General features: G+C 35.5%; 1 protein-coding gene across 1 annotated transcript; it reads right to left on the bottom strand.

The window, feature by feature from the left end:
• Positions 1-64,612: 64,612 nt before the first annotated feature.
• LOC148953182 (DBH-like monooxygenase protein 2) lies at positions 64,613-129,925 on the bottom strand. The gene is made up of 4 exons (XM_089087563.1): positions 129,821-129,925; positions 105,610-105,798; positions 70,032-70,199; positions 64,613-65,282 (listed from the first exon to the last, which is right to left on the bottom strand). The coding sequence occupies exons 1-4, from the start codon at positions 129,923-129,925 to the stop codon at positions 65,163-65,165; spliced, it is 582 nt and encodes a 193-aa protein (XP_088943689.1). The 3' UTR covers positions 64,613-65,162.
• Positions 129,926-144,179: the final 14,254 nt, after the last annotated feature.

The raw sequence follows: 144,179 nt of genomic DNA, 5'->3' as shown, positions 1-144,179 counted from the left end.
ACAAATACTTGGACTTGAAAAAACCAACCCGGACATGCAAACAAATAGAATCAGACATGCAAACAGAAAAAGATAGGCACTTTAGATATACAAACCAACAAAGACAGATACTTGGACTTGCAAACACCAACCCAGACATGCAAACAAATAGAATCAGACATGCAAACAGACAACGATAGGCACTTTAGATATATAAACCAACAAAGACAAATACTTGGACTTGAAAACATCAACCCAGACATGCAAACAAATAGAATCAGAAATGCAAACAGAGAAAGACAGGCACTTTAGATAAACAAACCAACAACGACAAATACTTGGACTTGCAAACACCAACCCGGACATGCAAACAAATAGAATCAGACATGCAAACAGAGAAAGAAAGGCACTTTAGATATACAAACCAAAAAAGAGAAATACTTGGACTTGCAAACACCAACCCAGACATGCAAACAAATATAATCAGACATGCAAACAGAGAAAAACATGCACTTTAGATATACAAACCAACAAAGACAAATACTTTGACTTGCAAACACCAACCCAAACATGTAAACAAATAGAATCAGACTTGCAAACAGAGAAAGACAGACACTTTAGATATACAAACCAACAGAGACAAATACTTGGACTTGTAAACACCAACCCAGACATGCAAACAAAAAGAATCAGACATGCAAACAGAAAAAGACAGGCACTTTAGATATACAAACCGACAAAGACAAATTCTTTGAGTTGCAAACTACAACCCAGACATGCAAACAAATAAAATCACACATGCAAACAGAGAGAGACAGCCACTTTAGATATGCAAACCAACAAAGACAAATACTTGGACTTGCAAACACCAACCCAGACATGCAAACAAATAGAATCAGACATGCAAACAGATAAAAAAAAGATCTTTCGACATAAAAAAAAAAAACTACAGATACAGAGACTTGCATAAAACCAACACTGACATGACAAAAAATATAATCAGACATGCAAACAGAGCAAGATAGGCAATATAGATATACAAACCAACAACGACAAATACTTGGACTTGCAAACACCAACCCAGACATGCAAACAAATAGAATCAGACATGCAAACAGAGAAAGACATGTACTTTAGATATACAAACCAACATAGATAAATTCTTTGACTTGAAAACACTAACCCATAAATGCAAACAAATAAAATCAGAAATGCAAACAGAGAAAGATATTAACTTTACATATACAAACCAACAACGACAAATACATGGACTTGCAAACATCACCCCTGACATGTAAACAAATAGAATCAGACATGCAAACAGAGAAAGACAGGCACTTTAAATATACAAACCAACAACGAAAAATACTTGGACTTGCAGAACACCACCCCAGACATGCAAACAAATAGAATCAGACATGCAAACAGAGAAAGATAGGCACTTTAAATATACAAACCAACAAAGACAAATACTTGGACTTGCAAACACCAACCCAGACATGCAAACAAATAGAATCAGACATGCAAACCTTTGAAAAACATGCACTTTAGATATACAAACCAACAAAGACAAATACTTGGACTTGCAAACACCAACCCAGACATGCAAACAAATAGAATCAGACATGCAAACAGAGAAAGACAGGCACTTTAGATATACAAACCAACAGAGACAAATACTTGGACTTGCAAACACCAACCCAGACATGCAAACAAATAGAATCAGACATGCAAACCTTTGAAAAACAGGCACTTTAGATATACAAACCGACAAAGACAAATTCTTGGACTTGCAAACACCAACCCAGACATGCAAACAAATAGAATCAGACATGCAAACAGAGAAAGACAGGCACTTTAGATGTACAAACCGACAAAGACAAATTCTTGGACTTGCAAACCTCAACCCAGACATGCAAACAAATAAAATCAGACATGCAAACAGAGAAAGACATGAACTTTAGATATACAAACCAACAAAGACAAATACTTGGACTTGCCATTACCAACCCTGACATGCAAAAAAATGGAATCAGACATGCAAACAGAGAAAGACAGGCACTTTTGATATACAAACCATAAAATATAGATACTTTGACTTGCAAACACCAACCCAGATATTCAAACAAATAGAATCAGACATACAAACAGAGAAAGACATGCACTATAGATATTCAAACGAACAAAGACAAACACTTTAACTGGCAATCACAAATCCCGAAATGCTCACAAATAGAATCAGACATGCAAACAGAGAAAGACAGGTACTTTAGATATACAAACCAACAAAGACAAATACTTTCACTGTCAACCACCAACCCAGACATGCAAACAAATAGAATCAGACATGCAAACAGAGAAAGACAGGCCCTTTTGATATACAAACCAACAACGACCAATACTAGGACGTGCAAACACCAACCCAGACAAGCAAACAAATAAAATCAGACTTGCAAACAGAGAAAGACAGGCACTTTAGATATACAAACCAACAAAGACAAATACTTGGACTTGCAAACACCAACCCAGACATGCAAACAAAAACAATCACAAATACAAAAAGAGAAAGACAGTAACTTTAGATATACAAACCAACAACGACAGATACTTGGACTTGCAAACACCAACCCAGACATGCAAACAAATAGAATCAGACATTCAAACAGAGAAAGACAGGCACTTTAGACATACAAACCAACAAAGACAAATATTTGGACTTTCAAACACCATCGCAGACATGTAAACAAATAGAATCAGACATGCAAACAGAGAAAGATAGGTACTTTAGATATTGCAACCGTCAAAGAAACTTACTTTGACTGGCAAACACCAACCCAGACATGTAAACGAATAGAATCAGATATGCAAACAGAGAAAGACAGTCACTTTAGATATACAAACCAACACATACATATAATTTAACTTTCAAACACCAACACATACATGAAAACAAATAGAATAAGAAATCAACACAGATAAAGACTGTCACTTTATATATACAAACCAACAACGACAAATACTTGGACTTGCAAACACCAACCCGGACATTCAAACAAATAGAATCAGACATGAAAACAGAGAAAGAAAGGCACTTTAGATATACAAACCAACAAAGACAAATACTTGGACTTGCAAACACCAACCCAGACATGCAAACAAATAGAATCAAACATGCAAACAGAGAAAAACATGCACTTTAGATATACAAACCAACAAAGACAAATACTTTGACTTGCAAACACCAACCCAGACATGTAAACAAATAGAATCAGACATGCAAACAGTTTAAGACAGGCAATTTAGATATAAAAACCAACAGATACAAATACTTTAACTTGCAAAAACCAAACCAGACATGCAAACAAATAGAATCAGACATACAAACAGAGAAAGACAGGCACTTTAGATATACAAACCGAAAAAGATAAATTCTTGGACTTTTAAACATCAACCCAGACATAGAATACAATAGAATATAATATGATTTATTGGCTAAAATGGCACAAAAGCTAGCATAAGCACGTCAGAATTACCTTAACAAAACAAATGTTACGGGATAAACATAAAGCAAAAAATTGAATCATTAATAAAACAGATGTCAGGGGAAATGTTATATCAATTATTAAAATAGGAAACAAAATAGGGGACAAAAGATTTTTTGTATCTCATGGTCAACATTTGGGGATACAGGTCCAGTTGAGTATTTGGAGCTCTAAGAGCATTGCGCTTTGTATTAGGAAGGGTTGGGGGATTTTCTTTAAAGGGAGGGAGAAAGCGTCGATGATAATCGGAACTAAGGCACTTGATACCAAATTTCATGGTAAGGATGTGACGTCGTGATTCCAATGTAATAAGTTCAAGTCTAGCCAAACCTTCATCGTATGTAGTATAGGCCGTCCCCAGAATAATTTTTACTGCTCTTTTTGGAATACTTTCAATTTTAGAACATTGGTCTTTGGTCAACCCAGGGTGCCAGACAGGGCAAGCATATTCCAGACAGGGTCTTATATAAGAACAGTAAATTATTTTAAGGTTTTGGATTGATATGGAAAAACGTTTGAGAAGAGAGAAAGATTTAAGGAGAAAACAACCTGACTTAAATAAGCGGGAAATGTGGGAATTCCATTTAAGGTCATTTTCCAACTGCACACCAAGCAGTTTAACAGTATTTAGATTTGGTATGCAAAGGTAATTATTGATAGGAGGTATATTTTTAAAAAAAGAAAATAACATGAAACTGCTTTTGGGTATGCTTAAGTTGTGTTTAACATTGTCAAGATCATTTTTTAAATTGTTAATTAGTGAATCGAGTGTATGATTCAAAGTATTAGATGTTTGACAAAGGTTCAGAAATGTCAAATCATCCGCAAATTTAAAAATGTTGTCAAAACTTGGTAAAACATTATTAAAAAATATTAAAAATGCTAAGGAACCTAACTTAGTCCCTTGAGGTGCTCCACAGGAAATCGAGGAAAAACCTGATGAATCCCCGTTAGGAATTAGAAGATATCCTCCCTTATACTACATCCTTTCGATTCTCTTACATCGCTTTTTAATAATAAGTATGCTTTTTTTGTATCTGTTTTTGGTCAATTTTTCCGTTTTTTCATAATTTAGATAGGAAGAAAGTGAAAATATCACTTGGTAGTTTTATACTCTTCTCAAATTTGATAATCCCTTCAGAGGCAAATTCCTTTTTCAGCCTTTAAAGGGGCCTCTAAGGTTAACTTATTTTGGTAATGATCTAAAATCCAGGACACATGCGAGAAGTGAAGTTTGGTTAATGATAATTAAATAAAACAAAATAGGATGAAAATATAATAGTTTATGAACAAATTGGGCTATATATTTGCACATTAGGGGGTGGGACTAAAGCTTAGCATATATTAAATACGGAACACGCTGACTAACGCGAGAACTGAAGTTTCTAATGAACTAAAACAATGAAAACCCCTTATTTAACTGCCTCTTTTTCTGTCTTTGGCAAATCCCAAATTGTAATTTTAGCATCCATGTTCATTCAATCACTTATCATTGCAGCAGGGTTGCCACCCGGTGAGAAATAAATCACTAGATTTTTGAATAAAATCACTAAATCAGCACATAAATCACTAGATTATTGACAAGAAATCATTAGAAGTCACTATAATTATAATACTCTTTATAACTGTAATTAATAATTGTTTTGTTTCTTTACCATGTTCTATACAGACACCCCTACATGAAGGGGGCAAACTTACTCCTCTAGATGTGGAAAAATACCTTCAATTTGATGTTTTGCTTTTTCTCAGGCAAAAAATACCCTTGAAATTTTGAGAAATGCCTTTTTGCAACGTTATGCGGAGAATGGAACAAAATCCTTGCTTCCTCCCTGTTCCCGAATTCGTACCCTAGGATTATACCCCGATCACTGAAAATTGGTTATCGGTAATCAAATCAAAATATTTGCTTTTTCTTTTTATTTATTTTTCCTTGTCGATCAAAAACCCCATTTTTTCCCCAAAAAATACAGATACTGTTTTTCTTTTTACTCTAGTTGAGCTAGTATAATTACTGGGACATCAGTGACAATTTTGAAAATGACTTTTTTATAATTCTATGGAAAAAATGTGTCCCACTCTTGACAAATTTCGATAAGCATCGGTATTATTGCTTCTTAGAAATAATTGCACTGTTAGTTTTTTCATGGTCATACTGCGTATTCTTTCGTTTAGGGAATTAGGGACTATAGGCTACAGGGGAGTTAGAACCATTACGTCTAGTATTCTTCAGCAGGGAGAATGCCAAGGACCGTTTTATATTCGACGGGGTTTTCTATTCCAGGTTCAACTTCTGCTCGGTTATACCTACCCTAAACCCTCCCCGATGTAATATTCTTGTAGGGTGTTAGACAGTTCAGAATTGTAATTAAGTAAACTTGTTGCTTTTTCCAATATGTATGTATATGTATGTATATGTGTGTATGTATGTATATATGTGTATGTATGTATGTGTGTATGTGTATGTATGTATATATATATATGTATGTATGTGTATATGTGTATATGTATGTATGTGTGTGTATATATATATATATATATATCACTGAGTTATATATTTATGTATATAACTTATATGCCTAGTCATTGAGTTACACATATTTATAAGCCGTAGTCTAAATATGTCACTCAGTTATATATTTCTGTATATAAATTATATAGGCCTAGTCAGTGAGTTACACATATTTATAAGTAGTAGGCTAAATATTTCACTCAGTTATATATTTATGTATATAAAATATAAAGTCCTAGTCAGTGAGTTACACATATTTATATGTAGTAGGCTAAATTTTTCACTGAGTTATATATTTCTGTATATAACTTATATAGGCCTAGTTAGTGAGTTACACATATTTTAAGTAGTAGGCTAAATATGTCACTGAGTTATATATTTCTGTATATAACTTATATGCCTAGTCAGTCAGTTACACATATTTATAAGTAGTAGGCTAAATATGTCACTCAGTTATATATTTCTGTGTATAACATATATACGCCTAGTCTGTGAGTTACACATATTTATAAGGAGGAGGTTTAATGTATCACTGAGTTATATATTTCTGTATAACTTATATAGGCCTAGTCAGTGAGTTATGTATATTTATAAGTAGTAGGTTAAATATGTCACTGAGTTATTGCCTTTGCAAAACAAAAGTGATCCGTTTATCTGGCCTCCCCCAGGCTATTCAGCATGTCCCCAGGTGGCGATAGGGGACCGCTCTACAGATATGTAGGGTACCTCCATAGGAGGCATGGACCAAGGGGGGACCTTGTCCCTGGGGGTCCATAATAGAATCTGGGGCACCCTTGCCCGGGGTCATAAATACAGGCGGAGGAGGAAGAAGGCCCCTCAAATGTACACTCAAAAGGGCCCACTTGTTTATCCACAAGTTCCATGAGTTGCAAACCTTCTCCCAGAAATGGGTTAAATTGCATGGTGATGCAGAACACCATCGTGGGAGGATCCTCTATAGGAGGACAACTGTGGCAGGGCGTAAGATCCAGATCTATGGACAACGGCCTCTGCAAAGGGCTGTCTCGACCCTTTTGGAATATCTGCAAGACTGGGGACCTTGCGATCAACTCTATTCCTAATTGAGGAGTGGCGCCCCTCGAAGAAATCATAGCCTAGTAAACGACACAACATTCATACGGGATTCTGACTAATGGACAATTTTTCTGGGCTTGATATGTTTTGACGGGCGTCTTTGCGCTGAAAAACCTCTTCCTAGCTAATTTATCTGTTACGGGTTGCCTCCCCGTAGTAGCATAATATTTGTAGGCATGAATATATAATGAGTCGGAGGTAATAGGCTTGAGATTGTCTGTGCAGGATTTCGACTCTTGTTGATAGAAGAGCATCGCCAAGCGCTGAAAACCATGTTGTGACCAAAATGGGCCCAGGATTGCACAAAGCCTCCATTCATGGAGGTCCCAGGGACTTCTTGCTGTCCGGTTCTAAGCCGGTTTAAGCACTTCGGTGTAGACTTGAGAAGATATGTGATCCCCGTCCTGCACTGGTATCCAGGATCAGTGCTTTTTCTGAGGTGAAACAAATTTCAATGATTTACAGAACATGAAAATTTGAACTTGGAATGTTCCAACATCAAACAATGACTATAGTGTTGACATTTTGACAGACGAATTCAGAAGATTCGACATGGATATATTCGGATTTTCAGAAACTCATATCCCCGGGGTAGGAAGCGTGAAAATAGGTGATATAGAATTTGTTTACTCAGGAAAGAAGGATGGGTTCCATAGACAGGGAGTAGGGCTCATGATGAATAAGGAAGCTGCTAAGTCTTATTTAGGCTGGGAAGGTATTAATAATAGAATACTAATTGCTCATTTTATGACTAGTAAGTTCAAGGTATCAGTTATAGTAGTATACGCCCCTGTAGAACCGACTGATGGAAATACTAGTGACTCAGATGAATTCTACTTACAGTTACAGGAGCAAATAGACAAGGTCCCACGTAGAAATATGATGTTATTACTGGGAGATTTTAACGCCCAGGTTGGTAGAAATAAGGATAGATGGTATCCCAATTTAGGTAAATTTGGTGTAGGAAAAGAAAACAGTAATGGATACAGACTTTTGCAATTTTGTAGGTATAACAATCTAGTTATAACCAATACGGTGTTTGGTCATAAAATGGCTCATAAGCTAACATGGTATTCACGTGATGGTAAGACAGCAAACCTTATTGATTATGTTATAGTAAATCGAAGACTGGCAGGATCAATACAAGATACTAGGGTATACAGGAGTGCTGTTATTGATGTTAAAAGTAAAGATCACCATCTAGTAGTGTCAAGGGTTAATTTAAAGCTGAAAAATCGGAAGGGTAATTACCTCCCGGGTAGTTATGATGTTAGTAGACTCCAGGATGAGAATTTGAGAGAAACTTTCCAGGAACAGTTGAATACTAATCTTGAGAGTTTAAAATTTGATAATGTGGAAGATGGTTGGAATAATTTTAGAAAAATAATTTTTGAAGTTGCTAAAGGTGTATTAGGGAAGAATGCTAGAACTGCAGCTAAGAATATTAGTGAAAAAGCTTTAAGTTTAATAGAAAGGAGAAAGGACTTGTACAAGAATTATCTGAGTGATAGATCACATGAAAACAAAAGAAATGTAAAGAAAGTGGAGAAAGCATTGAAATATGAACTAAGGAGGTGTGAAGTGGAGGCCATGGATAAAATTGCCGAGGATTTAGAAGATGCAGCTAGACGGCATAATAGTAAAATATTGTACTGGCACGTTAACAAATTGAGAGGTAGTAGTCAATCCGGACTTGTCCCAGTTAAAGATAGGAATGGAGTGGCAATTAGCGATAAGACAAAAGCTAAAGCGAGATGGGCCGAACATTTTGAGAATTTGCTTAACCGAGATAGAGTTGCAGGAAAAAATATAGAGGAAAATGAAAAAGTTTGTGATACCTTGGATGTGAAGGAAGATTTGTTTTGTGAGGAGGAATTAGAAACAGTACTAAAAGAATTAAAGAATAATAAGGCTCCAGGTGCTTATAGGGTATTAAATGAGTTTATTAAATATTGTGGCTCTGATGTTAGAAATAAGTTATTTGATATTATGAATATTATTTTTGAAAAAGGGGAAGTACCTAATGATTTTAGGAAAACCTTAATTAAGCCACTTTATAAGAAAGGTGATAAAAGTGAGTGTGGTAATTATCGAGGCATTAGTCTGGTCTCTGTAGGTAGCAAATTGCTTAGTAATATGATACTTTTTAGACTGAGAGATGCCGTAGACAAAGTTTTAAGAGAAGAGCAGTGCGGTTTTAGAAAAGGTAGAGGATGTGTTGACCAAATTTTCACTCTTAGGTTAATAATTGAGAAGTGCCTAAGTTTTCAAACACCTTTGGTCCTCAGTTTTATAGATTATGAGCAAGCGTTCGATTCTGTTGATAGAGGAGCATTAGTAAAGGTTTTATCTTTGTATGGTATACCAGGCAAATACATTAAAGTGATTAGTGCTATATACGAAAATAACACTGCTACGGTTAAGGTAGGAAATGAGGTTACCATCTGGTTTTGTATTCAATTAGGAGTTAAGCAGTGTTGTGTTCTATCCCCCTTTATATGGATTATTTTGATGGACTTTGTTTTAAGGAGCACAGGAAAGGCAATGGGAGACCACGGAATCAAATGGGGAGGAAAAAGTCTCCTGGACTTGGATTATGCTGATGATTTAAGCATCCTAGATGAAAGTGTGAGCAAAATGAATGAAGTTTTAGAGGCTTTGCGAGTTCAGGGTGCTAGTATTGGTTTGAAAATTAATGTTAGGAAGACCAAGTCACTAAGGCTAGGAATAAGTGAAGATGAAAACGTGACGTTGGGTAATGAAAAGATTGATCAGGTGGGCAGCTTCACTTACCTTGGTAGTATTATTAGTAAAGACGGTGGGAGCAGTGAAGATGTTAAAATTAGAATAACCAAGGCTCAGGGTGTTTTTCACAGTTAAAAAAGTTTGGAAGAATAGGAAGATAAGTCTGCAAACTAACATTAGAATATTAGAAGCTACAGTGATGACAGTGGTCAAATATGGCTCTGAAGCATGGACGCTCCGAAAAGCGGATGAAGATTTGCTAGATGTTTTCCAGAGAAATTGCTTAAGGATTGTTCTGGGTACCCGGCTGACTGACCGTATTTCAAACAATAGGCTATACGAAAAATGTGGTTCAATACCGCTTTCTAGGTCTATAATGAAAGAAAGGTTGAGGTGGTTAGGGCATGTTGTTCGGATGAAGGATGACAGATTGCCGAAGATTGTTCTTTTCGGCCAACCATCTAGGGCTAAACGGAAAGCAGGTCGTCCCCGTCTGGGTTGGGAGGACGTCATAAAGAAAGATTTAAAGGAAATGGGAACTTCGTGGGCGGGTGTAAAAAGGAGGCTTTGAATAGATTGGGGTGGAGGAGGAGCGTGCGTAGCTGTGTTGGCCTCAGGCGGCTTGGTGCTGCGATGAGTTGTTAGTAGTAGTAGTAGTAGTTTGCTAATATCAGCAAAAACAGCCTCAACGTAGGAACTATTCAACTCAAGATGTTTGAAAATAGTATCAAGTATATAAATTAAGCAATGCGTGGTGCTATGATTCGGCCTAAAGCCAAACTGATTTGGGTTGATTTTATCATGAATATCGTCAAAAAGGAAATGGTAAATAAAACTTTCAAAGATTTTAGAGAAAATGGGGGTTTTTGATATTGGTTTTAAGTTAGAGGGAACTTTTAGGGGCTTAGTTTTTGGTATAGGAGATATTATAGCTCGTTTAAAACACACTGGAAAAATACCATCTACAAAACATTGATTAAAAATAGCAGTTAGAGGTACACTTAAATACTGGGCACATTCCACAATCAATTTGGTAGGGATATCACCTGGGTATACTGACTTATTTGTATCAAGAGTTTTGAGTTTAAGTTGAGTCTGATGAATTTCAATCACAGGAATGTCACTCACTGCACTGTTGGCTGGCATAGGTTGGAGTGGCGGGTGAATTTTACAAATTGAAGCAAAATGATCATTTATGACATCCGCACCCACTGGGTCACCATTGCTGTCCAGTAAGAAAAATTTTGAAGAGACCTTTCCCATGAGATCTTGGACACTTTTGTGGAATTTCTTAGGGTCCGAATACAATAACTTATTGAGCACGTGCACACCATGCTCCTTTCTTGCTTTACGGATTTCGCTAACAACGATGTTTCTAAGCTTTCGAGATTCTTGGAAAAATCCTTCCTTAAAGAGTTTATCTCGTTCATTTATTAGGTACAAAATCTTTTTATTTATCCACGGTTTGCAGTCAGATTTGCGAGTAACATTTTTCACTGGAAAGGTGTCACAATATAACTGGAAAAGTTCCGCTGAAAACATAGAAGCCATTTCATTACCATTGGTAAGACAAAGGATATTCGCCCAAGATTTGGAACTATGTTTTAATTTGAAATGGGCAACCTTCTCGTCAGTAATGGGTCTATAAGAGTAACTGATCAATTGCTTAGGGGGAAAGGAAGATAAAGGGGTCCAAAAGATGCATAGATGGTCACTTGCTCCTAATGGAGGGGACACTTTGGGGACACAGTAGTAATCTTCAATGTTGGTAAAAATTAAGTCTAGGGTTTTATCACCGCGAGTAGGCGACTTGACCACTTGATCAAGGCTAAGAGCAGAGCTAAGCCACTTTTGGTCTAGCTCATTAAAATCACCACACAATGTAATTGCAGCATAAGGTTGCTTGCAGTGAATTCTGTCAGTATAAAGTTGCAGATATGCCGTCAGCTCCTTCTTAAATCCACTACGAGGAGGGTAATAAATATTACAAAAAATCATGCAAGATACTTCTTTTGGGAGGTTTTTGGGCCTGGTCCATAGCCATAGAACTTCGGTTTTGGAGTTGTTCACTATTTCGGAAAATTAAAGAACCCGATTAGGATGGGTAGACCGACAAAAAAAAGCTACTCCTCCACCATGAGATAGAGGGATACCATCTTTGTCTATCCTGGGCTTAAAATGGGAAACATAATTTGGAATCGATCAAAAGTCTTCAGTTGCAGACCATGTTTCGGTAAGGCAAGCAATATCTATCTGGTTTTTATCAAGATTAATTTGAAATTCATCCATTTTATTTACCAGTGACCTTACATTCGCTAGAAGGATTCTGGGAAATGTGTAGGAGGAGCAGCAATGTATTAAACCAGGGTTTCTTGATTTGTTATTGTAGACTTGTTGTAAGTTCTTGGGTTCATTTGATGTAAATAACGGGACTGAGGAGATGGACTGATTTGGCAATTTAAATGGGAGGGAGCTGGAACGTAACATGGAGGTCTTCTGATTGGGTTTGTTCGGTGCTTTTGATAATTCGGATTCCTGTCGCTTTTGAGGGCTGGTGGGAACAGTGGGCTGGTGTGGCGAACTTCGTTTTTTGGCTGCTCAATATTAATAGTGATAATAAACCGGAGAGAGTTTGACAGTTGATGATAACTCTTTCTGGTATTATTAAAAAGTTTTTTGAATGCGCCATAGCCATGATTCAAATGAATCCGGTCACAACCAAAACAACGACCACTTCAAAACTTAAAACAAACTTTCTGGTGTAATAGTTGGCAGTCATAGACTTTACACTCTTCCCCAAAATTAAAACTTTTGCAAACAAGTAGATATATCCATTTTTTTCCTTTTTTGAAAATATCATTCCAGGCGAATTTGCATGCACCCTTATGTGCAGTCAGTTCATGACCGCTTATCTTGATTGACTTGACCTTTAGTTCGCATTCATTAGTATTCAACTTCATGTTTTCAAGGTCAGATGAACTCTTAATTATGTTATCCCCAAGGTAACTGAACTTTTGAAAAATACTAGTTTGTTTCATCACTTCTTTGTTACAGGAAACAATTGCATATTTATCCGGGTGGGATTTGTTAATGATAATTTCCTGATTTTGCTCCTCATTAACATCAGACGACTTTGGAGGGATTTCATTTAGACGTGACCAAAGGTCTATGATTGCAGATATTTCCTTGCTTATTAATTCTAATTTATCTCTCATTGCTATAAGGGAAAGAAGTGATAAGTCCGATAGAGGATTAGTACAACAATTGTAAACATACAAACATATAAAATCAGACATGGAAACAGAGAAAGACAGGCACTTTAGATATACAAACCAACAAAGACAAATACTTGGACTTGCAAACACAAGCCCTGACATGCAAACAAATAGAATCAGACATGCAAACAGAGAAAGACAGTCACTTTATATATAAAAACAAAAAAAGACAAATATTTGGACTTTCAAACACCAAACGAGACATTAAAAAAAATAGAATCAGACAAGCAAATAGAGAAAGACAGGCACTTTAGATATACAAACCAACAAAGACAAATACTTTGACATGCAAACACCAGCCCAGACACGCAAACAAATAGAATCTGACATCAAAACAGAGAAAGACATTTAATTTAGATATACAAACCAACAAAGACAAATACTTTGACTTGCAAACACCAACCCAGACATGCAAACAAATAGAATCAGACATGCAAACAGAGAAAGATAGGCACTTTAGATATACAAACCAACAAAGACAAATAATTGGACTTGCAAACACCAACCCAGACATGCAAACAAATAGAATCAGACATGCAAACAGAGAAAGACAGGCAATTTAAATATACAAACCAACAACGAAAAATACTTGGAATTTCAAAACACCTACCCAGACATGCAAACAAATAGAATCAGACATGCAAACAGAGAAAGATAGGCACTTTAGATATACAAACCAACAAAGACAGATACTTGGACTTGCAAACACCAACCCAGACATGCAGACAAATAGAATCAGACATGCAAACAGAGAATGACAGGCACTTTAGATATACAAACCCACAAAGACAGACTTAGATATACAAGCCAACAAAGACAAATACTTGGACTTGCAAACACCAACCCCGACATGCAAACAAAATAGAATCAGACATGCAAACAGAGAAAGACAGGCACTTTAGATATAAAAACCAACAAAGACAAATTCTTGTACTTGCAAACACCAACCCAGACATGCAAACAAATATAATAAGATATGGAAACAGAGAAAGACAGGCACTTTAGATATACAAACCAACAAAAACATTTATTTGGACTTGCAAACACCAACCCCGACATGCAAACAAATAGAATCAGACATACAAACAGAGACAGACAGACACTTTAGATATACAAACCAACAAAGACAAATATGACTTGCAAACACCAACCCCAACATGCAAACAAATAGAATCAGACACACAAACAGAGAAAGACAGTCACTTTAGATACACAAACCAACAAAGACAAATACTTGGACTTGCAAACACCAACCCAGACATGCAAACAAATAGAATCAGATATGCAAACAGAGAAAGACAGGCATTTTAGATATACAAACCAACAAAGAAAAATACTTGGACTTGCAAACACCAGCCCAGACATGCAAACAAATAGAATCAGACATGCAAACAGAGAAAGACAGGCCCTTTGGATATACACACCAACAACAACAAATACTTTGACTTGCAAACAAGAACACAGACACGCAAAGAAATAGAATCATAAGTTATAACATAGAAAGACATGCAGTTTAGATATATAAACCAACAAAGACAGATACTTGGACTTGCAAACAGCTACCTAGACATGCAAACAAATAGAATCAGACATGCAAACGAAAAAAGACAGGCACTTTAGATATACAAACCGACAAAGACAAATACTTGGACTTGCAAACACCAACCCAGACATGCAAACAAATAGAATCAGACATGCAAACAGAGAAAGACAGGACCTTTGGATATACAAACCAACAAAGAAAAATAATTTGACTTGCAAAACACCAACCTAGACATGCAAACAAATAGAATCAGACATGCAAACGAAAAAAGATAGGTACTTTAGATATACAAACCAACAAAGACAAATACTTGGACTTGCAAACACCAACCCAGACATGCAAACAACTAGAATCAGACATGCAAACAGAGAAAAACATGCACTTTAGATATACAAACCAAAAAAGACAAATACTTGGACTTGCAAACACCAACACAGACATGTAAACAGATAGAATCAGACACACAAACAGAGAAATACAGTCACTTTAGATATACAAACCAACAAAGACATATTCTTGGACTTGCAAACATCAACCCAGACATGCAAACAAATAGAATCAGAAATGCAAACAGAGAAAGACAGGAACTTTAGATATACAAACCAACAAACACAAATACTTTGACTTGCAAACACCAACCCAGACATGCAAACAAATAGAATCAGATCTGCAAACAGAGAAAGACAGGCCCTTTAGATATACAAACCAACAACGACCAATAATAGTACTTGCAAACACCAACCCAGAAATGCAAACAAATAGAATCGGACATGCAAACAGAAAAAGGCAGGCACTTTATATATACAAACCAACAAAGACAAATACTTGGACTTGCAAACACCAACCCAGGCATTCAAACAAATAGAATCAGACGTGCAAACAGAGAAAGACAGTTACTTTAGATATACAAACCAACAACGAAAGATACTTGGACTTGCAAACACCAACCCAGACATGCAAACAAATAGAATCAGAAATGCAAATAGAGAAAGACAGGCACTTTAGATATAAAAACCAACAACGACAAATACTTGGACTTGCAAACACCAACCCAGACATGCAAACAAATAGAATCAGACATGCAAACAGAGAAAGATAGGCACTTTAGATATACAAACTAACAAAGACAAATACTTGGACTTGCAAACACCAACCCAGACATGCAAACAAATAGAATCAGACATGCAAACAGAGAAAAACATGCACTTTAGATATAGAAACCAACAAAGACAAATACTTGGACTTGCAAACACCAACCCAGAAATGTAAACAAATAGAATCAGACATGCAAACAGAGAAAGACAGTCACTTTAGATATACAAACCAACATAGACAAATACTTGGACTTGCAAACACCAACCCAGACATGCAAACAAATAGAATCAGACATGCAAACAGAGAAAGACAGGCACTTTAGATATACAAACCGAAAAATACAAATACTTGGACTTGCAAACAACAACCCAGACATGCAAACATATAGAATCAGACATGCAAACAGAGAAAGACAGCCACTTTAGATATACAAACCAACAAAGACAAATACTTGGACTTGCAAACACCAACCCTGACATGCAAACAAATAGAATCAGACATGCAAACAGAGAAAAAGAGGCACTTTAGATATATAAACCAACAAATAAAAACATATGGACTTGCATGAAAAAATCCTGACATTCAAACAAATAGAATAAGACATTCAAACGGAGAAATACAGGCACTTTAGATATACAAACCAACAAATAAAAATACTTGGACTTGCAGAAACCAGCCCAGCCATGCAAACAAATAGAATCAGACATGCAAACAGAGAAAGACATGTACTTTAGATATATAAACCAACAAAAACAAATACTTGGACTTGCAAACACCAACCCAGACGTACAAACAAATAGAATCAGATATGCAAACAGAGAAAGACAGGCACTTTAGATATACAAACCAACACAGACATATATCTGGACTTGCAAACAAAAACCCAGACATGCAAACAAATAGAATCAGACATGCAAACACAGAAAGACAGGCACTTTAGATATACAAACCATCAGAGACAGATACTTTGACTTGTAAACACCAACCCAAACATACAAACAAAAAGAATCACACATGCAAACAGAGAAAGAGAGGCACTTTTGATATACAAACCGACAAAGACAAATTCTTGGAGTTGCAAACAACAACCCAGACATGCAAACATATAGAATCAGACATGCAAACAGAGAAAGACAGCCACTTTAGATATACAAACCAACAAAGACAAATACTTTGACTTGCAAACACCAGCCCTGACATTCAAAAACAAAGAATCATCAACGCAAAAATAGTTAGACTTGCACTTTATATACACAAAAATTCACCGACAGATTCCTAGACTTGCAAAAACCAGCCCAGACATGCAAACAAATGAAAACAAAAATGCCAACAGAGAGAAACGGTCCTTTTAAAAATAAACAGCGAAAAAACAAAATACTTGGACTTTCAAAAACCAACCCGGACATGCAAACAAATAGAATCAGACGTGCAAACAGAGAAAGAAAGGCATTTTCGATATACAAACCAAAAAAGACAGATACTTGGGCTTGCAAAACACCAACCCAGACATGCAAACAAATAGAATCAGACATGCAAACGAAAAAAGACAGGCACTTTAGATATACAAACCGACAAAGACAAAAACTTGGACTTGCAAACACCAACCCAGACATGCAAACAAATAGAATCAGACATGCAAACAGAGAAAGACAGGCCCTTTGGATATACAAACCAACAACGAAAAATACTTGGACTTGCAAAACACCAACCTAGACATGCAAACAAATAGAATCAGACATGCAAACTAAAAAAGATAGGTACTTTAGATATACAAACCAACAAAGACAAATACTTGGACTTGCAAACACCAACCCAGACATGCAAACAAATAGAATCAGACATGCAAACAGAGAAAAACATGCACTTTAGATATACAAACCAAAAAAGACAAATACTTGGACTTGCAAACACCAACACAGACATGTAAACAGATAGAATCAGACACACAAACAGAGAAATACAGTCACTTTAGATATACAAACCAACAAACACAGATACTTGGACTTGCAAACAACAACCCAGACATGCAAACAAATAGAATCAGACATGCAAACAGAGAAAGACAGGTACTTTAGATATACAAACCAACAAAGACATATACTTTGACTTGTAAAAATCAACACAGACATGCAAACAAATAAAATCAGACATGCAAACAGAGAAAGACAGGCCCTTTAGATATACAAACCAACAACGACCAATAATAGGACTTGCAAACACCAACCCAGACATGCAAACAAATAGAATCAGACATGGAAACAGAAAAAGACAGGCACTTTAAATATACAAACCAATAAAAACAAATATTTGGACTTGCAAACACCAACCCATGCATTCAAACAAATTGAATCGGACTTGCAAACAGAGAAAGACAGCCACTTTAGATATACAAACCAACAAAGACAGCTACTTGGACTTGCAAACACCAACCCAGACATGCAAACAAATAGAATCAGAAATGCAAACAGAGAAAGACAGGCACTTTAGATATACAAACCAACAACGACATATACTTGGACTTGCAAACACCAACCCGGACATGCAAACAAATAGAATCAGAAATGCAAACAGAGAAAGATAGGCACTTTAGATATACAAACCAACAAAGACAAATACTTAGACTTGCAAACACCAACCCAGACATGCAAACAAAAAGAATCAGACATGCAAACAGAGAACAACATGCACTTTACATATACAAAACAACAAAGAAAAATGCTTGGACTTGCAAACAACAACCCAGAAATGGAAACAAATAGAATCAGACATGCAAACAGAGAAAGACAGGCACTTTAGATATACAAACCAACAGAGACAAATACTTGGACTTGCAAACACCAACCCAAACATGCAAACAAATAGAATCAGACATGCAAACAGAAAAAGACAGGCACTTTAGATATACAAACCTAAAAATACAATTTCTTGGACTTGCAAACATCAACCCAGACATGCAATCAAATAGAATCAGACATGCAAACAGACAAAGATAGCCACTTTAGATATACAAACCAATAAATAAAGATTCTTTGTCTTGCAAACACCAACCCTGACAAGCACAAACATAGAAATATTCATGAACACTGAAAACTACATGCAATATATATATAAACACAAACACACACAAATACATGGACTTGCAAGCAAAACTTCTGAAACGCAAACAAATAGAGTCATACATGCAAACGGAGAAAGAAAGATACTTTAGATACACAAACCAACAAAGATAGATACTTGGACTTGCAAACACCAACCCTGACATGCAAACAAATAGAATCAGACATGCAAACTGAGAAAAGGCAGGTAATTTAGATATACAAACCAATAAACACATATACTTTGACTTTAAAACACCAATCACACATTCAAACATGTAGAATCAGATATGCAATCAGAGACAGACCTGTACTTAATATATATAAACCAGAAACGAGATATACTAGGACTTGCAAACAACAACCCAGACAGGAAAACAAATAGAATCAGACATGCAAACAGAGAAAGACAGGCACTTTAGATATACAAACCATCAGAGACAAATACTTGGACTTGCAAACACCAACCCAGACATACAAACAAATAGAATCACACATGCAAACAGAGAAAGACAGGCACTTTTGATATACAAACCGAAAAATACAAATTCTTGGACTTGCAAACATCAACCCAGACATGCAATCATATAGAATCAGACATTCAAACAGAGAAAAACAGTCACTTTAGATATACAAATCAACAAAGACAAATACTTGGACTTGCAAACACCAGCCCTGACATTCAAACAAATAGAATCAGACATGCAAACAGATAAAGACAGTCAATTTAGATATACAAAACAACAAAGACATAAACTTGGACTTGAAAACACCAATCCAGACAGGCAAACAAATAGAATCAGACATGAAAACAGAGAAAGAAAGGCACTTTAGATATATAAAACAACAAAGACAAATACTTGGACTTGCAAACACCAACCCGGACATGCAAACAAATAGAATCAGACATGCAAACAGAGAAAGCTAGGCACTTTAGATATACAAACCAACAAAGACAGATACTTGGGCTTGCAAAACACCAACCTAGACATGCAAACAAATAGAATCAGACATGCAAACGAAAAAAGACAGGCACTTTAGATATACAAACCCACAACGACAAATACTTGGACTTGCAAACACCAACCCAGACATGCAAACAAATAGAATCAGACATTCAAACAGAGAAAGACAGGCACTTTGGATATACAAACCAACAACGAAAAATACTTGGACTTGCAAAACACCAACCTAGACATGAAAACAAATAGAATCAGACATGCAAACGAAAAAATATAGGTACTTTAGATATACAAACCAACAAAGACAAATACTTGGACTTGAAAACACCAACCCAGACATGCAAACAAATAGAATCAGACATGCAAACAGAGAAAAACATGCACTTTAGATATACAAACCAAAAAAGACAAATACTTGGACTTGCAAACACCAACACAGACATGTAAACAGATAGAAACAGACACACAAACAGAGAAAGACAGTCACTTTTGATATACAAACCAACAAACACAGATACTTGGACTTGCAAAAACCAACCCTGACATTTGAACAAATAGAATCATACTTGCAAACATAGAACGACATTTACTTTAGATATATAAAGTATCAACGAAAGATACTTTGACTTGCAGAACACTGACCCGGACTTGCAAACAAATAGAATCAGAAATAAAAACAGAGAAAGACAGTTACTTTAGATATACGAACCAACAAAGAGTAATACTTGGACTTGCAAACACCAACCCAGACATGCAAACAAATAGAATCAGACATGCAAACAGAAAAAGATAGGCACTTTAGATATACAAACCAACAAAGACAAATATTTGTACTTGCAAACACCAACCCAGGCATTCAAACAAATAGAATCATACATGCAAACAGAGAAAAATAGTCACTTTAGATATACAAACCAACAAGGAAAGATACTTGTACTTACAAACACCAACCCAGACATGCAAACAAATAGAATCAGACATGCAAACAGAGAAAGACAGGCACTTTAGATATAAAAACCAACAACGACAAATACTTGGACTTTCAAACACCAACCCCGAAATGCAAACAAATAGAATCAGACATGCAAACAGAGATATATAGGAACTTTAGATATAAAAACTAACAAAGAAAAAAATTTGTACTTGAAAACACAAAGCATGACATGTAAACAAAAATAATCGGAAATGGAAACAGAGAAAAAAATGCACTTTAGACATACAAGCAAATAAAGACAAATGTATGGACTAGAAAACAACAAGCCAGAAATGCAATCACATAGAATCAGACATTCAAACAGAGAAAGACAGACACTTTAGATATACAAACCAACAGAGACAAATACTTGGACTTGCAAACACCAACCCAGACATGCAAACAAATAGAATCAGACATGCAAACAGAGAAAGAAATCCACTTTACATATTCAAACCGAAAAAGACAAAAACTTGGACTTGCAAACATCAACCCAGACATGCAATAATATAGAATCAGACATGCAAACAGAGAAAGACAGCCACTTTAGATATACAAACCAACAAAGACAAATACTTGGACTTGCAAACACCAAACCAGACATGCAAACAAATAGAATCAGACAATCAAACAGAGAAAGAAAGTCAATTTAGATATACAAACAAAAATACAAAAACAATTGGACTTGCAAGAAACAACCCAGACATGCAAACAATTAGAATCATACAGGCAAACAGAGAAAAATATAAACTATAGATATAAAAACCATCAAAGACAAATACTTTGACTTTTAGAAACCAGCCCAGACATGAAAACAGATAGAATCGTACATTCAAACTGAGATAGACAGCTACTTTATATATACAAACCAACAAAGACAAATGCTTGGACTTGCAAACACCAACCCAGACATGCAAACAAATAGAATCAGACATGCAAACAGAGAAACAAAGGCACTTTAGATATACAAACCAACAGAGACAAAGACTTGGACTTGCAAACAACACCCCATAAATGTAAAAAAATATAATCAGACATGCAAACACAAAAATACAGTCACTTTAGATATACAAACCAACAAAAACTAATTCTTGGACTTGCAAACATCAACCCAGACATGCAAACAAAAAGAAACAGACATGCAAAGAGAGAAAGAGAGGCACTTTAGATATACAAACCGACAAAGACAAATTCTTGGACTTGCAAACATCAACCCAGACATGCAAACAAATAGAATCAGACATGCAAACAGAGAAAGACAGCCACTTTAGATATACAAACCAACAAAGACAAATACTTTGACTTGCAAACACCAACCCTGACATGCAAACAAATATAATCAGACATTAAAACATATAAATATATTCACTTTATATATACACAAAAAAATCTTAATATTCTTTAACTTGCAAACATCAGCCCACACATACAAATAGTTTAAATCATACATGCAAAAAGAAAAAGATAGGTACTTTAGAAATATAAAGCAACATAGACAAATACTTGGACTTGCAAAAACCAACCCGGACATGCAAACAAATAGAATCAGACATGCAAACAGAGAAAGCTAGGCACTTTAGATATACAAACCAACAAAGACATATACTTGGGCTTGCAAAACACCAACCTAGACATGCAAACAAATAGAATCAGACATGCAAACGAAAAAAGACAGGCACTTTAGATATACAAACCTACAAAGACAAATACTTGGACTTGCAAACACCAACCCAGACATGCAAACAAATAGACTCAGACATGCAAACAGAGAAAGACAGGCACTTTTGATATACACACCAACAACGAAAAATACTTGGTCTTGCAAAACACCAACATAGACATGCAAACAAATAGAATCAGACATGCAAACGAAAAAAGATAGGTACTTTAGATATACAAACCAACAAAGACAAATACTTGGACTTGCAAACACCAACCCAGACATGCAAACAAATAGAATCAGACATGCAAACAGAGAAAAACATGCACTTTAGATATACAAACCAAAATAGACAAATACTTGGACTTGCAAACACCAACACAGACATGTAAACAGATAGAATCAGACACACAAACACATAAAGAAAGTCAATTTAGATATACAAACCAACAAACACAAATTCTTGTACTTGCAAACACCAACCCTGACATGCAAACAGATAGAATTAGACATTCAAACAGAGAAAGGCGTGCCCTTTATATATAGAAACCACCAAAGGCATATACTTGGACTTGCAAAAACCAACCCAGATATGAAAACAGATAGAATAAGACAGGCAAACAGAGAAAGACAGGCACTTTTGATATACAAACCAACAACGACAAATACTTGTACTTGCAAACACCAACCCAGACATGCAAACAAATAGAATCAGACATGCAAACAGAGAAAGACAGGCACTTTATATATACAAACCAACAAAGAAAAATACTAGAACTTGCAAACACCAACCCAGGCATGCAAAAAAATATAGTCAGACATGCAAACAGATAAAGACAGTCACTTTAGATATACAAACCAACAAAGACAGATACTTGGACTTGCAAACACCAACCCAGAAATGCAAACATATAGAATCATACATGCAAACATAGAAAGACAGGCACTTTAGATATACAAACCAACAAAGACAAATACTTGGACTTGCAAACACCAACCCAGACATGCAAACAAATAGAATCAGAAATGCAAACAGAGAAAGACAGCCACTTTAGATATACAAACTAACAAAGACAAATACTTGGACTTGCAAACACCAACCCAGACATGCAAACAAATAAAATCAGACATGTAAACAGAGAAAGACATGCACTTTAGATATACAAACCAACAACGACAAATACTTGGACTTGCAAACACGACCCCAGACATGTAAACAAATAGAATCAGACATGCAAACAGAGAAATAAAGACACTTTAGATATACAAACCAACAAAGACAAATACTTGGAATTGCAAACACCAACCCAGACATGCAAACAAATAGAATCAGACATGCAAACAGAGAAAGACAGGCACTTTAGATATACAAACCAACAAATACAAATACTTTGACTTGCAAACAACAACCCAGACATGCAAACATATAGAATCAGACATGCAAACAGAGAAAGACAGCCACTTTATATATACAAACCAACAAAGACAAATACTTGTACTTGCAAACACCAGCCCTGACATTCAAACAAATAGAATCAGACATGCAAACAGAGAAAGACAGGCACTTTAGATATACAAACCAACAAAGACAAATACATTGACTTGCAAACACCAACCCAGACATGCAAACAAATAGAATCAGACATGCAAACAGAGAAAGACAGGCACTTTAGATATACAAACCAACAAAGACAAATACTTGGACTTGCAAACACCAACCCAGCCACGAAAACAAATAGACTCAGACATTCAAACAGAGGAAGACGATCACTTTAGATATACAAATCAACAAAGACATATACTTTGACTTACAATCACCAAACCAGAAATTTTAACAAATAAAATTATAAATTCCAACTTAGTAAGACTTACAAACTAGATCTACAATCCATCAACGACAAATACTTGGACTATAAAAAACAACACCAGACTATCGAAAACAAACAAGCAGACATTCCATCATAGAAAGAAAGAATCTTAAGATATGAAAACCAACAAAGACACATTCATTGATTTGCAAACACCAACCAAGACATGCAAACCAATAGAATCAGACCTGCAAACAGAAACTGACAGGCACTTTACATATACAAACCGACACATACAAATTCTTGGACTTGCAAACATCAACCCAGACATGCAATCAAATAGAATCAGACATGCAAACAGAGAAAGACAGCCACTTTAGATATACAAACCAACAAAGACAAATACTTGGACTTGCAAACACCAGCCCTGACATGCAAACAAATAGAATCAGACATTCAAACAGATAAAGACATTCACTTTATATATAAAAAGCTACAAAGAAAAATACTTGGACTTGCAAAAACCAACCCAGACATGCAAACAAATAGATACAGACATGCAAACAGAGAAATACAGGAACTTTATATATACAAACCAACAAAAACAAATACTTGGACTTGCAAACACCAACCCGGACATGCAAACAAATAGAATCAGACATGCAAACAGAGAAAGATAGGCACTTTAGATATACAAACCAACAAAGACACATACTTGGGCTTGCAAAACACCAACCTAGACATGCAAACAAATAGAATCAGACATGCAAACTAAAAAAGACAGGCACTTTAGATATACAAACCTACAAAGACAAATACTTGGACTTGCAAACACCAACCCAGACATGCAAACAAATAGAATCAGACATGCAAACAGAGAAAGACAGGCACTTTTGATATACAAACCAACAACGAAAAATACTTGGACTTGCAAAACACCAACCTAGACATGCAAACAAATAGAATCAGACATGCAAACGAAAAAAGATAGGTACTTTAGATATACAAACCAACAAAGACAAATACTTGGACTTGCAAACACCAACCCAGACATACAAACAAATAGAATCAGACATGCAAACAGAGAAAAACATGCACTTTAGATACCAACAGAGACAAATACTTGGACTTGCAAACACCAACCCAGACATGCAAACAAATAGAATCAGACATGCAAACAGAGAAAGACAGGCACTTTAGATATACAAACCTACAAAGACAAATTCTTGGACTTGCAAACACCAACCCAGACATGCAAACAAATAGAATCAGACATGCAAACAGAGAAAGACAGCCACTTTAGATATACAAACCAACACAGACAAATACTTGGACTTGCAAACACCAACCCAGACATGCAAACAAATAGAATCAGACATGCAAACAGAGAAAGACAGTCACTTTAGATATACAAACCAACAATGAAAGATACTTGGACTTACAAACACCAACCCAGACATGCAAACAAATAGAATCAGACATGCAAACAGAGAAAAACAGGCACTTTAGAAATACAAACCAACAACGACAAATACTTGGACTTGCTAACACCAACCCGGACATGCAAACAAATAGAATCAGACATGCAAACAGAGAAAGCTAGGCACTTTAGATATACAAACCAACAAATAGAACTTTAGATATACAAACCAACAAAGACAAATACTTGGACTTGCAAACACCAGCCCAGACATGCAAACAAATAGAATCAGACATGCAATCAGAGAAAGACAGGTACTTAAGATATACAAACCAACAAAGACAAATACTTGGACTTGTAAACACCAACCGAGACATGCAAAAAAAAAGAATCGGACATGGAAACAGAAAAAGACAGGCACTTTAGATATACAAACCATCAGAGACAGATACTTGGACTGGTAAAAACAAACCCAAACATACAAACAAAAAGAATCACACATACAAACAGAGAAAGAGAGGCCCTTTTGATATACAAACCAACAAAGACAAATACTTGGAGTTGCAAACATCAACCCAGACATGCAAACATATAGAATCAGACATGCAAACAGAGAAAGACAGCCACTTTAGATATACAAACCAACACAGACAGATACTTGGACTTGCAAACACCAACCCAGACATGCAAACAAATAGAATCAGACATGCAAACAGAGAAAGACAGGCACTTTAGATATACAAACCAAAAAAGAAAAATACTTGTACTTGCAAACAACAACCAAGACATGCAAACAAATAGAATCAGACATTCAAACAGAGAAAGAGAGGCACTTTAGATATACAAACCAACAAAGACAAATACTTGGACTTGCAAAAACCAACCCAGACATGCAAACAAAGAGAATCAGAAGTGCAAACAGAGAAAGACGGTTACTTTATATATATAAACAAACTAGGACATATTATTTTATTTTCAAACACCAACCCACTCATTCAAAAGTATAAAAAAAGATATGCAAAATTAGATATTTCTGCCCTATCGTTACATAAACCGATAACTATAAATTCTTGGACATTCAAAAACCAACCCAGACATGTAAACAAATAGAATCAGACATGCACACAGAGAAAGACAGGCACTTTAGATATAAAAACCATCAGAGACAAATACTTGGACTTGCAAACACCAACCCAGACATACAAACAAATAGAATCAGACATGCAAACAGAGACTGACAGGCACTTTACATATACAAACCGACAAAGACAAATTCTTGGACTTGCAAACATCAACCCAGACATGCAATCATATAGAATCAGACATGAAAACAGAGAAAGACAGGCACTTTAGATATACAAACCAACAAAGACAAATTCTTGGACTTGGAAACACCAGCCCAGCCATGCAGACAAATAGAATCAGACATGCAAACAGAGAAAGACAGGCAATTTAGATATACATAACTACAACGACATATACTTGGACTTGCAAACACCAACCCAGACATGCAAACATATAGAATCAGACATGCAAACAGAGAAAGACAGGCACTTTAGATATACAAACCAACAAAGACAAATACTCGGACTTGCAAACACCAACCCTGACATGCAAACAAATAGAATCAGACATGCAAACAGAGAAAGCTAGGCACTTTAGATATACAAACCAACAAAGACAGATACTTGGGCTTGCAAAACACCAACCTAGACATGCAAAAAAATAGAATCAGACATGCAAACGAAAAAAGACAGGCACTTTAGATATACAAACCGACAAAGACAAATACTTGGACTTGCAAACACCAACCCAGACATGCAAACAAATAGAATCAGACATGCAAACAGAGAAAGACAGGCACTTTTGATATACAAACCAACAACGAAAAATACTTGGACTTGCAAAACACCAACCTAGACATGCAAACAAATAGAATCAGACATGCAAACGAAAAAAGATAGGTACTTTAGATATACAAACCAACAAAGACAAATACTTGGACTTGCAAACACCAACCCAGACATGCAAACAAATAGAATCAGACATGCAAACAGAGAAAAACATGCACTTTAGATACCAACAAAGACAAATACTTGGACTTGCAAACACCAACCCAGAAATGCAAACAAAAAGAATCAGACATGCAAACAGAAAAAAAGAGGTACTTTACATATAAAAACCTACAAAGAAAAATACTTGGAGTTGCAAACATCAACCCAGACATGCCCTAAAAAATAATCACACATTCACACAGAGAAAGACATCCACTTTATATATACAAACCAACAAAGACAAATACTTGGACTTGCAAACACCAGCCCTGACATGCAAACAAATAGAATCAGACATGCAAACAGAGAAAGACAGTAACTTTAGATATACAAACCTACAAAGACAGATACTTGGACTTGCAAACACCAACCCAGACATGCAAACAAATGGAATCAGACATGCAAACAGAGAAAGACGGGCACTTTAGATATACAAACCAACAACGACAAATACTAGGACTTGCAAACACCAACCCGGACATGCAAACAAATAGAATCAGACATGCAAACAGAGAAAGCTAGGCACTTTAGATATACAAACCAACAAATAGAACTTTAGATATACAAACCAACAAAGACAAATACTTGGACTTGCAAACACCAGCCCAGCCATGCAAACAAATAGAATCAGACATGCAAACAGAGAAATACAGGAACTTAAGATATATACACCAACAAAAACAAATACTTGGACTTGCAAACAACTGCCCAGACATGCAAACAAATAGAATCAGATATGCAAACAGAGAAAGACAGGCACTTTAGATATACAAACCAACAGAGACAAATACTTGGACTTGCAAAAACCAACCCTGACATGCAAACAAATAGAATCAGACATGCAAACACAGAAAGACAGGTACTTTAGATATACAAACCATCATAGACAGATACTTGGACTTGTAAAAACCAACCCAAACATACAAACAAAAAGAATCACACATGCAAACAGAGAAAGAGAGGCACTTTAGATATACAAACCGACAAAGACAAATTCTTGGAGTTGCAAACAACAACCCAGACATGCAAACAAATAGAATCACACATGCAAACAGAGAAAGACAGCCACTTTAGATATACAAACCAACAAAGACAAATACTTGGACTTGCAAACACCAACCCAGACATGCAAACAAAAATAATAAGACATCAAAAAATAGAAAGACATTAACTTTAGATATACAAACAAAATAAGCAATTATCATTTAGTAGAAAACTACAAATCTGACTTGCAAACAATTAGAATAAGAAATGAAAACTGAGAAAGACATGAACTTTAGATATACAAACCAACAAAGATAAATACTTTGACTTGCAAACACCAATCCCAAACATGCAACCAAATAGAATCAGACATGCAAAAGAGAAAGACAGGCACTTTAGATATACAAACCAACAAAGACAAATACTTGGACTTGCAAACACCAACCCAGACATGCAAACAAATAGAATCAGACATGCAAAAGAGAAAGATAGGCACTTTAGATATACAAACCAACAAAAACAGATACTTGGACTTGCAAACACCAACCCTGACATGCAAACAAATAGAATCAGACATGCAAACAGAGAAAGACAGGCAATTTAAATATACAAACCAACAACGAAAAATACTTGGAATTGCAAAACACCAACCCAGACATGCAAACAAATAAAATCAGACATGCAAACAGAGAAAGATAGGGACTTTAGATATACAAACCAACAAAGACAAATACTTGGACTTGCAAACACCAACCCAGACATGCAAACAAATTGAATCAGACATGCAAACAGAGAAAAACATGCACTTTGGATATACAAACCAACAAAGACAAATACTTGGACTTGCAAACACCAACCCAGAAATGTAAACAAATAGAATCAGACATGCAAACAGAGAAAGACAGGCACTTTAGATATACAAACCAACAAAGACAAATTCTTGGACTTGCAAACATCAACCCAGACATGCAAACAAATAGAATCAGACATGCAAACAGAGACAGACATCAACTTTAGATATACAAACCAACAAAGACAAATACTTGGACTTGCCATTACCAACCCAGACATGCAAACAAATAGAATAAGACATGCAAACAGAGAAAGACAGGCACTTGGGATATACAAATCAACAAACACATATACTTTGACTTGCAAACATCAACCCAGACATGCAAACAAATAGAATCAGAAATGCAAACAGAGAATGAAAGGCACTTTAGATATACAAACCAACAAAGACAAATACTGGGACTTGCAGAACACCAACCCAGACATGCAAACAAAAAGAATCGGACATGCAAACAGAGAAAGACAGGTACTTTAGATATAAAAAGCAACAAATACAAATAGTTTGACTTGCAAACACCGCACAAGACATGAAAAAAAATTAAATCAGACATTCAAACTTAGAAGGACAGGCACTTTAGATATACAAACCAACAAAGACTGATATCTAGACTTGCAAACATTAACCCAGACATGCAGACAAATAGAATCAGACATGCAAACAGAGAAAGACAGTCACTTTAGATATACAAACCAACAAAGACAGAATTAGATATACAAGCCAACAAAGACACATACTTGGACTTGCAAACACCAGTCCCGACTTGCAAACAAAATAAACACGCATTAAAACATATTAAGAAAAATACTTGAGACATAAAAACCCAAAAACAAAAATAATCGTACTTGCAAATACAAACAAATAAATAAAAAATAATAGAATCACAAAATCACAAAATGAAAGATGGGCAATTTAGATATACAAACCAACAAAGAAAAATATTTGGACTTGCAAACACCAACCCCGACATGCAAACAAATAGAATCAGACACACAAACAGAGAAAGACAGGCACTTTAGATATAAAAAACCAACAAAGACAAATATGACTTGCAAACACCAACCCCAACATGCAAACAATTAGAATCAGACACACAAACAGAGAAAGACAGTCACTTTAGATACACAAACCAACAAAGAGAAATACTTGGACTTGCAAACACCAACCCAAGCATTCAAACAAATAGAATCAGACTTGTAAACATATAAAGACACGCACTTTATATATACAAAGCAACATAGACAAATAATTGGACTTGCAAACGACAACCCAGACATGCAAACAAATAGAATAAGAAATGCAAATTGAGAAAAAAAGGCACTTTAGATATACAAACCAACAAAGACAAATACTAGGACTTGCAAACACCAACCCGGACATGCAAACAAATAGAATCAGACATGCAAACAGAGAAAGCAAGACACTTTAGACATTCAAACTAACAAAGACAAATTCTTGGACTTGCAAACACCAACCCAGACATGCAAACAAATAGAATCAGACATGCAAACAGAGAAAGACAGGCACTTTAGATATACAAACCAACAAAGAAAAATACTTGGACTTGCAAAACACCAACCTAGACATGCAAACAAATAGAATCAGACATGCAAACGAAGAAAGATAGGCACTTTAGATATACAAAACAACAAAGACAAATACTTGGACTTGCAAACACCAACCCAGACATGCAAACAAATAGAATCAGACATGCAAACAGAGAAAAACATGCACTTTAGATATACAAACCAAAAAAGACAAATACTTGGACTTGCAAACACCAACACAGACATGTAAACATATAGAATCAGACAGCCAAACAGATAAATACAGTCACTTTAGATATACAAACCAACAAACACAGATACTTGGACTTGCAAACATCAACCCAGACATGCAAACAAATAGAATCAGACATGCAAACAGAGAAAGACAGGCCCTTTGGATATACAAACCAACAACGACAAATACTAGTACTTGCAAACACCAACCCAGACATGCAAACAAATAGAATCAGACATGCAAACAGAGAAAGACAGGCACTTTATATATACAAACCAACAAATACAAATACTTGGACTTTCAAACACAAACCCCGACATGCAAACAAATAGAATCAGACATGCAAACAGAGAAAGACAGACAATTTAGATATACAAACCAACAAAGACAAATACTTGGACTTGCAAAAACCAACCCAGACATGCAAACAAATAGAATCAGATATGCAAACAGAGAAAGACAGGCACTTTAGATATAAAAACCAACAACGACAAACACTTGGAATTGCAAACACCAACTCAGACATTCAAACAAATAGAATCAGACATGGAAACAGAGAAAGATAGTCACTTTAGATATACAAACTAACAAAGACAGATACTTGGACTTGAAAACAACAACACAGACATGCAAACAAAGAGAAACAGAAATGCAAACAGAAACAGACATACACTTTAGATATACAAACAAACAAAGACAAATACTTGGACTTGCAAACACCGACCCTGACATGCAAAAAAATAGAATCAGACATGCAAACAGAGAAAGAAAGGCACTTTAGATATACAAACCAACAAAGAAAAATACTTGGACTTGAAAACACCAACCCAGACATGCAAACGAATAGAATCAGACATGCAAACAGAGAAAGAACGACACTTTAGATATACAAACCAACAAAGACATATACTTGGACTTTCAAACACCAACCCAGACATGCAAACAAATAGAATCAGACATACAAACAGAGAAAGATAGGCACTTTAGATATACAAAACAACAAAGACAAATACTTGGACTTGCAAACACCAACCCAGACATGCAAACAAAAAGAATCAGACGTGGAAACAGAGAAAGACAGGCACTTTAGATATACAAACCAAAACAGACAAATACTAGTACTTTCAAACACCAGCCCAGACATGAAAACAAATATAATCAGACATGCGAAAAGATAAAGACATGCACTTTAGATATACAAACCAACAAAGACAAATACTTGGACTTGCAAACACCACCCCTGACATGCAAACAGAGAAAGACAGGCACTTTATATATACAAACCAACAAAGACAAATACTTGGACTTGCAAACACCAACCCAGACATGTAAACAAATAGAATCAGATATGCAAACAGAGAAAGACAGTCACTTTAGATATACAAACCAACAAAGACAGATAATTGTACTTGCAAACACCAACCCAGACATGAAAACAAATAGAATCAGACATGCAAACAGAGAAAGACAGGCACTTTATATATACAAACCAACAACGACAAATACTTGGACTTGCAAACACCAACCCGGACATGCAAACAAATAGAATCAGAAATGCAAACAGAGAAAGATAGGCACTTTAGATATACAAACTAACAAAGACAAATACTTGGACTTGCAAACACCAACACAGACATGCAAACAAATAGAATCAGACATGCAAACAGAGACAGACATCCACTTTAGATATACAAACCAACAAAGACAAATACTTGGACTTGCCAACACCAACCCTGACATGCAAAAAAATAAAATCAGACATGCAAAAAGAGAAAGACATGCACTTTAGATATACAAACTAACTAAGACAAATACATGGACTTGCAAACACCAACCCAGACATGCAAACAAATAAAATCAGACATGTAAACAGAGAAAAACAGACACTTTAGATATACAAACCAACAACGACAAATACTTGGACTTGCAAACACCAACCCGGACATGCAAACGAATATAATCAGACAGGAAAACAGAGAAAGATAGGCACTTTAGATATACAAACCAACACAGACAAATACTTAGACTTGCAAACACCAACCCAGACATGCAAACAAATAGAATCAGACATGCAAACAGAGAAAAACATGCACTTTAGATATACAAACCAACAAAGACAAATACTTGGACTTGCAAACACCAACCCAGACATGTAAACAAATAGAATCACACATGCAAACAGAGAAAGACATACTCTTTAGATATACAAACCAACAGAGACAAATACTTGGACTTGCAAACACCAACCCAGACATGCAAACAAATAGAATCAGACATGCAAACAGAGAAAGACAGGCACTTTAGAAATACAAACCTAAAAAGACAAATTTTTTGAGTTGAAAACAACATCCTATAAATGCAAACAAATAGAACTAGACACTCAAAAAGAGACCGTCAGCGACTTTATATATACAACCCAGTAAAGAAATACTTTTTCAATTGTAATAACCAACCATGGCTATGACAACAATTGAATCATATATAAACAAAGAGAAAAACACTCATTTTCCATACACAAAAAAACACATAAAAATATTTTGACTTGCAAACACCAACCCAGACATGCAAACAAATAGAATCAGACATACAAACAGAGAAAGACAGGCACTTTAGATATACAAACCAACAAAGAAAAATACTTGGACTTGCAAACACCAGCCCAGACATGCAAACAAATAGAATCGGACATGCAAACAGAGAAAGACATGTACTTTAGATATACGAACCAACAAAGACAAATACTCTAACTTGCAAACACCAACCCAGACATGCAAACAAATAGAATCAGACATGCAAACAGTAAAGACAGGCACTTTGGATATACAAACCAACAAAGACAGATACTTGGACTTGCAAACAACAACCCAGACATACAAACAAATAGAATCAGATATGCAAACAGAGAAATACAGGCAATTTAAATATACAAACCAACAAATAAAAATACTTTGAATTTCAAAACACCAACCCAGACATGCAAACAAATAGAATCAGACATGCAAACAGAGAAAGACAGGCACTTTAGATATACAAACCAACAACGACAAATACTTGGACTTGCAAACACCAACCCGGACATGCAAACAAATAGAATCAGAACTGCAAACAGAGAAAGAGAGTCACTTTAGATATACAAACTAACAAAGACAAATACTTGGACTTGCAAACACCAACCCAGACATGCAAACAAATAGAATCAGACATGCAAACAGAAACAGACATCCACTTTAGATATACAAACCAACAAAGACAAATACTTGGACTTGCAAACACCGACCCTGACATGCAAAAAAATAGAATCAGACATGCAAACAGAGAAAGACAGGCACTTTAGATATACAAACCAACAAATAAAAATACTTGGACTTGCAAACACCAACCCAGACATGCAAACGAATAGAATCAGACATGCAAACAGAGAAAGAACGACACTTTAGATATACAAACCAACAACGACAAATACTTGGACTTTCAAACACCAACCCGGACATGCAAAAAAATAGAATCAGACATGCAAACAGAGAAAGATAGGCACTTTAGATATACAAAACAACAAAGACAAATACTTGGACTTGAAAACACCAACCCAGACATGCAAACAAAAAGAATCAGACATGCAAACAGAGAAACAAAGGCACTTTATACATACAAGCCAACAAAGAAAAATGTTTTGACTAGAAAACACTAAGCCAGACCTGCTATCAAATAGAATCACAAGTGCAAACAGAGAAAGACAGACACTTTAGATATACAAACCAACAGAGACAAATACTTGGACTTGCAAATACCAACCCTGACATGCAAACAGATAAAAACAGGCACTTTAGATATACAAACCAACAAAGACAGATACTTGGACTTTCAAACATCAAACCAGAAATGCAAACAAATAGAATCAGATATGCAAATAGAGAAAGACAGTCACTTTAGATATACAAACCAACAGAGACAAATATTTGGAATTACAAACATAAACCCAGACATGCAAACAAATAGAATCAGACAAGCAAAAAGAGAAAGACAGGAACTTTAGATATAAAAACCAACAAAGACAAATACTTGGACTTGCAAACACCAACCCAGACATGCAAACAAATAGAATCAGAAATGCAAACAGAGAAAGACAGTCACTTTAGATATACAAACTAACAAAGACAAATACTTGGACTTGCAAACACCAACCCAGACATGCAAACAAATAGAATCAGACATGCAAACAGAGACAGACATCCACTTTAGATATACACACCAACAAAGACAAATACTTGGACTTGCCAACACCAACCCTGACATGCAAAAAAATAAAATCAGACATGCAAAAAGAGAAAGATAGCCACTTTAGATATACAAACTAACTAAGACAAATACTTGGACTTGCAAACAACAACCCAGACATGCAAACAAATAGAATCAGACATGCAAACAGAGAAAGACAGACACTTTAGATATACAAACCAACAACAACAAATACTTGGACTTGCAAACACCAACCCAGACATGCAAACAAATAGAATCAGACATACAAACAGAGAAAAATAGGCACTTTAGATATACAAAACAACAAAGACAGATGCTTGGACTTGCAAACACCAACCCAGACATGCAAACAAAAAGAATCAGACATGGAAACAGAGAAAAACATGCACTTTAGATATACAAACCAACAAAGACAAATACTTTGACTTGCAAACACCAACCCAGACATGTAAACAAATAGAATCAGACATGCAAACAGAGAAATACAGCCACTTTAGATATACAAACCAACAGAGACAAATACTTGGACTTTCAAACACCAACCCAGACATGTAAACAAATAGAATCAGACATGCAAACAGAGAAAGACAGGAACTTTAGATATACAAACCGACAACGACAAATACTGTGACTTGCAATAATCGACCAAAACGAGCAATCAAACAGAAGCAGATATTCAAACAGAGAACGATAGGCCGTTTATATATGCCAACCAATAAAAACAAATAACTGGACTTGCAAACACCAACCCAGACAAGCAAACAAATAGAATCATACATACAAACTGAGAAAGACAGGTAATTTAGATATACAAACCAACAAAGACAAATACTTTGACTTGCAAATACCAACCCAGACATCCAAACAAATAAAATCAGACATGCAAACTTAGAAAGACATGCACTTTAGATATACAAACCAACAAAGAAAAATACTTTGACTTGCAAACACCAACCCAGCCATGCAAACAAATAGAATCAGACAAGAAAACAGAGAAATACAGGTACTTTAGATATACAAACCAACAAAGACAAATACTTTGACTTGCAAACACCAACCCAGACATGCAAACAAATAGAATCAGACATGCAAACAGTAAAGACAGGCACTTTGGATATACAAACCAACAAAGACAGATACTTGGACTTGCAAACAACAACCCAGACATGCAAACAAATAGAATCAGATATGCAAACAGAGAAAAACAGGCAATTTAAATATACAAACCAACAACGAAAAATACTTGGAATTGCAAAACACCAACCCAGACATGCAAACAAATAGAATCAGCCATACAAACAGAGAAAGACATGCACTTTAGACATACAAACCAACAAAGACAAAAGCTTGGACTTGCAAACACCAAGCCTGACATGCAAAGAAAAATAATCAGACCTGCAAACAGAGAAAAACATGAACTTTAGATATACAAACCCAAAAACACAAATACTTGCACTTGCAAACACCAACCCATAAATGTAAACAAATAGACTCAGACATGCAAACAGATAAAGAGATTCACTTTAGATATAAAAATCATTAGAGAAAAATACTTTGACTTGCAAAAACCAACCCAGACATGCAAAACAGAAAGACTCACACATGCAAAGAGAGACAGACAGTCACTTTTGATATAAAAACCAACAAAGACAAATAATTTGAGTTGCAAACATCAACCCAGACATGCAAACAAATATAATCACACATGCAAACAGAGACAGACATCCACTTTAGATATACAAACCAACAAAGACAAATACTTGGACTTGCAAACACCGACCCTGACATGCAAAAAAATAGAATCAGACATGCAAACAGAGATAGACAGTAAATTTATATATACAAAACAGCATCGAAATACACTTTGACTTTCAAAAACAAACCCAGAAATTCAAAAAAATAGAATCAGACATTCAAACATAGAAAGATAGTCACTTGAGATATACAAACCAACAAAGACACATACTTTGAATTGCAAACACCAACCCAGACATGCCAAAAAAAAGAATCAGACATGCAAACAGAGAAAGACAGGCACTTTATATATTCAAACCAACAAAGACAATTACTTTGACTTTCAAACACCAACCCATACATTAAAACATATATAATCAGACTTGCAAACAGAGGAATAGATGTACTCTAGATATAAAAAAAATCAAAGACAGATACTTGGACTGGCAAACACCAGCCCAGACATGCAAACAAATAGAATCAGACATGGAAACAGAGAAATACAGGCACTTTAGATATACAAACCAACAAAGACAAATACTTGGACTTGCAAACACCAACCCAGACATGTAAACAAATAGAATCAGACATGTAAACATAGAAAGACAGGCACTTTAGATATACAAACCAACAAAGACAGATACTTGGACTTGCAAACACCAACCCAGACATGCAAACAAATAGAATCAGAAATGCAAACAGAGAAAGACAGGCACTTTAGATATACAAACCAACAAAGACAATACTTGGACTTGCAAACACCATTCCAGACATGCAAACAAATAGAATCAGACATGCAAACAGAGAAAGACAGGCACTTTAGATATACAAACCGACAAAGACAAATTCTTGGACTTGCAAACATCAACCCAGACATGCAATCAAATAGAATCAGACATGCAAACAGAGAAAGACAGCCTTTTTAGATATACAAACCAATAAAGACAAATACTTGGACTTGCAAACACCAACCATGACTTGCAAACAAATAGAATCAGACATGCAAACAGAGAAAGACAGTCACTTTAGATATACAAAACAACACAGATAAATACTTGGACTTGCAAACACCAACCCAAACATGCACAAAAATAGAATCAGACATGCAAACAGAGAAAGACAGCCACTTTAGATATACAAACCCACAAAGACAAATACTTGGATTTGCAAACACCAACCCAGACATGCGAATAAATAGAATCAGACATGCAAATAGAGAACGACAGGCATTTTAGATATACAAACCAAAACAGAATCAGACTTGTACTATAACACACAAGACAACATATTCAAAAAATATGACGAATACAATAAAGAAGAGAAAGACGGGCACTTTATACATAAAAACTCAAAAAGACAGATAATTTGACTTGCAAACATCACCCCAGACATGGAAACAAATATATTTAGACACACAAACAGAGAAAGACAGACACTTTAGACATTCAAACTAACAAGGGACAAATTCTTGGACTTGCAAACACCAACCCAGACATGTCAACAAATAGAATCAGACACACAAACCGAGAAAGACAGACACTTTAAACATTCAAACCAACAAAGACAAATTCTTGAACTTGCAAATATCAACCCAGATATGCAAACAAATAGAATCAAAAGTATTAATAAAATGTGGGGGCCCGGGGGGATGGGGGGCTTTTGGGGGTCCAGGGGCACTTGGGGGCCGGGGGGCATTTGGGGGGCCAGGGGGCCTTTGGGGGCCCGGGGGCCTTTGGGATTGGGGTAGGGGGGCCTTTGGGGTTGGGGTAGGGGACCTCACAACATTGTTCAAACGGAACTTGTGTATTTTAACGACCACAGAGTTTCACCCTCAAATCATCTTCAATCTTCTAAAATCATCTTCTAAAATGCCTCAAACGGTTTCGCTTAAATCATCTTCTAAAATGTCTCAAAACGGTTTCGCCCAAATAATCCCTAAACGTAATTTCTGCGTGTTCCTTTTGTTTGGCACCCCTGCGCTGTCACATTTGAAATTCCTAGGAAACCCTTTCCCGCGTTAATCTCTTCATCTCATAGATGTTCCTAGCTACACTATTAAGGTTACGATAGAATATCAAGTTATCCCTCTGACTTAAAGATCAAAGAATCCGTATTTAAAAAAGAATTTTTCTATCTCTTTAGGCTCCCGCATAATTCCAAGATAAAAAGCGATGTCATTTCTAATTCCTGACACTAAGGATCAATGAAGCCAGATTTAAAAATAGAATATTAATTTTTCTCTCTGGCCTAAGGACCGTTTATCCCTCAGACCTAAGATCAAAGAAGCCATATTTGTTTCTTAATTACCCTTTCGTAAATCAATACATTTCCCCAACGATTATGTAAATCAAGTTCTCGATCGATAATCCTTGAATAAATTATGTCTCGTCAGCGTTAGACTAAATTGTAGATGGCAGCAGTGGTGTGATCGTGGGAGTGTTTAAAAAAAATGTCCGGATCAGGATTTGAAGGGGTGGTGTAATCGTGGGGCTGGTACCCCCCTCTCTACTACTATATGTTAACATTGGGTAAAATTCATAGCTTTCAGCCCTCCTCCCGGGAACTTCGGGGGATTAAGTCATCCTAAAAGACATACTTATAATATTTTCGAACATGCTGAACGAAATGGCTATCTCAAAATTTTGATCAGGTGACTTTGGGAAAACAATGAGCGTGGGAGGGGGCCTAGTTTCCCTCAATTTTTTTGGTCACTTAAAAAGGGCACTAGAACTTTTAATTTCCATTCCAATGAGCCCTCCCACGATATTATAGGACCACTGGGTCGGTACAATTTCCCCTGGGAAAAAAAAAATAAAAATAAACACTCACCCTTGATCATTCTTCTGGCAAGAAATGCAAAATTCCACATTTTTGTTGATATGAGCTTGAGACCTCTACGGTAGGGTTCTCTGATACGCGGAATATGATGGTGTGCTTTTCATTAAGGATCTATAACTTTTAGGGGGTCTTTCCCCCTATTTTTCGAAAATCAGCCAAATTTTCTCAGGCGCATAACTTTGGATGGGTAGGATTAAACTTGATAAAACTTATATATTTTAAATCAGCATTAAAATCCAATTCTTTTGATGCATCTATTTGTATCAACATACCGTTTTCTAGAGTTTCGGTTACCATTGAGCCGGGTCCCAATAACCAATACTATATGTTAACATTGGGTAAAGTTCATAACTTTCAGCCCTCCTCCTAGGGACTTCGAGGGATTAATCATCCTAAGAGACATAGTTATAATATTTTCGACTATGCTGAACAAAATGGCTATCTCAAAATTTTGATTAGATGACTTTTGGAAAAAAATGAGCATTGGAGGAGGCCTAGGTGTCCTCTATTTTTTTGGTTGCTTAAAAAAGGCACTTTCGATTTTAATTGCCGTTTGAGTGAGTTCTGTCATAACATTCTAGGACATCTGTGCGGATACGATCACCCCTGGAAAAAAAAAAAAAAAAACAAAAAAAGACATAAACACGCATCCGTGATCTTTCTTCTGGCAAAAAATAGAAAAGTCCACATTTTTGCAGATAGGAGCTTGAAACTTCTATAGTAGGGTTCTCTGATACGCTGAATATGATGGTGTGATTTTCATTAAGGTTCTATAAGTTTTAGGGGGTCTTTCCTCCTTTTTCCGAAAATCAGCTAAATTTTCTTAGGCGCGTAACTTTTGATAGTTAAAATTAAACTTGATGCAAGTTATATATTTGACATCAAAATTAAAATTTGATTCTGTTGATGTATCTATTGGTATCAAAATTCCGTTTTTTAGAGTTTCGGTTACCATTGAGCCGGGTCGCTCCTTACTTACAGTTCGTTACCACGAACTGTTTGATTCATTCTTTTTACAGGAAAATAGCGTTCGCAATGTTTTCATTATGTTTCAATTAAAAATTTACTATTGATTGCTGCAGCACTAATCTAAAACAATTTAGAGGGCCGGGGGGGGGGGTATCAGAACGTTTTTCAAAAATATTCGGTGAGTGAAATTTGTCTTTCTTCACTACTTTCAATAAAAATACCAAAAAAATATTTTCCAATGAAAACATCCCCAAAAATCTATTTTTTAAAATCTAGGAGGAGGGCGAAAAATCTGGGGGGGGGGGGGTCATTTGTACCTTTGTCACAAACACCGCTGATTGACTAGATAATCCTGAAAAGCTACGCTTCCAGAACTGACAAGAAAGTACTATTAATTCCTCCATTTCCTAAGGATCAAGCAACTTTGAAGTATACAGATTTTCTTTAAAATAACAGGCTGCAATTTTTGTAATACCTATAGTGCTACAATTCTTACAGCAATGCAACAAAAAGTTACGCAATACCTGTCTCTATGAAAAACTAGTGAAATCAGGCTTTTCAGGCCCCGAAGTTAACAGCAAATATATTATGGTTGCAGGGACACCTGTAACCGAGTAAGGAGCGAAGCACGGGCCATAGTATCTAAAAGCTTAAAAACATATTAAACAAAATAACTTTCCAGTGAAAAAAATATTTCCATTCTTAGCTGATTCAGGAATGACAACTATTACTTGGACTAATCTTAATGTAAAGTTTTATTGCGAAAACAAATTTCCCCTTTTTTCAAAAAAGAGCCTTAATTCCCTCGAACATGGTGCCAAATCGGAGTGAAGAGTACATTATTAAAATCGCCGTGATCAGAAGATCTTGGCAGGTAGACCCCAGTGCCGCGCCAATGAGAGAAGGCCGGTGGCGGCTGGGCCAAAAAAAGCGCGCCACGCCGCACCGCCGTTTAGACGTCAGCGGCGCGCCGCCGTCGCGATCAATGTTGACCGCAAACATTAATATTTTCATCAGTCTTTCTCAAATCATAGCTTAAATTTACAACAGATTCGAGCCTATTCATAAGTTCAAAAATTCACAAGTCGCTGGCTGAAACTGGTCTTCTTCGTTATTCATCAACAGAAATAGAAATCTGGTAGAAACGAAATGGCTTTGGCGTTTCAGAACCCTTGCATAATACGAGTAATTGAAGTATCTATTAGCTATGTATTCTTAACATAAATAAGTATCAAAATTAGTAGTCTTTTTCATCGAGCATTACTGCAAATAAAACTTCAAATACCGTATCACAAAATTCGTCAGTCATCTGGGTAAAAACATTGAATATAACTTTGAACTTAGAAGCTTAATTTATTCATAATGCCCTTTGCCTATATCTGTTTTGTCACCTTTAAAACAGTTGAAATGGGCGACTTTGATATTGATTGTTTTTTTTTTTTTTTTTTTTTTTGCTCTTTTCGATTCCTAAGAAGTCTTTTTGTATTAAAAACTGGTTTTTAATAACAATTTAAAAAAAATGTATTTTAAAGTTTTTTTTGGGTTCTTTATATAATATATGTCATGTAGGCTAAGGCTGAACTGCTACTTTTCTATTGTTTTTGGATATTATTCATTTTTTCTTCTGGGGATTCATTCCAAATTATACACTGATAAATATCTAATATCAGTCAAATTATAAACTGCATCTAAAAGGAGTAAATTTATCAAATTGAAAAATACATGATGAACACTTCACATGAGAACACTTCAATTACAATGAAACAAAAAACATTTAATAGTTTATTCGCTATGAAGAAAAATGAAGTGCCAGCTATTTTCGAAGGTAAAAAATGAAAAGTTCATCTGTTTTAAGTGTAATTAAATGAAATAATATGCAGACTGAAGTAGCTCCAGGAAGATGTTGAAATGTTCATCCTAGTTCGTCACTTTTAATCCAAGCAAAATAATAGGACACTTAGTATCAGTTATTGAGTTTAAGCTTTGATTTCCAAATGCTCCCAAGAATTACTAAATTTAAGAAAGTCGCAACAATAAGTCTCCTGTGGTCAAAATACTCAAAGACTCCTCTTTGATCCCCATCCAGGCTCAAAGCTTCTGCTATGGTCATTTCCATGGAAATCTCAAAAGAGTTTCTTTTTTAAATAGCTTTCAAGCGTAGTTAGAGATATTTAGACTTTTTCTTTTCTTCAAAGCTTTGAAAAAAAGTGTTATAATATTCCAAATGTTACATTTGTGCATAATTTTGGTAATCATTTGTGGGGTGATTGAATTTTCTAAACCACTGTAGATACGTAAGAACGTTGCAACATCTAGTACCACGAGGTCATAAGACTGTCAAAGACTCCTCCTTGAACGTCCCAAATTGAAAGCTTTTATTATGACCTGGCCTTTTAATGTAACTTGGGCACTGGACCAAGGGCTCCATTGTTACTCGAGCGCAACGTTAGGTGGGGATGTCGATATCGCTTTCGTCACACCAATTTGTTTTAGTGTGAATCTGCCTGGTACTTATGAATGAATGTTTTCAAAGTAAACCCGTTTCATCAATAAGAAAAAAAACCGGACTGGACGCATATGTCCCTTTCCCTTTGGACTTTCCCTTTGAGACCCACACACACACACACACACGCACACACGCGTGTGTGCGTGTGTGCGTGTATTGGATCCAATGAGAGGGGTGATAGTGTTTCTCCAATCACTTTCATCTATTAAAAAAGGCACTAGTTCATTTAATTTTCAATCAAATAAGCCCTTTTGACGTTTCTACGACAACGCCTTCAATAAAAACCTTATATGCCCCCAGGGGATAAGTTACAACCCTCTTCCTGAGGGCTGAGCGGGTGTCATCCTCACAGACCTAATTTCCAGAAATTTTTACTACGTTGAACAAAATGGTTATCTGAAACCTTTGATTGGATGTGTTTGGGGGAATGGTGGGTGTGAGAGGGGGGTTAGTTACCGTCCAATCACTTTCAACTATTAAAAACGGCACTAGCCATCTCAATTTCCAATTGAATGAGCCCCTTTTGAAGTTTTTACGACATCTCTATCATTAAAAACCTTATATGCCCCTAGGGCATAACTTACAACCTTCGCCCTGGGGACTCTGGGGGGTTTGTCATCCTCAAATTCCTAATTTCCAGAACTTTCAACTACGTTGTACAAAATGTCTATCTCTAAAGTTTGATTGAATGTTTTTGGGGAAATGGAGGGCGTAAGAGGGGGGTTAATTACTCTCCACTCACTTTTGATTATTAAAAAGGGCAATTTCAGTTTCCAATCAAATGAGCCCCTTTTGAAATTTCTACAACAACTTTCTATATAAACCTTATATGCCCCCAGGGCATAACTTAAAACCCTTGTACTGAAAGCTCTGATGGGGTTATCATCCTCAAAGATCTAATTTCCAGAACTTTCGAATACATTGAACAAAATGGATATCTCAAACTTTTGATTGAATGTGTTTTGGGAAATGGTGGGCATGAGAGGGTGGTTAGTTGTCTTTCAATCACTTTCGACTATTAAAAGGACAATAGCACTTTCAATTTTCAATTGAATGAGCCCTTTTGGATGTTTTTACAACATCAATTTCAATAAAAACCTTACATGCTCCCAGGGCATAACTTAAAACCCTTGCCCTGAGGGTTGTGGGGGGGAATGGGATTTCATCCTTAAAGACCTAATTTCCAAAACTTTCAACCACGTTGAATAAAATGGCTATCTAAAAATTTTGATTGGATGTGTTTGGGGAAAAGGTGGGCGCGAGAGGGGGGTTAGTTGCCCTCAAATCACTTTTGACTATTAAAAAGGGCAATAGCCCTTTGAATTTCCAATCGAATGCGCCCCTTTTCAAGTTTTCACGACAAAGATTTCAATAAAAACCTTATATGCCCCCAGGGCATAACTTATAACCCTTGGCCTGAAGACTGTGGGGGAAGTGTCCTGCTCAAAGGTATAATTTCCTGAACTTTAAACTGCGTGGAACAAAATAGCTATCTAAAATTTTGATTGGATATGTTTGGGGAAATGGTGGGCGTGGAAGGGGTGTTAGCTGCCTTCCAATCACTTTCGACTATTAAAAAGGGCACTAGCCATTTCAATTTCCAATCGAATGAGCCCGTTTTGAAGTTTCTACGACAACACGTTCAGTAAAAACCTTATATGCCCCCAGGGCATAACTTACAACCCTTGCCCTGAGGGATGTGGGGGAGTGTCCTCCTCAAAAACATAATTTCTATCTGGAAATCCACAACACTGAACAAAATGGCTATCTAAAAATTTGATTGGATGTGTTTGGGGAAAAAGTGGGCGAGAAAGGGGGGTTAGTTGCCCTCAAATCACTTTTGACTGTTAAAAACAGCACTAGACCTTTGAATTTCCAATCGAATGAGCCATTTTTCAAGTTTATAGGACAAAGATTTCAATAAAAACTTATATGCCCCCAGGGCATAACTTATAACCCTTGCTCTGAAGACTGTGAGGGGAGTGTCCTGCTCAAACGTATGATTTCCTGAACTTTAATTGCGTGCATTTTTGAAGTCTGTGGAAACAGTTTGACGTGTTCGGTGAGATTACGTTCCTTGGCGTTTGATAGACATTTGCAAAAAAGGGGTAATTAGTGATTGGATAATTTTTTAACGTGAAATCTCTGAATAAAATATTTTTGGAGCATTTACTTGACGATGGATAAAAGGGTTAAGGTGATTAGCAATTACGAGCGAGGATTCCCCCACTGGTTCCTGGCAGTAGGCTACGCATATCAAATTGATGTACTGTGGGTTAGGTAACATGATTAAACACGCTTTTACAATCGGAATTCATTGATTGACATTTGCAAAAAAGGGTAATTAGTGATTGGATAATTTTTTAACGTGAAGGGTCAATTTTTGAGGGAAAACCAAAAATACTCAGAATCGAAAATAAATGGGATCTGCCTCAAGGGGAAGGCTCAGAGGCCCTTCGTTCCCCCATTTCTGAGGGCAGGGGAGGGGGTCAATTTTGGAGGGAAAACCAAAAATACTCAGAATCGAAAATAAACAGGATCTGCCTCAAGGGGAAGGCTCAGAGGCCCGTCTTTCCCCTATTTATGAGGGCAGCGGAGGGGGGGGGGTCAATTTTGGACGGAAAACAAAAAATACTCAGAATCAAAAATAAAGGGGATCTGCCTCAAGGGGAAGGCTCAGAGGCCCTTCGTTCCCCCATTTCTGAGGGCTGGGGAGGGTAAATTTTTTAGGGAAAACCAAAAATACTCAGAATCGAAAATAAATGGGATCTGCCTCACGGGCAAGGCTCAGAGGCCCTTCGTTCCCCCATTTCTGAGTGCTGGGGAAGGGGGGGGTCAATTTTGGAGGGAAAATCAAAATGCTCAGAATCGAAAATAAATGGGATCTGCCTCAAGGGGAAGGCTCAGCGGCCCTTCGTTCCCCCATTTCTGAGGGCAGGGGAGGGGGGGGGGTCAATTTTGGAGGGAAAACCAAAAATGCTCAGAATCGAAGATAATTTCCATTCGTCTTAGTTTTTTTTAACGATGCTCCTTATTTCTAGTTGAAAATGCTTATTTTTTTAATTTAATTGGGAATGAAAAGTCGAACTCTAACATAAAGAACAAGATATTTTGGAGGGGGTAGCTAACTTCATATACGGGATAATTTCCATTCGTCTTAGTTTTTAACGATGTTCCTTATTTCTAGTTGAAAATGCTTATTTTTTAATTTAATTGGTAATGAAAAGTCAAAGTGCCAGAATGGTTGAAATCCACTAGCTCAGAAGTGGGGTCTCAGTCCACCAGCCAGAATGGTTGAAATCCACTAGCTCAGAAGTTATGTCTTAGTCCACCAGCCTGAATGATTGAAATCCACTAGCTCAGAATTGGGGTCCCAGTCCACCAGCCTGAATGGTGGAAATTCACTAGCTCAGAATTGGAAACTTAGTCCACCAGCCTGAATGGTGGAAATCCACTAGCTCAGTATTGGGGTCTCAGTCCACCAGCCTGAATGGTGGAAATTTACTAGCTTAGAATTGGGATCTTAGTCCACCAGCCTGAATGGTGGAAATTCACTAGCTAAGAATTGGGGTCTTAGTCCACCAGCCTGAATGGTTGAAATTCACTAGCTCAGAATTGGGGTCTTAGTCAGTGTTCAGATTGGAGCGTTGGGGTCCGACTATCTGGGCTTTATTTGTCAAGACTTGAATGCTAACCGATGGACATGAGCTCGATTAGGACCCCAATGTGAAAATGGAAAACAAAAACAAAAAATATATTGTTGGTATATGTGTAGAGCATGGCATGGTTACCGCTAGGGCAACAGTCTAACCTTTGACAGTTTTAGGTATCCGTTAATAAGTTCTAAGGCGAGAGTGGAAGTCGGGACAAATTTTTGGAGGTGCCCACCTCACCTGGCCAGAGTCTCAGGCAAGTGACCCTAAATTTGAAAAAGTGGAAATTGGCTCAGATTTTCTAAACTGAGCTGAGACAATGAATAAATACTATTGGGAAAGTGATTGGAGACGCTGGGTATCCGTAAACAAGTGCTAAATTGAGAGAGGAATTTGGGACAATATTTGGGGGCACCCACCCACCCAGAGTCTCCGGCAGGTGACCCAAAAATTTAAAAAACATACAGAGACGACAGACACAAAGAGACGAATCACACACAGAGAGGACAAACACACAGAAACGACACATAGAGATGACACATGCACAGAGACGATACACACACACACAGAGTCAACACACACACACAGAGACGAGACACACACAGAAATGACAAACACACATAGAGACGACACACACAAAGAGACGTCACACACACACAGATACGAAACACACATAGAGACGACACACACATAGAGACAACACACAAACACACAGAGACAACATCCAGACAGAGACGACACACACACACACAGAGACGACACACTCAAAGTGACGACTTGCACATAGAGACGACACCCACACAGATACGACAAACACACAGAGACGACAGACACAAAGAGACGAATCACACACAGAGAGGACAAACACACAGAAATGACACATAGAGACGACACATGCACAGAGACAATACACACACACAGAGTCAACACACACACAGAGACGAGACACACACACAGAAATGACAAACACACATAGAGACGACACACACACAAAGAGACGTCACACACACACACATAATACACACACAGAGATACGACAAACACATAGAGACAACACACCCACACCCACAGAAGACATCCACACAGAGACGACACACACACAGACACACGACACACACATACATACGACTTACACATAGATCATACAAACCCACAGAGACTACACCCATACAGAGAAGACACACACAGAGAGGCGACACTGACAAAGAGACGACTTAAACATAGAGACGCCGCGCACAGACACACGACACACACACAGAGACCACACACGTAGAGAGAAGACACGCACACAGAGACGACAAACACACAGAGACAACACACACACACAGATACGAAACACAAAAAGAGACGACACACTCACAGAGAGGACAAACACGCATAAACTACACACACACACAGAGACGACACACACATAGAGACAACACAGACATAGAGATGACAGACACACAGATACGAAACACCCACAGAAACGACACATGCACAGAGACGACACACACACACAGAGTCCACTCACATACAGAGAGGACAAACACACAGAGACGACAGACACAAAGAGATGACTCACACACAGAGAGGACAAACACACAGAAACGACACATAGAGACGACACATGCACAGAGACGATACACACACACAGAGTAAACACACACAGATAGACGATACACACACACACAGAAATGACAAACACACATAGAGACGACACACACAAAGAGACGTCACACACACACACAGATACGAAACACACATAGAGACGACACACACATAGAGACAACATCCAAACAGAGACGACACAAACACACACACAGACGACACACACACAGAGACGACACACACACAGAGACGACTTACACATAGAGACGACACACACACAGAGACGACAAACACACAGAAACGACATACACACACATACAGAGAGACGACACACACATAGACACAACACAGACACAGAGACGACACACACAGAGACGACAACACAGAGAGACACTACACGCACACAGAGACTACAAACACACAGAGTCAACACACACACAGATATGACACACATACATAGACGAGACATGCACAGAGCCGACACACACACACATATACACAGGGTCAATACATACACATAGAGGACAAACACACAGAGACTACACACACAAAGAGACTACTCACACACAGAGAGGACACTCACACAGAAACGACACATAGAGACGACACAGGGACAGAGACGATACACACACACAGAGTCAACACACGCAGAGAGACGAGACATGGCGTATCTGATGAAATAATTGAGGTCTTATGATCAATTTAATTTTTTTTGTTTTAATACAGTAGTTTTTTTAGTAAGGACAAAATTAAACTAAAAAATAAGCATTTTCAACTAGAAATAAGGAGCATCGTTAAAAAAAACTAAGACGAATGGAAATTATCTTCGATTCTGAGCATTTTTGGTTTTCCCTCCAAAATTGTCCCCCCCCCCTCCCCTGCCCTCAGAAATGGGGGCCCGAAGGGCCGCTGCGCCGTGCCCGTGAGGCAGATCCCATTTATTTTCGATTCTGAGATTTTTGATTTTCCCTCCAAAATTGACCCCCCCCTTCCCCTGCCCTCAGAAATGGGGGAACGAAGGGCCTCTGAGCCTTGCCCTTGAGGCAGATCACCTTTATTTTCGTTTCTTTGTTTTTTTGTTTTTCCCTCAAAATTTGACCCCCCCCCTCCCCTGCCCTCAGAAATGGGGGAACGAAGGGGCTCTGAGCCTTCCCCTTGAGGCAGATCCCATTTATTTTCGATTCTTAGTATTTTTGGTTTTTCCTCCAAAATTGTCCCCCCCTCCTCTGCCCTCAGAAATGGGGGAACGAAGGGCCTCTGAGCCTTCCCCTTGAGGCAGATCCCGTTTATTTTTGATTCTGAGTATTTTTGGTTTTCCCTCCAAAATTGACCTCCCCCCCTCCCCTGCCCTCAGAAGTAGGGGAAGCAAGGGCCTCTGAGCCTTGCCCTTGAGGCACAACCTATTTATTTTGGATTCTGAGTATTTTCGGTTTTCCCTCCAAAATTGACCCCCCCTCCCCCGCCCTCAGAAATGGGGGAACGAAGGGCCTCTGAGCCCTGCCCTTGAGGCAGATCCCATTTATTTTCGATTCTGAGTATTTTTGGTTTTCCCTCCAAAATTGACCCCCCTCCCCTCCCCTCAGAAATGGGGGAACGAAGGGCCTCTGACCCTTGCCCTTGACGCAGATCCCGTTTATTTTAGATTCTGAGTATTTTTTGCTTTTCCCTCCAAAATTGACCCTTCACGTTAAAAAATTATCCAATCACTAATTACCCTTTTTTGCAAATGTCAATTAATGAATTCCGATTGTAAAAGCATGTTTAATCATGTTACCTAACCCACAGTACAGCAATTTGATATACGTAGCCTACTGCCAGGAACCAGTGGGGGGATCCTTGCTCGTAATTGCTAGTCACCTTAACCCTTTTATCCATCGACAAGTAAATGCTCCAAAAATATTTTATTCAGAGATTTCACGTCAAAAATTATCCAATCACTAATTACCCCTTTTTTGCAAATGTCTATCAAACGCCAAGGAACGTAATCTCACCGAACACGTCAAACTGTTTCCACAGACTTCAAAAATGGAACTGTGGATAACACATGGGTGATTGACAGCTTTCCCTAAAAAACCTTTCCTAATAACCAGTCTGATAATCTGCCTGGGTAATCTGCCATGGAAAGGTGCCATGGAACGTGCCGTAGGCAAATAACACAGGATGGAACATAAAGTATTAGAAGTATAAGGTAACATACTACTAAGGCATAGGGGTTTTGAGCCCAACTTATGTTAATTTCAGCTCGTTGTGAGTTTGACTCGGTTATATATTGTAACTTCTGTTCGTTTTGAGTTTCATTTATTTGTCTATGCTGATTTGTGGTAGTTTTACGCTTGGTAGATTATTTGAGTTCATTTTTGCTCATTTTTTGTTTAATGGAGTTCTTTACTTTTCTTTGAAAAACTTTTTTTGTGGAAAAAGTTTTTTAATTAATTAGAGTTAGAGACATATGAAGTGGGAATTTATCAAGGTTCAATCAGACAAAGACACTACTATCAGCTCACAAGTGGTATACTAGAGTGTAGGGTCTAATGGTATACTTTCTGGTGTCTAGTCTCGTGGTATACTAGAGACAAGCAAAAAGTTAGATTCATTTAGATCCACTTAGCATGGTGTACCGTGTTAAGATAGAGTTAGAGACATATGAAGTTGGAATTTATCAAGATTAACTCAGAAACAGACACAACTATCAGGTCACAAGTAGCATATTAGAATCGGAAATAGATGAATATGTCTTCATATATCACTTTATAAGAATTAAGTAAAGTATAATAATAAATCAATCAGAAATAGAGAGAGGGAGGGAGAGATCTAATGGAGAGTTTTGGTTTACCGACAGCTTTTGAAAATGGAAGACTTCAAAAGGCTGTCTTACGAATGGAAATGATAGTAGTATATTATGAAGATTCAGTCAGTCGCGGACACTACTATTAGCTACCAAATGGTATACTAGAGTCTGAAATAGGTGAATCAGGATTAGATGAATAGGATTCTTCTTTGAGTTAGAGACATCGGGAGTGGGAATTTATCAAGATTCAGTCAGACCCAGGCACTACTATCAGGTCCCAAGTGGTATATTAGACTCTAAAATAGATGAATTAGAATTAAATGAATCGGATTCCTTTTAGAGTTGGAGATATGTGAAATTATAATTTATCAAAATTCAGTCAGACACTGACACTACTACCAACTCACAAGTTGTATACTACAGTCTGAAATAGGTGAATTAGGTTTAGACGAATCGGATTCTATTTAAAGTTAGAGACACGTAAAGTGGGAATTTATCAAGATTCAGTCACACACAGATACTAATATATTATCACTGGTGGTATATTAGAGTCTGAAACAATTGAATTAGGTTTAGATAGAGTTTGGAAGATAAGGATATGCTAAATTACAAAATAGATGAAATAGGTGTATAAAAATCGGATTCTTTTTAGAGTTAGAGACACATGAAGTAGGAATTTATCAAGATTCAGTCAGACACAGACACTTATAAATGGACACTTATAAGCTAAAAGTGGTGCACTAGAGTCTGAAATAGGTGAATTAGGTTTAGATTAATCAGATTAATTTTAGAGTTAGAGACATATGAAGTGGGAATTTATCAGGATTCAGTCAGACGCATACACTACTATCAGCTCAAAAGGGGTGTAATAGAGTCTGAAATACTGTAAATTAGATTAAGATGGGTCAGATTCTTTTTAGAGTTAGAGACATAAGAAGTGGGAATTTATCAAGATTCAGTCAGACATGGACACTACTATCAGCTCACACGTAATATAATAGAGTCTGAAATAGGTGAATTAGGTTTAAATGAATCGGATTCATTTTAGAGTTAGAGAAATATGAAGTTGTAATTTATCAAGATCCAGTCAGACACAGACTATACTATCAGCTCACAATTGATATACTAGAGTCTGAAATATGTGAAATCGATTTAGATGAATCTGATTTTTTTTAGAGTTAGAGATATATGAAGTGGGAATTTATCAGATTGAATCAGACGCACATACTACTATCAGGTCACAAGTGGTATATTAGACTCTGAAATAGATGAATTAGGTTTAGATGAATCGGTTTATTTTTAGTGTTAGAGACATATGAAGTGGGAATTTAGCAAGATTCAGCCAGACACAGACACTAATATCTGGTCACAACTGTTATATTAGAGTCTAAAATAGACGAATTGGGTTTAGATGAACCTTATTCTGTTTAGAGTTGGAGACATATGAAGGTGGAATTTATCAAGATTCAGTCAGATTCAGTCAAATAAAAAACACTAATATCAACTCACAAGTGATATACTAGATTGTGAAATAGGTGAATTAGGTTTAGATGAATCGGATTCCTTGTAGACTTAGAGACCTATGAAGTTTGAATTTATCAAGATACAGTCAAATAAAGACACTACTATCAGCTCACAAGTGATAAACTAGAGTCTGAAATAGGTGAATTAGGTTTAGATGATTTGAATTCTTTTTATAGTAGAGACATATGAAGTGGGAATTTGTCAAGATTCAGTCAAACACTGATAGTACTATCAGCTCACAGGTGATATACTAGAGTCTGAAATATATGAATTTGATTTAGATCAATCGGATTCTTTTTAGATTTAGAGACAGTTGAAGTGGTAATTCATCAAGATTCAGTGAGACACAGACACTACCATCAGCTCACAAGTGGTATATTAGAGTCTGAAATAAGTGCATTAGATTTAGATTCATTAGATTCTTTTTAGAATTAGATAAATATGAAGTGGGAATTTATCAAGATTCAGCCAGTCACTGACACTACTGTCAGCTCAAGTTGTATAATAGAGTCTAGCGTCTAGTAGTATACTGACAAGTGTCTAGTCTAGACACTAGATAATGGTATCTAGTTTCTAGACAAGCAAAACGTTAGGTTCATTTGGGTTCGAATAGCGTGGTACGACACACTAAGTGAACCTAAATGAACCTATAGTTTTGCTTGTCTCTAATATACGAAAGACTAGACACTTGACAGTATATTACTAGAATCGAGACTCTAGTATACCACTTGTGAGCTGACACTAGTGTCTGTGTCTGACAGAATTTTGATAAGTTCCAACTTCTCATGTCTCTAACTCGAAAAAGAATCAGATTAATCTAAATTTAATTCATTTATTTCAGCCTCTAGTATACCACTTAACTTATGAGCTGATAGTAGTGTCTGTGTCTGACTGAATCTTGATAAACTCACACTTCATATGTCTTTAACTCTATAAAGAATTCGATTCATCTAATCATAATTCACCTATTTCAGACTGTAGTATGTCACCTTTGAGCTGATAGTAGTTTATGTGTCAGACTGAATCTTGATAAATTCCGACTTCAAATGTCTCCAACTCCAAAAAAAATCTGATTCATCCAAAGCTAATTCACTTTTATTTATACTCTACTGTACCACTTGTGATCTGATAGTAATTTCTGTCTCTGACTAAATCTTGATAAATTCCCACTTCATGTGTCTCTAACCCTAAAAAGAATTCGATTCATCTAAACCCTATTCACTTGTTTCAGACTCTAGTACACCACTTCTGAGCTGGTAGCAGTGCCCGTGTCTTACTGAGTTTTGATACTTTCGCACTTTATATTTGTCTAATTATGTAAGGAATCCGATTCATCTAAACCCAATTCACTTGTTTCAGACTCTAGTATACCATGTTAGAACTGATAGTAGTGTCTGTGTTTGACTGAATCTTGATAAATTCCACCTTCATATGTTTCTGACACTAAAAAGACTTCGATTCATCTAAACCTAACTCACCTATTTCAGACTCTAGTAAACCACTTGTGAGCTGACAGTAGTGTCTGTGTCTGACTGAATCTTGATAAGTTCACACTTCAAATGTCTCTAACTCTAAAAACAATCCGATTCATCTAAATCTAATGCACCTATCTCAGACTCTAGTATATCACTTGTGAGCTGATAGAAGTCTCTGTGTCTGACTTAATTTTGATAAGCTCCCAGATTGTATATCTCTAACTCTAAAAAAAATCCGATTCATCCAAACCAAATTCACTTATTTCGGACACAAGTATACCACTTGTGAGCTGATAGTAATGTCTGTCTCTGATTGCATCTTGATAAATTCCCACTTCAATTGTCTCTAACTCTAAAAACAATTCAAATCATCTAAACCTAATTCACCTATTTCAGACTCTAGTACACCCCTTATGAGCTTATAGTTGTGTCAGTATCTGACTGAATCTTGATAAATTCCCACTCATATGTCTCTAACTCTAGAAAGAATCTGATTCATCTAAACCTAATTCAACTATTTCATATATCACTTGTGACCAGATATTAGTGTCTGTGTCTGACTGAATTTTGATAAATTCCCACTTCTTATAGTAGTGTCAGTGTCTGACTGAATCTTGATAAATTCTCACTTCATATGTATCTGACTCTAGAAAGAATATGATTCATCTAAACCTAATTACACTATTTCATATACCACTTGTAATCAGATATTAGTGTCTCTGTCTGACTGAATTTTGATAAATTCCCAATTCAATTGTCTCTAACTCTAAAAAGAATCCAATTAATCTAAATCTAATGCACTTATTTTAGACTATAGTATACCACTAGTGACCTGAAATTAGTGTCTGTATCTAACTGAATCTTGATAAATTCCCACTTCATGTGTCTCTAACCCTAAACAGAATCTGATTCATCTAAACCTAATTCACCTATTTCAGACTCTAGTATATCACTTGTGAGCTGATAGTAGTGTATGTGTCTGCCTGAATTTTGATAAATTCCCACTTCATATATCTCTAATTCTAAAAAGAATCCGATTCATCTAAACCTAATTCACCTATTTCAGACTCTAGTATACCCCTTGTGAGCTGATGATCAGTACAACCAAACAGTCGACCAAATCAAAATATCCAAATCCATGAAAAGCTATCATTAATAAATGAAAGCCGTTGTAAAATTACAAGAAAAAGCATCTTGAATAAAATCAAATATTCCCAAGTGATTACCCAACATTAGGGCTTGTCAGAGGAATACCACGTGCCTGAATGGGTTTCTACGCATTAAATTTCTTACCCTGAAATGTGGGGCGTCTGCCATAAAGCTCTTTTTATTTTATCCCCATGTTAGTTAAAACTCTGGAAATAAATGTCTACTAGTAAGTTTGTTCAAAAATTACATACAAAACAGAATTAGTTCTATCCATGTTACAATCCCGCAAGTCAATGAAACCTAAATACAAACCTAGAACACTTCTAAAATCCTATGAGCCGGAGCTGGGTTATAAAAAAAGTACTTTATTGGCTTCTGGAACCAATTATAAATTTGAAGCCTTTCGAGCTGGTCCAGAAACTCTATATATAGAACAACCCCAAAAGAAAAAAAAACAAGAGAAATTATTTTAAAATATCCTTCAAAATTTCTTGACAATTCATTGTATATTTACCAAAAGTTAATTATACAGAAAACTATTTTTTCTAAATGCAAACAAATTTCATTGGCAGAAAACCTCTTGAGATTTACTTGTCGCTAAGCGTTTGACATCTATTTTCAAAATCTGTATAATTACTGCAAATCCTTTCACAGGGGCGTAGCTACAGTATTTTCATTAGAGTGGGGGGGGGGGGGGGTAAAGTGGTAGTGAAGACATGTAACTGTTTAACAAACACGCTACTTCACAAATTTAAAAACATTACGCAATGCATTATAAACAATAAACACACATTAAACAATCATAAATATAAGCACAGATGCTTGGCTTTTACAAAAATTGTCAGCAATGAGCTGCTACAGACGACAGTAGTGTAGTCTAAACAAGCTTTCGGGTAGACGAAGGTGAATGTCGTATAAACTCGGCTTTTTTAAGCTAGATTCACCACTAATGCTGCAGTACATGCAGCACAATAGCGCTGCCTAAGTAAAGATACAAGATAAGTACAGACTGTCTAACATTACATTGCAACATATTCCCCGCATTTAGTTAGCGACCGTATTTCAAATTTGAAAGTATTCAAAAAATAAAGTTAGAATTATTAACTTATCCACTGGGCATTGTTTGACAAAGAATATCCAGAAGATCTAAGTAATTCCTTGGCATCATTGCGGCAGAAACCTTAAATTAATTAAAAATTGCCAGAGATGCCAGTTGGAACGGAAGATTGACTCCTAGAGTTTGAAAATTCTCTTCCCATTTGTATCTTTGTTTAGAAAAACGAATTCTATAAAAATTACACAAAATATTTCCTTTTTGAAATCAGGGTATGGGGGTATACGTTTCCGGAGGGAGTTACTCTGAATACTATTTTTGTGTCTATAATTCCCTTCACAAGCAAATATCGTTGTTCTAGTCCTGCATGTTGAAACTGATGACAACAGGAAAAAAGAGAATGCCACCTTAAATGCATACAAAAATTCTAAATTTTGAGAAAAATATACATATTTTGTTTAAATTCACTTTATTCTATTCTTAGCAGAGATTTCGTACATCATGCTCATGCAGATATAAATGCCCCACAAGTAGCGCTGGCGTTGTGTGAAATATGACTTGTATCAGTTATAATTCTTAGCACATTTATAACATCTCTTTCTTGGAGCTGCTTAAAAGAAATATTTAGAAAAACGAAAATAGCGAGAAGTCAGCAGGGTATTGTACATAGAGGCAGTTCAAACTTTATGGGTTAGTATATGAATCCAAAACGCAAGGAATGGGACGTTATCAGCGCTTATTAGACATTCCAATGACCAAAAAGAGAATCGGAGTTTCAATTCAATGACTGCTGGAGCGGATTCCCCTCTACCGAATTCCATGACACCTTACAACCGATTTGACCTATCTAGCCGTAGTACGAATGCCATTATAAAAAGCACAAAGCCTTATTTTCTTTTTTAATGATTTCTTTTTCATTCAGAAAGTTATATTTCATTCAGAAAGTTATATTCTGTTCTATTTGTAGATGTAAAGGGTGTATTCATTTTCACTTTTGAAAATAATAAAACAAAAGAATCTAATTTTAAGCTGATAGATATTAGGAAGTAAAAGTATCTTAAATGTCAGGGGAAAAAATTGACCTGAGCAAATGTGGCAAAACCGGAAGCATAGAACATTTTTTGATTTTGCCAATAACTTGGCTCACATTTTTACTTGATGATAAGGTTTCAAAGGCAGTATACTTGGCAAAATATTAATGTGGAACTTATTATGAAGTGTAATGTATTGCTCTTTTTTTGTTTTCTTTATGTTAAAAACAAGCATGGATTAATTTAAAAAAATTATTTGCTCAAAGTAAAGAGCAAATTTTAGACTTAAAACAAGCAACAGTTTTAAAGCTACTTAGTAAATTATAGTTTTTTTTCCAAATTATTGGGGGAAGGCAACTGCCCCATCCCCTTGCCTCCACCCCTCAGCGACACCCCTGTCCTTGCATACCTAGATAGTTGGGAATAGAAAGCTGAATAAGGCATATTTAAATATATATTACTTTCGAGGAAGGGGAAACTAATTACTTCAAAATTAAAATCGTCAGTTTTATTATATATTTTAAAACTAAATTACTACTATCCGAAATATCAATATTTAATCTAAAACATGGTCATTATGTCCTGTCCCATAACTAGGTTCCAGAATTAACTCTCGTGGATAAACATTTTAAATCCCCATAAACTCCGCGTAGTTTATCACAAAAAGATCATATAAATATATTTTATTATTTGAAAGAGAATAGTTTACATTACTTGGGCTATTTTGATTTATCGTATATTCATACTCTAGTTTACTTAAAAAGTAATGACGCCATAAGGCTTCCGACAAGGTCCATAGCAGATTTCAATAGGATTCCCGTGATGCCCATAGGAAAATAGAATAGGAGTCCCGTGACGCCCATATGAATATAGCATAGTATTCCCATGACATCCCGATATTCCAGGTGTTATGACGCAATCTTGTTCCAGTATTAAAGAGAACACAGATTGCAAGATTCCCATGACACCTGGGGATTCCCGTGACCAGGTGTAATAAAGGATGACGCCATCTTCTGTGACTTAATAGATTTATTTAGGGTGATGTAATCATACATGGATTTACTGGGAAAATTTTAATGACGGCGCACACCTTAGGTACATGTTGCGTAATGACTGCACACGCGTTGCGTAATGACGGCGCACACATTGCATAATGACAGGGCGCATCTTACGTAATGGCAGTGCACACATTACTGTCACATAATATCTCTTTTATATTTAATTTTTCGCCGAAACGTTCAACGCGTTTTTTTTTCTTCAGTTCTTTGTCCTCGCTAGGAACCGAAAGGTCAATTTCCTTCCAATGTAACAACGCCTCAAGCGCCAGGACTAGCCTGCTATTCCCAGTATTTTGTCCTGGTTAATATATTCTAGAAATAATCTATTCCATGACACCTGAGATTTCCGTGATGTCCAAAGACACACCCCCAGGATTCCTTCAACATGTCCTGTTTCAAGCGCATGCCATGTTTTTCGTGATCAGGCGTAACATGGATGATGGAAAATGCGAAGAGGGAAATATTTCTAAACACATTTGTTGCTCAAGTTTTATTGGAGAATGAAATCAGATAATATTGAGGATTGTTTTTAATTTATCTGTACTAATAAAGGCGAAATGGGACTACAAGATGCTTAAATTATGTAAAAGCTTGAGTATTGAAGATTCGTCCTAAAGAACAAATCTTAAAAACACAGACTTTTCTAAATAAAATTTCTCTAACTCAAACAAATTTACAACAGTATTAAAACACAGAAAAAGTACTTAAAAATTTGACAAATGGAAAAACCATGCGTGAAAGAAAGGTATGAGTCCTTGGCAGGGCAATCCAGGGAGGGAGGGTTATTACTATTCTTTACTTAATACATGTTATTTATTAGTTAGTGTTTGATTAGTATTTGTATTCTCCTCTTTTCAAGCTGTAGAACCTTTGTAGAGATCAGTGAATTATGTTTCCTTAAGGGTAATTGTATTTCTTTATATATAAAAATACAAATATCATCACCCCCTGAGAGGGGGGGGGGGTAGTGTTCTAACATTTGTGAACTTCAAAGGAGACATTGTATATTTCTAATAAAAAATTCTCTTGTCGTTATTCAGTTAAAGACCGTTGATAGCGATGAAATAACTAACCACATTTTTTTTTTTATGAATTCTGTAGTCTTGCTCAGCTTGGTAATGAGTGTCTCATCTTTTCCCCTCGTTTAACAATAGTTATAAATTCTAATCAGAGAAAAAATCCATTTCTTGAAAAACATGAGATCCGTCAGATTTTTTTCCCCGTTGAAAAAGCATAAAACCCGTCCGCAAACCCGTCTCGTTAACGGTCACTCCAAGATGCTGTAAACATGAATGAATTTCATTGGTCGGCTTCGGTTCGCCTTATATTTTGCTTTTGACAATTAAACAAAGTCGGGATGACACCAGAAAAGCTTGATTTCAGCATTACCTAGCGGAATTAATCAGTCCCTTGTTGAAAGAAAATATACTTTAAATGAAGAAAAGACTTATCTGCTTTTATTAATTACTGCCCAATTACTGTTTCCTATTTTTTAAGTAAGATTTATGAATATATTCTCCTTCTGGAGATCAATAAAAATTGTGACTTCACAGAATACCAACTCGATTTCCGAAAGCACTGTGGTTGCGCTCAGGCTTATTATATTCTTGGGGAATTTTTTACGCAGGGTACTCGACAGAAACATGCACTGTGTTTTTTTAGTGTTGACATTTCTATTGCTTTGGACAATATTGTTCATTCTCAGACCCTGTTTTTACTTGTCCTTGCTGGTCTTAAGTTGTCTGTTGCGTCAGTACTATATTATTGGTATTTAATTCTTAATGATCGTGTGTAGTGACAAAAATGTATTTTCACTCGAATTTGGGTTTAAAAAGGCGGCAAACAAGGTGGAGTATTGTCACCATACTTTTTAAAAATATTCTAGGCAAATATCTCTTCTCTGTCGAATAGTGTGTATTATGGCGAGATTGGTCTGAGTCACACTGCTTATGTGGATGACATTCTTTTGGTTAGTAGAACACGTCAAGGTCTTGAAAGTAATCTTCATTCCCTTATTGAGCCACTAGCTAAAACAGGTTTGTCTGTATTTTCTACTAGGTATGAGTTTTATGTTCTAATCTACCCCTGCATTTGAATGGTTTTTGCTATCTAGTTCAACGGAAATTAATTGGTTTGGATTTTCTTTTTGTTCAGATGTCAGCAACATGTTCTAGGTTAGTTAGTCTAATGATTAAAAAAAATCAAATTTATTATGGAAAAATTTGTCACCGTGGTCGATTTAGCCGAAATAGCCTTTGCAGATTGTATTTTTCTTTTTGCACTCCAGCAATATTTTTTCCGGGTTTGCTAGTCTTCTCTGGATAAATGGTTATAGAAAATTGAGGGTTGTATAATTTCATTACGTAAAATTACTTGTTGCCGTCATAAAAATAGTAAGATTTCGTCGTGGTTTCAGCTCAATGATTTTCCATGCTTGGTAAACTAGCTGTTCAGGTTTTTCCATCAGAATTATTGTTAGTTTTTTAGTTATGATGATCGTATTGCGCTTGGTACAACATGTGCATCAACCTTCGACCCCTTCTCTCTCAGCGTGGTATATTAAATGTGGTCCACTAGTCCCAGGTTAGTTTTAAAAATGGAACATATGAGTCTCACTGTTTCGGGCCGCAACTCGATAAGTTCATAGGGCCCAATTTATAATTCCCCTAGAAAGAGTATAAAAAGCATCAAGTGATATATTCACTTTAACAGTAGCTAAATTATATAAAAATGTAAATATTTACCAAAAATCTACCTGTGTGAATTTTTATTGAACTGTTTAAGGCTGTCATACTTACAATTGTCTCCCATAAGCCTACCTTACACATGAAATATTCCTGGCCTGATCAAAAGCAACACATAAATAATTAGCTGAGTGTACCACTATACTACAACATGCATACCTTAACGATTAAACTAAATGAGCCTTGTTTTTGTAGTGTTAAATTTGATGCCAACATTCTGAAACGAATGGCTTAAAAGGAACTTTCGCGAACAACCCATAAAGTCCCTACAGGTCAAACAGAAGAGAGAAAGAGACGTCACGAGGCACCACCACTTTCAAAACAATGAACAGTGAGGATGTTAATCCCGGACATGAAGAAAAATCGCTGAGTTTTTGAGCAAATGTACTGAATTTGTACCAGTTTGTAAACATTGTACTAAATTTCCGACTTAAGGAAAAAATTGTACAAATGTACAGGTCGGAGGAAAATGTATTGAAACTGGTATAATTGTACCACTCATCGCAACACTAATAGAAGGATGAATTGATTGGAGGTAATAGTTTAAGAGGCATGTCTAGCTGTCTGTGTTTGTGTAATATGTTTCAGTATTACAAAAATAAAAGAAGATAAACTTGAAAACAAAAATACAATTCATAAGGGACGACTGTCGGTTTTTGGAGAGTCTTGGTATATTTAAGCATTATTATTATTTAAAATTACATTTGAAAAGAAAGATCAACTTCTTGGAAGAATTTAAAGAGAAGAGAGGCTGTTTATAGTTGTCTTAGTTTTCCTGATTTCTTTATGTGTTTTGAAGGATAAAATTAGGGGTAAAAAAATATGGAACTTACGTGAGGTAACCAGAGAGATAAGAGGAAAAATTTACTTAGCTGCGTTCACGTTTGTGCTAAGATGAGATATAATTATTGTTTAAAAAGGGTAAAAATCATATTAAAAGATTAATGAATTAAAAAGCTCACATTGCTGCATTAAGGCTCCTGGTTTGATCACCTATAAATAACATTTAAATTAGAATAAAAGGGAGAAAATCCTGGGATGTATTAAAAAAAAGGGGGAGATAGTTGCCCTTTACGGTGAAAATATATAAAACCACTTTTTCTTTTATAGATTGAAAACAGGAACGAATACAATCAACCTTGTCGATAGAGAATACAGCGCCACTCTTATTTTTTAAAACATTATTAATATTGATAAGCCACTCTTGAGCACATTAAAACAAAGTCAAGAAGAATTTATATAAGGCTTAAAGCTCGGACAACATGGGCAGCACGCCTTTATGCAAGGTTTAAGGGTTCTGGAAACAGGAAAGTCTGTAAAAACAATTTAGAAATGACATAAAATCGAAACTTATAGATATTGCACCTGCATCCACACATAGATAGATAGATAGATAGATTTATTATTTCTATATACCAGTAAAATAATTACATAACAATCTACAAATCCCCACAAAGGCTCCATGGCCTGTAGGAGGGGGATTATGAAAAGAGCAAATAAACATTAAACATTTAAACGCTTAAGATTTAAACAATATAAACATAACATTAATATTTAAACAAATAAACATAAGCATTTTAACTTTTAACATGTAAAGCATTTGAATAATAATAAAAAGAAAAAAAAAAAAAAAGAAAAAAAAGAGAGTTCACTAAATAAGCTTTATCAAACTACAGTGAATCACAACATCTATAAAAAAAAAGAAGAGTTCATTAAATAAGCTTTATCAAACTACAGTGAATCACAACATCTATATATATATATATATAAAAATAAAAAACAAAAAAATTAAATGAAAAAAAACTATTGGCAGCAGGCAAAAGTAAAGAAAATTAATCACATGAAAACAAATATTTTTTTACTAGTCTTTTGAAGGTGCCAAGCGAGTGGCATTCTCGAGCCGAATCGGGACGGGTGTTCCATGTCAAATGACACGCACCAAGAGAATTAAAATCGGATCCTATTGTTGGTGTATGGGGAATTTGGATATTTAGAGAACTACGGAGTTGATAATTTGACCGATCAGATACTAAAGAAGACGTAAATCTAAGGGACCTAGGAATATCACCATGAAGCTGAAGAAAAGTGAAAGACGCACAGGAAAGATTATAAAGTTTTTCAATATCAAGTAACGGTTTAGTTGCCGAATGACTTGCATCCTGGACAAGATTTATAGCTTCATCATAAGTGTTCAAAAGCGGTTTCAGAAAAGAAGGGAAAGTAGACATCCATATGACTGAACAATAGGAAACATAAGAATGAATTAAGCTATGAAATAGGATTCTTAAAATTGGCCCTGGAAAGATATGTTTTAGTTTTCTTAGAATACCGAGGTTTCTTCATACCTTCATTTTAATGAAATCAATATGGTGTTTAAAAGATAAATTTTCATCTAGGAGGATACCTAGGAAACGGACATGGCCATCCTTTGGTCTACTAATAAAGCCTTTGGATATATTAATTTCAGATAATTGAGGACAAGCCTGGGATATACGAGAAAAAACTAAAAAACTAGTTTTAGAAACATTTAAGACAAGAGAGTTAGCATCAAACCAAATTGAAACTCTCTCAAAGAGGTCCACTAACTTTGTACGAACCTCATCCTCTGTTCTCCCAGAAGTAATAAGGGTGGTATCATTGGCAAAAGTAACAAGAGAATACGAGGTATGCAAACTTTAGTTATGGATACGGGAGAATGTTGGAAGACATAGACGACAGCAATAAAGAGGATTTTTATTTGTAACTGCAAAAATTAGATCATTGATATAAATTAAAAATAGTGCCGGCCCTAAAGCTGACACTTGAGGGACCCCCTGGTCAACACTTGATGGTGATCGAAAAAGTGGATCAACAGAAATTATTCTACCATACATAAAGGTAATTATAGGGTAATTGACTGTTATTTGTTGTCTAGTGTGAAATCTCTTATTTATTTGACCACATGATGCACCTATGCACTGGATTTAGGGGTAATAAGCCTCGTAGCTATTCAGTACTATATAATCTTTGGGGAAATAATATCCCAGGGATTATTCAGGCATTGGAAAAGCCCAGAGAAAAGTAAAAATATTAGAAAAACAAGTAAAAAGTGATGGAAAAAAGGAAGACTAGTAAGAAAATAGGAAACATTTGCAAATAATTTAAGTTAAACTTTTCCGACGTGCATACTGTTATTGTAAGATTTCTTCCCTTATCCCTTCTCTCCTTCACAATTCCCAAAATACTGATTCTTGTATAAAATATATTCATGTACATGTGCTGGATTGTAGATGAGATTAATGTATAATTCAACCGCTAAGCTGACAAAAAAGATTTAATAAGCTAATAACTACATAACGACATACAAAAATTATCAAAAACCGTCACTTTTTGGTGAATTATTTTATTAAATTATTAGTAATGTAAAACCTGTAAAAAAAATTCAAATCTCTGGTTTCAGCAAGTTGAGATAAACATACCCAAATGATGGACCGTGACCAGGTGCTACCCCGTCTGATATATCAAGCTCATCATATGCCCAAGAAAACTTGTATTCAGTATCCTAGAAATAATTGTTCTTCTTAACCACATGACAAACTCTACATATGTTAATAAAGTAACTGTATTTGGTGCAAAACAAATCAAACTGAAAGAATAATCTTCTCAAAGTCCAACAAACAAATTTTACAGAAACATTAAAACACTGGTTGGATGAATTAAAAAAAAAAAATGTTGTAGAGAATTTGACAATAAAACAAGTACCAGTCTTAATAAGTAGACTAACGGTGACTGACGAACGAAAATTTTTATGTACAAAATATTGGTTACTTGAAGGATTCACGCCAACTGAAGACTTGAACCGAAGCTACTCCATTTCAGCAGCTCCCAAAATGTCTGACGAGACTTCAAAATACTGAAATGAATTTATTCTTATCTGCTTTGCCCCTCGAAATTTTACAAAAGTGTATTTTTTTATGTTATTGTTACTTAACTAGTTTCATGCTGCTTAACAAGGGAAATTTAAGTGAAGAAAAATTTCCTTGGCTAATATTCAATAGCACCGCTAAAATTCCATTTAATTTTTTTCAGTGAAAGTCAATACCTGGATCTGGCCTCTTTGGATCTAAAGTCGGACAAGTGGCCTGCTAATTTCTCTACCCAAGCAATTTAAAAGCATTGAGAATTGGATGCAGATTATCTATTTCTTTACTAAGTAAAGTAAGCAAGGTAATATATATATATATATATATATATATATATATATATATATATATATATATATATATATATATATATATATATATATATATATATATATATATATATATATATATATATATATATATATATATATATATATATATATATATATATATATATATATATATATATATATATATATATATATATATATATATATATATATATATATATATATATATATATATATATATATATATATATATATATATATATATATATATATATATATATATATATATATATATATAAAAAAAAAAAGCATGAAATAACATATGTAGAGGGTACTGAGGGTAAAATACTTGCCAAAGTCGTTAGGCTAGGATGGTGCATAGGCCTCCACTCCCTTTCTTCAACGTCAAAAACAATGTAAAGTTACAAGAAAGAAAATTTACTTTTAAAGATAGTACGCAAGGTTTAAGTAACTAAAGAAAAGAGAAAGGCAAAAATCAGCTCTTTTAGCAAAGTTTAAACTTTATGAGACGTGCACGCATTTCCAATTGATATTCAAGGAGCTTCTAGAGCTATTTGTATACCAAGGCTACTATTATAGCTTTTACATTATTTTATGGACTACCTAGGATACTTTATTTAGTAACCTTCTAGCCCAACTTGTGATGCCTTTAGATAAAACAAATTAGAAAATGGCTATTCGTTTTTATGTTAAAAACAGCACTTGCCCAAGTGCAGAATACTTTATTTTAGTAAGAATAAAGTATCTTATTTCAGGGTGGCGAATGCAGTCCACAAATCTCAGTCATTTTTCACAAAATAACCATCCGATCTCGCTACTTTTTACCACTGCGCTTGGGCAATGTGAAGACTTTAGAAACTGTACCAAACGTCCTAACATTGGAACCCACGGTCCCGAGAAGTTCTGTTGCTTATTTTTTTTTTTTTTTAGGAATATAAACGTAATTTTTCTTATTTTTCTCTTCAAATTATTTATAGTCTTCAATGGGAATTCAGGATTAAAAGATAATGAAGGATGGAATGATTTTGACTATTAAGAGCCGGATAATAACATGTATATTTACATGCAATGTAAATAAACATACTCTTTCTTTCTTTTCTCTTCAATTACTTCATGGTTTTTAGTTGGTATCAGGGTTCAGATAAAACAAAATCATGGATTTTCATAGATAGACAAATTTTGCCTATAGGTAGCCCCTCTTCCTCCAATGGAAAAAAAAGAAAAATGCCAAAATTCTGGGCTTTTCTATATTCAAAACATAATATATTTTACGATTTATATACATATATATATATATATATATATATATATATATATATATATATATATATATATATATATATATATATATATATATATATATATATATATATATATATATATATATATATATATATATATATATATATATATATATATATATATATATATATATATATATATATATATCCCCGGCACTCGGCACGTGGCAGGCTTGTATGTATAGATTCTCATTGTCACTTGTCTTCTAAACTCGGACAAATTGAGCCTTTTCTTGATGTCATGACGTCCAAATGAACCTTAAATTAGAAGTAGTGCCTATGTAAAGCTACCAGCCCCGGCACTCAGCACGTAGCAGGCTTGTATGTATAGATTCCCACTGTCACTTGTCTTCTAAACTCTGACAATTTGAGCCTTTTCTTGATGTCATGACATCCAAATGAACCTTAAATTAGAAGTAGTGCCTATGTAAAACTACGTTTTTTACTGGACCTCTAACTTTTGCCTCGGCTTGTCTTTTGACATTACGTTAGACATACTGCCGAACCTTTGTTTTTTTTTAATTCTTCAGGTGGTGGGACAAAAACTTCTTCTTTTGCCTTGGCTTGTCTTTTATCATTAGGAAAGACATATCGCCGAACCATGGTTTCTTTTAATTGCTCAGGTGGAGGGACAAAAAATTCTTTTCGATAAACAGCACGGTCATGTGAGAATTCCTCTCTATTAATTTCGTCTAATTTGGGATCATAATGACGTCGATACTTTGGTTTTACAGCATCCACTAGAGATGTGACTGAATTGTACTGCTTTGAAAAACCGAAGCGGAACTGGAATTTTCCATTTTTATTAATCATACAACTCGCATTTGGATTTAAATTCCCACACGGATTGTGAATCATCAACTTTAAGACTAATTCTCTTAAAAATGAATCGTTGGAATTTGGAATTTCAGCTGAAATAAAATCATCAATTTCAATGGGATTATGGATTCAATCCTGAGGACTCATGATCAATAGCAAATGCATATGTGTTAGTCCACGTTTTGAAATTAAATCGTATACACATATGCTGCCACATTTCCAAATATCCAATCCTTATCAATATCATTTATTATATCGTCAAATTTCAGTTTAGAAATTCGTGTAATGAGATCGGAACGATCTTGAGAGGAATGTTCTATAATAGAGTTATCATCAAGTTTAATACTTGCTGCTTCTTTAAATTCACGCCAATCAGGATTGCAATTCCCAGCTATAAAGAAATCTGGGGGTCAGAGGTGACGAACAATAGCCAAGGCGTCTTCAAAATGTTCAGCAAAGTAGCGTGCTGATCCGACGAGAGATGACAGTTGTACAACCTTTTCGCCTACGAATGTTTCCTTTTTCGAAGCTAAGTCTTTAAAAAGTCGTGTAACACCTACGTAGTTTTCACCCATAATAGTTTTCTGGTTAAACTTTATCCAATCAACACGATCACGCTCAACAGAGTATCAACGAGGTACTGTTGGAAAAGTCTTCCACCAAAATGCAAAGCATTAAAACCAATCCGACGCAGATCGGGTCTTACAGCATGGAAAGGATTTTCGCATGCTAAGGTCGAAAAACGATACGATTCCTTGCTAATTCAAGCCATGTTATTTGTGAACGACTTACATAGGGTGTTTTAAATAGCATACCCCTTGACTATCCTGAAGTTTCCGTTGAATAAACCATTGGATAGCTAAACAGCTCCACACGATGGTCGGTATTTTTTAAAATGACAAGATTTTTGCCACGTTGGTTTACAACCATTTCATCTGGTGGAAAAATAAATGTGACGAGTGTGACAACGTGATTGCAATACTGATGTATATAAAAAAAATGTCACTCACATAAATATTTTTTCCCGAAATTAAGGCTCTTAGCGAATCATCTGACCTATCTAAATCGTTTTTAGGCCAGAATCAGGATAACAATTTTCCCCAAAACAACGATTTCTAATAAGCTTCAAACTTTTGGTTTTCTTTTTTAAGGTTTTGGAATTGTTGTAATCTCTTGTCAAAATATATACAAATATTTTTGCAATTACCAGTTTTTTGTTATTTATGCAATTTAATGTCATCTCACAATGTAACTTTTAACAGATATTGGGTGTTTAAGCAAGTACAATTTATAGTAACGATATCTACTAAACTTCTCAACTCTTGATTTCTTTTTTAAGCTTTTTGAATTGTACTAATTTCTTGTTAAATTCCAAACAAATATTTTTCAATTACCAGTTTTTTGTTCTTTACACAAATTAGCGTACTGCACTCTGTTCAAAGATACTTGATTATTACAGTTTTTTTCCAAAATTAGGGTTTTTAATGAACTTTCCCAGACTTCTGACCTATCTAGATAGTTTTTATCCACTTTTAATTTTTTTGTAAATTTGTCTTTTACAAAGCAGGTGGCAAATAGAAACCTTCTTGTTAGTCTTCGTTCAGTTTCTGCAGGGTTAACATAAGCCCTGCCTCCAAAGTCTTTAGGTAATTATTTACTTATAACCATTGGCATTCCTTTATAATGGTTCCTTTTCAACATAGCTAAACAGTCCTTTATGTATCGTCAACACTTAATAATAAATGTTTTTACTGCAACTGTCCCACTAATTGGTAATTATATAGACTGGCACATTTAATTGAAGAGGTACATTAAATTATTCGTCGGACAATGTATTCAAAAAAACAATGAAGCTTAACTATTAAATAAAGTATTTCTTTTTTTTTACAAAATGGAAAAATTTGCAGTGGATTACACATCAGTAAAATATATGAGCCATATTTAATCGAAAAAATACCTCAATAACTGGACTATCATACAGGTCACCTGTGTCCAGTGCTCTGGAAACTCGAACAACTGTTTTACCATTACTTTCTTCTGCAAAACCTAGTACCCAGTCTTGGTGAACGTCAATTGGTCTCAGAGGTCTCTCTGGATGGGGTATGCTGGTGTTGACATGACGGTCCTACCAAAAATGAGATAAAATATTACAAGGGGCAATTTTTTTCAAAACCTATTCATCCCTGTTGTTTTAAAACCGTTTTCAATATTGACTATTACAAACTGGATAGAACAAATTTTGGTGGCAAATTGTAAAGACAAATGCTTGGACGTGATTTAATAATTCTGTTTCTAGACTAATAGCCCTTCCCCCCGTAAAATTTAGTTTTGGCAGTTCAAGAGGATAAAATATTATATTTAGTGCTTCTAGCAACAAATTTTAAATAATCCTAAATCAATTTCAAGGAAAATGAAAATATTGAAGAAAATGTTAATGATTTTTTGTCAGAAATGTCGGTACGGAACTACAGGGATGTTAAGTTCTCGGCCATCTATCGATTTAGAAGCAAGGCTAAAAGTCACAGGAAACAAAATTCTCGTGCGGCATCGGACCCTATTCTTCGATCTGTTCTAAATCTTCGACATAAGGATAATACGGTATGGCTTGTGTTGGTAATCTAAGAAATACGGGGAAAAGCGTCAGTATTGACTATCCATTCCAGCTGGCTAAATGTCGGAAAGAACTTTTGAGTCCGGCTTATAATTTAAGAAATTGTAAAGTTGCCTCCAATAAAGTGTTCATACCACAGGGGTTCATAAGGGGACTAGGTTATGGCTAGGATCTAAAAAGACTTCTTGTTCTAATTGGATCAAGGTTAAAGATGGATGCTACGACCTGCCTACCCTAATTTTCCCATCGGCCAATACTGATTTTGGTTCTGTCGCATGATTATTAGTGAGTGCTCGCTTCCGCTCAATATATTATATATTCAAAAAATGTGCTGTTCGTTAGTGTTATTTGTCTTTTTGTATTTTTCCCTTTTATTTGTCTTTCTTTACCCTCAGTATTTACACCTTCCTGTGCTATTTTACTGGTCATTTTTGTTTGTTTCAGAGCAAAATAATCAAGTTCGTGTCATAGCCTTTTTAATTCGGATTAAGGGGGAACGAAATAGAAACAATCCCGGCTATCTCTTCCATGTTAAATATTTTTAGCTTGTATGGCGACAACAGACGCATTAAGGCATCGATTTTGGTTTCTATCTGTTCCCCTGATCTAGCAATATAATCTGAGTTTGCTATTTTTTTTTAATATTTTTTACTTGGCTTTCTACATTAGACTTTTTCGTGCAAATTCCATTTCAACTTGTCTGAGGAAACGGTAAATACAAGTTTAATAAATTTAACACGGACTTGTAGAGGATTTTGAAAGGAACAACTTGACTTTTAAGTTTTTTTCCTAATTAATTCAAAAAAGAAATTTTCATCAGTTTATTTAAAAGTTGTTACTATCAGTTTATATTATTAACTCCTGAACTGTTGCATATTTAGTTTCAATAGGCGGGCATAATTACCGGTTTTCAGGTGATAAACGTTCAGGGTTTCAACTTGTATCAACTGATATCAAAGGTGAATGTTTTAACATATTATGCAAATAGGAATGCTCCGTCAAATTAGGTTGCGGTCAAAGATTCTGAAAGAAGAGAAAGGCAATTAAAGAAATTGGCCTTGTTAGTTCACAAAAGTAATTTGTGAAAGATGGTAAAGAAGCGTAATAAAAGAGGCACTGGCTTGGTTACTGTACAGAAGCACAGGGAAAAACTAAAGCAAATATACAAAAAGCTTGGAAGACCACGACTTCCAAAACATTTACTCGACTTGAACGAAACATCTCTTCAAGAAGAGCCTGCAGCAGAAATCCCAAGACTGAAAGTTATAACTGCGGGTCGCAATTTAGAATCGGATATTTAAAAAAATTCTCGCTGGATGGTTAATGTGCAATATTTTGTAAAGAGCTGCGAAGAATTGGTAATCAAACATATGTAAGTACCACTTGATGAATTTTGTAGTATGAACCTTTCAAAGACTTTAGACTTATAATAGGTTTGTGTGCTTTTAGGGGCTTAGATCCGAATTTTCATACTTCTCTTAGGAAGTTGTTCGGATGGATTAATAGATTCAGACCACAGTTTATATAATAAGCAGTATGATCATTCTCTATCTCACCCATTATAAAAACCCGGACCGGGGTGCGAGTGCTCCGGAGAACGTTTTTGCAGACATAAACAAAAGCGAAGTCAGATCTTTTCACGGGTAGACAAGTCAGATTTCTCTTGGACGCGAAACTTGGCTTCAACGTTGGAACACTAATTTTGAAGAAACTAATTTTAAATTAACCCCTTTGTTAAAATTTTACCCCTTTGTTCCCCTTTGTTCAAAAATTTTGCCCCTTTGTTAAAAAAAAAGAAATAATCAAATATTTAAACTACTAAAACTAAAATAATTACTTGCTAGTTTATTTCCCTTTATAGGTACGTCTCTCGATTTCCTGATTCTTAAATTTTACTTCGTAATATGCACGTGTGCGCAAAAAAATCTTATAAACTGTTCAAGGGGGAAGTCCTCGCAGCCGGTTTCCCAATTCAGGTCTTTGCACTCAAGCCATATTCGATTGATTATTCCGGGTTTCCAGCAAGAATTTCTATAATGTTTGAGGAAAATGGAGTCACAGTCTTGCAGAAACGAAACGAAACCTAGCGAAGGAGCTGTAAGGTTGGATAAATTCAGGCTTGACTGCTCGTAGGCCTTTTCTGCCATAAAAGAATAAACTTCGTCGAAAACTTCACTATCACCTTGAGTAAGCTTTGAAGCACACATCGGACACTTGTGCCAAGTCAGCAGCTTCTTAACACAAAAACCAACGATATATGTAAACGTGTAAGTTTCTAGGCTGTCAGATACTTCATTGAAGTCTTCATTCTCTTCTTCCAACAGAAGCTTATTGCTTTGGTGAGCCGTGGTAAGCCCAGTCAGCTTCACCTGGGGTATGTCACTGTTTTTCTGTGAAAGGAAGTCGACCAAAATATTTCCCTGGTCAAACGAATAATGCACTTCGTAACCATTTCTCAGTGATTGACGAAAACAGACTAATCCGCTAATGCAGAAATAAGTGGGAGGAGCTTTTTGTTCACACCGAGAACGAAGACCAGAAATGATCTGCGATAAGCTTACTGTCTATAAACTGTGATTCAGACTGATAAACAAACCAACACGGGCAACGGAGGAGAGGGCAATTGCACATTTTGTGTTTAAGTTTATTTAATGGTTTTCTTTCTTTTTTAATTCTATTTACCTAGAGACTTTCATATTAAAACACACTGAATGTGCCTTATGAAAAAGCATGTGACTTATGACCCTTCAATTTTTATCTCACTTTGTCCCTAGTAGAAAAAATGTTTAGAAATGTAGGATAAATCAAGGAAGATACAAATTTTTTGTCCAAAGGAGAAAGGCAGGGGATTGTAGCTCCCTAACAAATAGCGTAATGCCTAGGTATACAACTAAAAATCATTCAAATCTGTGCCGTAAATCTTAAAATATGGACTTTGACATATGACCTTCTATTTAGTCAATGGCAGATCCAGTGACGGACCTACTCTTGTACGGGCCCCTAACGTACTTAATAACGATTTATGGAATGTTTTTTTTTTTTTTTACTTTTGCTTTATATGTTTTTGTGCATAGTTTTACATAACATTTTACCGGGAGATGCATAAGACTCTATAATATTTTGATAAGAAAGTTTAAAAAAATAAGGGGGGAGGGGAGGCTATTGAAGCTTCAAAACTTATAACTCTTTAATATCTATCTCATTCAGTCCTAATAGGAAATTTCTTTTGGTAGTAAGGGGTAAATATTGAAAGTAAAAAATTATTTGTAGAAAAGAGGGGGGTATGGGATTGCAGCCTCTTAGCGAATAACGATTTATCTATGCATGCAACAATCATTTAGTATATTTTGTTGCGTAATTTAAAAAAAAACTAAACCTTGATTTATGACCTTCTGCTTAGTGATATTAACGATTTATTCCACATAGTTTTTTTTTTCTTTTGCCTTATATATTTTAATGTATTGTTTTATATAATATTTTACCGGAATATGCATAGCTTCACATAATATTTTGACGGGGAAGTAAAATTAATGCGTGTCTGTGGGGGAAGGGGGGGGGGGATGAAGCTACAAAAACTAGGTTTCTAGGCCATCATTTTCATTCTTATTATGAGAAGAAGTTCAGGTCGTCGACTTTTTGTCGTAAAGTTCAGCAGATAGTTCTAAAATAAGAGCAGCGAATTTAGTTTCTTCAATTCTAATGAAACGAAAATAAATTTAAAAGGGGTTTTATTTCTATTTTGTTTAATTGTAAATGTAAATGCAGAGAGGTCAAAGAAAATTTTTATGTGTAAGCCTATTTAATTTGGTAACTAAAAAGGAAATGCCGTAACAAGAAGTGAAGAAAGCGATGGTAGTATTTCATAGGTGTTGCTTAATTAGTTTTGTAGTGTCGTTTTTACACATTTTTTCTACTATTAAGGCCTTACACTTCGTTCAGTAGTAACAACAGAAACTCGAGTCTTATATAAGCAAGGCTGTATACAGGGAAGGGGTATATACCGGGTTTGAATCCCTTGCCCGCTCCAAAAATTGTAGCAAAAATGCGCAAAAAATTTTTTGGTATGTTTTTTAAAGTTTTTGATACCTCCCTTCTCCAAACAGAAATACTGGATACGTTCTTCCTTATAAGTAAAAATAAAATCTTATGAACATCTTTGCTCACAATTTCCGTCACCTAGTTTTGCCACATATGTTCTAATGCATAGCTTTTTTTTTTTTTTTTTTTTTACGGGGAGTTGAAAAGAAATACTGTATGACTGGTCGAAGATTCGTAAAGTAGGTTTATAGATACATTTTGATGGATTTTCTAGTGAACTTTTCTAGATCAAAGTGACAAAGAGCGCTGGAGGGTTGGAACCACCAATAATTCGTATGCCATTTTTTCTGACAGATTTCTCTCTTTTAATTTCATTCAAATGATAGCCTTTTCAACAAACATAGCTAAAAACTAACAGAGACGGGAAAATTAAAACAAAAAACATCTTTTCTGTCAGAATGTAAAAGACACACAAATAATATTACGTAGGAATAGCCCTGGAACTTATAACTCTTTCGATTTTTCATTAGGTCGCTAGTCAAAACAAGCTTGAAAGTGTATTAAATCTAGGTTAAATAAATCTTTTATTTATCGAACGTAGGGGGAGATGATATTGTATGACCTTAAAATAGAGTGTAGTTCATGTGAATATAAGGATTTTTAACTCAATTGATTTTGCAGGGCAAATATTAGACTTTAATTGTAGTTTTTTACTTATATGATCTTCGATGTGTTTATTGAATATTACTTATTATTTCCATAAAAATAAATAAACTATACAGAACTAAAAAGGAACAGATATGATTGTCTTCATATTGTCTTCAAAAAGGTTAAGAACTCTCACTTTCTGATCGAATGTCCACCCTCCGAAATTTCTGCGACCATGAGACAGAGGTGGGGATGAGGAAGGGGTAGTCCCCTTCCTATACAGAATAAATTTTGCTCATTTTGGGGTTTAATGCTACTCTTTACTTTCATAATAATAGCATAGACCAGAAATCAAAAGGGATTGAATATTAATATCATATTTTTGATGCCTTTTTTAAGGTTTTTTTGTAGCCCCCCCCCCGAAAAACTAACCCCCAACAAAGTCCTAGATATGGCCCTGGGAACTATATATCGATTTCTACCTCCACCCTCCCCACGTCTCTCCCCTAAAACCAGTTCTGTGTTTATCTGAAGGCTCAGTGAGAGCTGAGGATACTTTGGTTTTAAAATTCACCCTTCGAGAGATTTCCCTCCCTTGCTAGCTATAAAACAATCAGAAAACCCCAGTGTAGTGATTTAAAGCCCTTATGTGCAAATGCTTGGTATTGTAAAACAACAAAGAATTTACCAAAGACGGTGAAATTTGTGTTGAAATTTGAAATTGGACCTTAAAAATAATTTGGCTAGTTAGGGATGGAGGGACATGCCTCAAAGGATGTTTTCTGATGCCAAAAGATCCCAACTCTCATTGAGCCTTCAGCATAGGCGTAGGGAGGGGGGGGGTCAGATGCCCCCCTAGACCTTCAAATTTACATTAGATATGGCTGAAAAAGCAGATCGTTTGGAAAAAACAGTTGATAAAACTCCATCACACTATCGACTAGTGTGATGGCGACTAGTCTAGGGGGGCGACTAGCCCCCCTAGACAATATCTGCCCCCCCCCCTAGACAATATGCTGCCTACGCCCATGGCCTTCAGATAAATACAGAATTAGTTCTAAGAACGAGACAAGGGGAGGGTGGGGGTAGAGATTGATGTATAATCCCCTGGGCCGTATTCAGGACTTTTGTTTGGGTATTATTAATTTTTTTTTTTGGGGGGGGGTAGGGGGCGGGGTTAGCCCCCTCCCCCCCTCTCGAAAAAAAACTTTCACATCAAAAATGTGAAACTGATATTAAATCTTTCTTGATTTCTGGGGATACCTCCGTCTACGCTGCTATTATGAAAGTAAAGAGTAATATCAAACCCCGAAATGAGCAGAATTTCTTCCTTACAGGAAGGGGACTGCCCCTTCATCATCCCCACCTCCGCCTCATGGTCGTAGAAACATTGGAGGATGCTCATTTGATCAGAAATTGAGATTTCTAGTCTTTTTACAAGTCGAAAGTAATTGGAAACCAACCAGAAGCGGGAGGGGGGTAATTTCCTTTATTTTTTTCCGGGGGATCTTCCTCGCCCTTAGTATAAAAGTGGGTGAACAAAATAGCTAGGTACCACTCAAAAACGGGTACGGAAATTTACCGCAGGACAGGGTAATGTATCGTGGGAGGCAGAGACTGCGATAACAACAGAAATAGGGGAATGATAGGTACTCGTGGAGGGAAACAATGATTCTAAATCATAATCATTCGTAAAACGTGTTTTCCGTTGAATGTAAATATTTACACAAACTTTTCCCATAGCTTACTTGGTTTGGATGATTATCAGCTATAGAATGCTTGGGCACTTCCAATTTACAGGAGCTTGTACCGATGATTTGTTTTTTTATTGTTGGTGTCAAGACTTCAATCTTATTTCAAACATGATGTTCGAACGCTTCATACTGATATTCCAGTGAAATTACAAAAGGATACGAAAGCTAGAAGCACTAACATAACACAAGAGGAAAAACAGAACTGTCAAAAAAACGACCGCTCAGCCTGAAACGGAAAAAATCGACTGGTCAATTAAAGGTATGGACAAAAATAGGCAAAAAAAGAAACGGGGTCTAGAAATATCAACAAAGAAGTTGTAGTTGCTGCTATAAACGCCAGCATGACTCATGCCCAGATTCAAGAACTTTTTTCTACAATTGGAATTAACTGCCCATCGCAAAAAACATTTACCAAGTACGAAAACATTATCGGGTAGTCCATAGAGAAAATCCTTCACGATTATTTGCTAGAAAACGGTAAAATAGAGAGCCGAATGGCATTGAAGGCTGATGGAAAGATTGACTCCAACAGAATAGTCGATACGTGTGTTATAGTTGATGGCAGTTGGTGCACACGAAGTTAGTGGTAATAGATACACTGCATTATCTGGTTGTGGTATTGTATTTGTGTTCTATTCAAAAACACCCCTTCGTGTAGGAAATATAAACAAGTGTTGCTGTGTATGTATGGCAAATCGACAGCAAGAATCTACTTTAGTTCCTGAATAGATGTTTTATGAATTGGAGTGGTTCTAGCACCGTGATGGAATCAGATATACTGTTAGAGGCCTTTTGTGTTGCACCAGCTATGAATAAACTAAAATGTACAAAGTTTATAGCCGATGGTGATTCAAGCACCCATTCAGAAATTATTACAAAGGTTTCATATGGTAGGATACTGGAAAAAATATAATGCGCCAATCGTGCTTGTAAGTGTTTGAAAAAGAGGCTTTATAACAAATGCAAAGAAAGTGCAGAATGTAGGAAATTTCTCAGCGGTCCAGTAATAAAGAAATTGTGCGATTTTGCAAGAAAAGCAATTTTGCGAACCACTACGCATACCATGTCGTCAAAAGATCTGACTAGAGAGTTAAACGCAATTCCTTTACATTTTATTCGTGGGGACCACAGACAGTGTCCATCTTGTTGTCAGTTATCCGGAAAATTCGTGGAACTGGAAACTGAAAAAATCCCAAGCAGTGCGTTCATTAGCCATATATATGAAGCGTTTGACACCCTCATTTGACGAGCTCGCTTACTGATCGGAAACGGCACAAGTAATTTGGCGGGGTATTTTATGTTCATTGTTGCTAGGTTTATAGGCGGAAAAAATATAATGGTAAGCAAAAGGGGACTTTATAACACCCGTGTTACTGCTGCAGGAATATGGTATGCAAATGGGCATTTAGGTCACCAAGAAATTTTTAGGAAAGGCATAGGAGCAACCCCAACTCGTGAATTGAAAAAACTTACACGTGAAAGAATCATGGCTAGCTTAAGGAAAAAAATGTAACGGCAAAAAGTGCCTATTTGGCAGTGTTTCAGGAAAGATTGCTAGCCGAGGAGATAAAAACTATGGTCCCAACGCAATTGCTCCAGATCTTGACGCAGAATCTTTTGAAAATGCAAAAGTGGCTGTTTTGCAGCGCTTACAGTGTTCAGAGTCAGAGATTTGCCAGATTGAATTAGCCACACGTCTTCAGGGACTCTGTATCGATAATAATTGGCAGCTGCAGAGAAGAAATAGAATTACTTCTTCAGTAGCAGAGCTTATTTGCAAGCGGCGTGTTAAGACAGTAGCTCCAGTAGTGAAACAACTTCTGTATCCTAAACAATACAGAATTAAAGCAATGGCATACGGTCTTATCCATGAACCGAAGGCAAAGTCGTCTTTTGAAATAAAGTTTCACTGCAAAATTAGTCCTGCTGGCTTATATATTCACAAAAGTTTTACACTTTTGGCTGCTAGTCCTGGATGAAAAAGCCATAATAGAGGTTAAATGTCCCATAACAGCCAAAGAGCTTTGTATCACTGAATGGTTGGAATCACGAAAGTCCTCTTGTATTGAAATCCTTGACAGCAGTGAAACGAGACTAAAGAGAAACCACAATTATTATTACCAGATTCAGATGCAACTTGAGTGCTCAGACACCGAAATTGCATATTTTGTGTTATATTTTGGTAAAGGTTCAATATATACGGAGCGATTAGTTCGTGACAGGGAGTTTTGGTCACAGAAAATGCAACCAAAGCTAGAAAGATTCTTCTTTGAAGCACTTCTCCAGAAATAGTTGATGGTAGAGTTCCAAGAAGCATGGAAATTCGGGAACCATTTCATTGAAGCAATTAACTTAGTTTCGTATAGATAAATGATTTTTCGTTCAATGAATTCAGCTTGAATCAATTTTTACTATCATATAAAGCATCTTTACTATCAGCTTGAATTAATATTTACAATCATATGATAGCATCATTAACCATCATATAAAAAAAATTTAATAGCCGTACCTCCACAATTCTTACTGTTTGACCATTATAATTCGTTTAACTTAGGTTTCAACATAAGTGAGGAAGCAGCTGTTTTGCATTTTTTTTTTATTGTTTTATTAAGATTATTGTTACAAGATATTCTTATTTACAAAAATTAGTTCCTTATCCTTTCTTTTTTTAGTATTTGTCATGTTCATTTTTATTTTGCAGAATTTGGAAGATTTTTAAAATCAAGAAATTGATTCTATATTTGGACTTTCACGCTATAATTGGGATATTAGGGGCACAGTAGTTGTCTTGGACAGCAGTTTTTGCTGTTTTGGATGGAAAAGGGATGCATCTGAAGAAATATACTCTGTCTGGCCTTTCCAGTAATTTATTTCACCTCTTTGTAGGTTTTTTTAAACAATGCTTTACACTGTAGTTCAGTACACATTTTCTAATGATTAATATAACTATTAAAAGGGAATATCGTGGGCATATACATTTTAGGGGTCTATCTTTCACACATATACAGGGCTCCTGAATAGGGGAGAGGGTACAAGGAAGTCATGTACAAGATCAGGAGACGTTGACAGTAGCAGTAGAGGAGTTGTTATTCGTAATAGTAATAACAGTAGTAGCAACAGCACTAGTAGTATCAGCAGAAGAAGCAGTTGCAGCATGTACATAGTGCTCTTGAGTAAGTCAAACCTCCCCCTCAACATATCCCATAAATTTTCAATTAAATACACGACATCGGTCTTGTGATATTACTGATAGGCTCCTTTGACAGCTTCCATGCAAATAGTGTGTTTTGATTTAGTTCAATCTTTTTTATCAATATTCCCTGAAACTTTCACCATAATACCTTTATGCCACCATAATACCGTAATAGCCAGATTAGTAGCAGTAGGAGTATTAGTAGGAGTAGCGACAGTAGGAGTGGTAGTACACTCTAAAAAATAAATTTGATTTCCAACTAATTTTTCGCTGGAATTTAAACAGGTCAATTTTTTCGTTTAAATTTTGATTTGTGTTTTGGGTCCATCAAATTTTTGAAATTACTAAGATTTATGTATTTTTCAGCAGAAAAAATGTAATTCCCAACGAAAATAGGCTTTATTAATCCATATTGTTTGGATTTGTAGTAGATTGCTTCTATTGACTTCTGAGAGTCCTATGTACCAAACAGGTTTTTTCTAGTAGTCCTATTCTGCAAGTCATCACACTCTTTGCCAAGAGGAATGACGCAATTTCAAAAGTTCAGTCTACGGGTCATTACACTCTTTGCCAAGAGGAACGAGTATAACTTGATTGGTGATTAGGATTTGAATATAAGGAATAGTTTTCACAACAAATCATATTAGTAAGAGACTTGGATTCAAAGATAATAGTTTTTTTTTATTTGAGAGGATATTAGTGGAGAAAAAAAAAATTAGTGGTGCATTTACATTATTGGAGATTAATGATGGAACCGACAGCAGCAGCAGCAACGATATACGAGTACCCAATGTGGCTGTGGAAATAACTGCTGGCTGTAGACTATGTCTTGAATGGGACATTATGTATGCGAGATATGCGATATCATTAAGAAAATTTAAGTAGGAGGAGCAACTGTGTTTTGCTGGAAAAGTAAATATTCTCCATATAAATAAACTTCGGTCAGCATTAGATGTTCTATCGAAATATATTGATGAGAACAAAATGCATCAGTGAATATTATTATTGTAATTATGTTCAATAAAACTGTTTCTAAATCAATGGTATTTTTTCTTTTTTTTTTTCTATAGTAGACTAGCGTATATTTTGAGTACAAAAAGAGATTCTGATTAGTCTGAAGTTGGTTGTGAGAGAGTTAGGACTCTAAAAAATGGATAGATTCGAGAAAGATCGAATCATGAGGAATCTAATTCTTATGGAAAAACATTTGATTCTAGATGATGATTTTCTAGAGTTGTCTATTCAAATGAAGATATTTTCTCGGGGTATGCTTGTCGATATAATGAAAACTGCTTCTCCATCATTAGAATATTGTACGAAGCTTCTACATCGTGGTCCAAATGCATTTACACAATTTATTGATATATTGATCACGACACAGCAAAATGATATTGTAGATATTATTTTAAAAATTATTTTTTAGAAATTTAGGACTTTTTTTCTTAAGAAAGATGGTACTAAATGATGATTTACTCCTCTCTCTCTCTATCTCGGGCAATTTTTTGATGTTGCTAGCTCAGTTTCATTGTGGCAGTGAGAGTGTCAACACATGACAAAATGTTTCATACATGTCCACTATGTATGTACTCACTGGGCAGTTGGTCATCATGTGAGAATTGCACAATGATTGAGGAGTATGATGAAAAGTGTAGATTATGCAACCCGAGTAAATTGCATAGAGGATATGCTGTACAAATTAAAGGTTGTAATTCCTGTCTTGAAGAGGTGTGTGACTCTCATCCTAGAGGCCACCTATGCTCCAATTGTCATTATGAAAAATGTAAGCAGTGGGAGAGTACATATCCCGGTCTGATTGGAAAGAATCCTAACCGGGATTTTAGTTTATTGCTACGAGATTGGTATCGTCGTGGTTTTAGATTGTTCTGGGAGGAGGAACCAGGTCAACGATTCAACTGTTGGAACAACAAGAGACTATGGTTTCTACGTCATTGTTGTGAATACAATGGGTGTTTTGATTATAAGCCCACTGATTTTTATTTGGCAGTGACAGAATGTGATTCGACACTTGAGGACACTGTTTGTGAAATTGCTTCAAATACGCAAATTGAAACATGTGAATTCTATAGAATGACTGCGAATAGTATCATTGACTATACAAAGAGGTATGACAAGAGTGAAGTCACACTCTACTGTAGAAAAAGTGACCCTGACATTGCAGTACATCAGGATCAGTACACCTTGACGTCAAATAATCTAAAGGCAAGTGTCTTCTTCTAAAAATAAATCTTTGCTTATTAAATCTAAAAGATTAGAAAAGTCGTTTTATCATGTATATAATTTTTTTTTTTTTATTAATAAACAATTTCACATACATCTTTGGAATATTTTATTCTTAGGGCACTAAAATCAATATTAAATACACTTGTAAGTATATTCTCCAATAGAAAGTCGTTCAATTGAGGTAAGTCAACGTAGATGTTGAGAAACTGCTTGTAGGTGTAGCCAAGACATCTGAACATGAAAAAGAGTAGTGCATGAAAGCCACATGTCTTAGTCGCTAAATACTTTACTCTTTGTTGATTTTGAATAATGGTTTTCCCACTGCTTTCAATAAAGTTGCTGATGTATGGAATGTAGAATATATACGATAGGCCAAGAGGATCAAAAAATTCAATATTCTTCGCTGTTTGAAAGATGCATAGCCAATGGCCAGTCTTCAAAGTCGATGGACTGCTATTAACAATGATTAGAGTATTGTTAACACTTGGAATTTTTTCAATGAAGTCCGAGGGTATGCAATAGGACTTGTATTTGGACATGTATGGATCCATACTAAATAAATTGATTATTTGATTTGTGTTCATGGTGAAATGTCTAGTATAACACTGCAGTCGGGTGTGATTTACCAATAGGTTTCAAATTGACTCAGTGATATTAGCGTGATACTCTCAGTCAGAGCATCTGCAAATGTACACTCTACACGTACAGTCCCAGTTCGTACTATGGTCATATCCTGTGTGCCTGACAAGTCCAAAACAATAACCACATGATTTTTTGAAAACATTGATTCGGTTATTCCATTTTCAAATAGTTGAGAGTCATGATCTAGGGATTGCATGTTCAACTCGTACAGAGTTCTATAGGATTCTTTGTCAAATGATAGAGTGTACAGTGGAATACCATTCACTTTACACACAAGACTAGATAGACCGAAAAAATTAAAATCATGGGGGGATTCAGTCCAGGATCCAACGGCACTCCCACTCTTCACAAGGGCCAAAGCCAATTTTGAAGGGATTTCTCCATTGATAAAAGATGAATCGCTATAGCTACGAGAACCAGTGGCACTGTGACGTTGATTGGTGATTGTATGGGAGACAAGAAGTTTAATGTTGTTACCATTGGCTCTTAGCTTTTCCACTGCCAATGCAACAGAGCTCATAACTTGTTGTTTTCGGACATGGAGAATTGCCGATGTGATAATAACATTTGCATCGGGTGCTGCAGGAAGTGTTTTTCTCAAAATGAAATTCGATGGTGCCATCTGTAACTTTATGTCAATTTTGACATTGGGGGGTAGCCATTGGGATATATTGAATATCTCATGATTTAATTTTCAAACTAGATGATACTCCTGGGTTACTGCAGTAGTCAACTCACCGTCAGTATCAACACCTGTTAGATATTCATAGCACAATGATTGTCCTCTCATCTCCTTGTACTCCTTCGTCGTCATCTTCATAAATTTTATGTAGCTTGCATTTTTGGATATATTATTGCTAGTGATTAACAAAGTAACATTAATAAATACATTAATTTGTTCGAATAGGTTATGCAGAATACAGTTTTTATAGGAGAGACCATCACCATCATTAGGGGTTGTATGATCTGACTTGTTCTTCTCCGCGACATTTAAATTAATAAAGGTTGACGACAAGTAAATGAAATAGTCTTCATTGGAAAATATTTGAAAGTGTCTATTTTCCGAGAGGGGTGATGGGGGGTGAAATTGTTCATAGTAGCCATACTTGACACTGACATCAACATTTTCAGCATTGAATAGATTCAATGAGGAACTGATTGATGGATATGATTCCTTGTGAGGGAGATAAGTCATCTTAAGAGAAGAAATCCTTCTTTGATCTAACACTCTTCTTCTTTTTCTTCTTCTGCTGCTTATTGGTCTTTGTTGTTTTATTTCTCAAAGTCCTTGTTGATGTCCTTTGCTTCCTGTCTGGGCGGAGACTGATGAGTGAATGACGCAAACGCATCCTTTTCAATCCCTCTCCATTTTGTCGAGATTTTAATTGTTCACCAACAGCTCTTGCTGAAGATCTAATATTGTCCTTAACACTCTCCTTGAAATTCTTGCCCGACCCCCAGTCCTGTAGTGTGGAGGCAGCAAAATTTGATGCAGCAGGTACAAGATATTTTCTGGCAAGGGGTAGTGCAGAACGAAATAGCCTAGCAAATCAGCTACCAAGACCATAGCCAGACATTGTAGTACGCCCCTTGTAGTAGTCCAATCCATTGCCTATTTGACGTGGACTCAAAGCACCAAGATAACAATCGATATCGGGACAGACAAATGGAATTCTTCTATTGTTCATTTTTTAGGTTATTGTACCGTCGTTGACAATGGGTCGAAAATGACATGTAATAACTGCTAAGCCTTTTTTTATTGCTAGAGGATCACCCAATTCACTTCTTAGTGTTAACTGACAGAGTTCCAAATATGAAGTGTTTAAAGGAACATACTGAAGATGCATTATATTATAGTGATGAACAAGTTCATGAGTTGTTTTTCGTTCAATAACAAGTATGAGGGGGACATTTGAATTAACGACACTCGACGTTTTCACAAAGGATGCATAGAGAAATATGCAAGAGTCCGAGGCAAAACCAGGTGGATAATCAGCAAAAAAAACTTGATCCATCCCGTAAACAGCGCCAGCATTTTTCCCATGGATCATATTCTGTTTAAAGCCAAGAACATCTCTCAGATTGTCATTGAGAATAATTGTTTCAGTGTCAACAGGTGAGCTAATGTAAATCCTTTCATGTTCCAATGAATAATTAAAATGGAATGTACCATTCCGACGATATGAGATTTTTCTATTGAGTGTACGACACAAATCCCCCATATTATCATATTCAATATATTTCAATTCGACATGTGGATAGTCACTAGATTTAAGTGCTTCAACCCATTCATAGTCGGCATAGCCCAACCAATTCATAGTCCAATCGAATGGTATAACTTTTATATCATACACGAGATCCTTTCTCAGGATGTCGTAGGTATTTTTGAGGATACAGTCGACAAGGGCCACTTCATATGCACCGTCAAATTTGATGGAGGGTGAGAGTTTTGTCCAAAAATCACTTGTCGTATTCAAGTCATTGTAGAGAGGATCGGAAACGATGGACATGAAAGTTACATAGAAATCATTGGGCATTGTCAATATCTTCAACACCAATCCAAGAATCAAAATCAGAGTTGTATCCTAGCCAGCGAACAAGTAACTGTTTCTTACCCCCGCGAGTACGTGTCTTTAATATTTTTTCAATTTGATAGATTTCACTATCATTTTTAACTTTTTGTAGTTCATAGTCATAAGAACCACCGATGGTCACCTCACGTTTGGTATCACGCAGGTAATCAGTTATGGGTTTAGTGTCTAGGATTTTTGCCACCTTAAAAAGTTCTGTGGACCACAAGTAATTCCCCTTTTCAAAAACATTAGTTGTTCTATTAATTCGAACAGTATCACCAACATTGAATCTAGTTTTCTTCTTCTTCTTGACCGTTGACTCATTGGAATATTCTTTAAGAAAGGTGTCAATTGTATTATGATCCGAATGATGAACGTCCGTTGGTGTAGAGTTGGACAATGAGCGATGAGATCGTTGATTATAAATCAACATGATTTTATCAAGATCATGAATAAAAGCCGATGTATTTTTCAATGTACAATATCTTGAAATTAAAAGTCGAATAGTTCTTATCAATCGTACGGCCATTGCAGCTTTTATAGGACTGTGACTATGATAGATCATTGTACTATATTTCTCTAGTACTTTCGCAACATGGGGATTAACAAATTCACTACCGCGATCCGTTTGAATTTTTTTATACGAATCCTTTTAGAGAATGGCCTGAGCAACTTCAACACCTCTCTTTGATCGCAATGGAATTGCATATGCATAGCGACTATAAACACTGATTGCAAGTAGAATGTACTTGTACGGTGTATTGTGACGTCTTTGAAGCTCATCTAGAGTCAGGAGATATGCTTGCATTATATCCAGTGGGTAAAAGGCTTTAGTTTTTAGATATTGATTGGCACGAAGTCTATGAGTTCTACGCAGAGTGTAACGTGGTTCATTTTGTATATAGTCTTTACTATTTGAGCGTTAACACCTTTTACTCTTGAAAGAGGAGCGGGTGGACTGCCGATCCCCACCTTGCCAATGTTGTCATGAGCATCTGTCAGAATGTTAACCATTACGAATTTAACCACGGTATGGACTGCCCACGCCCATGGTGGAGAATGGCTGCTGCTGCTGCTGGAGATTGAGATATTGAAGTGATACGCCTTCACTTTTGTCTATCTCTAGGAAGTGTTCTCTTAATGTAAAACATTAATTTAAAATCTTCTTCTGCGTCAACCTCATATTTTAGTTATGATGATGATGATGATGCAGGTTCATTTAATTTTTATAGAATTTGTCTATTTAAAATATTAATTTTTTTGAAGTTTATTGTATTTTTAAATATTTATATATTATTGTAAAATTATAATATTACTGTACTATTTTTAAAAATTTCATAAATTAAATCAATTATATTATAGCTATTGCCTTGAATAATAATCCCTTCTCCATTGCTCTCAACTTGAATTTGACCACTTTCCAAGAGATAGGTTAGGAGTCGTTTAAGATGTTCACGATTAGATTTGGGGCTCTTTATTCACATTTTCAATAAACATTAATCCAAGTCCTCCTTCTTTAAGGGCGTCCCAGCAGCAGCAGCAGGTGATTCTTGAGAAGATTATTCTTTTTTAAGGTCAACAGCAGTAGCAGTGTACTGTGATCGATAGTGGGTGCCATCTCGGCGACGTGCATCTTGAATTAAAATCAGTTTTTTATCATCATCAATAGTTTCATTGTCGAGATATTTACTCAGATTGTTCTCAAAGTGTTCGACGGCTGAGAGAGCGAGTTCTATTGGAGTCAATTTATAGTGTTTTGCCATTCTCTAGAGAAAACTGTTTTTACAAGTCCTGCAATTATTGGCAGTAAAAGTGTGAAAAAGCTACCGCCCGCCTGAAGAAGTCGTTTCCTTTTAAAATTCTTTCCTTTATTTTTAGAGGCCAATGTACGTACAATGGAACGATGTTGCTTTGCCTGTTGCTTAACTACTTCTTGCAGTTGAACATTACCCTCGGTCAAATTTAAAAAAAGTTAATATATTAGATTAATGAAATCATTGTCAATACCATGTTTGAGTATTGCTTTTCTAAGCTGAGGTTTTGAAGTGCTTAGAACTGAAAACAAATGTCTATTTTCATGTAGTTTCTTAAGTGTCATGATAGCGACTAATAGGTCTTTTTAGTGTTCACCGGGAGATATTCTGTAATTTCATTGTCGAAAATATCTGTGACTACACGCAGATCCTCGGGTGTATTTTGATTAAGATCCAACAGGATATAACCATGAGGTTTATTAGTTGCCTGATTGTATGCCGAGAGTAGAAATTTAGGGGCACCTGGATAGATTTGTTTATTGAGGGTTACTAGCGAGCTAGAATCACGAACAACTCTGTAGATGATATAGTAGGTACAGTTCAAAGCAAGTGTTCGCATACATTTGCTCTGATGAAAGAGATTGTGTAGAACCAGAGTAACGGAAATCTGTTCATGATGAGAGCGAACAGTGAACAATTGCAACATTTGCTGAGACCATTGTTCAATGGATTCAGCCAGATCGTCAATGATCAGCCAAGAGTTTGGTTCAATAATGTTGAAAACATCAAGTCCCCGTATGAACTGTATCTGCACCGATCCCATGGCACCAGCCATTGTCTTTATATGAGTGTATGACTACTAATAAAGACTGTAGCAATAGCAGATTTTTTTCGGTATTTCCTCAAACATTTTATAACGAATTTTTATTATTTTAGTTAAAATCGTTGTTTTGATCGACATTTAGTACCCACACATACATGATCTGAATAGTCTTTTAAATTGATTCATGTTCCTTTCAGCAGTTCACCTGGAGAACAACTAACTGAAGACCCCAATTGTCTAATGACTAAATAATTTTTTTTTCCCTACTACTCTGTTCTTCCAGAAGAAAAAGACAAAAGACAAAGAATCATATTTTTTTTCTTTTATTATATTCAGATAAAAAAGTAAAAATACATTGAAAAAATAAACTTTTTTTTTAAATTTATTAATAAAAAAAAAATAAAAAAACAAAGAAAAAATTTACATAGGTACACACAGATAAAAAACAATTTTTTTTTTACAGAGAAAAAAAAAACATTAAATTAGAGAGATAGAACTTGAAAAAATAAATTTTTTTTTTTTTTTAATTTATTTATAATAATAAAATACAACAACAACAACATTTACATGGAATGTACACAGAGAGAAAAAACATTTTTTTTTTTTTACAGAGAAAATAAAACATTAAATTTGAGATGACAATTGAAAAAAACTGCTCCAAGTCCAAAAAAAAAAAGATAACTTTGGTGACGGTGCGCCTCCCGCGCTGGCGGCAGCCGCCCCCCCCCCGGGCCGCGAGGCCCCCCCCCCCAAGGTTTTTAGGAAATTAGTTACAGGACTTTATTTAAAACGAGACTTTCCCGGTGGGCAATACATTCGATCCGGTCTGAAGTTAAATAGTGACCAAGGGGGAGGGTGGTCACACCATCTTGACAAACATAGACCTTGTCGGACATGGTACTCATGGCTATTTTTTCTACATTTACAGTATAGTTCTTGTACTTCAACGAACGAATTGCCAACAATTTGACTCGTGGAATTGTATTTTCAGTAATACAATTCCTATAAATGTCCATATTGAAATTCTTGTCCACATAGCGCGTGGGTACTCCTTTGCAACGTTTCTTGATTTCCTCGTCGTATGTCTGTATAAAGTACGCCTTCGGACCTACAAACATACCACGGGAAATCAAGTCGCTACCCGTTTCAGATTTTAAAAATAAAAGTTGATTGGGCGCTCGACGTTTTACGAGCTCAGGGTAAAGATCACCTCTGCACTTGGGGGAGAAAAGTCTTTAACATATAATGACACAGAGCTCCTAATCATCGAGTCGAGGGGGCGCGCCTACTATCTGCAGTCGAGAATCCAATTCACTTAAGCAGACACTGACTTTACAGTATGCTGGCCCCTGTCCAGTAGCCACAGTGCCGTAGAGCTCCAACATGTGCTTATTTTGAGATCTCCAAGATAGCACTGCCTGCAGCAATATTTTTAGTCAAGATAATGCGTCTTTCTTTACAAGTCAAAAGGACCAAGTCCGGGCCAATGATTGTATAGGACGTATATTTGGGATCGTTACTAATTTGAGCACAGTGTTCTGAATTTGTCACAACGTCACAACGATTCTTATTGCGAACACTCTCACACATTTTGCCGAAAGCCGAATTCAAAATGAGTTTATAAATTTCTTTTTCAGCTTTCGTCTTTGCTGCAGAACGTTTGCTGACAAAAGTGTCAACAAATGTTTTCAAATAAGGTTTTTGACTAAACTCGAGGGCTCGGTGAACCCGTGTGACCTTGAAACCATTGTTGCATATAAATTTTAACTATACATTATGTACAACTATGTTTTTTTTAGGCAGAAGATCGGCAATAAGTTTTTGTTTTGAAGGTGCCCAATGCAATCCGTCCACCTCGACTAAACGCCTATTGCGAGGACTCAAAGAGTCCTTAGTCATAGGTCTATTGATGCACGGGAAAACAAAATCATTTACTGAATCGTGAAGTTCGACTGGTATCTCTCCATCAATTTCAAAAAACCATCCAACCGGTCCAGTCTCCTCAACACTGTCGTCGCCAATGTTGGGGAAATGGGGAGCTTGAGGGTCATTGAGCCAGTTATAGTCGCCGCAAGGTAGTGCATAATGACACATGGCTGAGGTGTAGAGAGAATTCAGATTGAGCAAAACGGCATTCGATTCTGTCCCCGTCTTCTCCCACGTTGGATCAGCTTCCTAGATACAGTGCCCGTGACAAACAAAACCCCCCCTCCGGGACCGCTCACGGCCCAGAGGCCGAGCCCGGTCCGTGAGCCGACCAATTTTTTCCCCACTGATTTTCAGGATGAGGTCCATCACTAGATGAGGCGAAGAAAAATAATACCCCAAATCAAGATTAAACTCCTCATAGATTTTATCCGTATTTTTACACATAATGTCTAACAAAGTTAACACGTCACTCGACAAATACAGCTTGCAGTAGTCAAATCCATTTTTACACCCTCCTGCTACCCAAACGTTTTTAGCAAAACTGTATTCCTCGGGGGTGCAACTACGATCGTGAAGACTGTCGTAAAACGATTCAATTGGAGGAATAGCCTCCTCGGCGAATCTCGACATGGAACAATAATGATCATAAGGATAGATGCCCTTGACCGTTAACAAATCATATAAATCATTTGGAAATTGTTGCTTGAGAAGGGGGAAAGCGTTGCTGCCGTCATCGTTTTTCTGCACTTGAATTAATTCGCTCAATGATTTGGGAAAAAAACTGTAGGAATCTAAAAAACGAATTTTATTCGTGTACTCAACACCGGCTTCAACAAATTTCCAAATAAATTCAAAAACAAGCAACTTTTCCGCAGAGATTGATATGATTTTCTACGTAAAGCTGTCTATCACCCATGCATCATCATCTACTGTTCCATTTCTTTGAAGATGTGCCAATGCAGGTAGTATACACTTCAGATCGTAGTTAGAGTTATGTATAAAAACCGGTAGAAAAAGTTGTTGTTTAATTTTTAAATTACATGAATTGTGAGCCCACCCCCGAAAGTTACTTTTTCCCGCTGATTGTGGTCCTGGACCGCATCTTTTGGGGCAAGGGTATTCCTAGACACCCAACAAATTGTCTCCTTTTCCAACGCAAATCGCTCTTTATCTAACAATGTCATTGGATAATTGGTATGACGTAATCGTGAAATTGCCCTATTTGCCGGTCGTATTAAAGAAACCAAAAGCTTTTCTATAATTCCCTCCTCATCCATAGTAAAAAAAAACTCTTCCAATTGCATTTTATTGTTGGAGTCGCGACGGGCATGTGCATAGGAACACGCAACTAGTTTGTGTTCCTTGACTATATTTGGCTTTGATGGGTCTGATACCTCAACCAGTCTTGTTTCACAAACCAAAGACACTTTATCAGATTGCAGAAGAGACTTTTGAAAATTTTTAAATTGTAAAGTGTCTTTGCCTTCTGCCGGCATTTCCATTCTTTGATTTCCGTGAATTTTGCAATGCCCCATGTGATCTGAAAAAGTTCGCTCAGATCTAAATGAGGAAAGGCACAGGGGACAATAGAAACGTTCTCCTTTGGTCTTGCCTTGAGAGAGGAGTCGACTTATCGCCGTAACGGGGAAAAAATAACCCTAAGAATTTACATCTTTAGGAGGCTCGTAAATAACCCATACAAAATTTTTAACATTTTCCACCATCGGTGTCCTCACTGAGTACAAAACCCCTTTTTTATTCGGTTTTTTCCCCCATCTACAAATTCTGTGTCATATTGGAGAACAACCACCCCCACCACAATATTTTAATTTGCTTTTTCGAATAAGCTTATTTCTTGAAATGACCCTCGATACTTAAAAACGACACAAAAAAAAATTAATTTAGTGAAATTTTTCCCACCGTTACGTGCAAGTTTGTCGAGATTTTTGATTGATGACTCTTCTTATAATTTCCTATGGGCCGCCACTAAAAACGCATATTTGAAGCAATGAAGCCCATTGTCAAAATTCAAACTCTGTACTACTCTTGTAGTCGAAAAATCCGTGTGTCATTTTATTCCTGTACCTTGCACTCCCCTTAAAATCAATTTTTTTTTAAAAATAATGAGATTAAGATAAATGAGTGAAAGGTATAAAATTGTGGACCCACTCCCCCTCTCGCTAAATGTATCCAAAGTTGAAATTAGTTTATTTACCCAGTTAAAAAAGTTGTCTTCAAAATCGTTTATACCTGGGTAAAAAGTCTGGTTCACCGTCGAAAAATGACAATAAAAAATATCCCCAGATGTCCCCATTTGTAAAAAAAACTTTTTGGTTCACCGATGCTTTAATTCCCCCTTGACCTCCCCATTTCTGGATCTGAATATCAATAAGTGCTCGAATTTTGTCGATATAGCTATGGAGATTTTCCACGGGGTCAGTTAAAATATTGCCAGCGTTTTCCTCGGGAAGGCTAAAATCTACCCTGTACGTTTGCAAATGACCTAGAGCAGATTCTAACAGATAAAAATCAGGCAATTCAGGGGACGTAGCACTGTTTTGATGTCCTGACCCTGTTTGTTCAATCACATTGGAGGGTTGTGACATGAGGTCCCCTAGTACGTATTCTAAGGTGTTTGGGGACAATTGGTCAAGCCAGCCTGTATTGTCCTCTGATAGACTTTCGTTATGAGGACCCAGTTCAGATTTACATGTAGCAGCATCATCTAAATATTTACGCATGAAACTATCTGCCCACTCTGGGTCCTCAACCATGTCAATATCACAAGTTAAGTCCTCCAGGCTAGCCATTTCCCCAAAAACGTCATTAAGGAATCCCTCAAGCCACTCCATATTCTCTAGAACCAGTGCAGGTTCATCCCTGAACTCTGCTGTTGGTTACATACTTGGTTCTTTAAATATACTTGCAACATCACTCCCTGGTGCTGCCGCTGGGGGTGATATATTTTTAATCTGTAGAAAAAAAAAAAGTTTTTTATTTGTTATGTAAAATAATCATTATTTTTTTTTTTTTTTTTTATTTTTAATAAAATTTTGTCAATTTATCATAGTAATTGTCCCACCACCTGAACAATTAAAAGAAGAAAAAAATTTACATTGCCTTATGTCTTTCATAATGTCAACTGAACATGTTAAAAAAAAAAATATTTTTTTGTCGGGAAAATGTAGTCCTATTAGAAGGGTAAGTTCGAACAAGAGAATGATAGAAAAAATTAATGGTTTTATTCCAAATTTTTTTTTTTTTTTAAATAAAAACGCAAAATATTAGTACAATTCGATTCTTTGAGCTTCTTCATTGTAACTGTTAATGAAATTTGACCATTGCTCGACTGATGCAGTATGTTGTAAGAGCTGTTGCTCCTCGGCTTCAGTTAAAGGAAACGAACTCCATATGTCGGAGCTCGGTGGTGTTGTTGTTACTTTCTCAATAATCCGTATCTTCCTCTGTCTTTTGCCTACGGATTTTTTCGACCTGGGCTAAATAAATACTGGTAAGAGAGAAGAACTTTTTTCTCCATCCATATCAACAATTAAAATGTTGATTGGCCCCCCCCCCCCCAAACCCCACCCCCGGCGAACCCTTGGGAACCGGGGGGGCTTCCTTCGAGGGAGGAGGATCGATACCCTTTCCGAGTTGGAGGGGTATCAGATTTCACAACACTGTTCAAATAGAAGAGTCTCAAATTCTTTTCTTGAAAAACACCTAAGTGTTTCAATGAAATGATCAAAAACGGCTTCATCCAAATAATGTTTCTTAACATTGCTGCGAAGACATATTTGGAAATTGTCAAAAAACATTTTTCCCTGTGTAAATTGCTTATTGGAGATATACATCTTGCTATTTAATGTCCAATTTGCATGCGACACTACTTAGAATTCAAATCGGATTAAAAAGCGGTGGTAGATCTGATAAGTATAGCGGATGTATTCAAATTCATTAGGGACGAAAATACCAGTCTAAAAGTGTGCGTTAACTGTATAGTTAGTTTTTTTTGTCTAAAAGGAATATTGCATTAGAACGCATCTTAGTTATAAGTTACGAGGTAAGGTTTTTTTTTTTGTTATAGAAATGAATGATAATCACTCCTTTATATATATCGCTAATTTTGTTAATGAAAGAAAATTAAATAGCTTAAAAACAAATTTTAAGTTTTTAAAAAGCTATGCGCCTGAGAAAATTTTGTCTTATTTTTGAAAATAAGGATAGAAAAAAATTATGTATATACTTACAAATTCTGATTGGACTTCTATATCTGAACTCCTTTGTAATACTTGAGGGGGGTTTGCCATGGAGCCAACGCGGGAGTTAGAGGGTTCTGTCACTATAAGCTGAGTGTTCGATGGATGGTCCGGATCGCGAGTAATTTTTCCAGCGAATTTGATAACAGATGCCCTTGTAGTCTGTATTAATGAAGGTTCGTCATATTTTGCTTTTTTCTCAGAAGGAGGATTATTGCAAGTCTCTTCTTCCTTTAAAAAAAAAAAAAAAAAATAGAATGTATCAAAAATTTATTTTTTTTTTTTTGATAATAAGTTATTTTATGTTATACATATTTATTTCAAAAATCATTTGATTATTGAGCTGGAGTGTTTAAATTGGAGCAACTGCTCCTCCACCCCTCCACCCTCTCCCCTCATCTTGCCCTTTTTAACGTAATTGATGGTTTCCTTACATATGTAAAAGCAGTATTTGCGTTCCTTATTAAACCCATAGTTGCCTAATGTCAAATTACAATCAATTAAAAATATAAGATTTAAATCAAATGTAGACATAAATAGAAATTTAAGAAGTGGAAAAGTTAATTAGCACGGCTCAGTCAATCCCTCTTATGAGATAATTAGGTCCGTTAAATAAAAAGGATAGCTAACAATTTTATTTATTAAATATGTTTATAAGGTAACAAATTTTATTTTTGAGGAAATGGGGGGGGTGAGGTATTTGACATCAGTAAATTTAATTAATATATTATTAAATCCATACGGTCAGGTAAATATTTTCAAAAAAAACATTCCAAAAAAAACAGCTTATCGTTATAAAAAAAAAAAAATAAAAAAGTAATAAAAAAAGTAACCTATTTTAAAAATTAATAACTAAAAAGAAAAAACATTTTATTATAATCCCAATTTACTGAACGAAAGATAAGAACTTTTTAAAAAAAATCCCTAAAAATGGCACTGATCTTGATAAAAAATCACACCATAAATGCAGACCGGCCTGGAAGTATTTTCAAAAACATCCCTAAAAAAAAAAACACTGATCTTGATAAAAAAAAAAAAAAAAAAAAAATCCCAATTATATTTAAAAAAAAGGAATATTTTGTAAAAATTAAAACATTAAAAAAACAACATTTTATTCTAATTACCAAATTAACGATAGAAAAGCTAAGCACTTTTTTCAAAAAAAAACATTCCCTAAAAAGACCACTTATCTTGATAAGAAATCACACCGTAAATTTCAACCTATAAGAGAATTAGAGGTTTTTTCAACTCCTAAAAAAAACAAGCTACAAATTGTATAATTATCACCTAGTTATAGATTAGTGAAAGAATTTCTTCCTCAAATTAATGTCAATTTCTTTTTAATAATTAGAATATTTTTTACTCACCTTAAAATGGTTAGAATTATCCATTTTTCTCTGTAATTACAAAAAATGCTATCTCGAATATAAACGATTCGAAACTGATGGAGAATCAAATATGGAATCTAAATATATACAAAAATAATTGCATAACAATGAAACAAGACGTGCTGGTTTTTTTTGAGCTTATCACCAAAAAGGCAGTGAACTTTGAAACTGCGTCATGACCTGTAACTACTAGAAAAAACCTGTAACTACTAGAAAAACCTGTTTGGTACATAGGACTCTCAGAATTCAATAGAAGCAATCTACTATTTGTATGCTAGATTAATTTTTTTAGAATATCATATTGAATTTGATTAAGGCAACATTTAAATTAGTATGTTATACAGCAATCCGAATCAAAGGTGAGAATTACAACAGAAAAAAAGAAGCTAATTGTCTTTTTGAGTAAAAAAGAGAGTATAAAATTTGGGTTGATATGAGTTAAAAAAAAGTTTAATTTACACGTCTAGAAAGTGCTTACACAAAAATTTGTCAATAAATATTATATTTGCATAAAACTTTTATAGGCGATTTTGTTTCGTAATACATTTGTTTTGTGATTTTCCTTAACTAGAAAATTCTTGAACCTGCTATCCTATTCTTAAAAACACCAATTCTCAACATATTTTACCCTCTGAATCCAATGTTTTTCTAACTAATACCGAAAACCCTTGTGCGATTTTTGCTGATGAACATAACAAAAATTTTTGTCGAATCTCAAACATTTTTTTAAAGTGTAGTTGTATGTAAGTATTGCCTTTATATCAATTGAACATCCCCCTCATCATGCCCTGAAAGTTTCAACCTAAAAGCTTAATATCTAAGCGAACTTCACTGCCACATTTTAGTTTTTATCCTGATCCTCAGTATGAAAAGAGGATAAACATAATAGCTAGGTCTCACTTGAAGTTTACAGAATTTTACCTCAGGAGACACAAACATTTTGTGGGAGGCAAAGATTTCAAGAAGGTCAAGAATGGGAAAGAACTTGTGCCCTTGGGGAGGAACGATTTTTTTAATTCATCGTTATTCATAAAGCATGTTTTTTGCTGAATACTTATATTTACTCATATGTTTCCCAAAGCTAACTCTGTTGGGATACTTTCAACTGTAGAATCCTTGCGTACCCCTATTTTCACATTATTTTGGACAGAGCTAAATTAGAAGCAACTCTAAAAACTCAATATATATAAATTTTTGAAATGTAATTAGAATTTTGCTGGTAAAGTGCTTAAGATTGAAGAAAAGATGAATTGCAATGTATCTATATCTTTTTTTTGTTCATGCCATAACGTATAATTAATACCAACAAAGTATTTTTTTTCTTTTAAGTAACTAACATTTTTTTTTCTATTTGATCATGCTATGTAGGGAAAGAGGTGTAAGATGGGTTTTGCGCAGTATGTTCTGTTACGACCTAATGATTTACGTATTTTTATTTCTATAGGGTTTGTCGTTTCTCTCCACTCACTGTGTTCAATTTTTGCGTACCAGAATAAATCCTTCTATTACCATTTAATTAGCCTTCTTTAAATTTTGTGTTGAAATGATAAAATTGTTTGCGGTTTTCAATAAGAATTTCTGAAACGCAATATAAGTAGAGATCAATAGAGTTTCGATTTAGTAATACTTTTTGGCATGGAAAAAACTGTCGAAGCAACTTTAGAAGGAGCTCCTTCAGCTGAAGATTGTTAGTTTTAGTGCTTTTTATAAGATTCAAAGGGATTGATGTCAACCCGTTTCCCCTCAAGCCCTTTTTTCGCTACCCTTCTTCTAAAGATATTTGATCAAAATTAGGCATTTTGTTCAAAATGGAAAGAATTGGAACACAATTTAAAGAGCGAGGTGTTGAGGAGGGGGCAAATCCCCTCATATACGTTATAATTTATCTTTACTTACCGTCAGTTACCATGAACTTTTTGATCAACATCAAAATCCAAACAGAGATTATTGAAATGTTGATGTTTTTTCTAAGTTACCAAAAGTATCGCATTCATAATTCTTTACAGTCTCATGAAATGTAATTCAACAAATAGAAAAGATTTTTCAACTAAAGTAAGGAGCAAGCTTAAAACTCATAACAGATTGAAGTTACTTTGTATATAAGGGACACTGCCCCCTTCTCAACATCTTGCTCATTAAACGAAAGTTTTTTAATGCTTTGAAAAGTCTTTTTTTTTCAATTGCAAATTTTCTTTAAGAATTTGGAAAAAACCCAAACTACACAATAAAGAGTAAGGAGCTACAGAGGAGACATACTTTTTATATTCTACATAATTGAAGCCATCACAAGCTCTGCAATAGGATTTCTTATCGATAAATACATTGCATTCATTTGTTTAAATACATTGAAGTAGGCTACTTCATATAAATAGAAAAAACGAAAAATATTACAATTTGGAATTGCTGAAAACTAAGTTCCTAGCTGTATTTGTCACCCCAAAGAAATTTAATGGCGGGGCTGATGATCGCCTGCCTTACTTTTTCCCCCTCTTTGCTGGTAGACATGGAAATTCAATATTTTAGCCGTATAGAGAAACATTTTAATTAATTCCGACTCCTCTATACCTCTTTTAACATTTATCTGAAACCTCATGAAGAGTAAGCAATGTGTCCGTTAATATCTACTTTTTTAGGAATCTACCCTATCCCCAACTAAAGAATGACTCACCCCTCTCCCCCTCATTGTAGCTGATACGCCATTACAGATCACCAAACGTAGCCTAATTTCATTACAAATAAAGTGAATCAACTTGGTTGAATCCAGTACTGCCACCGTTTGGCATTACTTCTTTTGCAACTGGGAAGTATAAAATATAGTTATTGATACTTTTAAATCCATTAACTTCTCACAATTTTAAATTGATTGCAAATTTGTCCTCTTTTGGGTAAAGTGGTAGTTTGGTGCCATAAAATGCCAGAAAGCTAGACTTTCCTCTGGCCCAACGTATTTGGTCATTTAAAAGAGATTTTAATTTACGTTTGAATGAGCTCCCTCCCAATTATCTTGGACATTCGCTTTGATACGATCACCCCTGTGAAAAACAAAACAAATAAACATGCATCGACGATGTTTATTCTGAAAAGAAATTTGAAACTCCATATTTTGAAGATTGGAGCTTGAAAACTGTATTGCAGAGTTCTCTGAAATGATTTTTTTTATTAAGAGATTTTCAATAAGTTCGCTTACGTTCCTGGGGTTGTTTCCTTTTTTTTCAAAAACTAGGCAAATTTTCTCAAATTTTTAGTTATGGGTGGGTAACGATAAACTGAATTAATTTTATATATATAGAATCGGCACAAAAAGCCAATACTTTCGGTTTAGCAATTGTCAAGAGAATTTAATTTTTAGTTTTGGTGGATATTGGCCAAAGTCACTTTTTACTTCCAGTTTTTTTTTTATCACAAACTATTTGATAAGATTCTCCTGTGACAAAAATTGTTTAAACCTATTCATTTTGTTTAGTTGAATAGGTTAATAAAAAGAAAGAGGATTAATTTGACAGCTGGATAGTAAGTTTAAATTTAGTTTTTTCTTTCGCTGTTCTGTAAGCTTTTAAATGTTTTTATGTAAAAGGGATTTAATTTCGACTGGAGAATTGTCCTGTTATGAATGAGGTACATTTTACATGGCCGGTATAAAATCATGACGTGGTATCTATGCAGGCAGTCCTTCTGTAAACTATTCTAAGGAATAGGAAATTGCATAAAGATAAGTCTACATCTGTTATAATCTACGGAAGCAATAAATCTTTCTATAATTTTTGTTTGAATCAGATTTTCTTTTAAGATTATAATGCATAATAATTAAATATATTATTGATTAAATAAAGCGATCCTTTGCCAGGAACTTTTGTTTAAAATTTACTGTATTTTGTTTCATTTTGTATGGAATTTAATTGCTCTTTTTATTTGAGAGTTTTTCACTAAAAGTGTTTAAAAATAAACTTATTCCTACAAAGATAAATATCCTGGAATATATTCCCTGTCCACCAACCACCACTGGTATTTTGGCGTCTGCCCCCCTGGAAGATTTTCTGCCGGTGTCCTTGCTAAATAAGTGTATTTTTTCCTGTCAACGTTTTATCAAACGTCCTTACGTTGTTCTCTAATTGATCCTTCTTCTTTATTAAATTTCTAGTTTTTCTCAATTTGAATAAAGGCTAATACTGAGAGGGAAACAAAATTCTACATATGTGTCCGCTTTTTTACCTTTTTTGCGATTTTGTCTTTTAAAATCAGGTTAGAGCTCGAAACCCTGTTATTGAAGCTTTGTAGAGTCAAGTTAAGGACAGTAATCTAAGCCCGTGTATATTCATCGTATAATAATCATCCCGTTTTGGCACGTCAAAATATCTGCTGTATAGTTAATTTTTAACTTTCATGCCTCCAGGCTTAATAGGTTGACGTCACTGGTGTTCACGCGACTACATCATGGCTCTCCGTCACCTGCATCGGTAAGTAATTATGGTTGAGATTGATTCTCTGTTGGGGATTAAATAAAAAAAAACAAGTTTTTTAAACTGAAAGTCAGGAGCGACATTAAAACTTAAAACGAACAGAAATTATTCCGTATATGAAAGGGGCTGTCCCCTCCTCAGCGCCTAGCTCTTTACGCTAAAGTTTTCTTATTTTTTTTAAATAGAGTTGTGAGAAAGTCAAACTTGAGCGTAAATAGCGAGGCTCTGAGGAGGGGACAGCCTCTTTCATATACGGAATAATTTCTGTTCGTTATAAGTTTTAATGTCGCTCCTTACTTTCAGTTAAAAGAACTTGTTTTTTTTATTTTAATTTTTGAACGTTTTTGAATTAATACAGGTTTTCATTTTGGATCACCGTACATGAATAATTAAAACAAAATTTGCATATTTATTTTACTTTTGTTTGGTTAAATGGCTTTCTCGAAAGTTGTTTAATTTTATTTACGAACGTTTTTATTAGTAATAAATATACGTAACTTACGAATTAACTTACGTATCGAACTTCTATATTCATATATTTTGAACAAGTATATTAGAGGGTTTGCCCCCTAGTCAATACCTTGCTCATTAAGCTAAAGTTTCAATTTTGTTCCAATTCTTTAAAAACGACCCCTTAATCACAAAGGCCGTTAATTAGAATAAATAGTTCTTATGAAAGTACTAAAAAATGTTTGGCTTAAAGAGTGAGGTATTGACTAGGGGGTGAACCCAATCATATAGCTAATATTTTCTGTTCGTTTTAAGTTTAGATGTTGCTTCTTACTTTCAGTTGAAAAACATTGTTTTTTATATTTAATTTCTGATTTTTTTAAATAATGTTGGGGAGTCCGGCGCCCCTTTCATAGCAATATCCCTTTTCTTCTGAAAACTTCCTTCATGGAAAGATCCTCCCACATAACCCCCGACCCACCCCCGCTACCAGAAAAAATTCCCCCTAAAAACGTCTGTATACTTTCCAATAACCAATGCTATATGTTAACATTGGGTAAAGTTCATAACTTTCAGCCCTCCCCCCGGGGGCTTCAGGGGATTAAGTCATCCTAAAAGACATAATTATCACATTTTCGATCATACTAAACAAAATGGTTATCTCAAAAATTGATCAGGTGACTTTGGGAAAAAAATGAGCGTGGGAGGGGGCCTAGTTGCCCTCCATTTTTTTGGTTCTTAAAAAGAGCACTAGAACTTTTAATTCCCGTTCCAATGAGCCCTCCTACGATATTCTAGGACCACTGGGTCAATACGATTACCCCTTGGAAAAAGAAAAAAAACAAAAAAAATAAATAAACACGCATCCGTCATCTTTCTTCTGGCAAAAAAAAAAATGGAAAATTCCACATTTTTGTAGATAGGGGCTTGAAACCTCTACACTAGGGTTCTCTGATACGCGAATATGATGGTGTGATTTTTATTAAGGTTCTATAACTTTTAGGGGGTATTTTCTCCTTTTTTCGAAAATAAGCCAAATTTTCTCAGGCGCGTAACTTTTGATGAGTAAAATTAAACTTGCTGAGACCTATATATTTGAAATCAGAATTAAAATCTGATTCTTTTGATGTATCTATTGGTATCAAAATTCCATTTTTTAGACTTTCGGTTACCATTGAGCTGGGTCGCTCCTTAATTACAGTTCGTTACCACGAACTGTTTGATTAACGCTAATATAACACTAGGGAAATTAAATGATTATGAATTTGGGAGAGTTAATTTTAATGAAATTATAAATAATCCGGTTGGTAAAGCCCCCAATATGAATTTCTATGAAAATTTTGAGAATATTATTGATAGTGTGTTTGTGGAGGAGCTGAGATTTTGGGACTCCGGAGCTCGGTGGGATGATGCATTCCCAGTTGTACATCTAAACGTTCAGGGCCTAAATTCCTCGTTTGATGATATTCAATTATTATGCAGGAATTCGTGCCCTGCATTAATCGGTCTCTGTGAAACATTTTTGAGCGAGAAAAATCAGGTACTTTTGGATATTCCCGGTTGTATGTCGATATTTCTCAACCCCAAGACGGCCCATAAAGGTGGACTCGGATTTTACATCCGAAATAATTTTCAGGCTGTACTAAGACATGATTTATGTAAAAATAATGAAAAGTATTTGAGTCACTTTTTATAGAAGTCCCAATCAAAGCTAAGGAAAGGGTAATAATAGGCGAAGTATATCGTTCTCCAAGTGGGTCTATAACTCAATTTATGGAAACATTAGAAGATATTCTTGGAAAAGTTTTTTCTGAAAAGTCCGAAGTTATATTGATGGGTGACTTTAACCTTGACCTTGTGGAACCGTCATATAGACAGGCTTCTGATATTTTGTCTTTACTAATTTCGTATGGATTAGCTCCTTGTATAAACATACCGACAAGGATTTCTAACCAGTCAGCAACATTAATTGACAATATTTTTTCGTCACTACACTCTATTAAGAACGAAGTACTGCTTTCTGATACTTCCAACCATTTGCCGGTTTCAGCTTTGTTTCCAATCCTCCAAAATCCACAAAGAATAGTCCTCCAGGATATACCGAGATTCTGTTGCTCACCAGTTGAGCTTGATAGACTGAAAGAACATCTGAGTACACCTTCATGGGAATTTTTATTACCATAAAATACTAATTTGGGCAATTATAACGATATATTTGGCTAGTTTTATGACACTGTTAAGGAAAAATTCACGTCTTATTGTCTAAAAGCTCCTTTAAGGAATCCTCGATCAAACAGATCAACACCCATAGCTCCCTGGTTAACATCGGGAGTCCTCAAGTCAATAAATAGGAAGGAGAACCTTTGGAAATAGTACAAAAACAGACCAAGTGATGGTAAATTAGAAGCATTTAAGTTGTACCGTAATATGCTGAAATCAAATATTCGGAGAGCTAAAACAGTTTATTTTACAAAGAGATTTGTTGATTACGGTAAAAATATAAAGAAGACGTGGGACGTGATTAAGGAAGTTAATCGGCCATCCAAAAAACAAGAAGGTCTCCCTACGTCTCTTATGGTAGACGATCAACAGAAAAAGGCCAGGTACGACATCATATGAACAAATTCTTTGCGGAGATAGGGAAAAAAACTATTAATAGCGTTCCCTAGTGCTCGTTATCGAAAACTTAGAAGTAGTTGCTAGGCCCCCCAGGCTTTAAATCAATGGTTTTATTATGATGTTTCGGTGCATGACATGGTAAATATGTTTTTGTCTTTGAAGAATTCTTCAAAAAGTTTTGACAAAATTTCTGCTAAAGTAATAAGACATATCCTTCCATCGATTATCACCCCACTTTGCCATTTGATTAATAGGTCATTTCAACTAGGAGTATTTCCTCAACGTCTTAAATTGTCGCGTGGGATAGCTCTCTTTAAAGGAGGTGACCGTGAAGATCCTGGGAACTATAGGCCGATCTCTCTTTTGTCAGTGTTCTCTAAGATATTTGAAAAGCCAATGCTCAAACGTCTGGTGAGATTTCTTGAAGCAAAATTTTTTTTTCCATCAACAACAGTTTGGGTTTCGCGCAAAGTATTCTACAGAATATGCTTGTAATAAACTTCTTCAGTTTATACGACGATCTTTAGATTCTAATCTTATTCCTGCAGCCTTTTTTCTTGATGAAAGCTTTCGACAGCCTTACATATAAGATCCTCATTGGTAAACTCTCTCATCGTGGTGTGCGTGGGGAAGAATTGTATTGGTTCTCTTCATACCTCACTGACAGATCTATCACCATGGCACATACAGACAAGGAATTTCCAATTGAATACGGAGTACCCCAAGGTTCCATTCTTGGGCCAACCCTCTTCCTGATTTATGTGAACGACCTTTACCGGCTTCTTAGCATCCCAATCATCAGCATTTGCTGTGGATTATGTCACAAATGTTACTCTCAGACTATGTCGGCGTCCACATCTGATAGTCTTGAAGAACTGGCAGCATTTGCAGCTGACACTACTTTAGGTATTGCAGCTCCGGATGAGTCATCCCTTATTCTAAAGCTTTAAGCATTGACTGAGAAGATACTCAATTGGTTTGACACAAATCAACTAGCTTTAAATGTAAAAAAGTCGTACCTTCTTATTTTTCCCGTACAGGTATGAGCTGCCCCACAATTACTAAGCTTCCTACACCAAGAGGATCCATAAGTTGCCCCCCCGGATCGATATGTGTGATTCCTGGGAGTTCTTTTGAATGAACATTTATCGTATGAGTCGCACGTTCAAGTAATAAGCGTGAAAATTTCCCGCGGACTTGGAATCATTCGTAAATTAAAGCGTTTATTTCCTTTTCCTATACTCCGTCTTTTATATTTCTCTCTCATTTTCCCTTATATATGTTACTATTCGTCTGTGTGGATGTCTATATTTCCTTCTCTACTTGCTTCTGTTCATGTTCTTCATGAGAAAGCGGTAAAAGCTCTTCAGTCGGCTACACACACTCCCGTTGATCTCCTTAAGATTAAAGATATTTATGTTATATCTCTATCTTCGTTGGCATATCAATTCTTCCACGGAGATCTCCCATGTTGTTTTTCTGGACTACTTAAACTAGTAGGGGAAGTAAATTTGTATACAGTTCGAAACTGGGAGGATGTGATGATTACGGCTACTCCCTCGGTTCGTTCAGACTTTGGTCTGGTCGTGACTGTCGGACGTGCTTGGAACTTGGTTCCTGCTAAGATTCGTCAGTCACGAACACTTGGCTCCTTTAAAAGACATATGAAAAGTTTCTTATTAAAGGGAAATATTAAATAATCTTTAGTTGTTTTATGGCTTTTTTTGAAGGGGGGGGGGGTTGTTTTTTTTGGCGTTGGATCCTCAATGATGTATAGAATTTTATTTTGATATTTATTGTCGGGTGATAGGAGGGTCGCTAATTCGTGTGGACTGTCGGTGAGTTGACTTCTTTTCCTTATAGATTTATAAATTAGACATTGTTTAGTATTGTTTATGCCAAGTTTTTAATATTAGTATTTTATTCTATGTCATTTCCCAAATAACGGACCATTGAGCCCTTTGGGATATTGTTTTTGTTATTGTTATTTATGAAAATAAATGGAACTTGAACTTGAATTAAATATGTTCTCTATTTAAAGATTTTATATTTTTTCCGGATTAGTAAACAATTTTAGGATTAGAAATCTGAGCGTAAATTTTTATTTAAATACAGCTAATTAATATATAAGGATAAAAAAAGTTATGGGTTTTTACCTGAATATAGGGGATATTATCTCCATAAACTCCGGCTATGACTTGATCGGCAATCTGTCCTTCAGTAATTGGACGGAGAATGGTTACTCCTACCCAACCAGTAGTTTGAGCTTCGAATTCAAAATCAATTCGATTGTTTTCTACGTCTGGTGTCCATCGAGCAATAAACACGCCATTTGAACTGAGATCCTAAAACATATTTGGTTTATAAGATTAAAAATAATATCTTTGGCCTAAATCCAACAGTATAGTATTTCGTTTTGGTCTCTTCTTGAATTCTTTTTCCAAGATTTTCATTGCATCAATACTCCTAATGTTTGCAGTGTTATTAAAACTGTACAGTAGGATCTCCTGCACGAATTCTAATATTTATTCTGTTCCAAATCCAGAGCTAAGAAAAAGGTGATTAGCTGTGTCTTCGGACTAATTTTGGTTACGGTCCAACAATCCTTAGTCTTCCTTTCTTCAATCCTTTGTTTATATGTGGAAGGACATTATGGTGAAGTTGTGACGAGAAGAATTGAAAAGCCTCTATCCCCGCACCGCTCAGAAAGTTTCTTACTCTGTCCTAAATATAATGGCAGAACAACTGGCGCACTCAGACTATCTACCAAGTTTGGTCGAGATTCCACAACTTGTTCTTGTAGATCTCTTGGTGACTTGACTGTGGGAATCCCTTTTTTTCTGAAAATCCCGTACTTCATCCTGTCTAAGTGGAGTATGTATTGACAAAAAAGTCCAATTCCTCACCTTCTCGATGACCTACTGTTGAAAAGCTTGCAAACACCACTTCCCCCTCTCCCAAGAAAGGTTGGGAAAAGCTCAGACTCCTAAAAGGCATACTTATGATACTATCTACTATTACCTTGTTAGTTTGGTGGACGTTCGACAGGCTATTATGGAAGATATCTTAATGACAAGACCCCAGGACCCACTCAAATCTTCCCCTCAAAAATTCCAATTGGTCACTGGCTTAAGAGTGCAGAAATAGTGCATCAAATTTCACTGCTTGCTGTGAATGGATTGGATCCACTAAAACCTTTTAGTTTTTGTTTACATAGCATGCCTTACATAGCATGAAACCCTTTTTGGTTATCCCTAGGTTTTAGATCAAGTCATGATCTCAAATTTGTTGAAGATCTAAATATTCATTCCGATAGATGCTGTGATGACAAGAACTTAGGAGTTCCCCTTTTCTGCAAGGGCATGAACAAAACTACCGTTTACTTCTTATCGATTTTCACTTATATGTGACAGGCTCTTCTGATAAACATGCAAATGGAAAATTATGGGTCCCCTGTCCCCTCCCCAACAAAAAAAAAATTAAAAACGATTTGGTTTTGAATTAAAATTCAGTTGTCGTCAGTCCATGGCTCACTGGAGAAAAAGCCAAGACAGATAGTCTGAGTGAGAAGCACAGCTGGCAAAAGCCTTTTTTGGGAATGTATGCAAATTATGTAATTTTCACTTGTTGATAGTGAAAACATTTAAAATGTATTTTGTTTTCATTAAAGAGCAAAGTATGTTCTGGTCCTGTGAATGCATGGGGGTTGTTAGCCCTACTCATGTTAATCCCTGCTTGTTTTGAGTTTGACTCGGCTATTTATTGTAATTTCTGTTACAATAGACACTAAATATTTAATTTCCTTTAAAAAATTCCAATGATATTACAAGCTATGGTAGAGCAGCGCCACCTATGATAATACTTCTATGCCCGTTTGAAAACCTGCATGTATATAGTATTTTCATTTAATTGAAACTCCCCCTAAACATTCCCTACAAGTTTTGCCTTAATACCCTTAATGCTACAGTAACTGTAGAAGTAGTATTAAAAGTTTACATATAGTGTCTTCTGGCTAGTTCGAAATCCTCCACAACTTACCCTGAAAGGTCTAACTTAATAATGTAAGTTGTTCTTGAGATACTGTTTTTTCACCCTTTTGACAAACTATATGCTCATGGTTCGTTTTGATTTAGTTCAACTTCCTCCTAAATATTCCTTGAAAGCTTCAGTTTAATCAATTCACCTTCAAATTAAAGCTTAATACCATCAACCGTTCCTGAAGCTTTGCTGAAACGTAATCTTGACAAGCTCTGTGAACCTAGTGTGAGTTTGATTTAATTCAAAACAGTTTCAATATTGCCCAAAATTTTACCTTAATACCCTTAGCTATAGTAGCAGTAGCAGTAGCACCGGTAGTAATGGTAGTAGCAGTAGAATTAATAGTAGTAGCCTGTGACTTAGTAGCAGTAGTAGTAGTAGCAGCAGTAATAATAGTAGCAGCAGTATTATTAGAATGAGTAGAAACAGCATTAGGATGCAAACACTGTCTTTTGGTTAGTTCAATATCCCCCAAAACAAGCCCTGTAAGTTTCAGTTTCACACAAAAAACTGTTCCTAAGATTTTACTGATATGCCTTTTTGAAAGCCTACAAACAGACGGTGGGTTGCGATTCAGTTCATTGACCCCCCCCCAAAAAAAAAAAAATCCCTGCAAATGTCACCTGCATACCCGTCGGCAGAGTTGTAATAGTAGTCGCAGTAGTAGTATTAGTAGTTCTAATAGCAGTATTAACAGTTAATATCCCTAGTACTAGTAGCAGCAGTAGTATTGAAATCTTGCCTTTTGGCCAGTGGAACGTCCCTCTCATCAAGTCCTGGAAGCTTTGACTTAATACAATTAGCGATTACTATGACATTGTAATTTGAATAACCTGTATATTCATATACTTCTTGAAATTTTCATCTTAATGCTCTTAACCTAACAAGTAGTTGCACTAGAGGTAGTAGTTGGAGTAATAGCAATGGTAGCAGTAGAACTAGTACTTGTTGGTGTGGTAGTATATACTGCCTTTCGGTCAATTGATCTTCCACTTTAAGCATTCTCTGGATATTCCAAGTTAATACCCACATCGATTCTTTAGATGCACCTTCTTGACAATCTGAATGCACATACTGTCTTTTGATTAGTTCAAATTTGTCCAACTTATTCTCTCATATGTATGGAAAAATACCCGAGTTATCCCAGTGCACAAGGAAGGTGATAAAACTAATGTTACTAACTACATTTTAATACTTTCTCCGTTGCCAAAGATTTTCGGAAAAATCCTGATTTCTTTTAACAAAAGCCACTCTCGGTCACTATCAGGTCGTTCAACTAAACAGGCAATTGCATCTGGCATAAGCCTTTTTCAGGAATGTATACAAATTATGTCATTTTCACTTGTTGATAGTGAAAACATTTAAAATGTATTTTGTTTTCATTAATGTGCAGAAGTTTCATTAAAGTGCAACGGTCAATTGATTTTCCCCTTTAAGCATTATTTAGATACTCCAAGTTAATACCCAAATCAATTCTTTAGATACGCCTTTTTGACAATTTAAATGCACATACTTTCTTTTTATTAGTTCAAATTTGCCCAACATATTCTCTCATATGTATGGAAAAATACCTGGTTATCCCAGTGCATACGGAAGGTGATAAAACTAATGTTATTAACTACATTGAAATACTTTCTCCTTTGTCAGAGATTTTTGATAAAAAATCCTGCCAAAAAAATTGAACTTATTTACCCATTTTTTTTTACCAAGAGCCAGTCTGGGTCTCTATTTGGTCGTTCAACTAAACAGGCAATTGCAGCTGGCATAAGCCTTTTACCATTTTTTTTTACCAAAAGCCAGTCTGGGTCTCTATCAGGTCGTTCAGCTAAACAGGCAATTGCAACCCTTTTGCTTAAAATTAGTGATTCGCTAAATACTGGTGATCATTTATTATATATATTTTACGAAATACAAAAAGTATCATGTTTGAAACAATGAATGATTTAGGAATCCATGGTAGATTACTTGTTTCAGTAAAATTATATTTAAAAATTGTGCAATTCCAGTAAAAGTTAAAGACCATATGTCACCGCCTAATTCTCTGAGTGACATTGGAGTACCTCTGGATCTATATTAGGACAGCAGTTTACATAAATGATCTTAGAACTGTTTATACCGTCAAGCAGTTATGCATGTGGATGACACAGTGGTATCTATTGAAGCTAAAACCCCGCAATGTTAATTGAAAACTTAATAACGGAAATATTTTCAATCACTCAGTGGTTTTACCATAATTGTTCAGTCTCAAATTTGTCCATGAAGAAACTTAAGGTTTCTGGGAGATCTAAGCAAGGAATCATTAAAATTAGAATTGATGAGCTATTTATTTCTTGAAGTAGAATCAAAAGGTTCAAGGCATATAGGTATTTGGGAATTACAACGGATAAAATATACTTTTACTTTTCCAGTTATGAAAATTCTTTATTATTCTTTAATAAAAAAATTCCTAAGATATTGTCCAATTACTTACTTAAAGACATTCCCAGCTCACCTTAAACCTCTCCAGATAACATAAAATAAAGCTATAAGAATTCTTGCTACCAACGCCCTGCAAGACTTAAAAATCTTTCAAAAACAATAACTCTCTTCTTATTGATTAATATATTACACCTTAATTAACTCAAATATTTGCAGTTATCGCTTTAGCAATATGATGTTCAGTCTACAGGAAATTACTTTAATGATTCACAATTTCTCGTGGCCCCCTATCTATCGCTCACTCCTACTTCAGCTCGTCTTCAAGCATACAGAGTTCCCCCGTAAATTGGTTAGAAAGTTTGGCTTTCAATGAGATTTCAAATCCCTTCTGGTACGAAAAGTCTCAGATGATCAACTGGGAAGCTGTAACCTGGAACCCTGCACTAACAAGCTTAAAATACACTATAGTCATGAAGTGTAGAAACATGGTAAAATATTATGTTTATGAACAATTTAAAGAATCCTTGGTTGATTGAAGAAAATGAATTAAGGAAATCACATAAGTAGGGGAAGCCCTTATACCACAAGGATAACAACTAGGCGAACAAGATCACGTGCCTGTTTCTAGGCCAATCAACGGTTAGAATACTGGGATAACAAGATCACAGCCAATTAGATGTCTACAATACCAACTATACAAGAGCACGTGCCTATTTCTAGGCCAATCAACGGTTAGAATACTGGGATAACAAGATCACAGCCAATCATAGGGCTACAATACCAACTATAAAAGATCACGTGCCTATTTCTAGGCCAATCAACGGTTAGAATACTGGGATAACAATGTGACATCACCAGACTTCCAGGAAATTTCAGCAATGAATTTACGTAACTGTTATATCACATTTCCACCTTGAGACTGTTTATATTGTTCGTGCTTCGAGGCTAAGATAACAGTTCGTTTCAAAGCATTATGGAGCAAACATCAAATAGAATGGATGAGTTAGATGTTATTGCAACGTAAGTTCTGTTTATAAATAATTAATTGAGATATCTACATGGTAAATTTTTACCAAATCATATTATTGAATAATGTGGATATACCACTCGATGTCCTTTTTCTTGTCGGAAATGAATTTTAGTCCTCCATCCTCTTATATATATATATATATATATATATATATATATATATATATATATATATATATATATATATATATATATATATATATATATATATATATATATATATATTCCAATTCAGGGTATATATTTACACATTAGAGGGATGGGATTGCATGATGTCTATGTTAAGTGTAAGCCAGCTAGCATTTTTCTCTGATCACATTAATTTTTTACTAAACTAGCTTTTGGAAATGATGTCTGAATATAATAACCATTTTTGTCAGAAATAAATTTTAGCCCCCCCCCCCTATATATACCAATTCTGGGTATATATTTGCAAATTAGGGGGATGGGGCTGCATGAAGCAAACATTAGTTTTAACTCAGCTAGCATTTTTTCTCTGAAGACATTGATTTATTTCTGCTAGGCTAGCTTTTGAAAATGTCGTTTGGTATAAATTTTAGGTCTATATGCTGTGTGCGTGTGTTAACAAGCCTTTTCTATCTAACTTTAAGCCTATATGCTGGACCTGTGTTATCAAAGCCTTATATCTAAATACCCCATGTTTCTAGAGCTTATAACATTTTGAAAGTTATATATAATTTCTATAATATCTATAAGATTTTATGCTATATTATGGCTTCTCCCCCCACCCTACAATTTGAATGTTTTTTTTTCTACATGTAAGAAACTATAATTTAATTTCTTTTTAAGGATAATTTTGAAGAATGTGACCCTCCCGCCATCAAAAAGGCCCGAATTGAGGATGAGAACCAATTACATCACTCACTAATTAAATACATTGGACCTGCGACGTCATATATACAAGGCGAGAGCAAATTTGCAATGAATATGATGGCATTGAAAGGAACAAATAATGTAAGTTTCAAATTTAACGATATTTCTTGTAAATAGACTAGCAGTCAACAACGGAAAATTCTCCCTTTTTTTGGCACTATTGACAACTGAATAACATCAAATATGAAAGTGATATGTGCTTGTCACATGATTGGCATGGGATAACACTACCCTTCAATTATCACATCAACCTATAATTCTAAATCAAAACCATTTCTAAAAGTATTTCCGATTTACAACCATTCACTTTAACAACAAGCAATTAATTGATTTTGTACAGATTAAAATGAATATTCGTATACATAGCTTTTAATCTAAACATTTTGCCGTAGTTTTAAGAATGTATTTTATTACGGTGTGGGAAGGGGGAGGGTAGATGTTGCTTATGATTAATGTTTTCATATGGTAATTGCTTTTCACTTTGAGTACATTAAGATGAAACTATGGTGTGTGATTTTCATTATTTTAATATGGACAGCAGCACATTATGCGCCGCTATATTTATTATTTTACTTTCCACAAGAGTATTTGCTAAGAAAACTAAGATACTATATTGAATATTGCAAATTTATGACTATTATATTGCTAAAAGTGCTGCTATTAAGTATGTTGCATGATTAAGATGGAACTATGGTGTGTGATTTTCCTTGTTTTAGTATGGGCAGCAGCACATTATGCGCTGCTATATTTGTCATTTTTCTTTCTAGTAGATAATTTGGTATGAAAACTAAGAAGGTGTAATGAATATGATAAATTTATGTGTATTATAATTTAGTATAGAGAGCAGCAGCACATTATGCGCTGCTATATTTATATTTTTTCTTTCCACTAGATTATTTGCTAAGAAAACTAAGATACTATATTGAATACTGCAAAAATATGACTATTATATTGCTAAAAAGTGCTGCTATTAAGTGTATGTTGCATGATTAAGATGAAAGTATGGTATGCGATTTTCAATGTTTTAGTATGGGCAGCAGCACATTATGCGCTGCTATATATATCATTTTTTTTCTTTCTATTAGATAATTTGCTAAGAAATCTAATAAGGTATAATCTAGAAATCTAAGACGGAATATGACAAATTTATGAGTATTATAATTTAGTATGGACAGCAGCAGCACATTATGCGCTGCTGTATTTATTATTTTTCATTCCACTAGATTATTTGCTAAGAAAACTAAGAAGATATAATTAACATTGCAAATTTAAGAGTATTAATAATTTAGCAAGGAGAGAGGCGCATTATGCGATGCAATATTTATTATTTTGTTTCTTTTTACTTTATTATTATTAAATAACAACTATATGAAGGTGTTTGTGTGTATGCGTTGGGGGAGGGGAATATTGCTACTAAGTGTTTTTTTAAGCATATGTTTTAAATGATTAGAAAACATAGTCGCTATAAATCCAATTTTCGACTTTTTAAAAAAAAGAGTGATTTATCCACATTGAAAATAAATGTCTATTTTCTTTATAGGTTAGAACGGATTCATCACTACCCTCACCCCCACCTGAAGAAACAGGTCCCGAATCATATGATCGCATTGACGAAACGGTTTTAATTGAGGCGCCATTGCAATTTTGTGACACTGTTGAAACATCGCCACATATCAATGAACAACGGTACGGTAAATTTTTACGGGAGTATTACGATGGTAGTTATAATTTAGATGGTTCACCTGCTAATATTATTAAAGACACGGAATGGGCAGATAATTTATTAGGAAAATATTTCAATGTTGATAATAATTCTTTAGATGTAGACAATAGCACAGTTGAACAAAGCAATGAGGTTAGCTCAGAATATGATTTTCTACAGAGTGATTTACCATGGTTGAGCCCAAAAACCGTGCGAACTTTAGATAATTTTAGTCGTGAGTTAAACGAGAGCCTTCCCCCCTCATATTTAATGAATATAGCCCCGGTTCAATCGAATTTAATTGATCAAGAAAATGAATACGCTTGGATTGAGTTGGATAGGCCTAACGCATTAGAGGCTATGTTAAGCGAACTGGAAGATTTCACTTCACACACCAGCCCAATTGTTGAACAAAGCGGGGGAGGGGGTTTAGGTAGTGATGATATACATTTCTCATCGCTACCGGGATTTCAACAAAAAAATTAAATTTTGAATACAACAGACGTTTTCACTGCAACCTTTGGCGATCCGTTCAATACACTGTTGGCGGGGAATATAATAAGCGACCCAATAAATATTATCCATGCATATGCGGAGAAAATTCGTACACTTCTTGAGCACCGAATTCAACTGTGGGGGGGGGCGGGGACGGGACAGCATTAAGGCCTAAATTGTTTTAAAAATATTTTATTTAAATGAAAATCATGGTGAGGTATACGATCACTTTGTGCACACTGAAATGTTGGTGCTATACCCTCATTTGGAGAATTAAGAGAATGTCTTTATGCAATGAGTCGACAATGTTGTCACACATCTGGACAATTATAATGAGAATGGTAGTGGTTAAGTGTTTTATTTATTGAAAATTTAAGTGTAAATATATGTAAATTAAAAAAAGATTTTATTGTTAGAGGGAGGAGTGGGTAGGGGGAGGTCTATGGTTTTAAATATAATCCTGATTTAGGAGAATGCAAGGGCGTTCAATGAATCTGTTTCGAAACAGGCCAAAAGTGTTTCATTTACACATTTCACATATCGGCTTTCCAACCTCTACAAGATGAACCTAAAAAGAAAAATTTAGACAACTGGCCCGTGCATGAAAAAGAAGGGTCTGATTTCCCCAGAATATATTTCACTTGTTTAACCCATAAACTTCCTGTAACACTCAGAGGGATATATATTTTTGAAGGGGCAAACGTGCATTTAAATATTGGTGTTACAGTGCTACAGTACGAAACGGAATTTGAAGAGGGTGTGCGTTCTCATAAAAAGGGAGTAATATTCCCAGAAAGGGCCCCATCAATTGAATCTATGAAACATGGGGTTTGGCTGTTGTACACACCGCCTAGTGAACCTAATTCAGTTGGCCATTTCAACCCAATTACTGATATTAGTAGAGTTTTGGGAGGGAGTAAGAAAAAGGGGGTATGTGGCTATTGCCTAATGTGATTGTCTAGATTTCGGACCGAATTAAATCTACGAAATCAAATGAAACACCGCAAAAGACACGGCTATCAATCGGTGGAGACAGTTTCTGGTGACCGGACAATTTTACGATTTAGAAACAAAGTGATAAATTAAGTTTAGACTGTGAGGCCAAGCTCACAGATGTGAACGACCCATACTTTCTAAATCGTATCAAAGAACATCAAGCTATTGCAGTTTCCTATGCCCATGCGCAAAGAGAAAAAAGTAACACTACGCGTCTCTTAGAAATAGTTGACATATTGGACGGAGTAGATTGCATTATCATAGCATTGACTAAATTAATTGTCACCGCGAATGGTCCTATCTCTCGTTCGAGACACACACACTACCCAATGATACTATCAGCAGAGGATCCCCTGGGCATTCAAAATAAGAAAATAATGTATATAATAAGGGTATGTTAGGGGGAATTTGAAGAAGGGACTAAGGGGAAAGGGACAAGGGGAAAAAAGACTAAGGGGGAAGGGGAAAGTTAGAGATCATGATCACTTATGGCAGGAAATATCATCAGGAGGTAGTAATTTTTGTGGCGTAGAAGATCAATCGTGCAATGTGAATGTGAGCCAGCATTTTTTTATACCAGTTTTCATTCACAATTCAAATTACAATTTGAAATTTATTTTACTGGCTTTGGCTCGTATGCACAGGGAGGGAGGGGGTGCAGATAGCCCCTGGGTAAATAACTTATTTACCTACAATATTATAACCAGATCTGCTGAGAAGTTGTAGCTTTTAGAATTCCAATGGAAAACAGTGGCATACGTGCCTGAATAAAATTCGTTTTTTTAGATTCATTTAGTTTTTTTCCTCAAGGTAAAGGTAAAGGTAAAGGATGCGGCACTAGAACCTTAAGGTCTAAACCGGCGGTGCTGATCTCCGTTTCGTGGCCCTTCAGCCAGGAAGTGCAATGGGGGGCTGGGGGCCAGCCAACCTATGCTTTCGCAAACCCTTCCTGTTTACCTTCCCCAGATTTCTCCAGGTACCCATTTAGAGCTGGGTTGACTCTGGCTAAGCTTACAGGGTCACACCACTGACCCGCGTCCCAAACTAAAAAAAACTGACCACACCAGGGATCGAACCCGAATTCTCGAATTCTCAGCCCAGCGCGCGTCCACTTAGCCAGAACGGCTTGAGCGTTTTTGGTCCACTTAGCCAGAACGTCAATTTCGAAATTGACGGTCACATACCAATAGAGCTCCAAGAAAAAGTAAAAGATTTTGTTTTTCCGTGTGTAAATAGACCGGTGACCAAGAATTCTTTGAGTCCATACAATCAGTCTTTGGTCGAGGATATGGGCATGCATTGGACCCTCTCGAAGTAGAAACTAATTGCAGATTTGGACCCAAAACAGAATATTGTTTTTCACCACGTACTATTGCGGTGGATGGTGACCAATGGTTTCAGGGTCACAAAGATACAAAGAGCCCTGCAATTTGATCAGAAACCCTACTTGAAAACGTTTATTGATATGTTTGTCAGCAAACGTTCACAGGCGAAAAGTAAAGTTCAAAAAGAAATTTATAAACTTATTATAATTCAGCTATTGGAAAAATGTGTGAAAGCGTACAAAACAGAACTCGTTGTGACGTTGTAACCTGCCCCAGAGAATGTGCATGAATCGTCGCCGATCCCAATTTCACAACATTCACGGTCATAAACCCGAATATGGTTCTGCTACACAGAAAAAAGAGAAAGGTTGTTCTGAATAAGAATATTGTTGGATGCAGTTCAGTACTTGAAATTTCCAAAAAACTCATGTTTTCATTCTTTTACAATGTGTGTAAGGTACAATGGCCAAGGGAGGGGGAGGTTCAAGTGTACTATGGAGACAAGGATTCTCTATTGCTAAGAATTAAAACCGAGAATTTATTGAAAGATTTGGAAAATGGTGTGTACATTGGCCCGCGGATGGATTATCTATCCCGAGTTGATGAGACGCCAGGCCCCCAATAAATTATCAATGTTAAAATCGGAGACGGGGAGTGATTTAGTACCAAATGGGGTGTTCCCCTGTCCAAAAGTATACTGTGTGGAAACACACGATAAAGATGTAAAACAAGCGTACAAAGGAGTGCCTAAACACTTTGTAAAAAATAATTTCTACATGAGTGTCTACAGAAACTTTGTAGAGAAATATCTAGTGCCAAGAGCAAAACTAATGGCAATTGGCTCATTACAATTTAAGAACTATACTGTTAGAGTGGAAAAAAATGCAATGCATATCCATGCAAATGTCTTGCATATCCGATTAGGCCTGTGTACTCGAGGATGGTGTGAAGGTACTCCCCCATGGACACTAGCGTATTTCAGATCAAGTTGAATGCATGGACTATAGAAAACAACTTGGTCTGGATAAGTTAACATAATTTCAAAAAAAGATAGTACTTGGTGGGGGGGAGGAGAAGCAAAGCAATTTCCAATGTAATCTACATTCTATTTTCATCGCCATCATCATCATCGTCATCATCTTCAACATTATTTAACTTTTACTGCTGCTGCTATTGTATACAGAGTTTGATTCCCGCCACAGTGGGCCGTGCTTTTCGGCCCCGGAGGGGGGCCGGGGGGAATCTCATCTTTTAAATGTTGTAAATAGTGTTTATATTTTGCTATTCTCTTAGTCTGCAAATGTGTTCAACTGTGCTGCTGTTGCTCTTCTTGCTGTATTTAAAATACATGTTGTTGTTTTTGTCATTGTTGTCATTAAATAAAAAATATTAATTTGTTCTTTTGCTATTGTTGTTGCTGTTTTACAAAAAGTGTTGTTAATAAAAGAAATAATATATTTTTGTTTTTCTTGTTGCTATTGAATGACGTACTAGGTAGATGCTTCTGGTATAAGGGAAAATTATTATTATTATTTATTCATAAGACAAGTATGGTTTACAGTTAGTTGTAGTCCAAATGTTGTTAAAAGCAGTATATATCAATTTAAAGCACCATTCAGATCGCTTCTCTACGGTCTGTCAATGTCGGGGAAAACGACACTTTTAGCTAAAATAATAAAAAATTGTAATAAATTATTTTTGGAAAAACCAAAGAAAATTTACTATTGCTATAGTATTTGGCAAGAGTCCTATGACCGTACAAAAGCTATTGCCACTGCTTCATCTATGCCAATACAATTCATGCGAGGACTTAACGTTTTCAATAGTATTGAGCCAAACTCATGGCTGATTATTGATGATTTAGCTGAATCCATTGAACAGTTCTCACAGGAATTGAGAAGGAATTGAATTCAATAGTGACATCAATTGGAAACCTATTGCCACTGACCTATCGGGAACAGAGTAAAAGAGCATTAACAAATCTTTTGTTGGAAAGTGGTGATGATTATCAAGTTCAAGTCGATAACACCGGGAAACAAATTATAATTCAGGGAAAAATTAGAATCTACTCGATTTAATTTGTGATATGATTACAAACCGTAAAGACTTTTATCATTTGACAATAATCTATACAGCTTTCTAAATACATTAAACTTCCCCAAAAGTCTTATTGGCAATAAGCAAAATACTAAAGAAATTAAGGGAATATAGTAAAGGTGTCAGCCCTCTAACAACGCCATTTAAAAATGAAGAAGAGGAAGAAGAATTTAAATCAATCTTAGAAAATACTAGCACTCCTACTAGCAGCAGCAATGATTTGATAACACTGACGACGATGATGGCTAGACAAAAGTGAAGACGTATTGATATCAACTCACCTTCATAAGCACCACCCTCCAGTGTGCAAAAGGGTAGTTATCATTAGACAATAATCTATACAGCTTTCTAAATACATTAAACTTCCCCAAAAGTCTTATTGGCAATAAGCAAAATACTAAAGAAATTAAGGGAATATAGTAAAGGTGTCAGCCCTCTAACAACGCCATTTAAAAAAGAAGAAGAAGAAGAAGATTTTAAATGAATCTTAGAAAATACTAGCACTCCTAGCAGCAGCAATGATTTGATAACACTGACGACGATGATGGCTAGACAAAAGTGATAACGTATTGATATCAACTCACCATCACAAGCACCACACTCCAGTGTGCAAAAGGTTAGTAGACATTACACTACGTGTTTGCGTTCAAAATGAATGAAGTTTTAAAACATGTCTATGAAAATATTGGTGAAGTGGGAAATCTAAGTTCCCCCACAACACTTTCTAAAGTTGTCTCTAACGCCGGTGGCAACAGCAGCAGCACTTTCGAAAATGCAAAAGATTATCTAGAAAATGAACCGAGTTACACTCTGCATCGGAATCGTAGGCTTTGTGGTAAACAGTATCGACAAACTAAAGCCTTTTTCCATCTGTATATAATGCAAACAGATCTATTAACTCTAGATGAGACTCCAAGACTTCAAAATACACCCTACAAATATATTCTAGTGGCAATCAGTGTCTTTAGTCGCTCTGCACATGCCATTCCATTGCGATCAAAGAGAGGTATTGAAGTTGCTCAGCCTTTAGAAGGCATTCTTGAACAAGATAACTATTGGAAAATTCAAAGTGATCGCGGTAGCAAATTTGTTAATCCTCATTTGCAAAAGGTTCTATTGAAATATAATACAAAGATCTATCATTGTCGCAGTCCGATAACGGCTGCATTGGCTGAACGATTGATAAGAACGATTTGTCTATTAATTTCAAGATATTGTACACTGAAAAATACTGCTGCTTTTATTCATGATTTAGATAAAATCATGCAAATATATAACAAACGACCTCATCGATCTCTGTCCAGTGTTAGCCCTCAGGAAGTTCATTGCAGTGAAAATACATTTGACACTTTTCTTAAACAATATTCCAGTGAAAAAAAACAAAAAAACAGAAGAAAAATTCAATTTTGGCGATACTGTTCGAATTAATAGAACCAGCAATATGTTTGAAAAGGGGAATCATTTATGGAGCACTGAACTTTTTAAAGTGTCCAAAATTCTGTACACCGAACCCATAACATATCGTCTGCGAGACGCCCAAGATGATGAGATCCTCGGTGGTTTTTATGAATATGAACTACAAAAAGTTAGAAATAGTAGTGAAATTTATCAATTAAAAAAGATATTAAAGAGCCGTACTCGCAAGGACCAGAGGCAGTTGCATGTTCGTTAGCTAGAACAAATTTCGAATTTGATTTTTGGGTTACGGCTGAAGACATTAACCATGTCAAATTATTTCTGGGCGGCATTCATGTCCAATGTTTCCGACCCTCTCTACAATGATTGGAATAAAACAAGTGATTTTTGGACGAAACTCTCCCCCACCATTAAATTATTGGCAATCCTATAAATACCTAAGATATCCTGAGAAAAGATCACAAATATGATATAAAAATTACATCCTATGATTGGCCGCCACCCGTTAGTGAACAACATAAAATTGAAAAGATCAATTGGTTGGATTATACATATGCTGAATTACCATACGGGGAAATCACTTGTATGAATTATTTATGTCGTTCTATCAATAAAAGAGTCCGCTCGTAAGAAAGGAGCCTGTCATTTCAACTATTCAAAGGAAGAGGGCAAGATCTTTATTAGTTCACCCATTGCCAGTGAAAAGATTATTCTCAATGATATTCTAAAAGATGTTCTTGGCTTTAAACTTAATATAATCAACAGTAGAAGCGCCGGAAATCGAGTCGTTATTTTTGCTTCCTGCCAGCGTGCCTTCCACTCAGACAATTGGATATTTATTTATACCTCATTTGTTGAAACATTCAGAGTTGGTGATAGCAATGTCCCCCTCCTACGAATTTTTGAACGAAAAACCAATCATGATCATATTCATCATTGCATTATAAAGCATTTTCAGTATATCCCCGTAAACACTTCCTATTTGGAACTCTGTCAGTTAACACTAAGAACTGAGTTAGGTGATCCTCTAGCAATATCAAAAGGTTTGGCTGTGATTACATGCCTTTTTCGACCCACCGTTGTTGGTGTTCAAAAACAAGGTGTCTAATAGAAAAGTGGTATTCATTTGTCCTGATATTGACTGCTTTTTTATACTCTTGGCCCAAGACAACTGGGCAATGGAATGGACTATTACAAAGGTCGTTCATCAATGTCTGGCTATGGTCTTGGCAGTTTCTTTGCTAAGCTGTTTCGCTCTGCACTACCTCTGGCTAAAAAATATATTATACCGGCTGTGACCGATTTCACATCCACTGCACTATACAATTAGAGCTCTGGAAAGAATTTAAAAAAAAAGTGCTTCGGACAATCTTAGGTCCAGTGCCCCAACCCTTGGCAAACAATTGAAATCTCGACAAAATGGAAAAGTCTTAAAAAGGTTGAGTAACAGTGCACCAATCATCAATCTCTACTCAGGTCAGAAACAAAAGACATCACCCCTGTCAAAGAAAACAAGGAAAAAAACGACACGCACAATAAACAGTAGAAGAAGGGGCCTTAGGAAGAGAATTGTTAGATCGAAATTGGATTTATTTTCATAGACTGAACAATGGTATATCTACCGCATAAGGATACTCATCCTTCAATCACTTCATCTTCAAATCTATTCAACGCTGAAAATAATGATGTGAGTGTAAAAAATGGATACTACGAACAATTTTATGCACAACAACCACTCTCCGGTAATATCCATTGTCAAATTTATTCCAATGAAGACTACTTTGTGGACATGTCTTCGACATTTATAGATTTACGTATGACAGTCAAGAAATCCGACAATGGAATGCCAATTCGTGCTGATGATAAGTGTATATTACATCATTTATTTCGTCAAATCAGTGTCTACATAAATGACACTTCGGCTAATCCTAACAACGGTTTCTAGAAACCTACAAACGATTTGCTGTTCATGGTGAAGCCACCCAAGTCATACAAAGAGTTAAGAGGCCACCTGAGCGGAACTGAATATATTACACATACCAATAGTACAGATGCACTTAAAAATGCTACAACTAGTGAATTATATCTAGTTGGAAAAATATATCATGAGATATTTAATATTCCCCAATGGCTACGACCAGAGTGGATATAAAATTGACTTTTGCTCCGTTCAATTTCATTTTATGAAAGGAACTAAATGTCAATCCTGATGTAACTCTCTCCCTCACCTCGTCAATACTACATGTACGAAAGCAGCAGGTAATGAGTTCTGTTGCTTTGGCAGTGGAAAAATTGAGAGACAGTGAAAATAATATTAAGCTACTTGTTCCTCATACAATCACCAATCAACGTCATATTGCCACAGGCTCAAGCACCTTCACCGAATAATCCTTCATCAATGGTGAAATTCCATCAAAATTAGTATTGGCATTTGTAAAAAGCGCTAGTGCAATAAGATCGCAATAAGATTTGAAATATTTGTGCTTTCATCTCTTGTCTGCAAAGTAAATGGAATCCCACTCTACAATCTATCTTTTGTTAAGTCCTATAGAACATTGTATGAGTTGACAATGCAAACCCTATATCATGATTCAGAACTAATTGAAAATGGTGTAACCGAAGAAATGTTCGCTAAAATACAAGGTATCATTGCACTGGACTTATCTGGCCCTCAAGATATGAGAATGTTACGAACCGGGAGTGTGAGTTTAGAGTGTACATTTGCCGAGCCATTAGCGGAGAGTATAGCACTAATCTCGTTAAATCAATTTGCAACCTATTGGGAAATCACTCTCGAAGGCAGTGTTTTGCTAGACCTCGCACTATGAACACTAGTTAAATAATCAGTGTAATTAATATGAACCCATACATGTCCAAATACAAATCCTATTGTATACCATTGGACTTCCTAGAAAAAATTCAAAGTGCAAACAATACCCTAATCATTGTTAATAGCAGTCCGCCGACTGTGAATACCGGCCATTGACTCTGCATCTTTGAAGACGCTAGAATCTTTTGATCCTCACGGCCTACCCTATACATTTTACACTCCACACATCAACATCTATATTGGAAGCAGTTGGAAACATTATTCAAAATCGCAAGAGAGTGCAGTTTCTAACGACTAAAAGTTGCGGTTTTCATGAGCTACTATATTTCGTGTTCAGATGTCGCGGTTATACTTGCAAGCAGTTTCTCAACATTTACGTAGACAATCCACGTCTGAACGGCTTTATGGTGGAAAATATGCTCTCAGACCTGTATAATATTGATCTTAGTGCCCTACAAGTAAAGTGCTTTAAAAATATTTGTGAGATTGTTTATTAATAAAACAAATGTATATACACAACAACAATGTCTTCTTCTTCTAATTCACAGCAGGCGGGCTATTCAGTTGATACTATTTAACCTTATTTATGAGCTAATGTCTTTATTTTTCACTTTAGATTTTTTCTTCTTCTTCGGTGTATAGGCAACTTTCGAGAACCACTAATGTTGCTAGATCATTTAAATTCACTGTATATTGATCTTGATTGACTGCAAAGTCAGGGTCATATTTTCTACAGTACAATGTAACTTCACTCTTTTCATATCTCTTTGTATAGTCAATGATACCCTTTGCATTGTGAAATTCACGTGTTGCAATTTGTCTATTTGAAGCAATATCACATACAGTGTTTTCAAGTGGTGAATCACATTCGGTAACAGCCAAATAAAAATCCCTAGGTTTATAGTCATAATAGAAAGTGTCTTCACAACGATGATCAGAAACCAAATTGTCTTGCTACCCCAACAGTTGAATCGTAGACATGATCCTTCCTCCCAAAGTAAATTAAAACAATGACGATACCAATCTCGTAAAAATAAACTAAAATCACGTTTAAGGTTATTTCCAAATATACCAGGATAGGAGTTCTTCCACTGATCACATTTAACATAGTAACAATTGGAGCTTAGTTGCCTCTAGGGTGAGAGTCACAAATCTCTTCCAGACAAGAATTACAGCCTTTAATTTGTACTGCATATTCTCTATATAATTTACACGGATTTCAGAATTTGCACTTTTCATTATACTCATCAATAATTGTACAATTCTCACATAATGACCAACTGCCAAGAGTGTACATACATAGTGGACATGTATACAACATTTTTTTTGGTTTCCGATGTCAACTCTCTCACAGGTAAAAAGAAACTGATCCACTTTCGATAAATTCAGAGGGGGATAGGAGAGAGAGAGGAGTAACTCATTGACGTTACATAACCTGTTTTGAAGAGAGAGTCATCTGCATAGAATCATTGGCAATGTTTTCAAAAGTATATCCACGATTTTGTTCTGCCTTATTTAAATTAATATATCAATAAATTGTGTAAAAACATTTGAATTACAACTTAACAGTTTTATAAAGTAGTCCAACGGGGAAGAATCATTCTCAGCTATATTTTTAAGTTTTCCCTGAGAATAGATCTTCCATCAAAAAGATAAATCAAGAATATCGTTATTTAGAATAAACATTTCTTCATAATCAAAAGATTTGACTTAATTCCCTTTTTTTCCAATTTATTCATTTTTTCAATCCAAACAATCTCACTGCTGACTCTAGAGTAACCACGATTCGTTCTACTTCAAGAATATTCGATAACCTTCTTTAAAAAATCTAACAAAAAGAAAGGGGACATTTTCGATTTCGAAACAATTTTATTGTGTGCGTATAATTACAAGTCTTGTATAGTTAGTATTGTAGCCCTCTGATTGGCTGTGATCTTTTTATCCCAGTATTCTAACCGTTGATTGGCCTTGAAATAGGCACGTGATTTTGTTCGCCCAGTTGTTGTCCTTGTGGTATAAGGGCTTCCCCTACTCACATAGGCCTATATTAAAAAAATTGAATAGCCGATCTCTATTAAAGGAAAAGCAAACAGAAAATATTATTCACCCTTGATGACAGGTACCACTTATTGTGTTTTTTTCTTTCTTGTTCTGAACTATATTATTGTGAAATTGTCATGCTAATGAAGCCTCCCTTTTCTCTTCCTACTCTACGCTACTATATATTTTTCGTTTATGTTTTGTTTTTACCTCCCTCTTTATTTATTTCATTTGTGTCTTTATTTATGTCCTGTGTCTTTGATCATAAGGCTTGTATTGATAATAGATAGCCTTTGTTTTGAGCTAAGCTCTTTGTTGGCTCTATTTGATTATTTATCGTTTCTCTTTTTTTTTGTTAAATAAAATCATGAATCTCAAAAAAATCTTGAAGTAATAACAGTATTAGTATTAGTAGTAAAAGCAGTAGTAGCCATAGTGGTAGTAGCAGTAGTAGCAGTAATTGTAGCAGTAGTAGGTTAATTTCAGCAGTAGTTGTAGTCACATTCGCAATTAGAGCAGTAGTAGTAGTAGTCGGTAGTAGTTGCATCCACTCTCGCATGTACTCGAAATCGCTACCGCAAGTAATCAAAGAAGCAGTCCCAGTTAGTCACAATCTAAAGCGTTTGCAGTCCCAGTCGCAAGTTGTCACTAACTAGTTCCCTTTACAGCGAAAGCAGTTGCAGTTGAAAATTGCAATAAGTCGCAGTCACAAGTATTTGCAGTGGCATCCGCAAGTAGTTGAGTTCACAAGTTGGTGCGATCGCAGTTGCAAGAAGTGGTTGTCACAGCCATTGCTGCATTTAGTCATAGTCGTAAGAAGTCATGGTGGCAAATTATTATCACTATCGCAAATAGTCACAGTCATAGTCGCAAACAGTCTCAGTCGCATGTTGTCACAATCGCAGTCGTAAGTAGTTGCAGAAAGTACCGGAAGCAGTTGAAGTTAGCTGTAATTAGTGTCGCAACTAGTTGCAGTCACTGTTGCGAATGGTCAAAAATAGTCCTAGTTGCAGTCGGAAGTAGTCGCGTTCGCAAGAAGCAGCAGTTGTAGTCATTGTAGTTGTAGTAGTAGTAGCCCTGAAAGTTTTAAGTTAGCACCCTTAGCCGTTCCTTGATATATCCCCTTTCGATATACCCTTTTCGATACACCCTCTTGAATTACCTGGATGCACATAGCGTCTTTTAATTTAGTTCAATATCCCCCTCGACATTCTCTGAGGTTCCACAGTAATACCGTTAGCCTTTTCAGAAACACCTAGGGTCGAACACCCCCCCCCCCACCGTCTGTCATAATTTTAAATCCTAGATGTACATAATAGGTACATTACATAATTTACAACCATTCCCTCAGGGGCTGTGAGAGGTCATGTCATCCTAAAAGGCATTGTTATTGGACCTTTTTATTATGCTGAACAGAATGGCTATCTCAACAATTTGATCACAATTATATCGGGGGTTGTCTAAAAAGGATGATCAGGAAGGAGTTTGGCTGCCCTCCAGTCACCCCCAATCATCTCCCTTAATACGCCCTGAAAGTTGTAACTTAAAACCCTCAGCCGTTCCTGAGAAAATACTGAAACCCTTTTTTGAGAAACGGAATGCGCTAAGTGTGTTTTGATTTTGTTCAACATTCTCCTCAACATTTCCTGAAAGTTTCACCTCAATACCCTAAGCCTTTTTAGTTACCCACAATCAAATATGTTCCCTTTATTTAAACAAACCCGATAAGGAAACAATGGACAACTTGCAAAACTTACAGCCCTTGGCACATGAGTTTTGGGTGGTTATATCGTCCCCAGAAGCCTTTATACAATTTTGAATAAAATGGAAACCTACAATTTTTGATCAAATGTCTTTAGTTGGATGACAGCTAAAAAGGGCGTGGGAGTGGGCTTAGTTGCCTTCTGATCACTTCTGAATATTAAATAGAGCACTAGAAATTTAAATTTTCTACTCAATCAGCACTCTCTTTGTTGACAAAAATATCATACGCTAGACGCTGCCTCTGAAAATTCACAAAGACTGTGATTTTCCCTTTCTAAGCCAAATCAGTAATCATAAGGATGGCTATGGATATCTTTAGATAAGCCATTTCAAATCGTTTGTTCTAAATTTTTCATCCCTCGACTTTTCTTCCCTCAACGCCCAATCTTAGATTGCATAATCTTATTTCAAAGTTTTCATAAGACAAGCCAACTAAAATCGTTTCCTGTAGCCACATACAATGGTGTCATTTTAGGGGAGGGGACAAGGAAAATTTGCCCACTGGAAATTTATCTCCCATTTAGATTTTAAAAAATATCATTTTTGGCAGTAATTTGATTAACAATTGCCTTTTTTGCTAATTATCCCCCTCCCCCTTTATTTTGGACGACACATCCACCCTATCCCCTAAATTTCCGTGAATTGACACCACTGGTCACTGGATAAGTATTATGGAACACAATTGATGATGTTTTGTCAGAGTTTAACTTGATATATTTTGCTTGTATCTTTCTATTTGTATTAAGTTACTTTTATTCAGGGTATCAACTTTAAATGTTTAATCATTTTATCTTAACTTATATCTTTTCGCCATCATAAATTGCTGTGGCTAATTAAACCGCACCGTAAATCTAATAGCTTATATGATTTGTAAAGGTGCAGGGCAGCTACTTTTCAATAGCTTGGAAAACTATTGTTCTGCATAAATGCAACTTCCAGAAATAGATGTACAGCCAAAAATCATAGGGCTGAGGGATATGTCTGTGGACTACATCTGTTCGCATTAATTTTTTTCAGGAGTGGGAAACTATAATAAAAATAAATTTTATTTGATGATTTAAATCAGAAATAAAATGCCCGAAAATTTAGGATTCCGTCAGGGAGTGGATCCAGACAACCCCACTCACTGGGCACATGCCTGGTTACACCATACATCCCTCATTCCCTCCAAAAACAGACATCCCTCGAAACTTTGAGATACTGAGCACTAGGTAAATAAAACATTCAGGCATGGATTCACATCAAGCAGTTTGAGGTAACGGACTATAAGCAAGAAGTGACTCGGCCCAAAAGTAGCCGGACTCTAAAAACCAGAATCGTGATAACAATTGATACATCAACAGAATTGGCCTTTTCTGCTGATTTCAAACATTTAAAATTCATTAAATTTAACCACAAGCAACGAGCCCGGGAAAATTTGCCTGATTTTATAAAAAAGGAGGAAAACAACCTCTAAGTGGCAAATAATCTTGATAAAAACCACATCATCGGATTCAGCAAATCAGAGAACCCTACTGTAGATGTTTAAAGCTCCTATCTACAAAAATGTGAAATTTGTAATTTTTGCGAGAAACAACATCTCTTATGCGCGTTTATTTGCTGGTTTTTTTTTCAGGCTCCAAACCAATGGCCCTAAAAGATCGAGACAAAGCTCATTTGAACAGAAATCAATAGCTCCAGCAGCCTTTTTAAGTGACCAAAAAGACTGTAGGGCAACTAGCCCACTCCCGCATCCCTTTTTCACCCAAGGACATCCGATCTACGTTTTGAGATAGCCATTTGATTCAACATAGTTGAAATGTCCAATAACTATGCTCTATGTTACGCAATCTGCCCACTGTTAATATATAGTATTTCTTATTGGGAAATATACTGAAATAAGGGTGAGGGGAATATTATCCATGAGGGAGGGGGGGGGGTATTTTCCGCAAGGATAATTTTTCGTGGGGAGGAAAGTTTCCGGTGAGAATTTTCCAGGGGAAGTTTTACCCAAGAAATGTGGGAGGGAAAGGAATTTCCTGGCACAATTTGAAAAACGCTTAGAAATTAAATCGAAAAATAGGTTTTTGCAACTGAAAGTAAGGAGCAAAACCAAAACTTAGAATAAATAAAAAGTATTTAAAAAATAAATAAAAATTAGGGATGAATCCCTCTTCCTCAACCCTTGTTCCTTACATTGAATTTTGACATTTTTTAATAATTTCTTAGGAAAGATTACTTAAACAAAACGGCCGTTCAATCCGAATGAGAAGTGTTTTAAAGAACTTGAGGACTTTAGTGCAAAGAGCAATGGTTGAGGAGGAGGCTGCCCTTCTGATATACGAAGTAATTAAAACCCAGGAAACTATCGTGCGAGACTTAGACTTCAACGAGAGCAGACTTTAAAGTGTAAGTCATGCTCAAAGATTTCTCTCCTTTAAATTTAAATCTTTTTTGGTGTTACAAATAGGGATTGGACAGTGCATGAGCCTAAAAATTTATTATTAAATTTAATCAGCTTGGTGGAAGATTTGAGAGCTAAGCCATGGCTAACTAGAGTAAGGCCAAGACAGATAGTCTCCGTAAGAGGTAAAGGTGGCAAGTTTTGAGTTTTTATGTTATTCCTTACTTTCAGTTGAAAAAACTTATACTATATTCTAGATTTTATGCCTTAATCGCTCTATATCAGGAATGTACGGAGGGTGCATACCAGTAAGGTATCTAACAAAATAAACCTAACTTTGAAAAAGAAAAAGAAGAAGGGTTTTATGTACAAGATTTCATGTTTTACACTTCAACGATAGCAGACTTTAAAGTGTATGCCATGCTCGAAGATTTCTGCTCTTTAAGTTTAAGATCTTTTATAGCGTAACAAATAGGAATTGGATGGAGCATGAACTTAAAAATATCTCAACATACACTAATTATGGCTGTTAATCCATATCTGGAAGTTCCACTCTTTTAGCCGACTAATAAATGCTATTAGCTAATCGTAATTAAGAAAGCTACGAATGCAAGGAATTTCATCCTTATATCTTAAGCAAAAACGTGGCTACGTAAGAGTTACAAACTACGGGGTCTTTCATATTGAATTGAATCAATCAAGCAGTAAATACAAAATCATATCATTTAGTTTCATCTCAAAATAGAGAGATTTTTTATTTTTGTTCCACGTATTAGTAAATTACCACTTTCTCTTTTTACCTTGCATTTCTGAAACGTTTTGGTAATGTTTTTTGTGATGTCATTTTAAAATTGCTCTATTTTTCGCAACTTAGGTAAACTTGTTGCCAAGCGCTACCTAAACGAGAGCATAAAGCGCACAAACACGAACGTATTCATACCTTTTCATAAAGGTATCTTGCTTTACTTTGGCCTCGTATACCCAAAACAGTTGTACATGTAATTGAAAGAAAACTAAGTATAAAAACTGTGGTTATTCCTTGCATGTTCGAAATATATTCTTAATTAACCTTAAAATATGAGAAACTTTTATATATTAGGTTTACGGACCTTATCAGAAGATCAAAGTCCTCTGGTTGTTACATAAATAAAAGCTACCATATATTTATTTTTCTACGTGTTTCATTATTTCAGGTTTGAATTTTGCGTGTAACAAATAAAAAATCAAGGCTAAGCACTGGAATCCGTCAGAGAAGTGATCGGACAAGGACGGTAATCTCCTTTGAACTTGAAGAAAACCCTGTTTTTTCGGTTAAAAATTTTTATTGGAAGTCCAATTGATTTGAACGTTTTATTTTCCATAGGAAGGGGAACTTGAAGGTTAAATAAAAGTTTTCTAAGAAGGACGAATGTATAACTAAATACTAAATACTAGGGCAAAGAAGAACTAATACTAGGGCAAAGAAAGACATAACTAAATACTAGGGCAAAGAAGAACTTAATGATGACAATTCCTATAATTTGCTTAAAATTAAGGAAGAGATTCAACCAAGATATTGTGCATCCGTAGCGCCCTATTTTTGGCCCCAAGGTTAAGAATAATTTTAAGGATCGGAGGGAGGGTTAGCTTTACAAAATAAATAATACTAAAGCTTGGAACTAAAGCAAAAGGTTATCTTGTTATGGCCGACATTGGAAAATTGTACTTGCTGAAGAAAAATGCCTTTAAAGTGGTTTATAATGATTCATGAAACCCCTCTGCATACCTCATAAAGTTTGACGCCCTCTAATATTTATTGTCACTCCAACCTAGTTATTTTCTTATAAGACAAAAAAATAGAACTTCCAGTGTTAATAATTGTACAACGCTTATTTATATTAATAATAATTTCCCAATGTTTTGCTTAGTGTTTCTTAGTTGATTTGCGACTTAGTTTTTCGATGTTACAGTACGGCAAGAAGAACGACACAAGATAAATATTATGTCCGTAAAGCAAAAATAACGGTATATTCTTTAGAAAGCTTAAGGGGGCGGTAGCTCAAATCTTATTGGGGTAATTTTTTATCTATCCTTAAAAAAATGAATCTGATTAAATGCCTCTGATTAAAACTGTTTTATTGGAAGTCCAATACGTTTGAGCGTTTTTTTTTTTATTTTTTTTTTTCATAGAAAGGACAACTTGAAGGCTAGTAGAGCGTTTTCCAAGAATAAAAAACGTATAGAACATCAACTCACAATTCAAAACTAATTACTAGGGCAAAAAGACACTTAATGATCACAATTATTATAATTTCTCTAATGATAAGGAGGAAGTAGAACCAAAATGTTGTGCAAATTATTTTAGGCCCTAAGGTTAAGAATAATTTTAGGGGGTGGAGGGAGGGTTACCTCTGCAGAATAATAAGGCAAGGAGCTAAACAAAAAACACATTTTATATTGATAAACTGTAGTTACTGAAGAAGTATGCTTTTAAAGTTGTTTATAACAACTCATGAAAACCCTCAGAAGACCACATAAAGGTTGACATCTTCTTATTGCCACTTTGACCTAGTTTTTTCTTAAAAGACAAAAACATAGAACTTACAATGTCAATAATTATATAACGTTTATTTAAACTGAATATAATTTCCCAATAGCTTATCTTAGTTTTTCATAGTTGATCTGCGTGTTAAGTAGTTAAATTAAAATTTACAATATATATTTTGTGTGTGGCTTTAATAGAAATACAAACACTGGAGAGAGAAAATGACAGGCGATTGATAAGAATAGCATGTTTTCATCTTATTTATCTTTAAAAAAGAAATAACATATGATACTCCGGTACTAAAGAGCAACAGATTAGTGTTTCAGCGGATGCCATTGAAAGAAACTTGCTTCCAGCCTCTCGTTCCTCAAGATCAGGCTATACTTTTGCTATGCTAAAACCATCAGGAAACTTTTCTGATAAGAGGGGAGAAAAATATTTTCTATTTTTAGAAGGAAAACTTGTGTCATTAGTTTATCGGATACTTATACAATTTTATTGTGGATATTGCAAATTGGAGCTTTTTATCTATCTCATGCCTTTCAAGAGGTATGAGAATCACTTGCTCCCCCCCCCCCAATTTCTGTTATTTCCTCTGTTATTCTGTTGTTCAAAGTTTACCTACTATATAACTTCATTTCTGATCCCTATCTTGTCCTGATATAACTAATTACTTTCCATCAAAACACCTTTAGTTTTGAAAATATTTGCAGATTAGTGCTGTTAGTCTGTATCCGAACCTTCCCACTTTAAAGTAAATTTAATTTGAGGTTCTGTCAGTTATTCTGTCTTTATGGTACTGCCAGTACTTTAGACAAATTGTTTAAAAAAAAGAGGTTTTCTCATAAAAGTAAAAAGTAAAGTTGGAACTGAAGACGAACAAAAATTATTGCTATGCTGTACCGGATATACATTACAGGTAGAAGCGGAACGTGGACACAAAGGATACAATAGCCTTCCTAGCACGAAGTTCACAACTGGAACAGGATATCTTCCAGCACCTGAAATGGTATACTGTTTGAGTAGAACAATAGCATATGTTTTTTGTTTTTTTATATAGAGGAGTTGATGTGCTAAATTGATGTAACTGAGAGCTATCCCTCGATTGACTTTGAATGTCCTTGTGTAGAACCATAAAGAATATGTTTCTTTCAATGATTATTAAAATTGTTATTAAATGTTGATTCGAATAATTGTCATTATGTCTGAATTATACATTACTGTTTACTTGTTCTTGGTTTCGAATATGCTAGATACTGGTCAAAAGATCTTTTAGAGCTTTATAAAATCAAAAACAAAGGCTTAAGAACTCTAATACAGTGAAACGATGGTAATACTCCTTTTCAAAACATCATATTGTTCCTCAGCTTAGATTCAGATGAGGCTAATAGGCTATCAAAGACAAATACTTTCATTTAAAAAAAAAAATAAAAACAGAGCCTTAAGCAAAAATAAGACAAAAAGGGAATACCTTGCGAGGCACTTAAGAAGTGGTTGCCATCCGCAGAATACTGACCTTAAGTCCATGGCGGGCGGAAAACTTAAGTCCGGGTGGAAAACTTAAGTTCACGTCCCCCTTCCTCCACTCCTAGACATGAAAGTTATACGATTTTCGTGTTATATTTTCAATAAAAATTGTGTAATTGTTATGGTTTTACCTAAGCCCCCCCCCTCCAAACAAAAAATATGCACACACGTCTTGGTTCAGACGAAACTATATTCAAAAAATCATTATGCATAAAATACGGGCTCTAGAAAAGACTGATTCAATTTGAATCCAGCATGCAGAATTGCATTACGCAATTCTCGTAAACTTGAAAATGGAAAAACGGCAAAATTAGAAACATTTAAAGATGTTGTTGTCTGACGGCAATATTTTTGTATTTGCGTCAGTGGAAGGCTAAGAATAACTTAATCAAGAATATGCAGCAACAAAATGTATTATTTACACAGATTCTGAACATTTAAAAATCGTTAACTTTAAAGTTACTCATAAATATTTCTTAGAAAATGAAGACTTGTATAATTTAGAATAGGAATTGAACTACCCCCAAAAATACGCAGTTATCGAAGAAATTATACAATGAAATATATATATATATATATATATATATATATATATATATATATATATATATATATATATATATATATATATATATATATATATATATATATATATATATATATATATATATATATATATATATATATATATATTATGCCAAACGGTAAGTTAATAATTTTAATTTAATGTTTTAAATAATCTAAAATTTTAATATCCGCTCGTAGTCATGTAGGAAAATCTTACGACGGGGGAAGGGGGATTTTCTGGTTTCTGAACTTTCCGTGGGAGAATTTTCAAATACTATCAAGTTTGAAAATACGATCGTTATTGTTTCATGGGAATAATTCTTCATGGGAGAGAATTTTCTGGGGGAATTTTCATGGAGCAAGAGTTTTCCTAAGGTGGGGAATTTTTCGTAAGGAATTTTCTGGGTGAGGGGTATTGAATTTCCCTTATTTCGAGATTGCAGCATTGGATGGCGGGTATGCATGATCCCTTATAAATCAGTTTTGTCATATTTGATTGCTGATTAGCGACTTTTCAGTTATGATAATAAAATTTCTTTTTGTGCTAAAGAATCATAGAATATTTTTATTACATACTACGAATTATCAATATCAGTACCGGCAAGAGAAAATTGAGATCCTTATAAGTTAGTATTTTCTGCAGATTGCTTCAGGACTTTTCTGCTCCTAAAACAACATCGTCTTTTTTCGGCCAGGGATAGGCATTTCAAACTCCGTGAGCATTGGGGCCTATTTCGACTATGTTTATTTAAGCACGTTTTATTGTTAAAAGTTGCATAGGCTGCCAAGCCGTAATATCTGTTCGTTTTAAGTGTAAAAAACTTTGCTCTTAACTTCCACCCGATCATCCCTTTTTTTAAAAAATCGTATTTCTCTTCAGTTCAGTTTTTTTTATATACAAATAAGTCTCAGATGATAAATGCTTAAAGTACAGGACAAAATTAGTTACACATCTTTTTAAATTTTAAATCAGGAATCAATCTGACTAATTCGACGGGTACCATGCTTAAGAATTGTGCTCCATCAGTGGCCTAACAAGAGTCTTGTGCATCATCTTAAAACTTCTAAGAATAAATTTTTTGAACGTTCTTTATACCCTGTTCCAATCTATTCCTTCTGATACTTAGAACTTATCAATTTTATCCTGACCTATCCGACAAAAGGTTTTGATAAAGAGTTTATTCACTCTGACACTTGGATTTGGTCAATTTTATCCTATGTATCCGACAAAGGATGTTGTTATAGAATCTAGTCACTCTGATACTTAGATTTTGATAATGTTATCTCACGTATCCAGCATAGGATGTTGATAAAGAATTTGTTCGCTCTGATACATAGATTTTGTCAATTTTATCCGACGTATCCGACAAAGGATGTTGATAAGAGGAAGTTGATAAAGAATTTATTCACTCTGATACTTAGATTTTGACAATGTTATCTGATATATCTGACAAAGGATGATGATAAAGGATTGATTCAATTTGATACTTAGATTTTGTCAAATTTATCCGGACAACCGATGTGTCCGGCATATGATGATCATGGTAAAGAATTTATTCGCTCTAATGCTTAGATTTTGTCAATTTTTTCCGACATATCTGACAAAAGATGCTGATGAAGAATTTATTCACCCTGATACTCAGAATTTCTCAATTTTATACGACGTATCAGACAAAGGATGATGATAAAGAATTTATTAGTTCTAACACATAGATTTTGCCAATATTATCCGACATATCCGACAAATGATATCGATAAAGAATGTTGATAAAGAGTTTGTTCACTTTGATGCTTAAATTTTGTCAGTGTTATCAAACGTATCTGTCAAACTACTACTACTACTACTAACAACTCACCGCAGCACCAAGCCGCCTGAGGCCAACACAGCCACGCACGCTCCTTGTCCACCCCAATCTATTCAAAGCCTCCCTTTTTTTACCCACCCACGAAGTACCCATTTCCTTTAAATCTTTCTTTATGACGTCCTCCCACCACAGACGGGGACGACCTGCTTTCTGTTTAGCCCTAGATGGTTGGCGGTAAAGAACAATCTTCGGCAATCTTTCATCCTTCATCCGCACAACGTGCCCTAGCCACCTCAACCTTTCTTTCATTATAGCCCTAGAGAACCGTATTCAACCACATTTTTCGTATAGCCTATTGTTTGAAATACGGTCAGTCAGCCGGGTACCCAGAACAATCCTTAAGCGATTTCTCTGGAAACATCTAGCAAATCTTCATCCGCCTTTCGGAGTGTCCATGCTTCAGAGCCATATTTGACCACTGTCATCACTGTAGCTTCTAATATTCTAATCTTGTCTTGCAGACTTATCTTCCGATTCTTCCAGACTTTTTTAACTGTGAAAAAACACCTTGAGCTTTGGCTATTCTACTTTTAACATCTTCACTGCTTCCACCATTTTTACTATTAATACTACCAAGATAAGTGAAGCTACCCACCTGATTAATCTTTTCATTACCCAACGTCATTTTTTCATCTTCACCTATTCCTAGCCTTAGTAACTTAGTCTTCCTAAAATAAATTTTCAAACCACTTCTAGCACCCTGAACTCGCAAAAGCTCTAAAACTTCATTCATTTTGCTCAGGAGACTTTTTCCTTCCCATTTGATTCCGTGGTCTTCCATTGCCTTTCCTGTGCTCCTTAAAACAAAGTCCATCAAAGTAATCCATATGAAGGGGGATAGAACACAACCCTGCTTAACTCCTAATTTAATACAAAATCAGCTGCTAACCTCATTTCCTACCTTAACAGCAGCAGTGTTACTCTCGTACATAACACCAATCACTTTAATGTATTTGTCTGGTATACCATACAAGGCTAAAACCTTTACTAAAGCTCTTCTATCAACAGAATCGAACGCTTGCTCACAATCTATGAAACTGAGGACCAAATGTTTTTGAAAACTCAGGCACTTCTCAATTATTAGGCTAAGAGATAAAATTTGGTCGACACATCCTATACCTTTTCTAAAACCGCACTGCTCTTCTCTTAAAACTTTGTGTACGGCATCTCTGAGTCTAAAAGGCATCATATTACTAAGTAATTTAGTACCTACAAAGACCAGACTAATGCCTCGATAATTACCCCACTCAGTTTTATCACCTTTCTTATAAAGTGGCTTAATTAAGGTTTTCCTAAAATCGTTAGGTATTTCCCCTTTTTCAAAAATCATATTCATAATCTTCAGTCACTTGTTTCTAACCTCAGAGCCACCATATATAAGAAACTCACTTACCACCCTATCAGCACCTGGAGCCTTATTATTCTTTAATCCTTTTAGTACTGTTGCTAATTCTTCCTCACAAAACAAATCTTCCTTCACATCCAAGGCATCACAAACTTTTTCATTTTCCTCTATATTTTTTCTCGCAACTCTATCTCAGTTCAGCAAATTCTCAAAATTTTCAGCCCATCTCTATTTAGTTTTCCTTATCGCTAATTGTGACCCCAGTCCTAACTTTAACTGGGCCAAGTCCGGATTGACTACTCCCTCTCAATTTGTTAACGTGCAGTACAATATTTTACTATTATGCCGTCTAGCTGCATTTTCCAGATCCTCGGCAATTTTATCCATGGCCTCCACTTCACACCTCCTTAGTTCATATTATAATTCTTTCTCCACTTTCTTTACATTTCTTTTGTTTTCATACGATCTATCACTCAGATAATACTTATACAAGTCCTTTCTCCTTTCTATTAAACATAAAGCTTTTTCACTAATATTCTTAGCTGCAGTTCAAGCTTTCTTCCCTAATACACCTTCAGCAACTTCATAAATGATTTTTCTAAAATTATTCCAACCATCTTCCACATTATCAAACTTTAAGCTCTCAAGTTTATTATTCAACTGTTCCTGGAAAGTTTCTCTCAAATTCTTGTCCTGGAGTCTACCAACATCATAACTTCCCCGGAAGTAGTTACCCTTCCGATATTTCAGCTTTAAATTAACCCTTGACACTACTAGATGGTGATCTTTACTTTTAACATCAATAACGGCACTCCTATATACCCTAATATCTTGTGTTGATCCTACCAGTCTTCGGTTCAGTATAAAATAATCAATAAGGTTTGCTGTCTTACCATCACGTCAATACCATGTTAACTTATGAGCCATTTTATGACCAAACACCGTAATGGTTATAACTAGATTGTTATACCAACAAAATTGCAAAAGTCTGTATCCATTACTGTTTTATTTACCTACACCAAATTTAACTAGGCTGGGATGCCATCTATCCCTATTTCTACCAAACTGGGCGTTAAAATTTCCCAGTAATAATATCATATTTCTGCCTGGGACCTCTCTATTTGTTCCTGTAATTGTAAGTAAAATTCATCTGAGTCTCTAGTATCTCCGTCAGTCGGTTCTACAGGGGCGTATACTACTAAAACTGATTCCCTGAATTTTCTAGTCATAAAATGTCAAAAGATATTGATAAATAATTTATTCATTATGATGCTTAGATTTACTCAATTTTATCTAATGTATCTGACAAATATGTTGATAGTAAAAATTTATTCACTCTAATAGTTAGATTGTATCAATGTTGTCCCATCTATTTGACAATAGATGTTGACACAGAATTTCATCACTCTGACACTTAGGTTTTGATAATATTAACCTACATATCTGGCAAAGGATGTTGATAGAGAATTTATTCACTTTGATACTTAGATTTTGTGAATGTTATCTTATCCAATAGACAAAAGAAGTTGATCAAGAATTCATTCAATCTGATAGTTAGATTTTGACAATGTTATCCGATGCATCCGCCGAAAGATGTTGATAAACTGTTTATTCAATCTGATACTTAGATTTTATAAATTTTATCTGATTTATCCGACAAAGATGCTGATAGAAAAAAATTGTTTAATCTGATAATTAGATTTTGTCAATTTTATCCGATTTATCCGACAAAGATGCTGATAGAAAAAATCTATTCATTCTAATACATAGATTTTGTCAATGCTATCAGGGGTGTCTGACAAATGATATCGATAAAGAATGTTAATAAGGAATTTGTTCGCTCTGATACTTAAATTTTATCGGTGTCAAGTGACATTACCGGCAAAGTGCATTGATAAAGAATTTATTCACTCTGACGCTTAGATTTTTTCAATATTATTCTATGTATCCGACAAAGGATGTTGATATAGAATTTAATGAATCTGATACTTAGATTTTGATGATGTTACCCGACATATCCAGTATTGGATGTTGATAAAGAATTTTTTCACTCTGATAATTAGATTTTGTCAATTTTATCCTACGACAAATGATGTTGATAAAGAATTTATTCATTCTAATAAATAGATTTTGTCAATGTTATCCAACGTATCCGACAAATGATGTCGAAAAAAATGTTATTAAAGAACTTATTCACTCCGATACTTATATTTTGTCAATGTTAATAAAAGTATTTGTCAAAAGACCTTGATAACGAATTTATTCACTCTGATACTTGGATTTTCTCAATTTTATCAAGCGTATCTGACAAATGATGATGATAATGGATTTATTCGCTCTGATACTTAGATTTTGTGAATGTTATCCGATGTATCACACAAAATAAGTTAATAAAGAATTTAATCACTCTGATACTTAGATTTTGACAATGCCTCCGACATATCTGACAAAATGTACTGATAAAGAATTTATCCAATCTGATACTTAGATTTTGTCAATTTTATCCGGATAAGCGATATATCCAGAATATGATAATGATAAAGAATTTATTCGCTCTGATACTTATATTTTGTTAATTTTATCCAAGGTATCTGACAAAGGATGATGATAAAGAATTTATTCATTCTAATATATAAATTTTGTAAATGTTATCTGACATATCCGACAAATGATATCAATAAAGCATGTTGATAAAGAGTTTGTTCACTTTGATACTTAAATTTTGAAAGTGTTAACAACGTAACTGTCAAAGAACATTGATAAAGAATTTATTCACTCTGATACTTTGATTTAGTCAATTTTATCCAATCTATCTGACAAAGATGTTGATAGAAAAAATTTATTCACTCTGATAGTTATATTTAATCAATGTTATCACATGTATCTGACAATAGATGTTGATATAGAACTTCATCACTCTCATATTATTAGGTTTTGATAATGTTAACCTACATATCCGGCAAAGGATGTAGATAGAGAATTTATTCACTCTGATACTTAGATTTTGTGAATTTTATCTGATGTAATAGACAAAAGAAGTTGATAAAGAATTCATTCACTCTGATAGTTAGATTTTGACAATGTCCCATGTATCCGGAAAAAGATGTTGATAAAGAATTTATTCAATCTCATCAGAACTTTCAACTATGTTGAGCAAAATATCTATCTCAAAATTTTGATTGGATGTGTTTGGGGAAAGGGTGGGTATGAGAGGGGGTTTAGTTGCTCTCTAATCAGTTTTAAATATCAAAAAGGGCACTAACCCTTTCAATTTCCAACTGAATGAGGCCTTTTTCAAGTTTTTATGACAACACTTTCTATAAAAACCTTATATGCCCCAAGGAAATAACTTACAGCCTTAGTCTAAGGGCTGTGGAGGGGGGGGGGATGTCATACTCAAAGACATAATTTCAAAAGCTTTTAACTATGTTGAACAAAATGTCTATCTCAAAATTTTGATTGGATGTTTTTGGGCAAATAGTGGGCGTGAGAAGAGGGTTAGTTGCTCTCCAATAATTTTTGACTATTAAAAAGGGCACTATCACTTTCAATTTCCATTCGAATGAGCCCTTTTTGAAGTTTCTACGACAATGATTTCTATAAAAACCTTATATGCCCCCAGGGCTTAACTTAAAACCCTTACCCTGAGGGGTATGGGGAGGGGGGGGGGATTGTCATCCTCAAAGACATAATTTTCAGAACTTTCAACTACATTGAACAAAATGGCTATCTCAAAATTTTGATTGGATGTGTTTGGGAAAATACTGGGTGTGAGAGGGGAGTTAGTTGCCCTTCAATCACTTTTGACTTTTAAAAAGGGCACTAATTTCCAATTAAATGAACCCTTTTTGAAGCTTCTACAACGAAATTTTCTATAAAAACTTATATACCCCAAGGGCATAACTTACAATCCTTGTCCTGAGGGCTATGGGGGGAAGGTTTTCATCATCAAACATATAATTTCCGGACCTTTCAGCTACATTGAAGAGACACAGAGACTGCCACTGAAAAAAGCTTGCCTAAAATATTTCGGTGCATTCATGCTCAGAAGTATCCTGGGCCATGTACAGGCACCATCGTGGGCTAGGAAAAAATCTGCGGAAGTATTAGATCTGAATTGTTGCCTCTCTATAAACTTCATCATTGTGATAACGCTCCTTGCTGTTTTGTTTGGCTCTCTCAATTTTTACTTCTCGATACGCCTGGTCGGTTGAATACCTTTGCTTTTCTCTTTTCAAGATGCTACTTCTGTTTTTTGTGTAGAACTGTTTCTTTAACTTGCGTGTAGCTTGTTTTGATTTAACCATTATTTAATCATGAATTAGACCATTATATCTTTGTCGCTGACTGTATAGTAATTAATACGTCATGGCGTAATGATATTTCATGACGTCATGGCGTAATGTTATTATTTCATGACGTCTTCAGAAACAACAACATAATGTCGTTTTTTTCTATTCACGTCATAGCTCTAATAAAACTATGACGACATTCATTATTTATATAGTAGGGTTTCAGACAAGTTGGTTCTAATGATGTACTTTTGTTTTGATCTGACTCTATTTTTAGGAGTTCTGGGTTTTATATTTCTTAGTATTGGACTGATCGTCTCTTACTAGGCTGCTAGCTACTGCTGCAACCCGGATTCACATATATAGTTATGCGAGGTAGCGTGGCCGAGTGGTCAAAGGCGCTGGTGTTAGCCACTAGACTCTTCGGAGGCGTTGGTTCAAATCTTACCGCTGGTATATAATATTATGATTTATGTACAAAAATCAAATATCTTTGAAAAGACTGCAGTATGAAAAGACATAAAAAATGCAGTTTTCAGTGTTAAAATTTATTCTCTTTTAGAAATAATTTATTTTAGTTACAAAAGATTTTCAACTCAATTAATTTCCTTTAAAATGAGCCATTGAACAACTCTCTACGATGTTCCAGTGCCAAGCTATATGTTGAAAAGAAAAGAAAAATAGAAAGAAAAAAATATGCCGTTTGTAGGAGAATAACGTGGTTAAAGTCAATTTTCTTGATTTTCAAGCCAATATATTTCCCTTGCTGTTCAAGCCAAGTGACAGAAAGTTTTCTATACAGGGGTTTCAGACATGGCGGTTCTAATGGTGTACTTTTTGTTTTGATCTGACCTTTTTCTTAGGAGCTATGGGTTTTTATATATGTTGTAAAGTGTATTTTATGGTATTTGGGGGCTGTAGTTGTAGATGCCTTTATTCTCCCTTTATAGGGGAGATAAACTCTGGCCCTAAGGTAATATAACTTTGGTAGCGTGCCATAGGCTATGACCAAACTAATGAGGCGTACCGACTGGGTATGTTCGAGGGGCTAAAGGTAGATCGTAGAGAGGTTGTCTAAAATACAATACTTTTATTCAATTTACACATAATAATAACAGATATAGATATTCTACTGGGACTGGCTGTCCCAAGTAGACCAAAAGTGTCAGAAACTACAATTATATATAATAAGATAAAGACACTTACAATGATCCGACAAGATCCCAAGGTATTTCTAACGAGAAAATAAATGGGCAGAGGTTCGCCCTGCAAGCCAAAAAGTCTGTCTTCAATCTCAAAAATCGGGGTATATATATGAAAAACCAACCACGTCCTTCCGGTACATTGACGCATTTAGCCAGGAAATTGGTTATTGCACAAGTTCCCTCCAAGCCCACACATTCCACGATTTGTATCTTTATCTTAAAAAGTGGTATTTTGAAACTTTGTTTTTGCGTCTTAATATATTTTTACTCAATTAATAATTAACTAAATTAGAAAGCTTTACCACATATATCTTAACATTAGACGTGATCGTCTCTTAATAGGTTGCTAGCTACCGCTGCAACCCGGATTGCTAGCTACCGCTGCAACTTGGATCCCACGAACTGTTTGAAATTGCTATAAAGTTCGTTAACACGAACTGATTGGCAATACTGATGGTTAGAGTTTGGTCTTTAAGTTATCATATACTGTTAAAATGCTTTCTTTAAAGAACGTTTCCTGTGTTGTGGTTAGCACTTAAGACTTCGAATCCTGCGATCCGAGTTCAATTCCCGGGGGACGGTTCTTATGAAATGTAGCTTACTAATGCTACCATTTAGGTTTCTGGCGTTATTCTTTCTTTTCAAAATTAAATTAGTTACTATTGCCTATAGTTAGTTTTTTACCACATCGTAACAATTTGTTTTATAATAATAATAATTAATTTTGTTAATTACAAAAGGTTTCTATATACAGCAGTTTCCTTTAAAATGAGCCATTACACAGCTCTTTGTTATGACCACGAACCGTTTAATTTAATACTTAAGTTACTATGGGTTCAGTTCGTTCCTTATTGTAAAGTCAAAAACCACCATATATCAGTTACTATTGGCGAAAGATCGTTCTTTACTGTAATGTATTTAAAAAATTAAGTTTTTCGTAAAAAATAATTAATTAAAAAATAAAATAAGTGCAAAAGGCGCTAGATCTAGAGATTTTCTTTAAAATGAGCTATTGAGCAACTCTCTACGATGTTCCAGTGCCAAGCTATCTCTGGAAACAAAAGAAAAAAAAATATCCCGTTTGTGGAGAATAACGTGGTTAAAGTCAATTTTCTTGATTTTGAAGCCAATATATTTCCCTTGCTGTTCAAGCCAAATGACAGAAAGTTTTCTATACAGGGGTTTCGGACAAGGCGGTTCTAATGGTGTACATTTTGTTTTGATCTGACTGCTGTTTTAGGAGCTATGGTTTTTTTTTATTTCTTAACATTGGGCGTGATCGTCTCTTAATAGGTTGCTAGCTACCGCTGCAACCCGGACTAAGTGGCGTGTAAAATTTAGTATAGGCAAGAGGTCGTTCTTTATTATAACTTATGATGATTTCTTAAGGAAAATAATTAGAATTTCTTCATGTAATAAAAATAATTTGTTTTAATTACAAAAAGTTTTTAACCCCATTAATTTCCTTTAAAATGAGCCATTGAACAACTCTCTACGATGTTCCAGTGCAAAGCTATCTGTTGAACTTATACTATAATTAAGTGGCGTATAAAATTTAGTATAGGCAAGAAGTCCTATACTAAATTTTGGGTTGCAGCTACTGCTGCAACACAAATTCACATATATATTTATTTATGAGAGGCAGCCTGGCCGAGTGGTCCAAGGCACTGGTGTTAGCCACCAGTCTCTTCGGAGGCGTGGGTTCAAGTCTTACCGCTGGTTTACGATTATGTTTGAAAGACTGCAGTGTGAAAACACATCAAAAATGCAGTTTTTGGTGGAAAAATTTATTCTCTTTTAGAAATAATATATTTTAGTTACAAAAGGTTTTTAACCCAATTAATTTCCTTTAAAATGAGCCATTGAACAACTCTCTACGATGTTCCAGTGCAAAGCTATCTCTGGAAAAGAAAGAAAAAAAGAAAAAAAATATCCCGTTTAGGCAGAATGTTGTAGTAGCTGCCATTTTTCTTG

This window comes from Artemia sp. Qi Xiang Cuo, chromosome 4, assembly GCF_049724085.1.
Source record: "Artemia sp. Qi Xiang Cuo chromosome 4, ASM4972408v1, whole genome shotgun sequence".
NCBI classification, from domain to species: Eukaryota; Metazoa; Arthropoda; class Branchiopoda; order Anostraca; family Artemiidae; genus Artemia; species Artemia sp. Qi Xiang Cuo.
Note: the sequence above shows the minus strand (reverse complement) of the source record. Positions and strands in the feature narration are given on the sequence as shown.

What these genes read in the sequence shown, in the direction of transcription:
- LOC148953182 (XM_089087563.1), bottom strand. Translation starts at nt 129,925, where the DNA reads ATGCAAGGAATAACCACAGTTTTTATACTTAGTTTTCTTTCAATTACA. An exon ending in ATAATATCCCCTATATTCAG is followed by an intron (nt 70,200 to 105,609) that starts GTAAAAACCCAT and finishes CATTTTTGGTAG; the next exon opens with GACCGTCATGTCAACACCAG. An exon ending in ATGATAGTCCAGTTATTGAG is followed by an intron (nt 65,283 to 70,031) that starts GTATTTTTTCGA and finishes AATTATTTCTAG; the next exon opens with GATACTGAATACAAGTTTTC.